The sequence below is a fragment of the Actinia tenebrosa genome, unplaced genomic scaffold (genome assembly GCF_029948245.1).
Source record: "Actinia tenebrosa isolate PJP-AT-01 unplaced genomic scaffold, QUT_ActTen_1.0 PGA_scaffold0__85_contigs__length_37466705, whole genome shotgun sequence".
NCBI lineage: Eukaryota > Metazoa > Cnidaria > Anthozoa > Actiniaria > Actiniidae > Actinia > Actinia tenebrosa.
In genome coordinates, this window is record NW_028292569.1 from 11,092,193 (window position 1) to 11,214,088 (window position 121,896).

Here is a 121,896-nt window from a genome sequence, read left to right on the forward strand (position 1 = left end):
TTGTGGTTCTCAAGTTCATGTTGGACTAACTCAAGTCCGCATTTGCCGTCACATGCCACTCTTTTGTACTTGCATGTGTTCTCGTGCTCTTTTATTCGCATTCTCTGCATTTTTGTGATGCAGTTTTCATGTGGACAGGGCACGAGCTGAAAAGGACATGTCTGTTGGTGTTTTGGAAGAGTTCCCAGTTTGCCGATGCAGGTACACTTCTGCGCAGCATCTATTGACCCTTAAGAATTCCAAGTTCAATAAATCATACTTTAATTGACATAAACTGGAAGCACGTGTTTCTCTTCATGAGAACCCCAGACTAAAATTATGAGGCAAATTTGCATAATTTTAGAACAAAGTCATTGTTCAGGGCTTTTATATGAGCATTATCCGGCCCTAGGAAACTTTGAAGGACTTGTCCATCCCCAGAAGCCATTGTATATATGTTCTCTCGTTTTCGTTATACCAAACATGGTCAACGATTGGGATCAGAAACCATGCGTGGCTTACCACAGGCGATCCAGGGTCTGTAAGGGTATTCGCGGGAACCAGGAAACGAATGAAATATAGCGCGGGATCCAAGAAAATATACGCATGATTGGGAGTATTGGCATCGGCCGTTGCACGGGAATTGCCTAATTCAATATCCTGGCTTTCTTATTTTCGGGTAAAACGTGATGGCAAATTGTCGCGTGACGCGGGATTTGGGGACAAATAGAGCGTGAATCGGGATCTGGATCCCCCTTCCATATCCTGACAATGGGCTGACCCAGCTGAGGAACTAATGCTCTAGTGACAAGTAGTTATCTAAACAAATGAATTCATGAAGGCGAAACAAGCAGACCACTTTTCCATGCACTTACCTACATCGACTGGAGCTGACTCCTGATTATGATTTTTATCTTCTCTTTGGGGATGACAATAAACTTTTAGGTTATCTATGACGCCTCTAACAGTAAGGTTACGCGAGAAATTCCGGTCTTCAATCAAGCTGTTATCCAAGGGGCACCTATCGACACTCCTCAACCACTGTCCAATGCAGTATCGACAAAACGAATGTCCCTCTTCACAACTCATGATGGGATCTCGCAGAACTTTGCGGCTGTAACAAACAACAAAATCAACCAGAATGTGTAAGATTTATCTTCGCTCAGCAATAGACCCCTTGCACTGAGTCCCGAACGGAATTGTTCTGGGGAAAAAGCATTAAAACAATTAAAATTAAAACATCTTTCCTCATCCAAAAAGCTTTGCCATCCAGCACATTTTCCCATACAAATCCTTATGAAATATGCGATTTTCTATAATGAAGAGATAGAAAACGAACGCGCGTGCTATGGTGAGTTATACAAGCACTTGGGAAGTTCTGGTGGTTGCTTAACCACTCAAAAAACTTGGAAGGTTGCTTTTCACTCAAAAAAGCTAAAGTTGCACTCCTCTTCGCGTCGTGCAACTCTTAAGGTTTTCTTCGTGCTTACCAACCTCCCGCATGCATCCATAATTGGAAGGACGCACGCTACTTATGATCCATTCCTTAAATATTCAATGGCATTTCTCCTATAGTCAACAATATTTGCTAAAACGTCGACTTCTTAATAATATCGGGGTGCTCTTTCTATTTCCGGTGTTCAATTTGACACAACGTCTCTTTTTACGAGCCTATTGTTAATTAATAATTTCTCGTCGAAGGCGAAGTGAATATTGGGGAATAATAACCGAAACGAAGTTGAGGCGTAGAGGGCCAAATGCAAGGAAATAATGTGTCAATGCAAAGTATTTCCATTTTTCACTTGTTCTGTCTTTCTTTTCTTCTTGCATTCAGGATAGCGAAAATTTTGCATCATCATATTATGAGAAAAAAACTGCAAATTTGGCTCTGAATGCTTCGTTTTCAACTGGCCGTGCGCCATTTTGGATTTGAGTGTATGCAGCCCGTAAAGTCCTCTACCGATCTCGTAAAGCGCCATTGAGCTCCTGGAAATGGCGCTACATAAATTCATCCCTTTACCTTTACCTTTTTGTCCTGGGCCTATGGGCACAGTACATTTGTTTTTGGTGAGTTAGGTATGATCGGAATTTAGTGTTACGAATGCCATTGGTGGACCTCGTCATGATTGACATTGGTGAAACACGAGGTGAAAATGCACGTTGAGATCTGTAAGATCGGGACACGGAGGAGTTGAAAGAGGTTGAACATGTGTGGTTTTCGTGGTAAGAGTGCCTTAATCCAACTTACTTTAAACTTAATTTGGTAGTATTCTAAGCAGATAATTAGAAACTGGAGCTAAATTAGAAACTTTAAGTGCGATTTTTGTTTTTTGATACAACTCGAATTAGTTACGTAAACAAAAGATTGTAAATGGACAGGCCAGGAATTTCTACTGCGTCATTGATGTAAAATAGTACTCGCACGAGTTTTATATTATTTTATTAGCAAGAAAAATGATATTTGGCTTGAATATTTTTATGACAAAAGCGTATTTCATGCCGCAAGCTTGAATGGGGCGGGCCATGAATTTCTACTGCGTCATTGATCTAAAATAGTACTATTGGTATTTACTAAAACAAGGAACGACCTAAAAAAAACCGAAACCACCTAAAACGACCTGAAACCACCTAAAACGACCTGAAACCATCTTGAAACCACATGAAGCCAGCCAAAACATTGAATTTCCATCGAGTTTGCCGTCCAGTTTGTGTATTTTATTGACTTTTATCGATCGATCGAGTGTTTGTTTTCCTTGGAAGGTATGTACTTCATGGTAGAATGTCATATAGTCGCTCATACGTATAGTCTCCCATAGAAGTATTCCACACTTATACCTCACCTTTCCCTTGCTATGATTACTTGTTCCTAGCTATGATCAACCGTCCCTACCTATCATCAACTGTTCCTACTTATGATCAACTGTCACAAGCTATCATCAACTATCCTTAGCTATTTTCAACTATCTCTTGCTTTTTTCAACTACCCCTAGCTGTCATCAACTGTCTTTAACTATTTTCAGCTATCCCTAGCTGTCATCAACTGTCCCTAGCTATGATTGCAATTTGAACATTTTTTTACATACTTTATAACGTGTAAATTTGTTAAACTTAATATAGGCCTATCTAGGGGGCTCAGGGGTGCCTGTGACCCCCTTTTCAAAGCCAAAGATAAATCATCTCACCGTTGGTGCAGTATGTGATATGATGTCATAGTGATAATCTGGTATGTTTTGATACCCACGCTCCCCCCCCCCCCCCCCCCCCCCCCCCCCCCATCTACATAGTCTTGTAGCCAGAGCTCTAAAGTCGCTGAAATACCATATTTGGAGTTCGCATCTTATGTACAGGATGAGAAATTAAAGATTTACTTCGAAGACGTGCCGCTTATTCAGCGAAAGGCTCTTTCAAGGGAATGTATGGGAAGACAACAATGACTTTGACAACTTATTTGGCAACTCGTTTACCCTCTTCCATCATGCACGTTAGCACACACACCTATCTACATAGTCTTGTAGCCAGACCTCCAAAGTCGCTGAAATTGCTGATTTGGAGTTTGCAGCTTATGTACAGCCTGAGAAATTAAAGATTTACTTCGAAGACGTCTTACAAGGGAATGTATGAGAAGAAAACTATGACCTTGACAATCTCTCTCGCAACTTGTTTATCTTCTTCCATTATGTACGTTAGCACACATACCTATCTACACAGTCTTGTAGCCAGAGCTCCAAAGTCGCTGAAATTGCTTATTTGGAGTTCGCAGATTATGTACAGGCTGAGAAAATAAAGTTTTACTTCGAAGACTTGGCGCTTATTCAGCGAAAGGCTCTTACAAGGGAATGTATGGGAAGACAACAACGACCTTGATAATCTCTCTCGCAACTTGTTTATCCTCTTCCATCATGCACGTTGGCACACACACCTATCTACATAGTGTTGTAGTCAAAGCTCAAAAGTCGCTGAAATTGCTTATTTGGAGTTCGCAGCTTATGTACAGGATGAGAAATTTCAGAGTTACTTCGAAGACTTCTTACAAGAGAATGTATGGGAAGACAAAAATGACCTTGACAACCTCTTTCGCAACTTGTTTATACTCTTCCATCATGCACGTTAGCACACACACCTATCTACATAGTCTTGAAGCCAGAGCTACAAAGTCTCTGAAATTGCTTATTTGGAGTTCGCAGCTTATGTACAGACTGAGAAATTAAAGATTTACTTGGAAGACTTCTTACAAGGGAATGTATGAGAAGAAAACTATGACCTTGACAATATCTCTCGCAACTTGTTTATCCCCTTCCATCATGCACGTTAGCACACACACCTATCTACATAGTCTTGTAGCCAGAGCTCCAAAGTCGCCAAAATTTCTTATTTGGAGTTCGCAGCTTATGTACAGGCTGAGAAATTAAAGATTTACTTCGAAGACTTGGCGCTTATTCAGCGAAAGTCTCTTACAAGGGAATGTATGGGAAGACAACAATGACCTTGACAATCTCTTTCGCAACTTGTTTATCCTCTTCCATCATGCACGTTGGCACACACACCTATCTACATAGTCTTGTAGCCAGAGCTCCAAAGTCGCTGAAATTGATTATTTGGAGTTCGCAGCTTATGTACAGGCTGAGAAAATAAAGATTTACTTCGAAGAATTCTTACAAGGCAATGTATGGGAAGACAACAATGACATTGACAATCTCTCTCGCAAGTGTATTTATCCTCTTCCATCATGCACGTCAACACACATACCTATATACATAGTCTTGTAGCCAGAGCTCCAAAGTCGCTGAGATGGCTTATTTAGAGTTCGCATCTTATGTACATGCTGAGAAATTAAAGAGTTACTTCGAAGATTTCTTACAAGAAAATGTATGGGAAGACGAAAATGAGCTTCACAATCTCTTTCGCAACTTGTTTATCCTCTTCCATCATGCACGTTACCACACACACCTATCTCCATAGTGTTGTAGCCAGAGCTCCAAAGTCGCTGACATTGCTTATTTGGAGTTCGCAGCTCATGTAAAGTTGAGAAATTAAAGATTTACTTAGAAGACTTCGCGCTTATTCAGCGAAAGGCTCTTACAAGGGAATGTATGGGAAGACAACAACGACCTTGACAATCTCTTTCGCAACTTGTTTATCCTCTTCCATCATGCACGTTGGCACACACACCTATCTACATAGTCTTGTAGCCAGAGCTCCAAAGTCGCTGAAATTGCTGATTTGGAGTTCGCAGCTTATGTACAGGCTGAGAAATTAAAGATTTACTTCGAAGAATTCTTACAAGGCAATGTATGGGAAGACAACAATGACATTGACAATCTCTCTCGCAAGTGTATTTATCCTCTTCCATCATGCACGTCAACACACATACCTATATACATAGTCCTGTAGCCAGAGCTCTAAAGTCGATTAAATATCTTATTTAGAGTTCGCAGCTTATGTACATGCTGAAAAATTAAAGAGTTACTTCGAAGACTTCTTACAAGAAAATGTATGGGAAGACGAAAATGAGCTTGACCATCTCTTTAGCAACTTGTTTATCCTCTTCCATCATGCACGTTAGCACAAACACCTATCTCCATAGTCTTTTAGCCACAGCTCCAAAGTTGCTAAAATTGCTTATTTGGAGTTCGCAGCTTAAGTACAGGCTGAGAAATTAAAGATTTACTTCGAAGACTTCGAGCTTATTCAGCGAAAGGCTCTAACAAGGGTATGTATGGGAAGACAACAATGACCTTCACAATCTCTCTTGCAACTTGTTTATCCTCTTCCATCATGCTCGTTAACACACACACCTATCTACATAGTCTTGTAGTCAGAGCTCCAAAGTCGCTGAAATTGCTTATTTGGAGTTTGCAGCTTATGTACAGGTTTAGAAATTAAAGATTTACTTCGAAAACTTGCCGCTTAATCAGCGATTGCTTTTACAATGGAATGTATGGGAAGACAACAATGACCTTGACAATCTCTATCGCAATTTGTTTATCCTCTTCCATCATGCACGTTAGCACACACACCTATCTACACAGTCTTGTAGCAAGAGCTCCAAAGTCGCTGAAATTGCTTATTTGGAGTTCGCAGCTTATGTACAGGCTGAGAAATTAAAGATTTACTTCGAAGACTTCTTACAAGGGAATGTATGGGAAGAAAACAATGACCTTGACAATCTCTATCGCAATTTGTTTATCCTCTTCCATCATGCACGTTAGCACACACACCTATCTACACAGTCTTGTAGCAAGAGCTCCAAAGTCGCTGAAATTGCTTATTTGGAGTCCGCAGCTTATGTACAGGCTGAGAAATTAAAGATTTACTTCGAAGACTTCGCGCTAATTCAGCGAAAGGCTCTTACAAGGGAATGTATGGGAAGACAACAATGACCTTGACAATCTCTTTCGTAACTTGTTCATCTTCTTCCATCATGCCATCATACTAGCCTAAACGAATAGGAGATAGGTCATTCCAAGATCCAATAATAGATCTAATGATTTGTGTTTCTTCTTCTTATTCTATATAAGAATATGGACCTTAGTGTCGAGACTGATCAATGTTGTAGTTGTTGTTGATGAAACCATATTCGTCTCGGAACGAACTATCGCTATCGCCTTTGGCGATGACAGCGTTTTTTGTATTGCTGTATGCTAATCGTTAAAGACGTTAAATACACATGGTGGTCACACTCGAAATCGTGACCTACTTCAAATGCCTCTCTAAGGGCTCTCTACACTACAGCTTCTGGCCAAAGAACATTCAAGTAAGTTGGATGAAAGAATGAAAGAACTTAAGTCGTTAAACAGGTATGTAAGTATGTCTGTCTGTCTGTATGTAGGTAGGTAGGTAGGTATGTAGGTATGTATGTACGGTGTTTTTTCTCTCAGCCTCCTTCCATATGACTTATAATTACTATTAACTGTATTTTGTAACGTGGTTGTAAATCATGTAGCGGCTAAATATTTCGAAGAAAAAAGGTTGTTGCTCTCCGCCGTGTAGAACGAAGAATTGGTGGCAAATAAACTTAATACTGCAACCAACAAGAGTCAGGTCAGAACATAGCTATGTAAGCATTATTTTTGAGTTTAAATAAAAATTTGCAGTAAAAATGATTCGATAAGTGATAAAGAGTGATTTATGGCTTTGAAAATGACGTCAAAAATAGTCAAATTTCGTTTTTTCGAAAACATTTAAAGTTTCTTTTTTGTTGTTGTTGTTTTTTTTTTTTTTTTTTTTTTTTTTTTTTGTTAGATTTTGGGACATATCTTTGCCTTTTGAAAAGTGTTTTTGTTTCGGAATGAAGATTTAAGACTTGTATTCAGTTCAACTCGCTTGGTTGAAGCGGAGAATAGCAACCGATAACTAAAGCTGCAAGTTGTGATTTCAAATTTTATAATTGCGCATTGATAATGAGTATATAAAATATTAATTACGTTAAGAGCATAGTTTCTAATGGTCACCTAATAACAATACTAAAAACCAGTAAAAATTAACTAAATTGATATAGCGCGCATATCCCAAGTTCAAGGCGCAGGTAGCCCAAGATTGGTTTCTGTGGTGTCATGTTATAAGGATTATGTATGGGGATTCATCAAAAATTTCAATAAAATCATGGAAACGTGAAATATAGCCTCAAAATTTTACCCGATCATTGAGAAATAGCACTTCTTCCGCTCAGCCTGGTTATTTTTTGAATTTAGCCCGTTTTAAGGATTTTCCCCCACCAGTAAGAAACAAGAGAAGGTTGGAGACTCCACAGGCAGCCCAAACAAGGTTCCTGTATATGGTTTATAAGGGAATGTATGGGAGTTATGATAAAGTCATGACAATAAAATGTTTCACTCAACAATTTGCTTCAAAACTTGTTGCAGTCGTTGCTTTTACTTTGTTCAGTCTTCAGGCGACGTTTCAGCGCGATTTGAGGCCGTTTAGTGGGTTTTTTCGAAATCCGCTCTTCTCTACCTAAATAATGGGAAGGCTGGAGACTTAGCTCCCGATATCGACTACATCACGCTAGAAAATCCAAAAAAAATCTCTCTCTCTCCCCTTGAACCGCAATAAAAATGCAACATCTCAAAGGAACGATAATTTCTCTATCTAACATGTATTCTGAATGCCACCACGCCAAATATTTCCAGAAAAATCCTGGCTTAAAGTTGAATATTTGATTTCTTCTACAGCGTGTGATCGATGGTGTTCAAACGGCCGTTGTAAAGCGTGAGTGGGTCACGTTACATACTGCATTCTGATTGGCCGAACGTGATACCAAGCTCGAAACAAATTCCCCTTCCCCGACAGATTTGGGTTTGATTTGGGTTCGAGTCCCAAAAGCGAACCATCACGAGTCTTTGAAACCTCGTAGCGTCTTCAAATTGTCTTTCAAGCGCCAAACTTTAGTCATAACCCTTCTCTCACATCCCTATAGAACCGAGAAAGTTGCATTAGAGAATAGTCTTTGTAGACTCTTCCACAGTCTCTCGCTCGTCCGTTCCGTCTCCACGCTTAGAGACTGTAACGGTACAATGACCGAAATGACTTATGGGTCCCGAAAACTTGGACCCAGCGTGCTTTGGGAACCAAAATACTCGTCCACAGTCTCCCTCGTTTTAATATTTTCAAGATGGCGGCGAAAACGAGAGAGACTGTGGACGAGTATTTTGGTTCCCAAAGCACGCTGGGTCCAAGTTTTCGGGACCCATGAGTCCTTTCGGTCATTGTACCGTTACAGTCTCGGAACGGACGAGCGAGAGACTGTGGAAGAGTCTATAGTCTTTGCGTCTTTGAGCTATGAAATTTGCCTGTATTCACTTACTACCTCGCTTGTTCTGACCCGTACTTGGAGCTCACTGTACACAAGTTCACTATGCTATCGAGTCGCGTAAGTAAGTAAGTAAGCAAGTAAGCAAGCAAGCAAGCAAGCAAGCAAGCAAGCAAGCAAGCAAGCAAGCAAGCAAGTCAGTCAGTCAGTCAGTCAGTCAATCAGTCAGTCAGTCAGTCAGTCAGTCAGTCAGTCAGTCAGTCAGTCAGTCAGTCAGTCAGTCAGTCAGTCAGTCAGTCAGTCAGTAAGTAAGTAACACCACAGGAAGCCCAAACTGATGAATGGATAAACTTCGGAACCAATCATTAAACTTCGGAGCCAATCAGGGATAAGCGACTCACGTTCTTCAATATCGATAAACTACGGAACCAATCATAGCTTGAATAACAAAATCTCGGTATTTCCGAATTGTAACCGATGTAGGGATGACGCATTTTTAAAAGCAGGATTGTCATCTTGGACTGTCTTCGTTCTTCGCTGCTCGAGACTTCAAGTAAAGTGCTTTCGTTAAATCTATCAATATCATTTATCACAGCTTTCATGTAGTATTACTATACAATAAGATGAAAGGTTTTGTAAGTGTTATTCCAATTTTAGGCCGATGTTTTTGCCGAAAACAAAGCTGCCTGACTTCAAACAGGGCTTCAAACAATGAACTTTCTCAAACAATGAAAAGCCCTATATTGGGAAAACAAATGGCGTTTAATGCCATATATCACCCTCTTCGGAGGATAATTGAGCCTCTTCGGAGGATAATTAACCCTCTTTTGAGGATAATTGTGCCCTATTGTGGGATTAGTCAGATTTTTGTCTCTATATCCTTTTATTACCATTGTTTGCCTTATCACATTGTCAAACTAATATGGCGATCCACCTGGCTATGCCTCGACCAATATATATCTCTCTAAAATCTTTCTTTATGTATAATCAGGGCATAATGTTATAAATATCGTTTTATTTACTTTCTTTCCCTGGTCATATCTAAAATGTAAAATCTCTGATTTTTAAGGGTACTTGAATGAAAACGCCCCGTTTTTTGAAAGCCCGAATATTTCAAATATTTGAAGATAATATAATTCAATTACTATTATGAAAGCCAGATTGACATAAATATTTGCTTCGGAACCACTTGAAAATGAGAAACTTTGGTTTAAAAACTAAAAGAACAATAGGGTTGAGTAAATGACTTCATTTACTCTCAACTTCGATGCTGATTCTGAAGAAAATATGTCTTGGCTCCTGCTGGGGACATATGAATATGTTTAACCAACTTCCAAGTCGTTTCCAAAATCAGGGTGTTTTCATCTAAGTGCCCCTTTAAGGAGGCTTTGGGTAGTTTTAGTCATAACTACTTTCGCTCACGGCTGCTTGTTGATTATTCACGCTTGACTTCCGTGTTATTCCTTGTCGTGTGCTGTTAGTATCGAGCGTACTTATTTTTATTTGACTGCCTTAAAACCCTTCAATGCATATGAAATTAAAGGAAAATATTTGTAAAAGATACATCTTTTAGTGACTTCATTTAGAAAAAAATCGTTCGACGATTTTTTGAATGCCGCTTTCAACGATATTTTCTATCGCTTTTGACAACAAATGGGGTCATTTAGCTTCATATCAAAAAATCCATAACGTTAGAAAGAAAGTCACAATTTGATTAATACTCAATAAGGACAGTGTCTATATCCGTACCTATATTCTAGCTACTTAAAATATTGAATCCACTAAATTAAAGTCCCGATTTTGAGGGTATAAAGTTGACACGCTGGAAATAATAGTAAAAGTCCATGAAAATATTCACCGCGTAATATTTGGAAAACGCTCTCATACATTTTTTTCATATTGCAATATGTTAGGTGCCTTGATGAATACTATCGACTGGTGCAAGTCGCTTTGAAAGTTTAGGTCTAGTTTTCGAGAAAATAAGCGATAAACGATTTCTATGATGTCATCATTACGTCATAATGAAAAGGCCGCTTTAAACTAATTTATCATTTTTGAAACCTTTAATCCTTTCCTGACATTGTGTGAAAAGCGCTTGCAGAAGCGAGTTATTCAAGACGAAGTTGTAGCCGTTTCAATGCGGCTAGGTGTGCCAGACCAAAACTACCCTGAGCCTCCTTAAACAATCCGTTTCTAAATTGGCAGTAGACACATGCGGTTTACGACCGCCTATTTTTAATGTCGGTCGTCACGCAACGCTCCCTCCCCACAAATGGCTGCTTGCATTCGAACTACATTCCTTTCTCATTGTTTGGATCGTACCAATAAGGTCGAGCGTATTGTTTCCTACTGAGCCAATCACAGTATTCGAAAGTATAAACATGGTGAGTTTTAATCGAGCTGCCGAAGAACATCCTCGAAAGAAATCGATGCGGAATATTCGCCGTTTTAGACTTCACACCGTTCTTCCTCTTCTAGTGAGCTAGAGCTATCAGCACTAACTCCTAAACTACGTAACTTTGAGACTTGGTCATCCATTACACGTATTAGCGACCTTTAGATACGACGACGAGTACGAGTACGATAACGCTAAATCATAGTCGATTTACGATTTTTTACAATCTAAAGTTTCAATCTATTTTATACACGATCAACACTACAAAGAAATAGCGCCAATCTTTAAAAGTTTTAACTCGGACTCGTTCTCGTACTCGTCGACCTGTAGGTCTCAATTAATTAAAGGAGACACAACAACCACGATGTGACCAGACTCTAACGTATATTTGTAGTCAAATACGAGAGGCAGAGCTTGATAAATTAGAGAATTGCCAAACCCTGTTGGAAGATTGTCAAAAATATCTTTTTTCAGTTCGACTAAAGTTTTGATAGCCGACTTCTGATGCGCATTTGTATCAGGAATACCGGACTTTGAAGACACGAGGCCAAACATGCATGTACACTTCTTCAATGAACGAGTTGAGAATGCGAAATAAAAGCTGCACGGTGATTTGTTATGGTTGGCCAAATGTTGCAAAATTCAACAGCATGTATATTCATATTCAACAAAATATAATTACATTCAACAATAAAATTGTGTTCAAATTCAACCTTCGTTATTCATATTCAACACTTATATTTGCATTCAACTACAAAATTGTGTTCAAATTCTACCTTCGTTATTTATGTTCAGCACATCATATCTATTCAACTTCAATGATACATATTTCTATTCAAGGCTGCCTTCGTTTATCTATACACATTATATAATTCGGCATGCAACAACAACTTGTATCCAACTTCAACCTTCGATTTATGTTCAAGACCAAGACCTAAATGGTCCGTGTAACACTCCACAAAGAGCTTTTCAATTTAGTTGGCATGAATTGGACATATGAAATTTGCCTGATTTTTGAACTTTTCATTTTTTACGATCATGTCAAAATTCGAAAATTATCTCATCAATGTCAATTTTCAATTTTCGAATTCAAAAATTAAAAATCAAAATATATATTTGAAATGACTTTTCGATATTTTGATTTTGTCCTCTGAAAACGAACTTTGGAAAAATATCCTGTAGACAGGGGGAGGTGAAGATTAGGCGGACTGAGGGTAGGTGGGTCCACTAACAACAACAACAATAATAAAAAACATAGAGGGAGGGGAGGCACCAAGAACCCACCTACTGACCGGACTTTTACGGCACGAGGTTTCTAGTTCGTAATCGTATCATCCCGGCTTCGACTATACTACCTAGGCCACTTTGGAAGACAAGTATGGAGCGTGAGAACGCGATAACCTCATTGGCTAATGCTGTTATCAGTTCATCTCCGTCTAGCTTTACTGTTATCTGATTGGTGATTTTTGATTTTTCCTACCGTAGTCGTGCCGATGAATGTCTCTCAAAGAACAGAAGACTTGTAGATTCCTTTCAGAACATCCTCGTTGTAATCCTCGGTTAAAAACACTGCAACTTCACGAAGCGTATATCCAAAATCTTCTATAAGCTGTTTGATTTCGTGCTCATAAAGATCTAAAACACTTCTGCTTGAAGCCATGTCATTCAAATCAGTAAAGCTAGACGGAGATGAACTGATAACAGCATTAGCCAATGAGGTTATCGCGTTCTCACGCTCCATACTTGTCTTCCAAAGTGGCCTAGGTAGTATAGTCGAAGCCGGGATGATACGATTACGAACTAGAAACCTCGTGCCGTAAAAGTCCGGTCAGTAGGTGGATTCTTGGTGCCTCCCCTCTATGTTTTTTATTATTGTTGTTGTTGTTAGTGGACCCACCTACCCTCAGTCCGCCTAATCTTCACCTCCCCCTGTCTACAGGATATTTTTCCAAAGTTCGTTTTCAGAGGACAAAATCAAAATATCGAAAAGTCATTTCAAATATATATTTTGATTTTTAATTTTTGAATTCGAAAATTGAAAATTGACATTGATGAGATAATTTTCGAATTTTGACATGATCGTAAAAAATGAAAAGTTCAAAAATCAGGCAAATTTCATATGTCCAATTCATGCCAACTAAATTGAAAAGCTCTTTGTGGAGTGTTACACGGACCATTTAGGTCTTGGTCTTGAACATAAATCGAAGGTTGAAGTTGGATACAAGTTGTTGTTGCATGCCGAATTATATAATGTGTATAGATAAACGAAGGCAGCCTTGAATAGAAATATGTATCATTGAAGTTGAATAAATATGATGTGCTGAACATAAATAACGAAGGTAGAATTTGAACACAATTTTGTAGTTGAATGCAAATATAAGTGTTGAATATGAATAACGAAGGTTGAATTTGAACACAATTTTATTGTTGAATGTAATTATATTTTGTTGAATATAAATATACATGCTGTTGAATTTTGCAACATTTGGCCAACCATAATTTGTCAGATCAAAAGTCCGCGAACGGTTCTCTAAATATGTAACCCGTCTTGTGATTGGCCAACAATGAGAAAGGAATGGAGTTCGAATGCAACCTCGGCCCGACTCCAAAACAAAATGGCGGTCGTCGGGGAGAAGACCCTGGTGTTGGCTGGTATATCACGCGTTTTGATTGGCTCCTGAAAAAAATTCTTACAAGCCCTCTGATTGGTTGAAATTTTATAGTACAAGATGGCGGACTACTTATCTTCCTTTTGTTTTGTTCCTCGATGAATCATTCAAAAAAAAGTCGCGTTGATTATGATTTAAAAAGAAAGACAACTGACCTAACAGCTTCTAATGACATCGTAGATGGACATACAAGGTTAGAATAATTGATAGGACTTAGTTCGATGTTAAAAATCGCCATTTACAAATAACTTACCTTGACCTGGAAGTACACAATGATTAAGCTTACAGTAGAGGGTGCAAAAATGCAACCAAAAAAACGGTCATAACAAACTTAATTGCGCCAGATTGGTCTTCAAACGGAATAAAAGGAAGATAGATTTGATCATGATTAGTTTTCAAAAACTTCAATAAAAGCACTTATAACTCTTGTTTCAGTTGTTTGCTGTCTTTATTCTACAAATATGAGGGGAAAGGGGAATATAATGTAAACTGGCACTACTGACAGAAGTAAAAACCATTAACTTCAATATATTTTGGAAAAAAAGCATATAACAAAATTTTGACTTAAAATTCCTTAATCTAAACTTATTCCCATTTGGTGTAAATTCAAAAGACAAACAGAAGACACCATGCTATTCCAAAAGATGAAATTCCATGTCCTTAAAGTCATTTTGGTATTCGAGGCTAATTTAATAGATCTTCAAATGACATAGATATCAAAATCAAATTAATAGTCACAGAGTTGAAATAGTCACCATCAGTGACACTCTAGTCATTATCACCACAGAACTCCCCACACACTTGAGATATAACTTCCACGACTACTTGTGCAGGTAAAAACTGTACAAAACATTCAATCAGAACATGACTATGCATCAGTTCCAGTTGAAGTGCTTGAAGATCCAGAAGATTCTATAAACAGTGAAGAAAAAGATCAATTACAACTGCGGACAGAGTCAGGTAGCTAATTATGTCATAATACACAGTTTCCATTTTGTTTCCTAATTCGAAAATAAAATAAAAATCAGATTATACAGTAACTAACACTTTGGGTAATCCTCATTATCATACAGATATTATGGATTGAACTCGTTGGAGTTGGCTGTTTTCTTGATGCAGCTAGTGGACACATGTGCAGAGGGTGATGGAGACAGAAACAACATCAACAAGAAAAGACTTCTCCTGTATTTCAAACGCATTAATTCATTTTCTAAATATGCTTTAGAAATGTTTGTGAGCATTGCACAGGTGAAGGCAATGCTGTCTGAAGAAATGGCCCATAGACTGACATGGGGAAGGTTTGTCAGCTGTCTCTTATACCTTCTTTTATATAATCGTATATTTTCTCCAAGTTATTTCAATAAACATTATTATTATTATTATTATTATTATTATTATAAGGTTTGTCAACTGGAACGGTGGGCAAGGAAAAAATATAGTGTGACTGTGCACAAGAAATTTGCAATCGAACGTGCAAGAGTGTTGTCAAAGGAATGGGAGCCAACAAAACGAAAAAGGCAATGTTACGAGCATCCGAAGCAGCAGCTGGTATTCAGCAAATTGTTTCTTTGTTCGACAAGAACACAAGTCTTCACAAAGTTTCACAGTCTCATTCCACTAGAAGTTCAAAGGGCGATGAAGATGTGATGTTTCAAGACTTGAGAAAACTCCGTCCTTTTCAAATCAAGCCAAACAGGAGCCATCGCAGTTTCAGTCATATTGAAATGTCGCCATTAACAGGTCTTGATATGGGTGAACTTTGTACGTGGTTGAAGAAACACAAGGAACAAATCGCAATGGGAGTATAATAAAGGTTGCAGGGAGCAGCAGTAAGGGGGACTCGCGGTCAATGTCAAAGATTTACGGGTTTTACAGGCGGTTTAAGGAAGGCGCCGGCAGCGGGAATAAGCCGCGCGATAAGTCCTTACTGCTGCTAGTTGTCGAACCGCAAACGGAGGTTAAAATATCCTTTACATATAGATGGACACCATCACAAGCATTCGAAATAAAACTGTGCGCCGACTGCGAACTCAGGTGTTGGATCGCCTGGATGCTGACTTTGCCTTCACAACATTTATGGAGGGAGATACGGACGAGACGATGACAGAAGAAAGGGCTGAAAGAATAATTAACTTAATACCCGAAGGTAACTACCGGTTGGAGCTAACGTTCATAAAGTATTTAGACGGCGAGTGGATGATAGAAAAGGGGCGCAATCCTATCAGGGCGTCTGGTAAGAAGGACCTGTTTGTCTTAAACGAAAACACACGCCCGGGAGCATTGGTAGGAATAGACATGCTGTTCTACGAGGTTGCTTACCCTGTTACCGTAGTCATTTACGGTGCGTACAAGATAAAGACGCCAGACGTTAAGAAGTTGAAACCGATGCGACATCCCGGTAATTGCGTAGGGAAGTTAGTAAGAGAGTTCTTTGAAGACTCCTCTCGGGGCGGTAAACTGACTTTAAAGAGAAGAGAAGCCATCAGGAAATGGGAAAAAAATACTAATAGGACCGGAGGGTCGATAGACAACATCAAGAAGTTAGAAACGGCGCTGGAGAGGCGAATCCATGTGAAAGATATCACCGACGGCTTTATTTACTCCGGAACACACAAATATGGGGGCCGTGGTGCGCCTATAGTCATCTACCAGCACAATGGGCACGCCTGGCGCGAACTGCGATTCCCAAGAAAGAAGGAAACGAAGGTCTATAAGAATTCTCCATTGGCAGAGTTAATCCATGAGAATTCCATTTGGTTGATGGATTCAGAAGGAAGTCAGTTTATGACGCAAGACGGCACTTTGTATCGACCCGAAATTGAACAACAGCGCATTCAAAGCGCCTGTGAGACCTTAGGGGAAGACTTCTCTGACGAGGTCCTTAGCAGTCGCAGCTTGGACTTCTTAGCCGCAAAGAAAAGAAATGGATGGAAACCTGCCCCAAAAGAGTTCGGAGACATAGCCAAAGCCTGTGTAGAACACGGTCACGGTGGTCTGTGGAACATGGAGTACGACAAAGATGAGTATGTGTCGCTGGATATGAAACACTGTTACCCTGCAAGTTTTAAAGGTCTAGGGGATTGTAAGGAATATTACGACCGTTACGGACATCCAGACTCCCAATTCTTCCGCGTTTCGTTAGACGGTCACTACGACGCCCCAGCAACTGGATTCGTACGATTAACGTCTTGGAAGTTGGCTAAAGACTTACATCCCATAATTTACGCGTGGTATGGGAAGCACCTGCAGGAGAAAGAATGGATACCCATACCCCTACTGAAGTTCCTCGAAGAGCGCAAGCTTTTAAAATACACAGCGCATGAAGCCATACTCTGCCATAGCGCCTTTACACAATGGCTTCCAGAGCACAACCCCACAGCGCGTGTGGTCATAGGTAAATTCACACAGGGCGCAAAAGAAGGCGAAAAACACATGCAGCGACGCTTAATAACAGACGCCGATGAGCTAAGCTTCCTCATAAAACGTGCACATGACCAAGGAACAATGGTATCCGTAGAGAAATGGGACTACTTCATAGAAGGTCAAAAAGAACAGAAATGGAATGCGCTGTGTTATTACCAAGACCATCGACCACAGTATTACCATCTGCGTGCCAGCATGCTAGCATATGCGCACATCAATCTCTTAGCAATGCTGCTACGGTTTGACAAAGAGGACATCCCACGCGTAGCCACGGATTCCTTGTATGTAAAGCCAGAAGTGTTAGAGAAGATGAAGGAATTCTACACTGCCGATGAACTCGCAGAAAGTGGCCAATGGCGCGTCAAAGATGAGGAGATAAAAGCATGGAGAGGCCGTGTAGAATATCACGGAGAACATCTTTACGGTAGCGTGGAACCAACCGGGGAGCCTCTACCGTCGGTTGCGGACCCAATCTCTTACCAACGCTCCTCTTACCTTTACGGAACGGGAGGCAGTGGTAAAACTACCAGGGTTTTGGAACTCTTTCCAAAGATAAAGGTGTTAACGCCAACGCACCGTCTGGAAAGAGAATTAACGGAGATGGGTTACGACGCGCAGACCTACCACAGCTTCTTCCGCTGGAATGGTCAAAAGTGGGTACCAGAAGCCATCCACGACATACCCCCGGTGATACTTTGGGATGAGATTTGCACCGTTCCTTTAGAAATCCTGCAGGAATTTGTAGAATTCCTCCGTGGAAAGTGTCAAGTGATATTCGCCGGAGATCCTTGCCAGCCTCCTCCAATAACCGGAGAGATGCCCCATAAATGGTTAAAAGAAATGGTAGACCACTCCGAAGAAATTAACACCGACTACCGCAGTAAGGATCAAATAAGAAACCTGAAAGCAGAACTTCGGGGCCTTAGTGATGCCGACCAATGCAAGACACTGCGCAAACGCGTACGAGCGAAGAAATACGAGGACTTCCTTCACACATGGCATCCAAAGGATTTGGTGCTAAGCAGCAAACGCGCATCACAGTCTCGCATACAGAAAGACTTGCTAAATATACACCGAGAGCGCTTCCCTACACATCCCGTACCTGTTTCTTACAAACCCCACGATACCCGAATGCAAAAAAGAGATGTCTGGGTACCTGGTACCGACATCCAACTACAAAATGCTGTAACACATGATAAAGCCTGGGTACCCATAGAAAAGGTGGAAAAAATTACCTCCCACCCAGATTGGCGCTTAGGTTACTGCATGACAGTCCATAGTGCGCAGGGGCTTACCATAAAAGAAACCTTATGGATCATAGACCAGCGGCTGTGTTGGAGCAACCTTATCTACACCGCCGTAAGCCGTGTGGAGTATGCCAAGCAGTTGAAAAGAGCCTGGGGGCCGCAACTGCGCTACGATAAGACGCCAGAGGACGTAGCTAAGGAGAACATTGCTAAGAAACTCCTTCGCTACAAGCGGCACGACGAAGAAAAGAGCAAAGATCCCCGCTATGCGGGGATAAAGTTTGACCTATGCGTGGACGACGTCTATGAGAAAGGGGCACGCTGTGCCAAATGTAACATACCTCTACTATGGAGGTTTGACCCAAATGACGATCAACAGTTCTCCGTGGATCGCATAAATAATAAACGCGGGCATTGCAGAGGCAATGTAAGACTGACATGCCTAGAGTGCAATCGGGCGCGTGGAGCAGCACTACTCTGAGTCTTTGGGGACTATGAGCAGCTCTTCCTTGACAAATCCACGACTTGGGCCATCTAGGTAATACAACACGGGCTGCCCTTCCTTGGTGACGGACTTCGAAATCTCATACGTTTCCAAAGACCAGTTAGGATCCGTGGCTCTCTTACTGCCACCTTCGAGTTCCCCCGGCTGATAGAGGTATCTGACCACTATGTCGCGGGGTAGCTTTTTTTCCTTCAGTCCGACCGCCCTTGAACTTCTGACGTAGGACTTGTGTTCCACGTGTTTCTTTTTTATGGCATCCTTGGGTTTTATTCCCGTAGCCCTGGCCGCCTCGTTGTTCAAAGCCGCGACGACCTGGGGGAGCCTCTGAGTCCATTCCCTGTTGCGTTTGGAGGGATCTTCAAGCTCTTTCCAATACTGGTACCCAAAGAGACGCTCTGCCAGGGTCTTATTAAATCTTTCGACGATGCTCTGACCCCTGTGGTACTCTGCTTCGGCTCTTCTTATCTTCGTGTCGTGGTCTTTGAGGGTCTTAGTAACCACGCCCATGAACTCTGTCCCCGCATCCACTTGCAGCAGCTTAGGCCATTTCAAGACGCGCTTATAAATCCTACCTAGGGCTTCTGCGACTTCCCCAGAATCCTTGCTGGTTATGGGTTCGGCGTCCTTGTATCTGCTTGCGATATCAACTACGGTCAAAGCGTATCTATAGGTCTTCTTTCTCACCTTATCGTGTGGTAAGAAAAGCAAATCCGCCTGATGAACTTCATTGGGGACATTTACGGTGAAGCTGGGCCTGGGAATGTACTTAGGCACGGGAAGATAAACCTGCCAGAGGGTTTGTTTTCTTAGCCAGTTCTTAGCCGTTTCATCTGATACCCTGGCCGCGGTCGCGAGTTTCTTAATAGCTGACGCTCCTTTCCAATAGCCTTCAGGCCCATAGTAAATCCTTTTGAGTTTGTCCTCTACGCGGCCCATTATATGAATTCCAAAACGAGATTGATCTTACGTCCGTTAAAATCCACCGTCTTTCCGTCCACTTTGATGGTGATGTTTATGCTTTCTACCAAATTGGACAAGTCATAGCTCAAAGAAATGGGGGTGTATTCTACCAGGTCAAATGGGTTACCTTTGGGCAGAAACTTGGACATAAGAGAAGCCTTTTCTCCATTGTTGTAACTATTGACCAAGTCACAATAGACTTCGTAAGAGGATGCGACTTTCCATTTCACAGGTATGGCTGTGTTGGTAATTTCCTTGCCTGAGACACCTAGTAAAGATCCTAATGCATCAGTTTTTCCTAGGGTTACCGAGAAATTGTTAGGAAGATTATGTTTGAAGGTCATTTCGTGCGGCAATCCCGTGGTGAGAGTATAACCGTGTTTTGCTAATTCCTTAGCAAGGGTGATTGGCGTGTAATGTCCATCGGGCAGCATTACGCCTTGGTAATTGTTAGACCCCTTATGCACGGTGACCATACCATTGACTAGATTATACCAAGAATTGTACAAAGAACAACTAACCAGCCGAACCTTATGGGCTTTGATGGGGGGATTCAGATAAGTGGTAAAGTTATTTTTATCGCTTTCCAAAAAGACGATCATATATTACAGGGGACAAGTCCCCTTCTAGAAGTAAGCTACGCTTGCTGACTTAGACTAAATACGCCAAAGCTACGCCTCCCGCCAGCCCTGCAACTCCCACGAATACCAACTCACTATCTTTTTGTTTCTTAGAAGGCTGATAGTAATTCTTAAACTGAGGCTTTCTTAACCCCGTTAATGCCGCGGGGTGTGCTTGCGCATAAAGTTTGAAGGCGTAGTCTGTGTTTTCGAAGTTCTTATCCGCCTGCATTTTGTCTTGGTAGTTCTTGTCCAACCAATCCCTGTAAGCTTGTCTTTTTTCATTCCAAGCTGCCACGTCTCGCTGATATTTCTCCAGCGCTAAATCATGCCTTTTCCTTTCGGCGGCTAAATCTCCGCTGCGATCACCTCTAACTAATCTATCCAAATACTGACCACCATAATTAGCTCCAGTGAATGCTAAAGCTGCAATAACTCCACCTGCGACCACGCTAGCCATTATATATTAGAAAATCACAGGGATTTTCACGAGTTATGTCGTTGGCAGGTACTTTTCCTTCCGTAGGTAATCCTTTACCATGATAGCCCCGCCTACGGCAGCGGTCATCTTAGCAAAATTAGCGAAGCTCTTGCTTGGGTCTTCAGTAAAGTCTTCTTTGAGCACTTTCTTACCTACCCAACCAATACCCGCAACGATGGAAGTAATGATAGCTGCTTCTTCAACAGTTTTCAATAACGCGGTTGACATTATATTACAAAGCGAGAAGGAAAATCTAGGTCGCCACGGGTGATAAATCTACTCCATTTCAGGGATCTTACTTTTTCTAACAGCCGGTTCCACAGGTGCGTGCACGGGCGCGTGATATGTTGGTGGTTCTACCTTTTTCGTTGCCCGCCATTGTAAGTAAAGGCTGCCTGCAGCTATGATGACTCCTAACGCGCCGATGACGTACCCAGGATTAATAAAGGATTCCTCTTCTTTTTCCTCCACCTTTTCCTCCTTTTTTGCCTTGTTCTTTTTATTCATCTCCGCGAGCTTCTTTCCGGCAGCGACTCTGCCTGGAGATTTAGCCTTGGTAATCTTGGTATCTTCTACGGGTGGTTGTTTTTCGGTGCCACTCATCTTATATTAAGGGACTTGAAGGACTTGACAAGTAACTTGATGACGACTTGACAATGACTTGGCAATGACTTGACAACGACTTGACTAAGTACTTGAGGTGACTTGACAACGACTTGACTAAGTACTTGAGGTGACTTGACAACGACTTGACTAAGTACTTGAGGCGACTTGATCAGGTACCTCAGCAAGTGCCGCCTGGAAGACCTTTTCGACTTCTCTATCCTTCTTGAAGTCCTTCCAAGATGTTCCGAAGGAACCTAGTACCTCCTTCAAGTCGACGTGCTGAGCCACGTGCAAAGCCGCAGAGGCGACTGCCATTAACTTACCGCACTTCAAAGACAACCACCCACAGGTTATCTTAAGTTCTTGGGCGATAACATAGTCCTCGCTTATGTCTTTCCGCAGTTGCTCCACGTCGTCTATGGGCAGTGCAAGTCCAAGCAATTTAGTGGCAAGTCGGATAGCGGAGTCTGCTACGGCGTCCGTGGTCTTACTTGCAAGGGCAGCCTCGTACCTCTTATGGAACTTCTTGACTTCCTCTTCCGACAGCTTATTAACTTGCTCATGGGTAAGTTCCTTACCTATCATTTCTTTACACTTCCCCGAAGACACAAGGATGTTAAGTTGTTCCTTAAGGTTACTTTCGTCTAACTGTGTGGGGACTTCATCTAAGAGCTGCTCAATCTCCATATATGTTAATGGAATACGGAAACCTCAAAGAGAAGATCATCTTGGAATGTTGGTGCGTTTTTAAATGCCGCATGTATTCGTGTAACTGTTCCTTGGATATCTCACCGCCGTAGTCGCTTAAGATGGTTTCCAGGTCAGACTTGCTCGGAGTATAAAATACGACAAGCGATCCTATGTTTTCCCTAAAAGGCTTAGAGACGCTGGTAAGCTGCTGCGAGAGCAACCAAACGCTGATATTGTCATGCCTACCGCTAAAGGCGAGCTTCACTAATTCGGAGGTGCGTCTTTTTACGTCGTCCCCGCAGGCGATGTCATCCAATATGAGTAAAGTCTGTGTATCTTTAGGGAATTGTTTGTGCCAGAACTTAAGATGGCTGGATAACTCGTTAGGATCCAGTATGTCCACAAAGAAGTCGTCGTCTTTCACTCCTATGCCCGTCCAGGTGCGGTTATTCACGTAGGTGGGGCAAAGCAGCACGATGTAGTCGAAACGGTATCTAAAGGGTCCTAATAGCTGCTCTACCACGAACTGGGTCTTTCCGCAGCCGGTGGGTCCTACTATCAGAGCGTTACAAGGCATGTGATCTGGGTTCATTATATCCCTTCTTTCGAAGGGAACTTGTTCCCTGATATATATGGAGCCAGTGGAAGCAGTGCAAAGAATTGTCGCCGACGCAAAAGATAAAAGAGACACCATAGAAATGCAAAGGGAGGAGATAGACCGGTTAAAAGAGCGCGTGCAGGAGTTGTACGATGAAATGTGCGGTCTGAAGCGTGCAGAACGGTTTGGTGCGCTCTTGACGATGGCAACGTGGGCTAAGGAGTCCGTTAAGGACTTCATGCGATATCCCCTGTAGAATGTTGACGTTTAGGTTAAATCTTTGTTAAGGATGCCTGGAAACTATTTAAAAGGTGTCTTAGAATGTTGACAATAAGGTTAAATCTTTGTTAAGTCGCCCATAAGCTATTCCAAAAAATGCCTCAGAATGTTGACAATAAGGTTAAATCTTTGTTAAGTATATGTGGAAACTATTTAAAAAGTGTCTCAGAATGTTGACAATAAGGTTAAATCTTTGTTAAGGATGTTAAATGGAGGCTAAGATACTGTTAAGTATATATGGACTGTTTGATGTGTAAAAAGGTGTTCAGCACCAAACAAAGACTGCAATACCATGTTCGGCATGGAGTTTGCACAAAGAAGCCAATTAGTAAGGTTTGTAAGGATTGCGGTAAGGAATTCAGCACCGTTCAAAAGATGCAGCAACATCAGGATAAACGCATTTGTGGGCTTTGTAAGGACTGTAATAAGGAATTCCACAACCCCTTTGAAATGCAGCAGCATCTGAAAAGGGGCGTCTGTAATCGAACCAGACAGTGTAGTTTCTGTAATAAGATACTTAGTAGTCGTCAACGTTTACAGACGCACCGGAGAACGCATGAAGTGAATTATCGATTTCTCTTTGGGAGCTACGACTTGGAAGGCGTGGATTGCTACCAATGTGCGGATTTGATGTGTCGCTGCCCGCATAAAGAGGATTACTTAAGGAATCGCATAGATTACCATAAGAAGATAGTCCGTACTTTCCCCTCTTTTGAACGCGCCGAAGGCGTTCCGTGGACTAAAAGGGAGTATTGGAGGCAGGAGTGCGATCGTTGTGGTTGTGTCAGAGAAGAGGAACATATCTTCAACTGTCTTAACAAAGATTTAACCTAAAAGTCAACATTCTGAGACACTTTTGAAATAGTTTCTGGGGTGTCTTAACAAAGATTTAACCTTATTGTTAACATTCTGAGACACTTTTGAAATAGTTTCTGGGGTGTCTTAACAAAGATTTAACCTAAACGTCAACATTCTGAGACACTTTTGAAATAGTTTCCGGGGTGTCTTAACAAAGATTTAACCTTATTGTTAACATTCTGAGACACTTTTGAAATAGCATTTCTTGGGGCCTTTAATAGTAAGGTAGGGTTTGCGCAAAGAGTCTCAAATCCCATCCTTATTTTTATTTATTATTATTAAGGATAATGAATAATAATAAATAAAAATAAAGACCCCTTTAAAGGGGCCTCGCAGAGTCCCCTAAGTATATGGTAGCCTACTTCACGGCATTCTTTGGGGGCGCCCTAATCACCCTTTCAATATATGGACTGTATTACCTGCGAACTACCTGCCGACTGCATTACGCCACCGATACCCAAACCGCGTAAAAAATACACCTGCCTTCATTGCGACAGGGTATTCTCCGAAGGATCCTTTGTGGGGCATTGGTGCTCCGCGGATCCTAAAGCGCAGCGGACTTTAGCAGACGCGCTTAACTACAAAGAGGAGATGGAGTGACTCTTCTTTCAATGTCAAACTTCCATCGGCCATTTACCTTACCATAGCTGCGTAAGTGGGTGAATTCCTCGCCCTGAATTACGTACCGCACGCAATCCGGCGCCCAAAGGGAATATTCCTTGCCTTCTAAGTCTTTGAGGACTAACCGTAAACGGTCGATGTCTTCGAAGACGACGTAATTTTTTATTTCGTATGCTTTACCGTGGACAAGATCACGCCAGTGAGTCAAGCTGAGCTTCATTATACCTATGGAATATCTTTAGGTGCGTTTTCAAAGTGGCGTAGGACTTAAACCGCTTTACACAGCCCTTACAGGGAATACGAATGCCATCCGCGTAATCCATCAGGGCACGGCAGATAATGTCGTAATCGTTGCTAACCATCGTTAGGTAACCATTTACGTCAAGCTGTGAGATTTTCTTAGATTGCTTCGCGGATAAGACGCCGTTTCCTTTTGGGGTTTTCAACTCAATACACAACCCGCGGTATTTCTTATGCGCATTTAGGATTAAAAGGTCGGGTTGACCGGCTTGGTAGCCTTTTCGCCAGCAGGTTATTCGCTTGCTGTCTGAATCTTGAAGTTCGCCAAGACCCGGCGCTATGGTGAAATCGGGGTAAAACCTACGTGTGTAGTCGACGACCTTCGCGTGTAGGTCGGCTTCATTTTCGATCTTGAATACTAACTTGTTTGGGCCGCCAAACCGCCTTTCTATTGCATATTTACCCGTTTTCCTTAGCGCGGGTAGGACTTCCTCAAAGACCCAATCACGAAACTCCACAGCTTTGGGTAGTTTGGAGCTAAATATCAGTTCGTACAAACCAGGTTCGGATATAAACACGGCATTTGGTTGCGTAGTAAAGGGGCGGTGATTCGCAGCCCCTTGTAGATCAACCCATTTTTTCTGATATTTCTCAGATACGTGTGCTCTAATTGCATCTCTAGGGCGCTCATAGCCCAACGCCAAAGCCACCTCCTTTGCTTTGAAGTACAAAGTTTCGCCTTGCACTATGCATTGCAGTTTGGTGTCGTTGTTTTCAAATACGCGAAGCATTGTATATTTAAGAAATATTTTAACATTAATATGCAACGCTCTTTAGCTGATTCATTTCTACGCTCAGTTGCGCGTCCGACACCACGAAAACGTAGCAGTTTATCTTATCACCGTCGCCCGCACTGGCGTTTTTGGTGCGCTTGATCTCCAATGTTATGCCATCCTGCGTATTTACTAGACGTAAGCCCTGACCATGCAGGTCTTCGTCGTTGATGGTGCGCATATCAATCCACAGCGCATACTTATCCTTAAAGAATTCCTCGGGGCTAATTTGGTCGCCAAACTTGCGCTTTGCCTCCCTGTACACGTCTGCGGGCTTTATCCCCTGGGAGTAAACCTTGTTTGGGACTCCGTTAATATTCACGCCGACGTTAGTAATGTTAGGGTTGTGAAAGGCTTCGGAGTCGCGCTTACCGGCCTCGTAGGGTTTAGCAAACACCAACATTAACCCCGTGAGACTTCTTCGGGGGAGGTTAATGCTTTGGTTGATAACCTCATCCGTCTTATCCAAGAAGCTAAATGTCTTATACATCACTACGTGGTCGTAAAGGAATGCCTTACCGGAGCTGTATTCCATGCCAGCGCTACGGGCCAGCTCTTCGCTGTACACGGTCTCATACTGCAGCTCTAAGTTGGTGATAGAATAGGGATCCACAGCTCCACTGATTGCGCTGTCCATGCCTCCTATAACGTTCGTGGTGTCTGCTAACGTTACTTCAAACTGCAACTCGGATAACTGTCTGGGGTAATACGCGCCATGGTTCGTAATTACTTCGAAATCCAAGGGGATAACGTACTTGCTACCATAGGCGGTCTTTACCCTCGTTGCGTCTGCTACTGCGGTTGCTCCACTGGAGTCCGTAGGCGCGGGGTTAGTATCGCTGCGAAGCTTACGAAGGATAACGCTTCCAATTCCCTGCTCTATCTTTTGTGCACGGTCGAAGGCTGTTAGCCACAGATCCTTATACGTGGTGTACAAATCGTACCTATTCAAATCCAAGAGGGATTCCCCTGCGAACTTGATTCTCATCTTAGAGACGAGGTTCCTACCCACATTATTGACGGTATAGCGCTTGTCCTTGGTGCTTGGTTGTATTGCTAGGTCAAACCTTAAAGCCAAGGTACCAGGAACCAATACTAGGTTATCCGTTAGGCGGGGCACGCCTACGTACAGGGTTTCCCCTGGCTTTGCGCTAGAAGGTGTGAATGTAACCCGGTGAAAGGTGCGTTCTGCTTTCAGTCCGCCAACCTGCTTAGGTAATACGTTGGGATTTAACTTTGAGCTTATCATATATAATGGAAGTAGAAGGAACGGATCCAGACTTTGACCCCACCACTGAGGAAGGTCAGGCTGACATTAACGACGGTGACGAAGAACCGCTGCTTCCCACCCAACAAGTCGACGATTCCCTAAGGGATAGGATTGCAAAGGCCTTAAGACATCCCAAAGCACGCGAGTACACGTTTCCGCGTGAGCACATAGAGCTTCAAAACATGGGCGAGCCGGAAGCAGCCGCACGGGAAACCATAGAGTGGGCGACGCAAGAGCTAGAGCTGCGCTACGACAACTTTGATGCTGACGACGTAAAGCTCACGGAAAAGGGAAACAAAGTCCTCATAAGCGTCCAAGACTTAAGATTTCCCGACAAAGACCGCTGGACAAAACCGCAAAACCTCTTTGATGAGGAGGGCAACGTTAGGGGTGACGTCTTGAGATTAAGAGGCTTTCAGCGTGCTACTAGAAGCCTGTTAGAAAGGCTGCACAACTTAACCGAAAGGACCAACGCGGAAAAACGTGCCGCGGATCTGCAAAGGGAGTTAAGAGAAAAAGATGTAGAATATGCAAAGCAAGGTCAGCTACTTGCCGATGCTGAAAAGAAGTCCGCCCATCAAGATGAAAGAATAAAAGAAATAGGAAATCAGGTGGATCAGGCCTTACGCGAATTAGACAAAGCACGGGAGGACTTAGGAGAAGCCCAAAGCTCTGGCGCCTCAGTGGAAGCGCTGCGGGAAACGTTGGAAGAAAGGGAGGAGGAATACATGAAGCAAAACCAGCGGCTTGCCGACGCGCATAGGAGGGAGGTCGAATTTAAAAATCAAGAAATAAGGGAGCTGGTAGACCAAAGAACCCAAATTCGACGCGAAAGAAATCAAACTCAAAGGGCTCTTAACCTCGCCCTGCAAGAGTTAGACTTAATTAAAGACGATACCGATAACCTGCAAACCACCATAGCCGGCTCTTTAGTGGAACGACGACGGTTAATGGCTGAAATCAATACTAAGGAGGAACAAATCCGGCAAAGAGATCAGGCTATTGAAGACCTGGAGGGACAAATAGAGCGGCAGCAAGAAGTAATCGAGGACCAAACTCGTACCGAGGAAGAAAGGGAGGCAGCTCAAAGGGAAGTAGAAATCCTTCAGGAAAGAGTCGCGGAATTACAGGCGCAAAAGGACAACCTGGAAAAAGAGCTGGGGCTTACCACCAAGGAAAAGGTAAAAAGAGCTCTGGTGAAGTATGGTATTCCGCTGGCATTTGCGGTTGCTATTTCGAGCGTAGTAGGAGTCATCCTATCCACGCTTAAGGCTACGGGCGCGGGCGTAAAGAAATTAGGCAATGGACTAACGGACTTGGGAAAAAAGATGGCAGCCGGTCTTCCTGGGCTGCTGGGTTCGGTTGTTTCCTTGGCACTTAGGGCCGGCGGAGAACTGCTAAAGTTTGTGGGCAACAACATTTGGATCTTGGTCGTCGCTATTGGGGTGGTACTCCTGAAGAAGATGAAGGCTTAATCTTATCCTTGTGTATTATGTCGGGCTTATCGTTGTCGGGTGTCCGAGGCGTTCTCGACTGGGGATAAGTAAAGATAGTATTCGCGCCGCCCTGATAATGCGGAACTAGTGGTATAGCGGTCATAGTACTAATGGTCTTATGATGCCAGGTCCTGTCGGGGGTGTTAGCGTATCCGTCCGTGCTATTTATGAAAGCATAATAACCAAGATTGCTACTACCGTCAGGGTAAATCTGTAACTTAGCATACTTACAATTGACTACCATTTGAAACGTAGCCACGTAAAACGCCTCATTACTAAATGGATATGGCTGCGCCGAGAAATGAGTAGGACTTCGATTGTTGGTCAATGCCCTATAAGGAGCTAAGGGCTCATCATTCTCGTCAACCAACCTAAACCCTATGATTCCCGCCCGCCCCGAGGTAACGTTAATGCTACAAACGATCAACGCAAGACCTCCAACTTCAACCCACATCCCAATATCAAGCCAGGTGTGATCAGTATACCGCTCATCCCTTAAGTAATAAGCGTAATGGGCTTCCTTCCAATGTGGATTCATATATTTCAGCAAATAAATTTGCTTCTAAAGGCTAAGCACCGTAAGAGTGCTTATGGTCTCGTGGTTATAGGTCGTATCCCTTTGATTTTCTATGCTATTTACGCAAACGCTCCCAGTGTCGTCTACGCGTATTTGCAGCTTTACCTTCCCATGGCAATCAGCAACCATGTGAAAAGTCCAAGTCGTAAGATTCTCAGCGCTATTCGTTGGCGGCTCTACGGAGAAATGCGCAGGCTCCCTGTTGTTCGTTTTCGTACGCACAGGCTGCAGTATGCCATTCTCATCCAGGAACCTAAAGCCGACGTTGGCATGGCTGCTCGTGCCAATGCAAATACTACAAAGGATCAATTTCTTTCCTGAGTAGTTCAAATTCACGGACATGCCCGTGACATCAACCCAAGATGCCTGGGTGTATTTTTTCTCGCCTGTGTAAGTCGTATAAACACAATCTACTCCAGCTACGTAGGGGTTGTTCATCGCCATATATAATAGCTCAGACCAACGCCTGCGGTGGCTAAGCCGGCTTTTAGTAAGTTATGGTCATATTCCTCAGGTATCGCAGGTAGGACCTTCTTTGATGGTTTCTTAACTACGGGTAGCTTCGTTTCGTGTGACTTTTTTGGCTTCTCTACGAAGTGAGGAATGTTCCTAAGAGTATCAGAGTTCACGTCATTCGCCCCAAACTTCATATCCTTAGTAGCTCGTTGAAGTTTGTTGTTGTATCCTACTACAGAGCCAGTATTTATAGACAAATTACTAGGCATTAACCAACAACCCGGGGCTACTGCATAGTCCAACCTCGCCTTAGAATTTTGTATAGCTAGTTGGTAACGCTGTACGCCCTTGCTAATGTCGCCCTCCAAGATCGAACTTTCGAATAAGATCAAGGCTTCGGCTCGCGTCTCTTCTGCGGCGCCGGTATTCCCCACTATACTCGATCGGGTGTTTACCTGAGCTCCAAGGATGGAATACACGTAAGCTTCTATGCTGCGGTTCAAACGGGCAAGGCCGGCTTTGGTTAGTCCTTTACCTTCTGGGGGTATGAAATTAAAGTATTGCTTCGTTTGCTCGTCGTTGGTAATCTTGATAATCAGCGGGTTAGCCCCTGCATACTTACCGCCCTCGTCTTTGAACAGAGGTCCGTCTCTGACTTCCTTAGTGGTTTTGGCATTTGGTTCAAAGAAGGTGCTACTGTCGTGAGTTTCCTTATGATACCCAGTGTTCCATCGTAGATTCAATGCATGAACTTCCCTGTTGCTTAGCTCGTGCCCACCAATCCCCCAATAAGCCCAAATATGCCCCAAGCCATTGTTAGCACCGACAGTGCATCTAAAATCCTTCCCTACAACACCAAACTCCTTACAAAGTCGGTCGTAAGCAGGAACGTTGTATTTATTATCTCTTGGATAAAACGTGGCATCTCCCGGCAGCGCAATAACACCCATCTCATGCAGTATTCTTCGGACGGTAAAGTGGAAGTGAAACATAAATATCGAATTCTTCATCAACTTCGCACTTACACCGCAGCCGCTGGTGGCACACCAAACCGCAAAGTTTAGTTGCTGCGGCCAATAACGCATGTTAGGACCACTTAACCATTCATGAGATTCCTTAGCGGTGGTATGATTAATGGGTACGTCTTTGAAGATATCTCGCACCTTTAACGAAAAGGAATGGTTGTTAGAGATCCGCATGTTCAATGTCAAATCCAAACTTGGATGTTTATCAAATGAAACCGCGGGTATCGGATAAGTACCGGTACCAAGCAATAATTCCTTTGACCAACCTTGCACGGGTTTTGGATGTGTTGGTGTGGGTTTAACATAACCAGAATTCTTCAGTTGATTGTCTATCTGATCGACCAGCGTAGGTTTCAAATCCTCGTTGCTGTACGTCCTAGAGCCGTTATAGTAAATCCCATCGGGTCTCCTTTCGAACTTACTAGGGTCTGCATGCGGAAACATCTTCCTAAATGCTCTCCAATTCCAGTAATCCCGGTTGTCGTGATGTGGCTGCTCCTCAATATCATTCCCAAAAGCGTCGTACATTAGTATATATAATGGATGTTATACCATCAGCACCTCAGTTGTACCCAGATGTTCCCTATACTACACCTAATGAACTAAACGCCGAAAACTTTCGTCTGAATAAAGCGAACTTAATCCTGGCTTACTTGGAAGGGCAGGCAAAACACTATGAAAAAGTTAGAAAAAAGTACGTTAGAGCCCGGAGTACGCTACATAAGATTGCGATAACTTCAGGATCCATATCTGTTGTGTTAACGGGCTCTGGCGTTGCTACTTCGCTTACTGGGCCGGGAATAATCGTTGGAGTTCCTTTGGCCGGCGTTGGGGCAGCTTGTGGTATCATTTCGGCTGTTGCTACGGGTATTATGAAAAAGCTATCCACGAAAATATCCAAGCATGACACGACAATAGCTCTATCTAGGGCTAAAGTAAATATTATTACCGATCTTGTCTCAAAGGCTTTGCGTGACAGAAAGATAGACGACGTAGAATTCTCGCTTATTCTGGCCGAAGAAGACAAATACGAGAAATTAAAGACGGACATAAGGAATAAAAAAACAGTCGTAAAAGATCTTTCCGAGGAATCTCGCAAAAAGATTTACCAAGAAGCGAAAGAAGAGCTTCAAAGAAAGCTTGCTCAGTAAACATCTGCTTTGAAAAAAGCGTGACAGGATTCTATTTACATATTGAACGTCAGTCTGGAAATTACGCGTAATCTTATGCCATAAGATTTATGCTAATTACTCATCTTATGGCATAAGATTTATGCTATTCGCTCATCTTATGGCATAAGATTTATGCTATTCGCTCATCTTATGCCATAAGATTCACTATCTTCTCGGAATCCATCCTAACAGGGGGTGGTTGGGGTCAATTTCGTAAAATATTTCGTAGATTACGTCAGGGTAATAAGGAATATCCTTATCCAGCCGACAAAACATCCACTCGGCTTTTGTCATATCAGAAACCTCGGGAATAGACTTACCGGTAATTTCAGACAAAAGATAGGGAATAGCTTTGTAATATTTCCCTAGTTTTAATTTTTTCAGCGTTTTCCGTAGACTTTGCGGGGTTGGCTCTTCTAAATGGTCTATGATTTTCTTCTTTACTTCGTCGCTTAAATATATCGGATGTAAACCTTGGATATGACTCATCCAGTCCCTGAAGTATTTTATTCTCTTATATGGGGTCTTCTTACGACCTCCATTGGCGTAATACTGCTCTCTGGTAGCATTTGGTACGGCATTACGAATATTCTTACCACACTCGTAACACTGCGCTGACGTGTCGTCTTCTATTTGCATTTTCTTACCACAACACCAGAAACCCTTGGGCTTAGGTATGTTAACTTTGGATCTTAGGCAAATTATACAGAAGTCATTGGTGAACTTTTTACATTCATGCATCGTATATATATCGTACATTTTTATAAACACTTATCTTTGATTCCCAACACAGCAGCAGTAAGGACTTATCGCGCGGCTTATTCCCGCTGCCGGCGCCTTCCTTAAACCGCCTGTAAAACCCGTAAATCTTTGACATTGACCGCGAGTCCCCCTTACTGCTGCTCAGGGCATCAACATTTTCACATCGATATCACATATTTTCCCATCATTGCAAAAGTATTTTGTAGCCGCAAGCATTAGCTTTTTTCCTCCTCAAAACTTCGAATAGGTTAAATGCATGCATAACTCCAGTTTACATCTTACTTTTGCTCCAACCATCGTTTAAAATCGGCACTTCTGTTATCACTGGGCCGCCATTTTGAAACGAAAACCACGTGATCAAAATCTCCAGAAATCTTGGAGATTTTGATCACGTGATACCAGCCAACACCAGGGTCTTCTCCCCGACGATCGCCATTTTGTTTTGGAGTCGGACCGAGAGGGCCCTGGGGACGAGGTTGGTTCGAATGCAAGCAGCCGTTTGTGGGGAGGGAGCGTTGCGTGACGACAGACACTAAAAACGGATGCGAGGGAGACTAATTTTTAACGGCCTAAGATACAATAGTATTGAACTTATAATTTCGAAGAAATATTTTTTTTCTATTTTGAGGCACAGTCAAACCTAAGAGGAAAAAAGAGGATGATTCGAAATAAAGGTACTGTGACAACCTAACGACGGAAATTAAGGTAACATACTACAATCGTAAAAAAAGACATTTATCGTATTCGCACATGGTCTAGTGGTTAGGATTTGGCGCTCTCACCGCCGTGGGCCGAGTTCGATTCTCGCTGTGGGGGAAAAAATTTGCATATATTTCCCATCAAACAATAAATAAAGGTAATTACAAAAAAAAATTGCCTTATCACTGAAGTGTATTGGACCCCCTCACGCTTGACCGCTACCTTCCACTTTTGGAACGCTGGTGCATAAACATCTTTTATATCGCTTTAAATGAGTTCAATAGTCTTGCAATTTTGTGTAATATTAGTTTAAGTTCAAATTTGTATTCTAACGTAATTTTGAGAGAAATGATCAGCGAATTTTAGAATAATGGAAGATCTAGTAAGATTGACTAGAAAACGGCGATGAAAAGTGCGCATCAAATGTTTACCCCGTCTTCTGCACTATACGTTTTCACAAAATCGCATAAGTCGATTACCTTCAAAATGTTCCTTTTAAAACTAGATACAGAGTAAAACTAAATGAGCAATGACTTTTGTGAATATATAGCTCTGAAATATTAATTTCGGCCGTATCAAATCCATTGTTTAGTTTTGAAGTAGATTATGCACTATATTTAAAGAATCTCAAATATCTCATAATTAGCTAGATAGATTTTTTCAAAAATCCCCACAAATGGAGGCATCTAGTATATAATTATGTGGTACGAAGCATTTTAGTGTTGAACGCTCTGCAAGGCTAAAATTATTTTATAAACGAAATCAAATATTTTATCATAATCACGTGTTATGACGTCCGATCTCATAAAAAACTGCATCAAACATTAATTCAATCTTTATGTGACTTATGTGCAAAAAAGATTTGCAATCGGATAAAAGATGTTTATGCACTAGCGTTCCAAAAGTGGAAGGTAGCGGTCAATCGTGAGGGGGTCCAGCCACCTTAAGAGTATTAATGTGGGGGGAAACGGTGCTTGAAAAGGCGTCGAGAAAAATGGCAGAGACGCCTCATAGCTTGCATTGAAGCCGAGTACAAAAAATGGTTTCTTGGGATATTTAGCAGTTGCATTGTGGAGATCCGTAAGGAAAGGTATTGTAGAAGTGGTTGCAATGACATCGACATTGGAAAAGTATGAAGTTCTGGTATGGATAGGCAGAGTGTTACAGCTTATGCCTCGCGAAAGATAACAGTGCTGGTAGCCAGGCTTTGGGAATAGTATAAGCCTCTTGGATCGCGTGCATGACAGTGGTGCGTTCGGGGAGACGTTTTGAAAGTTGGGCAAAGAATAGGCAAAGTCTGGATTTTGGTTTCTCAGGGCAAAAGATGCGTGTGAGCTTACCTGTTGATGGGGTAATCTAATGTATTGAGTTGGAGCCTGACAAGAAATATAAAGACATGGCCTTACAAGGCCTTGCAACTGCAATGAGCACAACTGTGAACCTTTAAGGAGGATCCGTTGGAGGCCAAGTCTGGATTTTGGGTTCACACGGCCAAAGACTGCGCGTGATCTAAGCTGTTGATTGGTAAGGTATTATATTGAGAGAGAGCCTGATTAGAAATAAAAAGACATGGCTTTTCTAAGTCTTGCAATTGGATCCATTACAGGGCAAGTCTGGATTATGTGTTCACACGAGCCGATACTGCATGTCATCTTAACTGTTGATAGTAGAGTACTGAGAAGGAGCCTGACAAGAAATAAAAAGAACATGGCCTTACTAGGCCTTGCAATTGGAATGAGCACGACTGAAAACCTTTAAGGCGGTTCCATTAGAGGGCAAGTCTGGTTTTTGGGTTCATAGGGCCAAAGACAGCGCATGATCGTAAGTTTTGATGGGTAAGCTCATGTATTGAGATGGAGCCTGACAAGAAATATAAAGACATGGCCTTACTAGGCCTTGCTATTGGAATGAGCACGACTGAAAACCTCTAAGGTGGATCCATTGGAGGGCAAGTCTGGATTTTGGGTTCATAGTGCCAAAGACGACTGCGTGTGATCATAGCTTTTGATGTGTAAGCTCATGTATTGAGATGGAGCCTGACAAGAAATATAAAGACATGGCCTTACTAGGCCTTGCTATTGGAATGAGCACGACTGAAAACCTTTAAGGTGGATCCATTGGAGGGCAAGTCTGGATTTTGGGTTCCTACGGCCAAAGACTGTGCGTGATCTTAACTGTTGTGCAGGAAGCTCGGCCGAAGGCTAAGGGAGAGGTTAGTCAGCCCATAGACTATAGATGATTAACACTGTTTTGATTAACCCCTTGCTAAGACCAGCAAACCTGATACCTCGATTGTGTCGTTCATGGGTTATCACTCATGGACACCCTTTTCCATGTTGGACGGGTTTTGAAAAAGTGACGTATATAATTATACTTTTTACGCAAACTCAATTGGGTAAAAATCAAAATTGAGGTTCTTCCGTTTTCTTGCCCTTTAATTGACAAATAACCTAAAATTAGTAGTTAAACTGATGTTTCATTATTTTGGTTAATATTATATGCAGCGCTCGTAGACTTTCGGCCGAAATTAAAAATTAGCAGTTTACTGACAATTCAGGGGTACCCCCATTGGCACCCTCTGCTGAGAGTCATGAAAAACATTTTTTATATCACAAAAAAATTTCAGTCATTTCATGCTTAGTTTTCGTGATATGCAAAAGGTCATTCTGTGGCTAGTTTTTCAACTCTTCCCACATGAGAGAAAAAGAGTGATTTGTGAATTTGATTTAAACTTTTGTTTTGGTGGCCTTAGTTATGTAGTCGCACTGTAAGACAGCTTTTGTAGAAATATTAACTTGCTCATTTTTCAATAAGGAGACATGACAAGGAAAAACTTACTTTTTGTTCTGCTCATCTACACGAGAAAATATAACGAGCCGGGGGCTCTGTTTACCCCCTCTCCTTCCTTCCCTCCCCTCCCCACCTAAATGACCATTACGCCGATACATATAGTACTTCAAGGTACGGTCGTAGGTTTCGTAACTCCCTCCATAGGTAGCCCAAGCGTATACATTGCGTATACAACTTCTACAGCGTGTTTTGGTTGTTCTTGGCTTCACTCTGAGCGAATTTCGTTCAATCTAACTGCAAAATTCGCTCAGAGTGAAGCTAAGAACAACCAAAACACGCTGTAGAAGTTTCAGTGAATTTCATTAAAATTCAATGAATGAAAATAAAAATTTATGTAGTTCCATATATTGTATAGTAAATCAGTACAATGTATACACTTGGGCTACCTGTGAAGGATGTAGTATAGTATACTGGGGTTTGGGGGCTTTGGGGCATGCAATATTGCGAAAATTGCGAAATCTAGAAGCTCGGAAATGAAATTTCCATCGTAACAGTCGGTTTTCATGCGAGGGACATCAATGCATTAATGACACTAAATATTTCAATGTGACTTATTTTATTCATAACATCTTAGAACATGTTTTCATATAAAAGTGATACATAGGAGTACGGCTTAATAAAATATCTATATCTGTATATATATATACAGTCAATGTCATTAACGATGTCCACCGAAAAAAGACATTTTAACACTTACACTTTTAAACATTCAGACTAAAAGAAATACATGTATCACGTGTTTCATTATATATTCTTTGCCTCGTGTGCGTCAGCCTGAACTTTAAATGTAAAATTCAACTCGTGAATCGAAAATCCAGAATGCCCCGACCATTTAGTGAGGACAAGAGAATATTCTCTTGGTGAGAATTTAAGATGGACATTGGTATTTCAGCGTTCGAAGAAACACGTGATATTTCTTTTAATCTAAATGTGTAAAAGTGTAAATGTCTTTTTTCGGTGGACATCGTTAATGACTGTAGACTGTGTGTGTGTGTATATGTATATATAGCCTTTTCAGAAGTTGTTGATTTTTGTATACATTTTCTATGATCCTCTTCATCCCAAACTCCTTCTCCTTCAGGTTATGAGCCCCCCCCCCCCCCCCCCCCCCCCCCAAACAAAACTGGTACGTAGACCCCTTGGACTGAGTCCCGAGAGTTTTTTCTGGGGGACAAAACCATGGGTTTTTTTGACATAAGAAAAAGCGGCCTCCTTTCTTTGTCCCCCAGATGCAATTTCACTCAAGTTCCAAGTTCTTCCTGAGTTTCCTGTCATATTCAGGGTTTCTACTTTCGAATTGACCGAAACTGGTAATTTTGGTCGCAAAAAATGAAACGCCAGATTACATGATAATTGAAACAGGAACTCAGTTCAATAAATAAGGTCTTTTGTCATAAACAGGGTCTACAAATTTGAGGGGTTTTTTTGTCATAAACAGGGTGAACCTTGATCAACTAATCAACTGAGTAGCCACAGCCAATCAATGTCAATAACAAATGGTAAAGGTTAATCAATCAGTCTCTCATTCATGAATGGTTGGATATCCTTGGTTTGTCATACTCTCCAGAATTCATCAATAAACCATCAGTGTCATTGGTACCACTGATATAGAAATGAAGGAATTTTTGTAGTCTGTGCTAGAGTGATGTGAAAATAGACTAGAAGTCCAGTCTGTGGTAGCGTGATGTGAAAATAGACTAGAAGTCCAGTCTGTGATAGCGTGATGTGAAAATAGACTAGAAGTCCAGTCTGTGGCAGCGTGATGTGAAAATAGACTAGAAGTCATTTAGTGGTCATCATGCTAACACTTACTCATTGATAATTAAAATGACTATTTAATCATAGTGAATTTATAATTTAAGATTTCATCCCACACCATCGAAAATACAGCCAATCAAATTGCAGAAAAGCCGATATATATATTTGGCAGTATTCTCAACTTTCACATCCACATAATCCTTTGCGTCTTTGGGGGGTAACCAGAGGGTAAAAACCCACTGATCAGACAATGTTGAAAATACCTTGTTTGGTATCCAAAGATAAAATGAAGAAGTAAAAAACACAAAAAGATAGAAGCTTGAAGACATTTAAGGAAAATTTTAAATTGTTTTTCGTAAGTCAATACATTTTCTGTAAGATCAAAACTCTTCATGATCTGTACACGCAAAAATAACTAGGAATAAACTGATAATCAGTATTGTACAGATAAAAGCAAGTAAAGTATAAATTCAATTAAGAAACCTTTCAATTTGGGACAGTTTTTTGATTGGTTACCCCCAAAAACGCAAGGCATTATGGGGATGTGAAAGTCGAGAATTCCACTGTTCCATCCCATGAGGCAATGCTGCTAGCCTAGGTCTATCTTTAATGATGTAGAATAAAATAGTCAATATACATCAATGCTTTCCTGTGGATACTAAGGAATATCCCACTTATTACTGGATAGCTTATTGGTATAGGAAAACACATTTCAAGTACAATTCGGAATTTATAGGTACGAGTAATTTTTTGAAAGTTTTCAAAATTGGACGAGCATTTAGGTGAGTTCAATTTTCAAAACATCACTAGTGTCTATAAATTCCAAATTATACAAGATAATTGTGCGATTTTTTGTTTATAATACACTCAACAAATTTGAGCAACTTACACTGGGACTCTACAGAGTACAAGTTGGGATATAATTGTACTCCTCTTGTCCAATCACAATCAAGTAATTTTGTAGAGAGTATTATAATATACATGTACACAATCACCAAAAGTGACTTGTGGGATATTCCATGGCATGCTTATCTACATGTAATCCATGAGAGTATAACATTACTAGTATTTATTTACATTCAAGTGCTCATGTGGATTCTCCAGTGATATCATGCTTGAGATCAATGTTACTACTAAGTCAGAACTCTACCCTCCTCCAGCCAGCTTAAATGTGTAGAGAATGTTGTTTGTTTGATTGATGAGACGGTTTGCACTAACATACACAGCATCAGCCCTGAAAACATGAATAAACATCACATATTATAAGAAAATAAAAAAAAGGCCACAGCCTTTAGAAAGCCTTCAATTTCTATTTCCCTGTAACAACCTCTGGGCTGATCAAACCACAGCATAGATAACTCACAGCAGGGCTGTCAACTCTCCTGGATAAACCGGGAGTCTCCAGATTTCGGACCGTGTCTCCCGGTCTCCAGATTAGAGTATCAAATCTCCCGGATAATCCCCGAAGCTGACCATTTCTTGTCTTGTGAGACTAGACTTTCACAACCATAAAATTCCTATTATTTCATGTTGTTTGTGTTATTTTATATCGCTAACAAAATCAAAACGTTCCTCATGAACTGTTCTTGCAAGCAGGCCATTGTAATATAAGCGATAATCTGATTGGTCAGAAATAAACCAATCACATCAAATGTTACAAAGCAAAAGACATCTTTTCGCGTGCTTTTTGACGTGCTGTGACATCATGTCCCTTCCCTATCAATTCTCCAGATTTGAATATCTTGGGGGTTGACAGCCCTGCACAGATCACATTGGAATTGAGTGGGATTTGTTAACGGAGGAAAACTGAAGAGAACCAGAGAAAAACCCTCGCATTAAGGGAGGAACAAGACCACAGGGGTGAGTGCACTGCACCTACACCACCCTTGATTCATGTTAGATTAATCATATTTTTTTGGAAGTGACTTACTTTGCATCCTTAAAGTACTGTTTTAGAGTGTCACTAAAGCTCTTGGAGTACTTCACAAACTCCTTTTTGTTGTGCTCCAGCACCTGAAAATATAAATCATTATTAGTGACAGTCATATTTTGGCTGTCTAAAAGCCTGGGTACATGTAGTACATATATCAAAATGGGTGAGCCTCTTTCTCCAGCAGAGGAAAGATGAAGTAGTTAATTAAAGTGTCATATGGTAATGACCGTGACATATGGGGTGTAATCATTTAATATACAAAAAATTATGAACAAAGATAAATTGAATCTGAAATATGTCATTGTTTTACCCATTGCTCTTATAGAAATTATTTCAAGTTATTTAGTTTAGGAGCCTGTGTTTCATATTACAAGGAACAACAAATAAACAAAAATGCCTCCTCGTGCATCACAGTCATTACTTAATTGTATAGAAAAACCTTTATAACTTCAAGAAGCTGCACTCCAACTATGAAATTTTTTCAGGTTATTCAATATCTTTCCCCATGTAGAATCAATACTGAGAATACTTTCAGAAGTGTAATAGGCACTTTAAGTAAGGCAAGGTTCTGTCAAGCCAGAATTGGAAATTGTCAAGTTAAATCTTTGCCTTGCCAGTCATTTTGACTAGAAGAGTTGAGTCAGAAACAAAGTATGACAAAACTAAAACCAATTCAACCAGTCATCATGACTGGCAAATAACCAGCTGTCATTTTAAGCCCTGATAGGGAATTACATAGTCATTAAACTATAAGTAAATATTTCATACAACTGAATAAAGTGGGTAATCGTGTACTTCATGACCAACGGAAAAGTGTCAGTCCATTATTGCCCGACTGTTGGTTAAAAGTCGCTCGACTGTTGACCAACAGTAGGGCAACAGTCGACCGACACATGTCAGCTGGTCATGAAGTACGTGACTACCCACTTGGTTGACACTTGTCGGTCGACTATCGCCTGACTGTTGGCGAACAGTTGTCCAAAGAAAGTGAGCTAAGTGAGATGCAACACAATGTGAGACAGTGTACTTTAGATATTCATCTACTACTAATCTGTAGTACTGTATGTACAAAATACTAGTAGATAGGTAATATTTTCACCAGCCAAAATGAAGGATAATAATTATTTACCTTTTTGTATTGTGGCATCTTGCCGACATTTTGACAATTCTTCAACACTTCATTGACAGCATCAAGAAGATCTTTAATAGCACTAGCAATATCCCTAGCAACCAGAAACAAGTTCAGCAGTTAGATTCTTCTTGATAAGCATGCCATAAAGCTATGTACAAGCTATTACTAATAAAGATAAAGCAAATAAAATGGCAAGGACTAAAATACAGGTCAATGGCTATACATGATGACCAGCCACAAGACTGTGGACCAAGAGACATTTGGCCAAACGAGTGCCGATATTTGCCAGACTTTGTCCATCAACAGTATGTTATTTGTAGTCCTGAAACACTATTTTTACTCTAGTTTTTGATATTGTGCGAACTCAGTAGTTGTGAGCTGCAAACTGAAATTTGGTATTACTGCCATCAATCAAAAATAATCAGTCAGTACCTTTTAAATTTATGACTGGCGGCAGTAAAAACCAATCTAAAAACAAACTGATGAAATGTTTAAGTTCACGGGGTATCAAAAGCCACAGTAAAGCATTTTTTATCGATACAGTAAAAACCCACAAATTATAAGAACCAAGAGTTTTTGAAGTTAGCCTAAAAAGGTTCTTACATAAATGGTGTTTACTTCAAAATTAGGCTATTTAGGTTCTTGTTTAAGTTCTTGTTCAGGTTCTTATTTAGGTTCTTATTTTCTTAAGAAAAAAAGTGACTCATTTTTTATATTATAAATTATGCATATTGTTTTCCAATTGACTGCAATCTGAGCATATACAAACCATGTATGCCTTGTAAAGCTACAGTGTATGCAATATCGTTGGAGTTCGTCACTGTTTGTAATTTCGTTTTTTTCTTTGATTTATAGTATTTTAGTTTTAATTCTATTTGATAAAATAAGAACCTGCTTAGAAATTTTTGCCTAAAACAGGCCTTTACGTAAAGTGGTCTAAAAACTGCTTTAAAGTAATATTAATAAGTAATAAATAAATATATTATGTTAATTATTACAAACTTACTTGATTGTTTGCAGAAATTTAGATCTATCATAGATTTCTGCTGGTATCTTTGACAAAATTGTCTTCAATGCTGAAAAAATTCAAATGACAGCCATTTGTATATTTAACAGATCTATCATACAGCTGTATACTCATTGACCACTGAAGCATTTTTCAAATTCTCAACTTCACCTTTCACCACATTACACTAAAACAACTTCTGCCCTGATCAAAGTCAGGGCCCAGCTAGCTCACATATTGAATTGGAGTTCAGTGTTTTAGGTTTATGAGTTGATAATGTTATAGTATACCAAGTCCAGGAATTAAACCCAAGACCCCAGAGGTGAGAGGTGAGTCCATTAGTACTAACGACATCACCCTTGAGTTGATAATGTTATGCCACCATTCAGTTGATTGTTACCTATGTACAGGTACATGTACATGTATATTGAAGAATCACTATTTCTCTTTACCAGTGACAACCTCCAATTATACTTTCTTATTCTTATTTTATTTTATTGATTTCGTCACCAAAGTAAATACAACACATTACGCCTGATAAAAATTATGAACAACACAGCAAAACAAAGCAAAAAAGAAAGAAAAGATGAGCATGTGACATGAGGTAGTAATAGGACAGTGTCCCAATAAAGCATTTCTTCAAGGTTGCGTGCATATCCAACTTGACGGGCCACAACATTGAAAATGCAAATTCAGTAAAATTGAGAAGCCAGTTTTATATTTAAAGAGGAGAATAATCAATTTTATGAATTCTTATTGAAAAAAAATTCATAGAAATAAATGATAATTCTCATCATAAAGCTCCAGCTCTGATATCATGGCCAGTCAAGTTCCTTAAATTTGAATGCTCACACAACCTTGAGAATATGGTCTATTGACAACTGCCCCCTTAATTCCTCCTCTTAGAGCTTACGAAACCCGACCTCATTAGCTACCCATGCTTTTCATACAGTACAGCTTTATTATTCATTATCCTCACATATTCAATAGCAAATATTAGTTAGTAAATATTGATTTCAGACATTGAATTGTTTCAGGTTAAAACATTTTGGGTCAATACAATCAATGTATAAGATAGATATCGTACTCAAATGTAACAATTGTTTGAAGGCAATCAAGTGAAACTCTAATATCTGCTATTTTAGGTTTGCCCGAAAATTTATTCCAAAAAGTCCTTTTCTTGTTTGTTTGTTTACCTTTTGCTTGTTTGGTCAATTTTACGAACTCTTTTTCCTGTCTTGTCGTCATGTATTCTAGAGTTAAAAATACAATATGAGTATTCATAAAATTTTGCTGTTATCTTTCACAAAGTCTCTGTTTATTGTTGTTTGTTAATGTGTAAATATCTTACCATATATATCTTATCTTATCTTATACTTGGATAAACGATTTTTAAATATATATATAGGATAGGTATTTATTTATTTCAATACGTTAGTGATACATAATTGTAAATTTTCATTCATTTAATTTTTTTCAATCGTTAAGCACTATTGGGCTTTTTATGGAAATAGGGTTATATAGATAAATAAAGTTATTATTATTATTATTACCATCTGATTCATATGCTGCACAGCTAAGAAGGGTTTCATTCATATTCACTTTCAGAGACTCTGCGACAAACAAATAAAGTTAAAACGAACATCACATTTTGATAGCCTGAAATAATTACCTCAATAATTACCTTTGATAAATATCAAAGAAAATAGTACTAACCTAACCAAGGAAAAGTAGAGAACCCGAAGGGAAAAAACTCAAATCAAGGGAGAGACCTAACAAATTTTGCTCTCATTGCTGTCATATCTTAGCTGATATTGATGGTTTTCACGGTAACCATATTGGAGGAACTTAACAAAAGAATTGTCAATGAATTCTCTTGTTATATCCTCCAACATGGCCGCCGTGTCTTTCGTTATCTAATTCTCTTGGGAATGGTTAAAAACCATCAATTTGACCAATTCTTGTCAAAATTGATATGTAAACGTCTTTTTGATCGTCTACAGAAATTGTAGATCAAAAATAATTAAAGTCAAAATTTATTTTTTTGTGACGTAACAATTGAGTACTCTATTATACTACACTACCCTTGATTCCAAAAGTAGTAGTTTTACTGCACTTACTTTTAAAGGTAAAACAATGGACATTCTGTCATTTGGGAAGTAATATTTCAAAAACCTCATGCTTCGTGTTTCATTAGGGTTTCCAAACACGAGAAAACATTTTAAGCACAAGGCCGTAGGCCGAGTGCTTTCATTGTTTTCGAGTTTTTGGAAACCCTAATGAAACACGAAACATGAGGTTTTGGAATTACTTCTCTAATGAGTTAATGATTTATTATGCAGGAAAAGATGTTTGCTTGTTTTTATCGTGTTATATTAATTTAATATACTTAGAGCAGTTGCATGGGAAAAACATTAACAACATATAGATCCAACCCAATTTTCTCAGCAAATTCCTTGTTGGCATTGTAACACACTAGACTATAACGCAAAGGGTCCCAGGTTTGAGACATGGTAAGTCCAAGGTAAAAAGAAAATATGATATTATTGCAGAAATGTAATGAGTTTGAGAAATAAAGTTTCCTCGTCATATATCATAAAAGAAGTGCATTATTAAACTGTTGTTATGAAACCAGTCTATGAAACATTTAAAAAGCTGCCATACCTTTTGTCAAGATACCACTGACTATTTCCTGTGTTATTCCAGGGTTTTCCATTTCTGCCTACAGAATGAAACAAAGTTAATTAAATATTAAAAGACACTTCCCAATGATCGTCAAGTCGTGCTCTCCCTAATTCATTGACAAGACAATATATTAAGAACCTGTAAATCCAGTAATAAAGATCATACCTTTTGAAAAGCTTTCCTGATTTTCTGTATTGCTTCGGCATCTTGGTATTCCGCCAACATCTATATTTGCATCGACAACAACAAAACTCTTTACAAAACGTTTAAGCAAGTGTTTGAGCTTATATCTTCGATTTTTGCAATTCGTACATCTCTACGCATGTTTCTTTCGGTATAAGAATCTAACCATTTTACATCGATAAAAATAGCAAGAAAGTGAAAATGAATAGTTTGTTATAGCGAACGAGAATCACAAAAACAAGTAAAGTCACAAAAAACAAGTTCCAATACCTCGTCAATAACGGGTCGTATCACAACACTTAGAGCCAAGTTCGGTATAATGGTTCCTTCTACAGCCTCTGATGCCATTTTTTACAGTGTTGTAAGGGTTTGTACGAAGAAAACTGGGTTTTAAAATCAATATTTTTTTCTTACAACGCCATCGAGCACTTCTTGTTGACCTGGCTACCAGGCCTATGACTTAACCCACAGGGAACCCAACGATAGCAATCTCATTCGATTTAACATTTATTTTTTAGGACTGGGGGTGGACCGGAGGGAACCAGGGGAGTGCCATTAAATTTCTACTCAGTCAAAAAGGGGGGTCATCAAATATTTCATACTACACAAAGGGACAAGAATTCAACAAATTTCAAGGGGAGGATAACATTTTTTATGCTGGCAAAAAGAGGGGGGGTCTAAAGATTTTACCCTTTCTCCAAAAATGATTGCTCCCTAATTATTTCTTTTTTTCTGTTTTGGTGAATTTATTTACATAGCAGACAAACCTGCTTTTCCTGAATTGAGGTAATGTATGTTAACGAAATATGAAAAGCCTTTAATTGCATGGAGTATATTCCTAGATTTCACTTTTTATAATTTCCTGTCTCGTATGGAATATTCATCAGCTGTATCATTTTATAGTGGGATACAAATCAGTATACATAATGCTTTCCAATTAGGCCAACTGTCACTCACACACACTACCACGACTTAAAAATGGGTTAATATTTACTGAGCCACAAGTCTAAGAACGGCCAGGTAAATATTTACCAATAACTTGCCTTTGCCAAATAATTGTTAAGTAGTGGTAAAAACGAATATGTTGATTTATTTTTTTGAATACTTATACAGTATAAGTATCTATTTGGTTTCATTACTGTCAACACATCACATGAGCTTCTTTATTCACAATTATTTTCATTATTCACATTTATTTTTTTACAAAGTAATAGACTAATCTTGGACATACAGTAGAATATTAGGGGCCATTCATTTTTTAACCTGGGGGGGGAGGGGTAGGATGTGTGGGGGAGGCATTAAAACAAATCTGAGTGGCACAGCACATAATGAATAGAATTTTGGAAACTTAGGCAGGCACCATTACTTATGCAGCAATAGTTATGAGGACCAGATTTCTTGTATGTTTTACCACACATACCTATCCTACCATCCCCTCCCCCAATGAAAACGAATAGTAACTTACTGTAAGTATCAACAAGGGAAGAGGGTGTGTGAGCATGCATGGGTATGCACCCATATACATAAAAACATTTTCTTCCATTTTTGTAAGCATGCGAACTCAGAAACTGCGAGCTGCAAGCTGCAATTTGGTTTTTCGCAACTGCCAGTCAAAAATAAAAAAGGTACCGATTGTTGGTTGTTCACATGTTTATAAAAATGGCAGTAAAGGAAGCATCTTTAGTTCCCTTTTTTATTAGCATTTTATAGTCAATGTTTATGTTAGTTTGAATATCTATCTCCTGTTAACAGTTATTTACTTTTACTCATTCAAGGTAGGGAGGCTTGATAGGGGTGGGAGGTAACAATAGCAAAAATAGTTTTTTCATTCAAGTCTAATTCATCTTAATGAAACACCATGAAACTAAACAAACACTAATAGGTTATTTGAAAGCAACAAATAACCAATCATGGTAAATCTGACATTATATATTTCATCTTCATAATACTGCACCGGGCCATAACTTGCAGTCATGCAATAACAATTACCTGACATGTGAAACGAAAACAAGTTCAAGTTTTCCAAAAGAACCATTTTCTTTGATGTTATTCATAAAATATTGAGTACAGACAATAATGGCTACGAGGAGTACTCTTAGCAGTGGAAGGGAGGCCTGCAGATTGAATAGTTTTAGAAGACTATTACACATTATACTAATATAGGCTTTGCATCATCACGTGACGGCAGCCATGTAAGATGGCTGGAACAATATAATCGTTTCATGAGAAAGAATTCAATTGCATAGAGCAAAGGAATTTTATTGTTCTGACATCTAATGTCAGGCAGTGTGAGCTGTATTATGGGCACCAGCATGTGATGGTGCAAACCCTCTATGGTTGGGAGATATGGTCTGTATCAACTATGGATAAAGGCTCCCAGACTCTCTCTCTCTCTCTCTCTCTCTGAGCATCTGCTATAGCATCTCTTATAGTTTAAATTCTGTTAACTACTGATTTACTTTGGTTTTCCATCATCTCCACAATCTACAAGTATTGTCTTTACTTCCTGAAGTCCAAGATAAAAATCACAGTATTAGTTTATTAAGTTGCAACTAACAGCTGAAATGTGTTGGCTATTACATTAAGTGGACATTACTTGTATAAAATAATACATAGGCATCATGTAGTTTGTCATTAGCAACATTTATTACATTTTTTGAAGATTTATTATCAAATAATACTCGGCTAGTGCTAATAATCAATTAAAGATTGAGGTTGAGCATATGATAAAATTATCAAAATTGAAGCAGTGGGAGCATGGTTGATATTTGCAGCTAATGCATCACCTCTCACTAATGCCACCCAGGTTTGATTCCCAGGCTCAGTGTCTTATGTGAGTATAGCCTGCATAGCTAGGCGTTCCTTGTGGGTTTTGGGAGGTCTTGGGCAGGAGAGAAGAGGAGAGAGGGAACGCCTGCCAGCAGACCTTATGATTTTGAAAAATGCCTCCTAATTAGATATGTATGGTTAACAATAAATCTCCACGAACTGTCCTCATTTCAGGCTCGAGATTAAAATACCTAAAAAGTTTCAAGGAAAATAAAACTTTGATATTATATTGTCAACATATTGCAGCAAACGTTGAGAAACTTTGAAAATAAATTCATCAAGTGGTTTTGAATTTACGAACAATTGTTAATTATCATAATAATATAGTCCATTTTAAGATTAGATCATACTCTGAGAGCTTCTCGTCTTTCAAGGTCACATCAACTAAAGATGTCTGCTTTTAGAGCAAGCTATTTTGCCTTTATACTTTTCAGTGGAAAGTCCACAACCACAGAGCATTGCCTTTTTGTGAGAGAGATTGCTTTACTCGAACTAACAGGCGGGCAAAATGTTAAGCTCTTTCCCAAACCAGTAGGCAAAACAGCCAATACATCTCGATTAGATGCCTAGATTTTTACTGAATAGCATCTTTATATTCTTCTTTCAGCTAAAATGAAAGCTCTTCAAGCGATAAAGAAGCCCTGAATAAAGCTTCTTTCGAGTAATGCCCGAAAACCTCTTCGAAGTCATCAATCTTGAATCTACACGATCAAGTAGCATTTGAATATTTTTCACATCCATCATATATTTACCGCACCAATCAGAAGCCCCCGTTCGTGGGCGAACGGGTTTTTCAAATATAATCATAAGGTCTGCTGGCAGGCGTTCCCTCTCTCCTCTTCTTTCCTCCCCAAGCCTCCCCAAAACCCACAAGGAACGTCTGGCTACACAGGCTAATATGAGTAGCTTTGTACTTGTTGGTTCTCTCCTTCAAGAGTTTTCTCTGAATTCTCAGGTTTTCCTCACTCATTCAAAATCAACTACAAAAGATAATAAATTTATAATGCAAGTTCACATGTTATCAAGATCTGGGTGAACGCTCTCTGCCAATATATCAGAAACGAGCTAGTGAGTAAGATATATTACCTGTTATGATAATATTGCCATCATAGTTAAATGCACAACTGAATATTTCATCTGCGTGTCCTTCTAGAACCTGTGAATTATTCGCAAAAAGTTGTTTTATATCAATAATTTGCCATGATTGCCTTAAAGGGAAGGAGTTTAAATAATCGGATACCTGACAACAATTCCCTGTGACCGGATCCCACAGTCTTGCTGATTTGTCACTGCTGGCTGTAAGCAGTCTTGTACCTTGAGGGTTAAAGACAATCTGTAATATAACATTCAGACCGGTTATCACAATATATATCAATATTACCATCTAGCAAACTTGAAATTAAACTTGTGTCTAACACATCAATAGAACCATGGACCAATTGCATCAATGACGATCTTAGACCACAGGCACATACCAGTGCATAATCTATTACATGCAGTATTTAGTAATAATAAGCATTAGGATTCTTTGCCGCAGGAATACTAGGTAAACAACAGGAAAATGTTGACCAATATTCAATTTATTTCTTAATATTCAGTGTTACCTTGGATATTTCACCCTCATGACCTTCTAGTTTGGAGAGGCAATGATGGCTAACTGCATTGTATACACGCCCAGTTCCTACAACATGAAAAGAAATTCTTTACAGTGTGTGGAAAACAGTCTCAGTTTCAGTCTCAGGAAAGAAGGAAGGAAGGAAGGAAGGAAGGAAAAAAGGAAGGACGGAAAGAAGGAAGGAAGGAAGGAAGAAATAAGCGAATGAAGGAATCAGACAACTGAAGACTTCAATTACCATCTGCTGAAGCTGTTGCAATGTATTGTCCTGAGTAGTCAAAGCATACATCTAGAACTTCATCATCATGTCCCCTGCAGCACAACAATAATATGATTGTGCATTATTATGGTAAGGATGTGCATGTATAACATCAAATTTCCCTAATGTTCCATGCCTACTTTAAATTTTCATTTAAAATCGTCCACCAGTATCCAGGTTTTCTGTTCCCCAATCCCCCCTCCCTGGTCCCCTCCATAAGACCCAATGACCTAAATTAGATCAATCCAGTGGTTTTTTCATGGTTCAATCTGCCATAGATCAACACAGAGGTTGTTTTAGGGTCCAACAAAGTTCGAAAGATCTAAGGGTCTACAACTTCTTTTTTGGATAAAAGAATCACTGAGATGTGAGAAATAAAAAAATATTTTTCCTTTTACACAAAGAGCTACCGTTCACCGTCAATAGACATATTAACTATCATGATACTGGGGTCACTGCGTTATCAGTATGATTTTTTTTCAAATAATAAACTGTTGTGTGTTAACCTCTTGAAATAAAGTTTATTCATTCATTCATTCACTATCATACCTTAATGTGCCTATACATTTTCCTGTTCCTACATCCCATATCTTGCATGTTTTATCCTATAATTGACAATTAAATACACACCATTTTAGCTTGCGTTTCAACATGACCATGTACCTTAAGGTAATCAGTATTACTAATTCATTAAATGCTATTTAACAATTATTCGCCGAAGGTGAAGTGATTATCATGGAATATTTACCAAGATGCAAGTCTTCAAGCGGCGAGGTAAATATTCCCCAATAATCACTGAGCCTGAGGCAAATAATTGTTTTAGTATAAATACACAGGCGATTCTTTCAAAAAAAGAAAAAAAAGAAGATAAAAGTCATTTTCTTTTGGTAACAGCAACAAAGCGGCTGGCCGCCATTTTGGATTTTCGCTCGAGGTGATTATTGTGTGATAGTGTGAGTTTCTTGACCAATCAGCGCGCTAGATTTTCTATAATCACCTGCGTATTTTTACTAAAGTGATATAACTATCATACAACTTTCTTTAAAGTTAGTAATAAGAGAATTTATTTATTTATTTGTAATTATAAATTGATTTTAATCCTACCATTGATCCTGTGACTATCAATGAACAATCAAAGTTGAACTGTGCATTTGATATTTCACCTCTATGACCAATAAGGGTGTGAACTCTCCTGCAAGTTAAAAACAACTCACATTTATTAATTTTTAGTCTGTGCATCAAGTCTTCATACAACAGAAAATTTTACATAATTACAGCTTTTCACAAGGTTTTGAAGATGCAAGCATTATTTTTTTATTTCATTTTATATATATATATATACATATGTAGTGTTTAAAAAACGAGTAGGAGTGTTTTATCAGGTATAAGAGAACGAGGCGTAGCCGAGTGCTTTTATACCTGATAAAACACGATCTACGAGTTTTTTGAACTGCTTAAAACACCCATGAACAATTTATAAGATTTTGGTTCAACTGGAGTCACCATACACGTCATGAACATGGATTTTTATACTTTGATAGAGATTTGACGTCACGGGCATGCGCAACTAGATTCAATAGAAGTTCCCACACGTTGGGTATTGCGTGCCAAGGCAAAGACAGGCACGTTAGTCAAAGATCATTAGGGTTGACTATGACCTTGATGAAGCTCTATATCTTCATCTAAACTTGGATGCATACTTCATCCCTGATGAAGTCATCCTCATAGTATTCGAGTGGTCTTTATATAAAAGATCATATGTGTCTTTATATAAAGACACATGTGTCTTTATATAAAATCACTTGAATACTAATGAAGAGGACTTTATCGGGTATAAAGGTTCATACACGTGACGTGTATGGTGGCTCCAATTGGACCATAAGCTTATGAATTATTAATGAGTGTTTTAAATATATATACACTCGATTGCAGAAACGTTGTAGCATACATTTATACATTTATACAAATATCTAATGAGATGCATAATGCAAAATAACCATTTTCAACGCTTAAAACCTTAAACCTGCTATGCTGATTGAGACTTAACTCCTGACAAGTTAATAAATGATAGACTACCTATTAATCAACTAATCATCAGGAGAAGAAGGCATCTAAGTATGCCCAATCATGTACCCTGACTAATAGTTTATTTGATTCGTTTCATGATTTTTATTTAAGTTAATTTCTTCATTTGAATCTTTATTTTATGACAGTAACATAATTAACCTTTCAGTAATCTAACTTATGGCCCTAGAAATATAAGATCACTTGATTACAAGGAAAAAAATGAACAAAAGAATATTGAAAAAACGAAAATACAATCTAATAATGTTCAACGAGCAATGAATAGACCTCTTGGGATGGCAGAACGCTAGAGAGGATGATGATAATGTTGAATAAAATGATAGCACCTTTACTGTGCATGCCTAAGATTCTGCCACCATTTTTTAAGTGTCTCTTCAGTGTGTAGCAATGAAAACAGTGGTAATAGTAACTGCAGCCCTAAATTCCTGAATTATTATTTAATATTGCACAATAATGTAAAGTACATTAGATTATCAGCGTACTGTACCTTCCAGTTCTTGTGTCCCAAACACTGACAGTGTGATCAAATGAACCAGTTAACAATTGATTTCCAAGTGAATTGAAGGAGCATGATATGATCTCAGCTGAGTGACCCTAAAAACAGTATGCATGCATGTTTGTCATGTCATTATTACCAGCAACCAGGAAGGCTGGGGAAAAATACCAGTGACAGCGCTTGCCTCTCAACCACTTCAACCCATGTTTGATTCTTGGTCTTGGTGTCGCAAGTGAGTTCAGGTTGTTGTTGATTTTTTCCATTGTTTGGAGGGTTTTCCTCCTGGTTCTACAATTCTCCTCCCTCCATGATAATCAATATTCCCAAATTCTAATTTGATCTTAACTGAGATATTCTTATAACCTCTCATATCTCCTCTTACACTACAATGCAAATAAATTGGCTATTTAAATATTTTAAGCAAATGCTTCTCAGTACAGAATACTTACAGACAATGTTGACAGCTCTGCTCCAGTTTGTACATCCCACAGCTTAGCAGTGGTATCCATACTACCAGTTGCTACTACTGTGCTTTGAGGATTGAAAGCTAAGCATACCTATTACAAAGACAGTCTAGGAATTAGGCCAAACAAAAAAATAAGTGTGTTTCCTGTTGCACGACTGACCCTAATTTTCTTGCCAATTTTTGCCGATCCTAATATTTTTTTCATTTCCAAACGCACCACAGGGTTCCCAATAAGCTCATTTCCACTGTTGTATCAGTGAAAAAATTCGGGCATACCAACCCCAATTATTTTTCTCATGCAACAAGAAACGCGCTTATTTTTTTGTTTGGCATTACCAACAAGATGATTTTTCAGGAAGTGATGAAAATATGAAAACTTGTCACGTCGTCTTTCACCACTGTAAGTCCAAAGGTTCAGGTCAATGGTTTGAGCCCTGAGGACATCATAATTATGTGAATTGATTTTGTTTGATGTGTTGTTCTCTCCTTTACTACAGTAAGAGAGTTTTCTCTGGTTCTCCAGTTTCCTCCCTTCTTAAAAATCAACATGTGAGTTGAGCATAAGTTTTCATAAAATATTGAATGTCATGGTAGTGTGTGTGAGTGTAAAAGTATCCCATTTTAGTGCAAAAGTGCTAGAATGACTATACACTTTTTTGTTTTTATATGCTGTTTATCTTTCCTTAAAATGCTGGCTACACATCAGAATCCATCTACAACGTTACTTGAACCATGCTCTAATACAGCACAATAATTCTTGACCAATCAGAGTTCATGTACTGTATATAATTATTAATAATGAATCACTTTTTGTATAGATGGATGTACTTACTATTTCTGCAGTATGTCCTCTAAAGACATGATAACACTTTCCAGTCTCTGCACTCCATAACTTATTAAAAAAATGAATGAACAAATGAATACTGTAGAATCCTGGGTATAACTCCCACCCTTTGGCTAACAGAAATTTTCTCCTGGTTGTTTCTCATGGCTATAAGACCCCTCTATCAATGGAGTGTCTCTGTCCAGCTCTATAACACACACACAATCTGCTCAGATTACAGTTTTTCTGAGTAAATTCAAATTGAACAACAGCTATTGCTGCATGAAGGATGTTGCTCAATTGATCGAGATGGACATCAGCAAATAATTTTAATAAAATAGATTTCAAACTATGTTTTTCTCTCTAGCTCTTATAACTACTCCCCACCCCCCAAATTATAAGCCTCCCATCAATAAACCCTGATATGAAAGATATAAAGGCCTTGGGCTTATAACTAGGATTCTGTGGTCTGTGGTAGCTTACAGTAAAAAAATATACATTGACAGTCTTACCCTGCATGTCTTGTCAAATGATCCAGTAGCTATCTTATCCCTGAAACAAAGACAATCATGTTTCTAGATAACTCATCAAGAGTAGTAACGAGGAACTCCTGCGCAATGTGCAATGAGATGGATTAGACTGTCAGCAGCCTTTCAATTGAGATCGCTCAACCAAAATCAGTAGCTGCCATCCTGCATTTCTTCACAACTGTATAATAACTGCTTTTATTATAATTTTAGACTTGAATATAAAGTTTCTCGCGCCATGAATGGTCAAGTGACCAGTGATTCTGAGACGATAATCGCTGCTCAAGTGGTGATTATGAGGTTTCTCCAAGTTTACCAGAATGTAAGTAATACTAAAACATTTTTTATCCTGAATTTCACTTTTTCTCTCATATTCAAGTCTAAAATTATACTATTATATAAAACAATTTATTCACCTAAGGCTTAGTGATTATTGTGAATATTCAACAATAATCACTTCCCCTCCAGCAAATAATAATTGTTAAATATATACAAGTACACATATATATATTTATGTCAACAAATGTTTCCATGAAATATTTGAAATTGAACATGTGTGCTGATTGGCTGGCTACCATGCTTATATCAAAGGAAGGGGTTAATAAAGGGTATGCCTCTGCTTGAAAGATGATTGTTTTACAGAAAATACATTGGAAAGAAAATGTAGGGGTTGTTGAACTAGCTGTCCATTTAATGAAGGGTATCTGGCACTTACTGATAGGTGGTTCATTAATACACGGAACCTAGCTAGGAAACTACAACTTCATTTTAAACATACATCATAAATGATTGACAGTCAGGGTGCAATATTTTCACTCACCCAAAAGGATTATTAAATGCTATTGCATATACCACATTCTTATGTCCTTCAAGAGTGTGTAACTCCTCTCCTGATGCTGTGTCCCATACTTTGCAGGTCCTGTCATAACTACCTGTGATAAAACTGAATAAAAAAAACAAATGTTTTTGTTTATAATTTGGCTTAAGCTACAGATCATTGGCAGCAAAACTATTTTCAACAGACCTGTTTCACTGACACCTGGGTGTAATGTTTTCCCATTTCAGACCAAGTGTCATTCCCTAGAGTATCATTTCTTTGTTTAATGGTTGCACATGAGAAGACAAATGAATATGGATACAACCCAAACAAAGAATCTTATTGTCATGTAGACTGAAATGGGAAAACATTGCGCCCAATTGAATATGGCTTTCTTGACCATATAATAACATTGTAAGAATGTCAGTACCTATAAATAATTTATGTGTAATACAATGTACATGTTGTATCATATGATAAGTAGCATTTTAGATCTATTGGTTAGGAATCACAAACAAATCTGTATCCTCTACCGCCACCCGGTTAGCTCAGTTGGTAAGAGCGTCGGTCTGTTGTGCGGGAGGTCGTGATTCAAGCCTCGTTCGGACCAACACTCAGGGTCTTAAAATAACTGAGGAGAAGGTGCTACCTTTGTAATAATATCTGCAAATGGTTAGACCTTCAAGTCTTCTTACCTTGTTCCAGATTTATTGAAAGCTACATTCGTAAGTGGTAGAATATGTGCCCTGAGGATCTACAAATATGACAAAGGAATGATTTAGCTTTAGATAACTGTGTCATACTGTCGATATAACCATTAATACATATGAAATTGATTAGCCACTTTAATCCAGTGGAAGAAGAGCCACGCTGTGGAATCCACTGTTAATCCCATTATTATTTATTTTAGCCACTGCCATAGTCTTGAATTATTATCTCTCTCACTACTCTGGTGTGAGCTCATAGACCAATCAGAAGTTAGAAATGACCTGACATCAGAGCCCATTATTACTGGGATCTTTGATATTCTGCAAACTCATACATTTCAATGGCTTGTTGTGAAATTGATTTTTAATTTTAAAAGTTACCGAATGACTATTTGTAATTGATGACAGTGAAAAATCAAATTGCAGCTTGCAGCTTGTAACTACTAAGTTTGCAGAATCTCAAAAACTGCAATAACAGACTGCCTAATAAGAGTTAACATCAGCCTGCACGCAGGTCATGATTAGTTAAATGATTGTAAAACCATGTACAATTTGTATATGTAATAGGACTCCATGCTGTCCAATTAAGAAATAATTGGATGAGGAAAATTCTGAGGACTGACAAAATTGGATGAGGCCATAGGCCAGGTCCAATTTGGCAGTCAGAGGAATTTTTCGAGTCTACAGTAATTATTTCTTGATTGGGGAGCATGAAATCCCATTACCTATTAATTATATAGCTTTCTAATTAATCCCATATCAACAAGACCTGTCCAATTAAGAAAATAACTTGACAGTTACCTATAGTGGATTAATGAGAAGCATAATTATACCACTTATAGTACACTCAACAAAATTATTCGACTCTGATTGGTCGAGAGGAGTACAATTATAGCGTTAATTGTGCTCCGTAGGAGTACCGAATTAAGTCACTATGGCAACACGGCCAAAACAATGTCAAAACAATTATTTTCTATCATTTTGTACTTAAAAAACAGAAATAAAATTATAAAGCCAGTAAGAACTAATCTTTTTTATGCATTTCAGTTGCGCGATGCACTGAAAATCGGCTGCCAAATAGACAAAGATGAACGGCGTCGCTTCGCTTTTTTTACTGAAATTTTGTTGAGTGAACTATAAACAAAAAATCGCACGATCTTCTCGTACAATTTGGAATTAATAGACACTCGTAATGTTTTGAAAGTTCTTTAATTGAACTCGCCTTGGAAGGATCGTGTAATTACAAGAACTTTCAAAACATTACTCATGTCTATTAATTTCCAAATTGTACTCGAGATCGTGCGATTTCCTATACTAATATACCATATAATTTATGATAAATATAACTCAACCAGCATGCTAAAGGGATGACAAAAGCAGGGATGACAAGAGCAGGGATGACCAGAACAGGTCAAATGCTGTTTGATCTACCTTGAACAAATAAAAATGATGATCATCTTTTTCCAACTGCTTTTCCTGTAACCCTAATAAGTAGGTTAAGGACATGAAACTAGAGAATTAACGATTGAAAAATTTGGTGAAACAATGGAAAATAGTTTTAAAAAATTCAAATATACTCAAATATAATTGTACTTTGAAAGTTAGATTTAAGGACGTTTGCGCATTTTAAATTGGTATAAGCAAACACATTAAAAATTGAACAGTGAGATGAACTTGTTAAATAAATGCATTGAGGCAAACCTTCCACACCATCTTGCAGGGTATTATAAATGAGCATTTAATGCCTCACATAACAATGAATAAACCAACACTACATATAAATAATATGCTACATGGTTAGGATACGTATGAGAAGTTTGCGAACTTGATCCATTCTAGCTGGGGTAATAAGAGGTTCTTTGGCTGCTATATCATCTAGTACTGCATCAACATCAGTACTAAAAGAAAAATTACATACATTAGAGAGTTAAGAGCAATAGTATTTGTGACCCTATTTTCGAAAACCAAGCTTAAGGAAATTAGCCATTTCATTTAAACGCATTTCAGACCACAGAGAATGCATTATCAAACATTACTAACGTGTTGAAAAACATTCCCAATGTTTTGGAAAACATTCTCAGATCGTGGATGTAACGTTTGGGAAATCATTGAAAAACATTCTCAACACTTTGGGGAAACATTCTCAGATCATTGGTGTAACTTTTGAGAACTCGTTGAAAAACATTCCCAACGCTTTGGGGAAACATTCTCATTATTCATTTCAAGGTTTTATCAGATCATTGTGAAACATTTACATTGCAGTGAAGAACATTCCCAATGCATTGCAAATCGTACAGAATGCATTGCAATGCTTTTCATCACTAATTTCCTTAAGAATGGTTTTCGCAAATACGGTCACATTTACCAAAAACCTCCTCCACTATAAGGTTTGAGTTTAACTTTTACAGCAGCTTTGTCATAGTGCTAATCAATTGAAATTTTTTCCTTGGGGAAATAAAATCAATTATCTTTTTGCCCTTACTAGCCTTTTCAATATGCTACACACTCACCAAGATAGAGAATCTAAATTTGTTTTTTAATTTTAGGTAAATGGACAATAGATTATCTAAAATAGACAATAGACTACCATCAATCAAATATATCATTCCCATGTAGCATTATGTACTTTCACAATTTCGTTAATTGATTTTTTCGCCCATTTACCTATGCAACTTTTGTCTCAACGAAAACAGTCATTCGCGAAAATTCCTGCCACATATTGCTTGATGAACTCCTACCTTGGTTTTAAGTCTAGTAGATCAATGGACTTGGACTTCTCTCTACCAGATTGTTCATATTCTAATATGATTCCTAGTAATAACCACACAGTTAAAGCCATTAGTTTTATCATTGTGATAGGTATATATGTAACCAAGAACCTATCAACCTATCAGAAATCTTTTCTTAATATATTAGAGTGAAGGCATTTAACCTGTGAAATATATATTTGACAAATACACATTAGTAGACCCTAATAATACATTGTTTTCTATTGTCTATTTAACTATTACACGCTGACTAGTACTACTGTAGTACTGTATTTTTTATTTCATGGGTTAAATGCCTTCACTCTAACAGTGTGAAATAGATATTAGACTAATACACTTTAGTAGACTTTAATTCTATTTCTTTCTTTCATGTCTATTTCACTATTACACATTGACTTGTATTATTTATTTCATGGGTTAAATAACATATTATGGCATTTGCAGGACTTGAACCAGCAACCCAACCCATAGGCTTCACAGTGGTGAAAGGCCAATGTTTTATCAATATCCTATACCCAATATTATTAACTATATATAGTTAGAACTGTATCTTGATGTATACCCAAATAGAGAAACAGCAGTTTTAATATGAGAGGGAAAGTACTGTACAGGGAAGAAGTGTAGCCATACTATGTGTACCCAACAAAATGACCGCTCACCAACAGGATTGGCTTCATAGCTCAGTTGGTAGAGCATCGCACCGGCATCGCGGAGGTCATGGGTTCGATTCCCTTTGAAGCTTGAAATCATTTTTTCAAGTCTTTCTTTACAGCGTTCGCTTAGATCGCTCATTCACTGTGATGATCAACACATCTATCATACTATATATATCATACACTAACCTCAATAATTAAAGATTGTGGTTGGATGAAATAGTGGCAGAAAATGGAGAGCCATTTAAATTTTACAGTATGTCATACTATGTAGTCTATCAGTGATGAGTACCCCCTTTGATGGACTTTAATAAATGTAGATGTAAATGTACATCAGGTCCCTTGCAAGGAATTTGAAAGGGGAGTTTGTTTTTTTTACCAATCTTAGTTATGCCATTTCTTGGTCAACATGTTATTGCATTATTGGATTTCAATGTTGTTGTTATTTTGAGAGAGTGGGGGGGAGGGGAGGGTTATTTGAACCACCAAACCATCTCTTGACAGGACTGTACATGCTGTAACTCTTTGCCCTATATTTCCAATGCATACCAAAACTGCTTTGTTGTAAATTATTTTACTCTTTTACTTCGACGAAGGACTAGCGTCCGACATGTCAGTAAGTTTTTTCATCTTTTCACGGTGTATAATTTACCTTTTTATCATATACTGTTTCATTAGAAACACCGACGCAGCTCACACTAGTTTTTATCTAGTTATCTCTTCTTCGTAAATTATAACTATTTAGCAATATTACTTCTCGAGCACAAATGGGCTATAAGTCAATAACCTGTGAGGACAAAGGCCATATGCTATAACATATAGCCTACTAGTAGCTCATCCAATCAGAATGCAGCATTGATGATAGACCACCAATACCCCTTTTTACAGTTCCATTCAGTGACCACAAATAATAGATCCTAACCGAGGCTGGAGTTTCCATGCATAGCAAAACTACAGTTTATCATGCGCGGTAACTCCAGCTTTGGCTAGAAACTATTATTTGTGGTCACTGAATGGAACTGTAAAAAGGGGTATTGGTGTTGACTAATTCTAAATAGCTTGTAAGAATATGCCAATAACAAACAGAGACTTGAATACCCTATAATAAATAAAGTTCCTTGTGGCTGGCAAGTGATGGTTGAAGACTGCACTTTGTGTTATGTTTGTACTAGATATATTTACAATAAACAACAGTAAAACAAGATGCAAAAAAGAATGATTAGACTTGCAGCTACACTTAGCTTGGGTGAACATGGAGGCCGGACATAACAATATTTGAACAGTAGTCGTCTTGTGATCAAAATAACAAAAATAAATTGTGCATATTTTCTCTAATTTAGTGTCTAATTACCCCGCTTAATATCCACGTTGGAATAAAACAAGCATATAGCTTCATCTCTCTTAAAGCTTAACAGCTTTTTGATAATTTAATGACATGGAATGCCATTAAAAATAAACTCAACAACTGGTAACCAAGGAAGAAGTGGTTATCTTTTGACGGGAAGAAGAACTGGTTATCATTTGGCGGGGGGAAAACAAGGTAGTCTTAAACTATTTTGTATAGGTATAGGATGTATTGGTATACTGACCTGGAGGATAATAACGCAGTAGAAATCTTTTTAGCCTCATTTTTTCACAGGATTTGTTCTTCTGCAAGCCAAACTGCATTCCAATATGGCGCCTGATGTGCGCGCGCACGTATTTCGGGTATGTACTTCGTGTGCTTTGCCGCCAAAGTCCCCTCTAAATGGTTCGTGATGACATCACATCTTATAAGATGCCGTATTTGAGTTACTACGCGTGCTTTGATTGGTCGCGACGCTCGAAAAACCATGTTTATGTCAGAGGAAGGAAAACACGCTCAGTTCATTTCGTTTATTTTATAAAAGCAATATAAAACGTCCGTGCGTGTCTTCATAACTTTCTGGAGAGAAATTAGAGAATGACAAAAAAATAAAAACAATCTTTTTTTCAGTAGTTTGGTATTATAAACTGTAAATTATAATAGTTTTATATATGGCTAGTTGTGGCTCATTTCCACCAGCTTCCAGTTCTTACCCGTGAGATTTAAAATTTTGAAAACATATTAATGGCCAGAAGACCGATAAAATGGGCTTCTTTTATTTCTCCATTTATTACAAACTGCTATAACTATACATATTGCTAACAGTACTATATACTGACCGTTCGTCTGCCTTTCTCGTTAGTCTTTCTTTATTTTTTTTTATTTTTTGTTCAGTTTATTTTTTTAATAGTCGGTTCATAAAACGAACAGCAACTAGGCGTCATTATGCATATAGCCACTGATTCAAATTAAATCATGTTCAATATTTCATATTCTCTTAGTGTTCGTTTATCCTTTTACTGCGAGCCTGGCCGTTTCTTCGTTATTACTTCAGTATAATACTCGCAAGAATTATCTTAAACAATACGATAGATTTCCTAGACTTTGGTAGAATATCACGCATTTTATAAACCTGTCGAACACGGGAGATGTTGGTTAGTAGTTCAGTTGTATTGTAACAATAAAATCAGTGTTTCCTTTCCATGGATCCTTGACCGAAGTCATCTTTAAATGATGAAGTATCTATAAGCCAGACGCCGGAGCCAGGCCATACCGATACACCTTGCTCAATAAGATTTTGAACATTTGCCACCTCGTGAGCTAATACACGGCTATCGACAATTAATCTATATTTTCGTCTTGTCCAACATTCATTTGACGTAGTATTTGAAGCATTATCAATCGAGAAGACAGCCATGCACGTTATTATACTCTCTTTTCTTCAAGCATGCTTAAGTGATCAGTAAAAACAAACTGCACTTATTCACCTTGTTGCAAGTACATCTGTCTGTTATACGGGCTTTTCAAACAATTTACTCGCAGTTTTTTACATCTAGTGCTTCGTCCATAAGTCGCTGACAGTGTTTTTCACCAGAGTGGTCTGTGCCGAGTGATGGCGCTTCTACCTCGGCGCCGCATTCAGTTTCCTTTTTATGTAACTCGTAACAGGTTCTCGATAGCGAGCATATCATGTAGAATATGGCTACTCCCAGAAATGAACCAAAGATACCAAGAAGAATGACGGAAATCATCACATCACAAGAAGACCGATCAGTCAAACTAAATGGAACAAGATCTTTATACCTGAAGAAGGTCTTGGATGATTTTATTGGGTGAAGAATATTACTTTGGATATTACTTGGTAGTCACGTATGACTAGTAAAAAGACGATAATCACAAAACGAATCCAGTATATACTTAGTGCACTGAACAATGAACATGGAAGACGGCATGTGATAATACAGAAATTTAATTAAAATATTCACAGACTACCCTACATCCATTATCGTTTAAAAATGCTAAAATAGATTGAATCAACCTGTCTTACATCACGTACTCGCGGGGTGCCTTATACTCAGTTCATTGACAAAACAATTCAAATCTTTTTATAATCTTACTTCCAGTCATGCAATTTTTCTTCTATCACATTAATAACAAATATTGTCACAAACTTAAAACATTATGGATCAGAGTGAGCTTTTGGATTTCCTGTTTTTAATTCACAGCTTTAACTGAACACTGTTGATTGACAGTCAATCTTCTGTCGGTCGCCTATGGCAACAGGGACTAAGAATGAGATAGTTTATCTAAATGATGGTACTATTTAGTATTAGTTTAGAAGAAGCCGTGAGATACATTTGTTTTTATTTCAAATACACAATATTATACTGAAGAAAACGATGCCTCGCACATCTCTTCGCACACCCCGGCAGACTGACGCACCTCACCGACCGAATACCTTGCACACAATCGGCAGACTGACGCACCTCACCAACGGAATATCTCGCACACAATCGGCAGACTGACGCACCTCACCGACCGAATACCTTGCACACAATCGGCAGACTGACGCACCTCACCGACCGAATACCTTGCACACAATCGGCAGACTGACGCACCTCACCAACTGAACACCTCGCACACGTTGACGCGATGATCGATGGATATGACGTCACAGTAGCAGTTATTATCTATTATCACTTCACTAAGAGTTAACGTTTCAAACCAATGTGTGCTCGAAGCAATGATTGAACCTGGGGGACATTATACTTTAAGTCTGTCATTATTCATATTCAATGTGCGCGTAATTAATGGCACAACGCTTGACACGCATGAAGCCTTCATTGATATTGCTTGTCTTTTCTTGTCTTGTCTTGTCTTGTCTTGTCTTGTCTTGTCTTGTCTTGTCTTGTCTTGTCTTGTCTTGTCTTGTCTTGTCTTGTCTTGTCTTGTCTTGTCTTGTCTTGTCTTGTCTTGTCTTGTCTTGTCTTGTCTTGTCTTGTCTTGTCTTGTCTTGTCTTCTCTTCTCTTCTCTTCTCTTCTCTTCTCTTCTCTTCTCTTCTCTTCTCTTCTCTTTTCTTCTCTTCTCTTCTCTTTTCTTTTCTTTTCTTTTCTTTTCCTTTCTTTTCTTTTCTTGTCTTTTCTTTTCTTCTCTTCTCTTTTCCTTTTTTTCTTACTTTCTTTTTCTTTTTCTAGCTAATTCTTTTTCTTTTTCTAGCTAATTCTTTTTCTTTTTCTAATTCTTTTTCTTTTTTTCCTTTTGTCTTTTTTGATTATATATATATATATGTATATTTCGTTTCTTTCTTTCTATTCTTCGTTTCGTTTTGTTTGTTTGTTTGATTTTTCTCTTTTTTTTTTTTTTTTTTTTTTTGTTGTTGTTGTTGTTTTTTTTGTTGTTGTAGTTTTGTTTTTTTTGTTGTTGTTTTGTTTTGTTTTGTTTCGTTTTGTAATTAGCGAACGTAAATGTTTGTAAATATGCGCACTTAAGACGACGTATGTTGTATGTTTATCTAAATGTTATGTTTGAACAGGCTGGTTTGAAGCGAAATTTCTTAAAACAAGATCTAGAAACGTCGAAGAATGACACAAAATTAAAATTAATAGCTTTTATAGCTAAAAGCAAACGTGACCAAGAGCAGGTGAATTCGGTATTTTATGGGTGTTTTTATTTCCGCTGTTTTAAGATCGTTGCAGGCGGCGTTTTAAGTGACTCTCAATCATCAAATCTTAGCAACAATTGCCATGATAGATTGAGGCAACATAAACCGTACCAAATAACAGTCATGTTTAATTAGAGAAGTATTGGATCGGCTGCACTTTTTTCATTTGTATTAACGGGGATAAAAGAAAGGAAAAGAAAGAATCTTACACCTCTAAATAACGCGCTGAAATATCTACTTTATATCGCTGGCGGTGATATAAAATTGAAAGTTGACACAGGAGATACAATCTAGAACTGAGAAAGATAAGCCGTTGTCTTGAATCTCTGAACACCACAGGTCTTCGTGATACACGTCAACAAGACCCATGAGACTGATAAGTCGTGATACAAGAATGAACTTGCCTTGGAATGGAATTTTATTTGCTTTTCTTTTGGTAATATTATTCACTAGCAAAGTAAAAGGGAGTAGCAGCCCAACATTCTCGCGTCAAAAAGAACTCAGTTTACAACGACAAAATCAGCTATCGCCTACTCATCTCTGGTATCCTATTTATAAAGAAACCTTCTTGTTTTTTTTGGCAGTAAGCTTTGCTATATGTTGCCTATATGTATGTCTTAGCATGACATTTTGTCAAGAACACTTTTATTTTATGCCACTTCCAGAAACCAAGGCAGACCCTCTGAGATATGTTTGACTGAACGGCGCATGCAGTGTCTTTGACGTTTTTATTGCGTTCATGACTCCATTATTTGATTTTACTCTTTTACTTCACGGAGACTCCACACAATTTTATCGTTGTTTTATATGGGCACGTCATTATATTGTTCAGTAGAACCGAACCAAACGATTGTATGGCATGAAGCACTGACCTGGTTGATTTTGGATCATGAATATCAGAGGGATCACAGATCAAGTGACGTTAAGGAAACTAACTTATCATTCTAAAAGTTCCCGTTAATAGTTAAGCGACTTGCTAAAGTAAAACTGAAGTCATTATAATGAAGGCATTAATTCACATTTAATCCTGAACCACTTAGCAGAAGACTGCTTAATTCCTCAAATATTAGTTAATAGTTAACCTTCAATTGCTTTGAATCAAACCGAATATGCTAGTGAGACTGACATCAGACCAGATTTGATTCAAATGCTATTGAACCAACACTGTGTACGTGATGGAGTAAGTAATCATCATTGTACAGTGGTGTCTGTGTGATAAAGGCTAGAAATATTGACTTGTACTGTTAGCAGTGCTTTATAGAGTTGTCGGCTGAAGGGGGTTCGTTTTACAGTAAATATAAAAGGAAATCTTTAGGACCTGAGCTAGTGTCCGCTTGATAAAGGGTGTCCGCTTATATAAAGGTTCCGCTTTTACCTATACCTAACTCTGAAAGTAGTTAGGGATAGTTGTACCATTGATATGAACACGATCAAGCTTAATAACTGATGCTAGCGCTTAAACTGAGATCAAAGACTAGTTTAGCCAATTTTGACAAAGTGGTTTGTTCTGATTAACATTGCATACCGAGCCTTACAAGACACGCCCAGCACTCAGAATAACCCACATATATTTGTTCAAATGTTATCGATATCTTGAAACAACCTCTGGCTTATTAAAGCCAAAGCCAGCTAACTGAGTCAGATAAAACCCTTAAACAGCCCCTGGGCTGATCTAAGTCAGGGCATGGCTAACTCACAGATAGAACCCTGAAACAACCTCAGGGCTGATCTAAGTCAGGGCACGACTAACTCACAGATCAAACCCTGAAACAACCTCTGGGCTGATCTAAGTCAGGGCACGGCTAACTCACAGATTGAATTAGAACTTGGCTTGTTAGTGGTTTTACAGAGACAAAAAAAACACAAATTCATTCTTGTGTGATTATAAATTATTTTATTTAATATGTGGCGAAATCGTCATGTTGCATCACGTGAATGATGATATAACACCAAGTCCAATACCGCCGGTGTTGTCGTCACGCAGCCGGCAAGCATCATTTAACTGAAGAAACTTGCTTCATCTGCGTTAAATTACTGTCTAGACAGTTTCATTCAAACTCATATGGAAACTAAATATTACAATCCAAAATGATAATAAACTACGTAATACATCGTGCATTGTAAAGTAAAAGATGTATAAATACAATGATGGTGCCAGTAATATTTACATAGTCCTTTACTCCTAGTTTCTGATTGATTGTCTTTTCACTTGATGTTGTCATTTCAATGACGTAAGTGACCATTGTGGGAATTTAATGGACGGAAGTACAATCTTCAGTTATCTAAAACCAATTCTATCAATATTTTCCGCCGGCAAATGATTTTCTAAAGGTCATCAATTTAACTTTCAAAGATTCGAATATATACAGCGTAGAAGCCCCCTGCAATCGCGGCTCAAACAACCTTGTACATCCCACCAATAGATGAACCATTTAACAGTACTGATCAGGAGTGAAAAGATGGCTTTGACTACTATAGTTTGTGTGTTGTATGTAATGGCCATGATAAACACGCCTAGTTCAGCACAACAGATCGACCATCAGTATAGTAGCATGGATACATCTTTTGCTGTCGTATTTGTAGTAGTATTTATGGCGGGATTATTTGGATGTATTGCATATACGCTCTACAATCTTCACTTTCATCCTGTTGACTTGGAGCGTTTTGCAATTAAGAAACAGGAGATTTGAATGCTACTGTGTGCATGTGTATTCATTAATCTAACTAACTTCATCAGCGGCTTCTCTACATCTTTATATACATGGTCAGTATCGTATGGGCTTGGCGAGCGAGAGTTGGATGAGAACTTGAATGCATTCAGTTAAAGAACTGTATGTTGAACACCTGTCAGTTACGAACCTCTCTTTCCTCTCCTGGCTGCTCATTCCGTGCTACGGACTCAACCCAATACAAGGTTCTTTCTTTATTGATTGTTGTCTTTACTTACGTATTACGAAGGCAAACACTTGCTCAACTTGTCAGGGATTCCTCATCGTGTAGTCATATAAAGTCATGCCTTTTTCCAAATTATCGTCTCGGTTGACAATCTTCAATCGTAGATAGTCCGAATGAAAAAGTTAACATCGTACAGAATAGTCCAAAATAAACACTTTTCCATGTGAATTTATCACTTTTCGTGACAAATTTTGATCGCTGTTCATGATTGATTGTGTTTGCCTTTCTGTTTTATAGAACCGTCAATTAACTGTCCGACTGGCATCGTGTAGTTAGAGATAATTAGAGAAGCCCATTTCAGTTCGTAACCAAGACCCATACATACAGGCAGCAGCGACAACGACGACGACAACAATGACGACAACAACACGTGTTAAAGAGGCCCCCGTACGATTAAGTTATTAGTTTGTGCCCTCAAGAGGAATTGGTTATTTAGGCTCTCTGCATGTGATCCCAACAACGTAAAATAGTCGACCGATAATCACTAAAAACAATATCTAAGGTTTCCGGCTTCCGTATAGTATTTATATACAGCTCTGTAAAAATCCAGAGATCATAGACCATATGAAAAATGGCGTAACCCCTGAGATACCTTAGTTCATCAGTTATATAAGACAACAATGCTTTCATGATAAAGAGCATATCGGCGATATTATAGATTTTTTTAAATTTCACTGTACAAGTAACATTAAATGATAATAGCGCAGCGCAACCATGACGTCATAAAAACGAAGACAAAGGCGAAATTCGGACAAACAAACTTACAAGTTTACTTTCAGCAGATAATTTTCACATCCGATCGCAGTTGATCTTAGTTTACATGGGTTATTATTGTAACTTTAAGTAAAAATAATAAAATCGGTTCGTATAATCCTCGTAGCGGTTCAACAGAATGCAATGTTTGTCCGAATCTTTAAGCTATTTTTAGAATCAGTGCGCTGCGCTATTAAAGCTACAGCTGTTTGAAATTGTACTACCGATGCTCTACCAGCTGAGATAGAGGTCAGACTGAGAGCAGACCGGGGTGAAATAGATGTTAGGTAGCGGTAATATTATATTTCATCTATTACATTATTTCAAACAAAGACTTTGAACATTAACGAAATAAAGCATGCAGGCTACCTATGTAAAGAAAGTGTGCAAATGATGTAACAATAAACTAGATCTAGAAGTAAACAATAGTATTTTGATAGGATTAGGTTGTAACAAAAGGCTAATATTGGACTAATAGTGTTGTAGTGTTTACATCATAACTGTTGTCGTTATGGTAACTAGTAAATTCTGCTGTTACCAACCTTGGCTGTGACGAACCTCTTCTAGTGTATCGTGACAATATCTTGCCTTACTGCATGGTACGACACTGCGCCACCATTTTTACACAGGTTTTATATCATGGGGAGCGGTGCATCCAAAAACGAAACTTTTCAAGTTAACGAAGCAGAAGAATTCGAAGAAAACTTGTCCCAAAGAGTGGTTCTTGTGACTGGTTCGTCTTCTGGTGTCGGTCTTGCTGTTGCAGCCTTGCTTGCAAATGATCCTCAAAAGCGTTTCAAAGTTTACGCATCGATGAGAAATTTAAGTAAGAAAGAAGCCCTAGAAGAAGCAGCTCAAGGGGTGTTGGGAGATCTGCTCGTAATCATACAACTTGATGTGTGTTCTGACCAATCCGTCAAGGATGCAGTCGATGAAGTCATGAAGAAAGAAGGGAGAATCGATATTCTAGGTGAGTGAACTAATAATGTCTTGCAAGACACTCGCAGATTAATTTTAATTGCTTTTAAAAGTTTTTTATTTCTTTATATTAAAGTTAACATTCACCATCATTGACTCAACATTATGAAGAGTATGATTACTTAGACTCTATATGGTACGCCAATACTGTAGAAATCAGCTTTTATTGAAAATATGTTAGCGTGGATAAATAAAGGTTTGTCATCATCAAGTTGATCCTGCACATACGTGATTGTTGTTTTTTTATGACACAGTGAATAACGCAGGCATGGGCTTGTTTTGTGTGGCTGAATGTGCCAACATGGAAAAAGTCAAGAGCCTCTTCGACACCAATGTATTTGGTTTGATAAGGATGACAAATAGCGTAGTCCCCCACATGAAGAAGCAACAGTCTGGCCATATCGTTAATATTAGCAGTGTTTATGGACTCATTGGACTACCATTTGGTGAGCTTTACAGTGCTACCAAGTTTGCTGTCGAGGGTTTCACGGAATCATACGCTCCACTGCTTCAGAAATTCAACATCAGGTAAATTTACGAAGCATAATTTTTTTTCTTAGCTTTATTTGACTCAAGAGGAAGTGCCCTTTTACAATGAACATTTCAACCACCTGTAGGTTTTCAAATAAGGGACTCTGCAATAATTATCGTGAGGGGGGGGTGGGGGTTCTAAAATCCTCCAAATTGGGCTTTTAAATTGAAGCTAACCCCCTCCCCCCTGTGCTAAACGTAAAATAACTTCTCACCCCTCCCCATTCTGAAATGAAAAAACTACGACGTTTCGAAGTCGTCAATGACTGGGCTTTCTTATTTGAATTTGTTTTCATAGAATAGTAAAGTATTAATAGAACGAAAGAAAGTATGCAAGGGATTCTGGAGTTGTAGTTAATGACGTTATATTAATGTAAATGTCCTATACAATCCACTTAAAATTCTTACATGTTTTTTTTATTATAGTTTTGACTCACTTAATAGTCGCCTATATATCGTTTTAGGTCCACTCTAATCGAGCCCGGTCCAATAGCTACAGAGTTTGCAGTCAAAGCAAAGGGAATACGAGACGACATCGATATCTCCTCTACTGACGACCAAACCAAGTCACTGTTGACGTCATACTTACAATCATATTACCACAGTTTCAAGAATCTAAGTGAATCCCCCACTGACGTGGCTGATATCGTAAAAAAGGTCCTGCTACTCAAGAACCCTCATCTACGATATCAAACAAACAAGCGATATCGACAGCAGGAAATAGCTGCAAAGCTTCTCGACACCACAGGAGACAAAATTGTAAAACTATTGGACACCAGCGAGGCCAGTACAAAGACTAGTTAGAGCAGATGGGGGATTTGGAATAGCAGTTACACATATTATGAATGAGAACAAAATACACCGTACAATATAAAGTAAAAAAACTAAGAAACAAAATAAAAGGAAAGGAAAAAAGAATATAGGAAGAGTTTTTGACGAGCGAGAATTTAGTGTGTGTAGAGATTAAGAGATGATCAGTTCTCATTGATTAAAGAAAAGGGAAGGTGATTCTTGATCCTGCTTTGCACTTAATCCTTTTATATTTTAGTATTAAAAGGTTTATTAAATTTTTGCAATTCCTGTCATATTCTGGTTTGTTTGTTCTGGGTTGCCTGTGTTTCTCTACTTCGCTCGATACGCACGGTGTACGCACTCTATCTCACAACATGGCTCCTCGTATCGTGGTCATCACTGGCTGTTCTAAAGGCATTGGTTTTTCTACAGCTGTGCTTCTAGCGAAAGACCATCTGAAGCGATATAAAGTATACGCTACGATGAGAAATCTAGACAAGATAGAATTGCTAGAAGAATCTGTAAAGGAAGAGCTGAATCAGACGATGTTCATCAAGCAGCTAGACGTGACCTCAGATGAATCAGTAACTGATGTTCTAGAAAGTATCTACAATGTTGAGGGTAGGATTGATGTTTTAGGTAAGCACTGTATGAATTCATTTCTTCGACTGAAATGCGTAATAAATATTAATTAATCACCTTCACCTTCACTCCCCCTGAATCGACCGAACCTCTCGATTATATATTATATTCAGTCTTGTTACGGAAATCTTTGTACGTATATAGTGACAGTGTTTGTTTGTGATCCATCTAGTGAATAATGCCAGTATTGGTCTAATGGGTATTCTCGAGACGCACCCAGCTCAGTTGACAAGACAAGTCTTTGATACGAATTTCTTTGGTGTTGTACGTTTGACTAAAGCAGTAATCCCCAAAATGAAATCCAATAGAGAAGGTCATATTATCAATATTAGTAGCATGGCTGGCGTAAATGGGGTACCTTTTAACAGTATTTACTCTGCTTCGAAGTTCGCTGTTGAAGGAATGTCCGAGTCACTGGCACCTTTACTCAAAAAATTCAATGTTAAGTAAGTAGTTTTTAGAATATACTAGTTAAATGACCCGAACGTCATTCAAACCTGTACTGATATAAATATCTATCCCTTTAGGCTGTCAATTATTGAGCCTGGTCCAATAGCGACTGAGTTTAATACCCCCGATACAAATACAGATGATCAATACGAAGGAGTTGATGAAGAAACCAAGCAGTTGCTGGCAAATGCCGTGACCAAAATGGAAAGTGCCCTTGCAAATATGGCACAATCACCCGATGAAATAGCACAGAATATTGCCGATGTACTTGTGGAAGAAAACCCTCATCTTCGTTATCAAACTAACAAGATGTATACGATGGCTACCGCAGATAAACTAACAGACCCTACAGGAGATAAGACGCTCGAGACCATCTACCAAAAGTTCTTCTCGTAAATTATTAGAAAAGAAAATTATTAAGAATATATTGATAAATATCCAATGCTACGTGACAAACATGCAATAAAAGTATGTGACATGACAATTGCATCAGGTCATTAAGGGTGTGTCAGATAACAGCAGATTCACAAGTGCATGTCAGTTATCACTTGGGTTTAAAAATAAAGGAAATTCCTATGTCAGACTGACACTATTCTTAAAACATTCATGTTTACTCTCTGCTCGACTTTTAAGTACAATCAAACAGTCAGTATCAAAGGTGGGAAGGTTTATTTTTTTCTGTCAATATGTAAGTAGTATTAAATAATCCTAAAAATCTTAAAGGGTTTTTTGAAAAAAAAAATACATTGTGATTTTTAAAAAAACCAGTAACACAATCTGCCTTCAAGGATCGATCCTGTCACGCTGCAAGATGATCCTTTTAGCTGATTACATTCCAAACAGTGATCTATCTCACAAACGTCCCCAAAAAGTTTCCGCGTATCCCTTATTCAATGTGATACTGAGAATGCCATTGACATCTACTCTCCGGCGATCAGTATAAAACAGATTGGAATAACGACATGGAAAACCTGCGATATCAGCTCGAGTAATGACTGTCAGATGTTGGGCGTCCGAATATCGTTAGTTAAATAGTGACATCACAAATTGATGAGCTATCATTCACTCATTCTTTGTATAGATAACTGGTTGGTTTAGTTTTGAGCACTACGTACGTACCGACACTGTCATTCGCTTTTGAACCGACAATATGGGGGCCGTGAAAAGTCGTTTGAATGCATCAAAAAGGAAAGATACTTTGGACTCGGCGCATGATGATACAACTCCTAAAATCGTTCTCTTGACAGGGACTTCGCACAAACTTAGTTTAGAATTCGCCTTGACTCTGGCAAATGATCCCTTCTCGAGGTTCAAAGCTTTGGTCACCATGCCATCACATGTAGGCACTGAATATTTGGGAGATCCACGAGTCCTGAATACACTCAATAAAACACTCTTCGTCCTGCAAATGGATGGGTTTTCGGAAGACTCCATTCGTCGCGTTGTCAGAGAAATCTTGGAGACCGATGGCATTTTAGATTCGCTTGGTATGTATGGGTTTGTTTATAGCCTTTGACTGACAGTAAACATTATACCATAGGCAACTAAATATATCCTATTATACATTGGGATAGTTCTCGTAGTGGTTTTTGTAAAGGTTCGATCATCAAGCTTCCTAACGGAGCGCATATGCTATCGGTGCTATATGGGATAAAAAAATGGCGTAAAAATATTCTGCTTGATATGAAGAAAAATTGCTAACAGATAGCATTTGATCTCCTCTGAGTTAGAGATGATGATTATTGATCAGAAGTTACTTAACTCCAATATAGTCAATACTATATCAACATTGGCCTCTTCAGATGATGGACGGCTATAGATATGTGCAAATAGACTATCAAGCAAGGATCGAGTCAATATATATAGTATTGACCGTACACTATTAACAATATCAAACAGTCAACCAATAGTTATTAGATGGATATGAAGTCTATAAGAACATCAATAGGCGGATGAAAATATTTACAAATCAGGCTTCGTGTCAGTATTTGTTTACTTTACTACTAGAACACTAGAAATTAAAAAGACGGACAGATAGACAAAAAGTAAATATGGATACGGCTGTCAACAGACAGATATTCTTTACATTTGCATGGTTCTTTGGATTATCACCTTGACGGCAAGCCCCATATAGATTGCTATCAATAGACGTCACTTCCGGTAATAGCTCTTTTTTGATGGCTTGTAGAATCCTGGAGGTTGTTTTGATCTCTTGTTTTCTGGTTTGATGTCGTGAAAATAGTCAAATACAATAGTTTGAGGACTTATTTTGATATGTTTTGACTTAGCATCCGCTAGTTGCCCCCCAGTGAACCGCTTGTTTGCCCCCAAGTCAACTCCAAAAAGTCACGTGATTGATAGTAAGCAATATGATAAGGGCAGCTATTATTCTCCTTTCTGACTCTATTCATTTATATTCCAGTAATCACCTCCAATGTACTTCTCACTGGCCCCATTGAGACCCATTCTATAGACCAGGCAAAGACTGTGTTCGAGACAAACACCATGTCAGTGATCGAAGTAGTCAAGTGTATCTTTCCCGTTATGAAGAAGCAACGTGATGGTCGTTTGATTCTGGTCACCAACCAAGCAGGGATATCTGGGATACCTTTTCATGATATTTATTGTGCTAGCAAGTTTGCAGTTGAAGGGTTTTTTGAAGCTATTGCCCCCGAAGCGTTGGCATTCAATATACAGTAAGTAGGCGTGTTTAATTATTAGACAGCATGAAAAACAAAAAAACAAAAATATGTTGTTTGTTTGTTTACTAGTGCATCGATCATCGAGACCAGCCTGGTCAAAGGGGAAGATCAAACAGCTCAAACACTTCAAGTATCTATTGGCTCCAAGATGGAAAACGCAGATGAGGACACGATTAAATACCAAGACTCGTTGCCAGGGAAACTGAAACGACAAGGCTCCCTTAAAAAAATGAACATATCTCGGGTTGTCAATACCATGCGCCAAATCATGTTGGACGACAAACCTCATTTTCGTTATCAGCTGAATAAAAGTTGTAGAGAAGCGGCAAGAGAAAAATGGAAGGACACCCAGGGCGATTCGTACATACTGGAGACAGCTGAAAGACAATTGTACGTAGAAACAGAGCGAGTACAAGAAGCTTACAACCAATGTTAACCTGCTGCTGCGCATACATGCCTCATGTTATTGTTGTTGTGTTGGTGCAGTGCGATAGACTACAGTAAACAATCCACACAAATAAAAACGAAGAAGTGGATGAAATAAGTATTTTTCTTTTCTAAGAAACACGCGCTGTCAGTTACTTGAAGAACAACTACCGTAGGACGGCACGAGTGAAAAACGTCTGCGCATGCTCTGAATCCGTATGCTAAATAGTCAAAACGTATGTAAATTTGACTTTCAAACATGCTTGGTAAATTTGACTTCACAAAATGCCAAAACTTAGTGTCCATGCTCGAAATTTAAGGCTAATTCTTTCATATTGTATTTGTTAAGACAGTATCTTGGTCTGACAAAAGTATACTCGCGAAATTGTTTGTATACTTTGAGAAAACAAACATTTATTTTCTCACTCAAACCCTTCAAACGCAAACGTTTTTCTCTAGTCTCGATCCCGTAGGACTGAACACGACTGCTGACAATACTGTGTAGCAAACTATCACCTGACTGGCCTCTAACAAAGGATTTTAAAAACTGGAAAGTTTATCGGCTCAGTTCTAACTCGAAATCAGAAAACTATTTAATTCAGCGTTTTTTGTTAAGCGCCGTCAGAACAGGATCAAGATGCCTATCACAATATAACATAATTAATGATCTGCAGCTGATTTGAAGGATATCCTACACATTAGTGTAGTGCAGTGCGAGCGAGGCTCATCGTGAATGAATGAATGGACTTTATTTCAAGAGGGTAACACACAACAGTTTATAATTTGAAAACAATTTATACTGATAACCCAGTGGCCCTTAAAAAAAGAAAATGATAATAAATAAATAAAATAAGATAGATGATAATAAATAACCTTAAATATATAAAATTTAAATGCCTAGAATAATATAACTAATTAATGATGTCCTAATTAAGAGTTATTTTAAGTAAAATATGAACAAAATATTATAATAGTAGTATTTCTATACTATATAATACTAAAAGTAACATATTAAAAATTTGAAAATTGACGAAGTGCCGAAGAAAGGAAAGGAAATAAAACTTCCCATCAAATGTTGATCATATCAAATGTAATTGGTATTTTTTTATGAATAATTGTTTGTTGTAATTTAATTTCCTATTTTGCAACATGATACTAAAGATAACTAAGTGTATGAGAGGGAGAAATATGAGAAATACCTATAAATTAAAAAGATTAACTAGCATACTGAGATGTAATATAATTGTCAAACATTAAATGCTAAGCATTCTCTCTGTTTCTCGATAAGATCTTTGTATAACCTTTGTTTAAAGCCGCTTTTTAGCGATTGAGATGTCTTAATCTTGATGTCAAGATTGTTCCATGTAGCACGAACTGTGAAAGTTCCTCCTCCTTCCGTTTGTCTATGGAAGAGCGGACATCTAAAGTTATATTTACTAAAATGAGTGTTTCTGTTATGAATATCAGCATTTGTTGAAATATGTTCTTTAATACTATCTGGGGTTTAGCCTGTCCTGCAAATCGGTTGAACATGATTGATCCATTTTCCATAACTGTAACTTGATAAAATGGTAACCAAACAAGAGATTCAAACAACTTAAGTTTATGGAACGTGATTTAAAGTCGTCATCCAAAATAATCCTAGCAGCCATTCTTTTTTGGAGTTTTTGAAGTCGAAACAGTTTATTTAGGCTGTCTGTACCACAGGTAGACCTCACAGGAGAAGCATAAGTCAATGTAGGCTTGATGATAGTGTTATAACAAATTTCTCGTTGTGGACGCGTTTGGAAACCTGTAAAGATAAATCGTCCACGTGTGCTTCATGATTTAGGACATGTTCTGATACTACCCCGAGAACTTTGTGTTTGCTGACTTTTTTAATTGAATATCCATTTATTTTATTGTTAAGTTCCGTTTCTTCATTGTTTAAACGCTTTCGTAGACGTTTTCCAGCGATGAGCATAGTTTTTGTCTTACTGTCATTGATGTGCAACTTGTTCACGGCTGACCACTGATGAATCTTGTTCATTAATCTGGTTTGACAGTGTTGATAATTTATTTATCTTAGAACTCAAGGACATTGTAGCATCATCAGGGAGAAAGGTCATTTTCGTATTTGGAGTGTATAGTTGCAAGTCATTTATAAAGATCAAAAATAGGACTGGACCCAAGATGGAACCTGCGGGATGCCATTCTGAATTTCCAATAGACTTGATGTAGCAGAATTGACGACTTTTACGCATTGTTGTTGGCTAGATAAATACGAGGTGAGCCATTTGAGTGCTAACCGACCAAAATTATAGATTTCCGATTTTTTAAGGAGAATACAGTACGTTTTGTAGAGAGGAATTACTTCAGCAATTTTCCATTTACTAGGAAAAGATCCTTTAGCTATTGATTGGTTGAACAATCTCGAGATGGGATCAGCTGTCATGCTGTGATGACTTTGTTATATCAAGAAAACGAGTTTTTTTACTTCTTCAAACTCTCGTGCTTCTAAACAAAAGTCGGTGACCCCCTTTTTTATTTTTATTTTCCTTTACAAGTAATTCATATTACCAAATTTTACAGGAAAAAATAAATAAAATCTGACCATGGAAATAAATCTAAATCACATATTGCTGCTTTCCTTTGTCGCACCTGATACCATATGTATTTACTTGATAAAAATACCGTCTATACACTACAATCTACTACAACAAACAAGTATCGGAAAAATACCCAGAGGCTCTGCACCATCACGTGATGGCAGCAATGACAGGAAGCAGGAACAATTGAATCTGGTCTAATCTGATTTACATGAGAAAGAATTCAGTTTCCCCGGAGAAAAACGACTGTACTGTTGTGCCTCTTGTCGTGACTGCCATCACGTGATGGTGCAAAGCCTCTATAAAAGAAAATTACAAGTCATTAAAGTTTTTGCACTCCCATGAGAGGTACACAAAGACACTTGGGATAGCTTGGAACCCTTCCCCTATCCTATATTCACAGTCACAGAAGTCACTATATACAATAAAGTTAGTTTTTTAACAGTCCAAGTATGCAGAGTTTGGATCACTCTCACCTCAAGGTGACTATATCTATACACTATTCACTACACAAAACAGTACTACTATATATTATTAGCTATATACTATACTACATGTTAGTATCGCGATCCTCCTACAAGTTTGATCGAGAGAGAGCCGCCAATATAAACCCGTATTGTCGGTTCAGAATTACCGCGCGTGATTGGCTCATGAGATTTGATTGACGGCGAAAACAGCACTTTTTTGGTATCTCAGTCTGGTTTGTGAATGCAACGGTTCACATTGGAATCTCAACATCGATGGCGGAAAATTTATTTTTTACATGTTTTACATCCTTTTATTACAACTTTGATCTTCATAACTTATTTCCTGACTTGTGATACACAAAGATAATAACATGATATGCTGTTCCTACGCTTTCTGCTACAGGTGAGTGAAAAACAACGCCAAATATTTGTTTTCATTCAAACTAAACTTTCGAAAAAAAACTCGACTTTTAGAAGTTATTTCACGACAAAAATAGTTGTAAAATCATATAAATTCTCTTATTAACTATTTATTTTACAAAGTAGAGTAATAAAATTAATTCTAGTGTTAAAAGTACAATCAAAACAGGTCAAACTTACGAAAAACTTGCGAAAACTCAAAAATGTGCTCGACAATTTTAGGGTGACCACTGTTAGGTAGTGAGAATTTCAAACCAATCAGGCTTTTTTGTAGTCTCCCCCACAGCCGTGACGACACTGAAAGCGGCTGTGGGGGAGACTAGCTTTTTTATCGCTTTTTTCTTCATTTTAAGATTTAAGAATAGGAGGATCGCGATACTATACAATATATTATTAGCTAAAGGAAAAGGTAAAGTAAAGTACCTATATTTAACGTCGGTAGTTCCTTCAGTTGAAATTCAACTGTTATCAATGGAAGCCGACGGTGCGCACTTTACCCCCTCTCTCCATCAGTGCTCTGTTTTAAGAGTATTTAAAGCTGAAGCTACACGGATTAGAGAGAAGTCGAAACAGATGTGGAGATCCCAAGGATCGAACCGTGGACCTCGAGCTCTGAAGGTATAGAAGTATATACTATACTACATGTTATTAACTATACTATACAATATATTTTTAACTATTCTATACTACATGTTATTAGCTATACTATACAATATGTTATTAGCTATACTATACAATATGTTATTAGTTATGCTATACACTATATTATTAGCTATACTATACAATACATTATTAGCTATACTATACAATATATTATTAGCTATTAGTTCTAGCAGAACCAAACTAAACCAGTCAAACACTCTCGTCCTTTTCTGTTTCCCGGCCGCGCAGACTTGGTCCAATAGCAGATCTCAATCGATCCCAGAAGTGTGGCCTGACATCTTCATTGAAGTATTCCAGATAAGTCTTTGTCTTGCGATAATGTTGCAAAGGCTTGGGTAATTCATGCACGGGAATGTTTTCCACCAGAACGAGTATCAACACATCATGCCCTTCTGCTAGCCTTCCTTGTGCAAGCTGCATTTCGAAAAATGTCCAAACTCCCTTGAGAAAGTTGCGAGTAACAACTAAGAGAGTCTTACGACTCCTGAATACACTATTTGCGATATTATCAGTAATGAAGAGACCTGCTTCAAAGTCTTTGAAATCAATGCACACACTATGGGTGGTGGTCAATTCTGCATAAAGACAGTTTTTAACAAAATCCCGATCCAAACTCGAATACGAGACGAAAACATCAAAGTCTAAATCACTATCGTTGCCAGCTCCTGGTGCGTGCATCAAAAGCTGTAGATTCTCTACCGGTATTTCGATGTGCATGTCATCCGCGTGAAGAAGAAGTGGATTATCATCTGAAGGGGGAAAAGCATTCACTATTAGACAAACAAATACGTGATGCTAATACAAACTTTTACCTTGGGAGTAATGTCATTCTCTTGAGACTAAGGTTCTTTGTATTCATATTCATGTGCCTTGTCATGCAAAACCATCAAACAGAAAATATACTCAAGAGAATGACATGTGTGGCCGGAAATGGGAAAAGCATATGATACACCCAAGCTAAAAGTATATAGCTCACTTCATACACTTTACAAACCTGATATAATGACATGAAAGCGCATAAAAAATAAATACAGGCACATACATTCTTGGTAATAAAAGAAAACCTCTAAAACAGTCCCATATTTTCACTAATCAGTGAGAAGTAAAGTGAATCCCTCAAATTGAGTCTTTTATGTCAAAAGAATTGCCAGGGGCATGGGGACGACCTGGGAATTGGGGAAAAATTAGGTGGGGATCATCAACAAATACAAAGGTTAAATATTAATTAAGATTTAATCACCACACATTTAGTGGATACATTCCCCCTGTGCCCCGCCACTACATCCTCCAATATCAGTGAGACCTGCAATACATGATACAAATAATAAATTCCAGGTTCAACTCACCAGGTTTTGAGAAGGACTGCTGATCATTAATAGGAAAGTGTGTTCCATGATCAGACCTTGATTTTTTTCTCCGCCATAAAATGCTGACCAATAAAATGATGAGTAAGCTTACACCAACAGCTATTACTACTCCAAGAAAAACTGGGTTTTTACTAAAGAAAGTATTATCTTCGTGTTGATGACTTGTTTTTGGTTTTAATTCTAAAAAAAACCATGCTAATATCAATCAATCAATCAATTAAATCTTTATTTAGCACCTTATTTACAATTGTTTAACTTAACATAAAATACAAATAATATGACATCTTTTAAGGTGCCATACTAGCTACAGTAATAAATGCAGATAGTAATGTGAGATCTCATGGAAATTTACCACTCCAAGATGAATGGCGGAAAACACCTAACAGGGATAGTTTTCGCAACCCACTTGATATGGGAGCCAATACATAGAATTATAATTTAGAAGCTAATTTGAGGGAGGAAAGGACAGAAAACCCAGAGGAAAAAAACAACTCTCCAAACACAAGAGAGAACCAACAAACTCTGATCTAGTCACACACCAACATAAGCCTGATCATTGTTGTGACAAGTTTTGGGTCTAAATTATTTTCAAAAATCATTGATTGTTTTTTTTTTTTTAAATGTTATGCTTTACCTAGCACAATCAAAGTGCCATTTTGATGTGCAGCTTGGCCACTTCCTGCTCCATTCTTTGCTGTGCAAGTATAATTTCCTTGATCATCCATGGTTACATTTGATATTGTCAATGTTGACAGCCAAGTTCCCTTCTCCTTTTTTTTAATTTTTGTAATATGATACCTGTTTCCTCGGCAAAACTTGATGCTGTTTTTGACCCAGTGGAACCACATCACAAAGGGTGATCGGGCACTTTTCATGATTGTACAAGAAATACTAATATTATTTCCAACAAAGGTCTTCCATGGACTGGGCTGCAGAATTACTACTGGCTTTTGAAGTACGAATAAGGCTAATAATGTGACAGAAACATACATGATTAATAAGACTAATGTCATTTCCTGAGGGTAAAAGAATAAACATTATTTTCAAGAGGTAATAATTATTATCAATAGTGGGGGGTTATTATAATTATTATAATAATAATAATATTATTATTATTATTATTATCATCATTATTGTTAAATGATGCCTAGTTCCATTTGTAACATGATTGTGTTGGAGTTGATAAGATAATTAAAAGACTACAACCCATACTTACAAGTTACTTTTACCAGGAATGAGTGAGATATATTTCCATATGCATTCTTAGCAATGCATGTGTAGTTGCCTTCATCTGCCTTTCTTATATCATTGATTGTTACAACTTGACCATTGCTTTGTATAACTATCCTGTAATTCCTTGAGGAAAGCAGTTCACCATTCCTATACCAAATGATTTCAGGATCTGGTTTAGCAGTTACACAACATCTTAATGAATTACTTTGTGTAGTGGACCAACTCTTTACTTCTGTTTGAGTTGCATACATGTCATCGAAAACAGGTGGTCCTGGAATAATATGTAATCCAAAAATATGTTCATCATTTTTCAAAATGGATTTCATTGTTCACTTATAAACATTGGATGATGATATTCTATCCACAATGTTTGACACATGTATCTCTGTGTTTGAAAAGTATACATACAAGTTAACATAAAGCAAACCGTAATTTTGATTAATTAGCATATTACCATGAATAGCCAGCTGAGCGGCATGAACATGGCACTCAAAGCATGAATGGACAAATTGACCGCCTTAAATCATTTTTGAAGCTTCAAATAATGAAGTAAACGTGATGGTAGAATGCTGAATTGTTTTTTTTTCTTTCCATATTCCTGCTTCTGGTAGGCATATAAATTATATTTCAGTCCAATGAAAACAGAAAAATATGCAAACGTTGGGTTACAATAACCTGGGAATGAGGGCCAGCGGCAAAACAGCTAAACACACTGTGATTGGCTGAAATAAATTTCACTGCTCAGCTGGAGGAGCCTTCATCAATTTTGTACTTCTGTGCCCCAGTGTAAGCAATCAATAAAATCAATGATCAATCAAAATAAATAACGATTGATAACAATTTGCCCATGAGTGTGACTCAGACTGGAAAAGGGCAGGAATGCTTGTTGTACCTTTTAGGATTCCAGATTTGAAATTTGTTACCAATCACAGACCACCAGAGATTAGCCCTAGCTTAGGGTACAGCCAAAATGCCAGTTGTAATTATATTTAGGATTATAAGTTTTTTCTTTGTTCATTATCTGACTTCTATCACTTATCTTAGTCCTGTCATTCCCTTGGGAACTTAGGCCCTTCATTCTATCACTTAGGTCCTTCATTCTATCACTTAGGTCCTTCATTCTATCACTTAAGCCCTTCATTCCATCACTTACGTCCTTCATTCTATCACTTAGGCCCTTCATTCTATCCCTTAGGTCCTTATTCTATCACTTAGGTCCTTCATTCTATCACTTAGGTCCTTCATTCTATCAATTACGTCCTTCATTCTATCACTTAAGCCCTTCATTCTATCACTTAGGCCCTTCATTCTATCACTTAGGCCCTTCATTCTATCACTTAGGTCCTTCATTCTATCACTTAGGCCCTTCATTCTATCACTAACGCCCTTCATTCTATCACTTAGGCCCTTCATTCCATCACTTAGCCCCTTAATTCTACAGTATCACTTAGGTCCTTCATTCCATCACTTAGGTCCTTCACTCTATCACTTAGGCCCTTCAATATAATATATTAATATATATAATAATATAATATATACATATAATTTATATAATATAATATAATATATGTAATAATATAATATATATATGTTATTTACCGGCCAGGAGGTCCGGATAGGGAAAAACTGTGCCCAAGGTCTTGAAAATACGGACCGAGGCTGTTCTATCACTTAGGTCCTTCATTCTATCACTTAGGTCCTTCATTCCATCACTTAGGCCCTTCATTCTATCACTTACGTCCTTCATTCTATCACTTAGGTCCTTCATTCCATCACTTACGTCCTTCATTCTATCACTTAGGCCCTTCATTCTATCCTTTAGGTCCTTATTCTATCACTTAAGAGAGCTTTGACACTCATTGTTTGATATGGATCACAAAAATAAGTAAAAAAATACGGGGAAAAAATGAATAAGTTATTTACCGTCCTATAGTTGGTCTGGATAGGGCAAAACTGTGCCCTTGGTCTTGAAAACAGTATATTCAAGACCTCGGGCACAGTTTTCCCCTATCCAGACCTCCTGGCCGGTAAATAACATATATATTTTTTCCATTCTATTACCAAGCACTCAAAGATAATTGGTACCTTTTAGGAATATAAGCCATTATTTGCCATTCCCAGCTGAATGAGACTCAGGTATCTTTGAGGAGTCATTCACTTCAGAGTTTCACCAATGCCCTTCTATTTCTATACGCTGGAGAACCCTCCGCTGGGCACAACATTTTATCAATATTTTGATGAACAAATATTTATAATATTGATTTATTCCTTAACAGTCAATATCAATTTATTGATTAATAAAGTTTCATTCAAATGAATGTTCAATATTAAATATTGATTGACATCCAGACAGACAGCATTGTATGGGCTAGCGATGCTGGCTCAGTAAGATGATCAATTGATTGATTTTATCGACTGGTTATATTTTAGTGATTATTGATTGATCATTGATTGACGGATACCAGTCGATATCAAGTACCTAATTATTTCAATTGATATTGAGTTATAAATTTCATATTTTCCCATCACCGATTATATCGATTGCTCACAAGTCTTGATTGTGTGTACACAGAGAAAGTACAAATTCCTCGTGGAATATTCCGTCAAAACCATTTTATAACTGGTATATATTAGTTTATTTTTATTTTATTACAGCACAATAAAATACTTTCTCTGATACTTTACCTGGCTTGTGTGTAGAAACATTCTCTTTGTCTATCAGTTGGCTGCAGTGGTAAGGTGCTGCTCCACTACAAGAACACCATCTTGTGAGAGTAGCCATTGTAAGTACTACCAACATCAAACTATTGATCCAATGTCTAGCTTCACTCACCATCGTGCTTCCCATTTACTCTAAAAGCAAGACGAAAATCTTGTATTTGAAAGGCATTTTTGTCAAATGCAAGCACCTTTGCATCAACGCGACTCACGTATAAAGAATCCGTGCGTAAGAAATGTGGGTTTGATGTCATTCCAGAAGACATGATTTCGAAAATACAATATTCAAGGAAGAGAGATAAGTAATACTTACCAGTCAAGACACCAGGTTACTGTATTAAATATAGAGAAACAAACTTTAAGTGGAGATCGCGCAAAATATTGTAAAATACTCGACAATTTTTCTCATACTAAAATAAACATCTATATATATATATAAAGGATATGACACACACATATGTCATGTGACCGGAAGTCTCGTCAACATGTTTTGCTGTTCCTCGGATCCAGTCTACTAGATGCATTACATGTAACGCCTGGTTGAAACGTGTCTTTATCGTAAAGTGAACGTGCAGCTCGTCCTGATTGTGAAAGAGTGGAAATTACGAGGTTTTTTTCCTTTTAAAGTCAATGGATCGTGAAAGCAAGACGAGGGAAAAGGAAATGTGTGGTGCTTGTGGTAAGGAGGGCGTAAAATATCGATGTCCATCTTGTCTGAGACGAACTTGCAGGTGAATATGAATAATGGTAGATAAGGTCGCTTAAATCGCTTGAGTTTACTATTATTACTATGATTACTATAGTTTACAGTGTGTCAAAGACCACAAGGAACGGTTTAGCTGTACTGGGATTCGCTGTAAGACCGCATACGTCTCTAAGAGTGATTACAATGAAAATAACTTAATCAGTGGTATGTATCCATTGACGGTATGCTTGCGTCATGTGCTCTTATTAAACTATTAAAACTATCTAAATGGTTATACTGCTATTTTCATAAATATGCAAACTCTGAAGATGCGAGCTGCATGCTGAAAATTTTTTTTTTGCTGCCGCCAGTCAAAAATATGAAAGGTATCGACAGCGTGCAGCTCACAGCTAGTGAGTTAGTATGTTTATAAAATAAAATAAATAAATAAAAATAAATAAATGGGATTTAACAGTGGCATTTCTACAGGGTAGCTATTCATCCACTGTAATTCCAATTGGAATTTAGGAGTTGATTTTTGCGGAGGGAGGAAAGCTGGAGAACCTGGAAAACCCTCGAAGCACAGGAGAGAACCAACAAACAACTCTACTCACATACGACACTGAACTCAGCAGGAACTCAAACCCGGGTTGCATTGGTGAGAGGCGAGCGCTCTCACTGCTATGCCACCCGTGATTCCTTATGAAAATAGCAGTAAAGGAAATTTTAAAGGTGCCGGTTAATCTTAAAAATAAATGAATGATTCTACACAGGCAAAGTGATTATCAGTGAATATTTACCAAGCCACGAGTCTGTAACAGTACCAGTTTATTTAATAGATAGAAATGGATGAAAAAAATGTAATAATATTATTTGATTTGATAGCTAAAAGTATATGAAAACATTCATTATGTCTTTGCATTTTCTTTAGATTATAGACTTCTTGAGGATACCGAAAGAGTAGCATACACAGCACATTCAAGTCAAACCAATAAGACAAGGCACTTCAATCGCAATGTGAGTACTCAAACAAATCTTAATGCATGCTGCAAGGTCGGCTGGTATTAAGAAATAAGAAAAAATATGGAATAGAGTTTTACTTGTGTATTAATTGCTTAGTATCAGTCACATGACTTTTTAGAGTTAACTGGGGCAACTAGTAGCCTGCGTAGCTGCCCAAATTGGGGGGGAGGGGGTAAGGGATGGGGGGAGCTGTGGAGGCCCCGCCCCTTCTCCCCACTGCTATGCAGGCTAGGCAACTAGTGGATATTAAGTCAAAACATATCAAAATAAGTCCTCAAACTATTGTATTTGACTATTTTCTATGACATGAAACCAGAAAACAAGAGATCAAAACAACCTCCAAAATTCTACAAGCCATTACAGTGCAACCACTATAACCAGGGCCACTTAGACAGCAATTACAGATCAAATTGTAGAATAAAAACATACATTCCAATTTTGAGTAGTGGAGCCAATCAGAAAGCAGCAGAAAATGATAGCCTTTTGACATGTTTTTTTTATTTCCATTAAAAAAATGACGATGGCAGACTAGTTGTTTAGGGACTGGTCATTTATTAGAGGGGGGTAGGGGTGGGCTGGTGCATTTTCATTTCCCATGGCATATTTTCTTGTGGCCCTGTTCCTTCAAATGCATAAAGCAGCGAGGCCCCAAGAATGAGAACATAAAACAACATGACCCACCCCCAACTCAGACCCAACCTGGACCTGAGTCTTGAAACACATCGATTTCCTTTGCTATCTTGCATCTTCAAAACTTCTATCAAATGTTTATGTATATTGAATTAAAAATAACAAAAATAAATAAAAAATAAAATTTAGAAAAAAAATGATAAAAATAAATAATGCATGAGGGGGCTGATGAATTGAACTGAATTGCTCATCATAAAATGATGTGAGGTCAATATATAGTAAGTTATAAACCTGGTTAATAACAGTACTTTATATTGACCTCGCATTTATAATGAGGGTTATAACAAAAATAAAGCCTTGTGAATAACCAAGAAAATCGTGTCAATTGAGAAATGAAAGGAAGATACAACACAGCTACCATTTGATTATACATTTTTCATTTTTTTAAGGCTACAAATTTCCTTAAAAAGTCACATGCAAGTGGAGTCATACTGAAACTAATGCCTGTTGGTATGAAGAAGAGAATGCTAAACACTTCATCCTATGACAACAGGTACTATTATCAATCATGCATTTAGTACTTATCTATTGGAAGAGAGGGAAACAGTGTGTTTTGTGGTACTAAGATGGCAATTTAAAAAAAACTTTTAGTTGGGTGAAATCACTTCCGGTTTTGATATTAGTGGGTGGATATCATAATATCGCCACCTCAGAATGGTTGCTGGGATACAGTGACATTCAATTATTATCACATGGCACCCTCTTGGCTGATTAGGCCAGAGAAAAATGGACTTTGATATTTGGTGTATAAAATATGCCATATATATTACACTACGAGGATCTATCAGCAAGTCAACTAATGATTGCTATTCTGCACTAAACTAGAGCTAAAACGATCATGTGGAGAGTAAAGTGGATTTTCCCACAGGCTGATGCAGAATATATTGACAAAAGGTTAGTACGTACTAAACAATCAAAAAGCTACCATATTGAAATGAACCTAACAAGGAATATTTACAACTAGATAAAGAACCGATCACTGGTCGGTGGGTGGATGGATGAATGGATGAGTGGGTGGATGGATGGATGAACAATGACTGACATGTGTATTTTTGACTGATGCACAACATCATCTTTCAGAGTGTCTGAAAAAGAAGTAATTACAGATTTACTGAGGAAGTATCTAGACCCTGACAAAAGTGATCCAGTCATCCAGCAAAGGTATTTGGAAGGGAGGAGATAGACAAAGTGATGACCTGTTGCTTATTTTTGTCAAATGTCAATTTGCATCAAATAATATTCTAAATTTCACCTTCCAGACTCAAGATTTACTTACAGACTGACATTAATAAGATATGTGTCTTATTTAAAAAGGAGTACCAACCAGCCAACCAGGAAAAGTAAGTCTGATGCCAGCCTGCATGGTATTAGGTGATTTCTTCTAATCACTAGTTAACTAATAATTATTTAATTATTAGAAAACATTATATAGCATGGGTGGCGTACTCTGTCACCACCTGTAAGTCCAAAGGTCTGGGTCACTGGTTCAAGCCCTGTGGACAAATGTGAATATTGTGCTTGCTCGATGTGTTGTTCTCCAGTTTCCTTCCTCCGTTAAAATCAACGTGAGTTGAGCATTGTGTGCAAAGAATATTGAATGTAGTGTGTGCATGAAAAAGTATCCCCAATTAGTGCAAAAGCACCAGAACTACTAGATACTTAAATAAAGAGATTTTTAAAAATATTTATAGAATATATTCTTTTTGGATTTTAGATACTACTTGTTGGACACAAGCCAAACTTTACAGCAGAATTTAGCAGGAAAGACAGTTATAGAATTTCCATCATTGCATGTCATATTACCTCAGTTTTCTGACAGCTACCCAAAACATGACACTTTGACACACAGACAAGTACCTGAAATGATTACTCCACAACTGAACATGAATCAAGTGGTATTGGATAATATTATAGATTGCCAATAAATAAATCAAGCACTCTTTAAGTTTTGCATTTTATTGTCAGAGAGTTAATCATCACCACCTGAACAATTTGCAATGTTACAGCTTTAACTTTGCAGTAGTTAAATAAAAACTAAAACTGTAAAACAATCTTGGTTACCAGCTGGAGATGGTAACCCACATTTATATTGTATAATATTATGTATTATTGTGTTATTTAGTATAGCATGCAATCATTGACAGGTCTTGTAAAGGGTTCAGGTGGTGCCTGATGGAGTCCTAGAATACATGGTCATTTTCCACCACCTAGTACAAACAGTGTTGGAGTAATTCATCTGTGTATGTTGTATTTATCGAACAAAAACATCGGTGTTTCTAAAGCTTGAATTGTCTCTGTCGATTAAATAAGATAAGGTGCTATTAAACATGGTACAAGAGGCAAATGATTGTAAAATAAATTCCAATTAGTTGGGGGTACACACAGCTATGCGCACACTTTTTGACACCACATGATACATAATCCAAAAATAATGGCTATTCTAATTTTTATTATATAAAAGTTTATAAAACTTGCTTGCTGTTCTGTATGAAATTTTATTATATAGTTAGGATAGTACACACGCTGATTGGTTGAAAACTGTGCTTTATTAGTGAACGGAGCACAGTGCTGATGCCATCCATGCGCACGAAGTCCTGTGAACATTTTACTTTTTTCATAAATAAATTAAATACTGAAATAAAATGAGTAACTATATGATAAAACGAATAAAGCAGGTTTTCCATGCTTTGTTCAGTAATTAAGCACATAGGAAGTGCCATAAGCACTCAAGAAGTGTGAAAAGCACGAGCCGTATCTCATTATACTTCTTTCATGCTTACATCACTTCCTGCCTGCTTTATTACTGAATGGAACACAGAAAAAAGCTGTTTTATTTGTTCAATAAAGCACTTGCTGATGGGCAGAACATTTCTCCCAACCCTTCTTTTGTGTTTGCCAATCGCTGCATAAGTAATCTTATTCTATTTCTTCGTCATTAGTGCCTTAGATGACTTATAGATGTTTGTCCAGCCAACATCTAAAAATGTAAAACCATTACCTTGCCCCATTCTTTAAAGAATAAATAACTATTAGCTTACTTCATACTATCTTGATGAGCTTTATACTCCATGATGGTGTTTGGGGGTAGGTTAAGAACTCTCTTTAGGGTGTCCCTAGAAACAAGCAGATTGTCATGATATGGTTAATATCTCAACAAGTGATTGCGTGTGACATCACCATTATTATCATTTGTACTCTATCATGGCCCAGACACAATGTGACACTGTTTGCAAATGGGAAATCACACAGCGTGTCCAACTGCAATTGTTGTGGCCTACGTTGACAGAGTAGAAATGAGTTCTACTTTTGCAACTTCCAGTGCAACAGTTTCAAATTCCCCACTGCACAGGGACATGGTGCAATTTTCCTTTTGCATGCAGATTTGTAGGCAGTGTGTTTCCAATCCTTTATGCACAATTCAATTTATCCTTTAACCTTATTCTTGTTGTAGTTGCTTGGTCTGAAGCATTTCTGTTCCAAATAGAGATGATGTCCTCCTTTAGAACACAAAAGGAATATTCATCAGAGAAGACTAGTTAGGTGTGGCTAAGTGCAGTTAGTACACTGCCATCAGACCAAGAGCTTAATACACAAATGTAGTTTTACTTTTAAATATGAAAGAGGGGGGAAAGGCCCGGGGGGGGGGGGGGGGGGGTACTCCGATATATGGACTATACAGGGATGATCCACTGAACAGGGTATGGTTTTTCGAGCTCTTGTCATAAACAGGGTATGCAATTTCACTCAAGTTCCAATTTCTTCCTGAGTTTCCTGTCATATTTCCCTGTCATAAGGGTTTCTACTTTCGTATTGACCGAAACTGGTTTTTATGGTCGTCAAAAAACAATACGCGAGATGACATGATAATTGAAACAGGAACTCAGTGCAATAAATTATATCTTTTGTCATAAACAGGGTACCCCTTTCAGAATGCCAGTGGAACACCCCTACCCAAATTCTGGCAGAGTACCCCCCCCCCCCCCTTCCCCGGGGGAAAGGACACTGACTAAAGAAACGACCACTATTGAAGGGTATTTTTTTGTTGGTTTTCATTTACCAGTATGTTGCCATATCGGAAATGGTCAGTAAATAAGCCAACCACTTTACAAACACTTTATTTTTATGTTACCCAACTTCAAGGCTAAAAAGAATGGCTAATTAATGGCCAGGCATGAAAACTGACCACAATGGACTGATTATCATGTGACCAGACAATGCCACTGGTCAAGAGGATTGGCATAAGGTATTTGGCAGGACGTTATCTGTCGACCAGCCATTATTTTTAGCCATTGCAATGCTTCCTTGTCAAATTGGACTGCAATGCATTACCTGAAATCTGATAGAAATAACAGCACCACAAACTTCAGATCCAACCATAAACTGCTCCCCTAACATAGCAAGCACCTAGGCCACACACAGATAAGATAAGTAGCAGATAAGTAATGACCAAATAGGTTTACCATGTTGCAGTCATGATATGACAAGTAGCAAGCATGCAATAAATGCCATGTCAGTCTTTTACAGTATATGTATATTCATATGCATGCCAACAGGAAAAAATCTGTTAGAAGCCCTCCCGCTTATAAGCCCTCCAACTAGTCCCCTAACACAAATATTCTTCAGTTATGAGCCCATCTGGGAACTGGAATCTCCTGTTTCATTGAAGCAACATGAGAGATTAACCACTGAGAATGTAAGAGAAAGAAATAACCATTTTGTCTTTATTCCAAACTCTTTTTCCTCCTGAGTCCTCTCAGTTACATGTAGTAGCCTTATAACTGGAAGTTTATGGTATTTTTTAAGTATGTATCAGAAAGTTGACAAGGTTAAGACCAGGACAGTTACATACCAAGTTTTCCCAGCACCTTGAAGCTAATCCTTTCCTTAGTCTTACTATCCATTTTCCTCCACCTTTGTTTGCTTCATCCTATAAATTAGCAAAACATCTTACAGATTAAACATCTTGTTTTTTCACTATACATGACAGATATAAAAACTTGTTATCACTAATCACCACTGCAAGTACAACAGCGGAGCAGCTCAACAGGGTTGAATTAAAAAGCATGTGAAGGCACCTCTGGGGCAGCCACTATACAGTTTATGTATGACTCAGAAGTACAGCTCTTACCAGTTTGAATTAGGTAGATTTTTTTAGGTAGAAATAAATACAGGGCAAGAAAAACCCTCAGAGTCTAATTGTTTACATCAGCCCTGGGTTGTTACAATCTTAGCATGTGCCCTGAAGTAAGGACCTTTATAATCATAAGTGGTGTAGTATTGTGTAGTTGTGAGTGAGTATAATACCTCCCAAATGGGCTTGATACCATCTTTAAACAAATGGATATCACAATGTGCCGTTAATTCTCCTGGCATAACCATGTAGCTGTAAAATGCCCAGAACTGTTCAACCTGCAGACATCAATCAAGCATGTAAATCAGATTATGACATGTACATGTTTTTAAGATCAATTTTATTCTAGACATTTTGGTTCTTCCTTGTACTCAGTTGTTGCTTTGTTATTTCAGGGCTTAAAATAACAGAACATTCATCATACAAAGACAAAACACAAGAGACCATTTGTGTCTTTTGTTTAATGAATGTTCTGGTTGAGTGATAGCAACTATTAGTCACTAACTACTAAGCTTTATTTTCATTTTTATGTATATTTTTAATTCATTTTATTTCATGGTTTTACTGCATGCCCTCTATTGAAAAGCTACACAAATAAGAAAAAAATACTCACAGATGCAAATTTTCCCACAATCTTGATGTTGTTTTCATAATTACTGGGAGACTGGATTTTACCAGGCGGTCGTCTTGAAAACCAAAACACATAAGGACATTGTAGAGGATTTTCTCCTGGATTTGGTTTTACTTCTTTAGCTTCAAGCTATAACACACACATTCATAAGATGTTAGTACACATATATTGTTCAGTGAATCAAGGGTGGTGTTTACCTCGTACCTGTAGTACATTTCACTCTTAACTCTGGGGTCGAGTTCAATTCCTGGACTTCGCAGCATATGAATAAAGTTTGCTAGGCCTCCCTTCATTTGTGGGTTTTTTTTCAGGGTTCTCCAGTTTACCTCCCTCTGCAAAACCTAACAAGCTAAATTTCAATTCCATCTGACCAATCTGTGAGTTAGCAGTGCCATAAAATTCATCAGCCCAGACTTCAGTCTTGGATCAGATCTGAGAGTTAGCAGTGTCCTAATTTAAATCAGCCCAGAGATTGTTTCAGGGTATTGATAAAATTTGAAATATGGGAAGGCATCTTCTTTTTACCTCTGCTTGATATTTTTTCCATTCCTCTTCATCTGCTGTGTCTGCATCAAATGTTTTTGTTCCATTTTCCTAAAGATAACAAAGTGTAATTGACACACAACATTTCAGAATGAATTTCCAAAAATGATTTGGCTCTTTCAAGAATGAGAATACTGGTGATAATAGGTCTCATAAAAGTGAGAATTAGTGCAAAGTAGTGCAAGTTATAATGCCTTGTTATTAAATAATATACAATGTCCTTTTTTTCATAAGAGATTCAGGGCCGTAACCAGGGGGTTGCACAGGGTGCACGTGCACTCCCCCTTAAAAGCTTAAGGTCCGCTCATCCATCTCCTTTTTTTTTTTACTTTTTTTTTTTTTTTTGGTTCTGCTATCTTTTGGTTACCTTTTTTTTTTCTCTTTGGTTCTGCAAATTATTGCCTGTGCACCTACCTGCAAGATCCCTAGTTACGCCACTGAGTAATAAAAAAAGCGATCAATGGTCCGATTTTATTCGATGTGCACCCTCCCTGTAAAAGTTCTGGTTACGGCCCTGCGATTTTGATTCAAGTAAGAGATTTATCAAACAAGCAAGTCAAAAGACAACTCACTTGTATGTACAGATGCAAAAAAGGATTTTTACTTAGAAATAAAATATGCTTTGAACAGTAATTGGTAAAATTATTAATGAAGTGTGCCAGCTCTTAATGCTTTTTAAGGGCATGAACAAAGCTGGGGTTTTATTATTATCATTATCTTCATCATCATTCTCATAATTATCATTATTATAAAGAAAACATTTTTTTCGTAGTTTTCAATGTTGGTTTTTTTGTTCAAATATTTCACAGTTCTCGTCCAATCACAGCAAGCATATCAAGTTGATTGTAATAAAAGCGGTTACTAAATAACAATAAATTAAATCTAAATTTATTAAGTCATATACAGAGCAGGCCAGGGTGAAATAGATGTAAGGTCGCGGTAATAATGATGCAAAGATGAGAATATGTGGACCACGTAGCACTTATGAAATAAATGAAGATAATTACATAATTACTGCGACCTAACATCTATTTCACCCCGGCCTGCTCTCAGTCTGACTTCTAGCTCAGCTGGTAGAGCATCGGTAGTTCATTACCGAAGGTCGTGGGTTCACTTCCCAGCGAAGTCGGAAATTAAGTTTTCCGAATTTAATTCCAAGGGTCTTTCGCCCGGAATAACCTCATTCCCAAGCACTATAACTTATCTACATTTCTATATCTTCATGTATTTCATAAGTGCTACGCGGTCCACATATTCTCATTTTTAAGTCATATACAGATGTTTCAAAATGGTTTTGCTACATGTCATTGATTACCAAGATTGAAATGTATCATCTTCATCAGTAAATAAAGTCATTGCAAAAGAAAATATGCTGTAAAAACGTGCAGACAAAGTGTGGGACAATTCTATAATGTTGTGACCTTTTGCTGATTTAAGTCACTCATATTTACCCATAGTCAAGAGAGCATTAATAAGAGAGGGAAACATTTTAATATGGGGTGCGCCATGTGTATTTCTGGTAGGGCTATTTTTAGAAATTGGATGCAGCTTAAATTTTGCCTTGCCCTACTCCTGTGTGTCAACTAGCGTGCTTATTCTCTTTCCTTGTACGTTTTTAGTGATCAAAACAACAAATGGAAAGATTACGGGAGTAGGGTAAGGTGCAATTTAAACTACATCCCATGTTTCTAAAAATAGCCCAACCAGGAATTCACATTGTGCTCGCGATATTAAGAAGTTTCCTATCTTATTTATGCTCTCTTGCCATAGTGCATTTAAGGCTTGGTATGCAACTTCCACCAAAACCTTCACCTATTTTGGAATAGCTGTATCAAGTCATGCCCCCATACACAAGCAAGGATGTGAAGTAAGCCCCAATTGTGCCCACTTTTTTGTGCAACACTTCCAACAACTCCTGCCTTTGAAGGTTGCAAATTTTCCTATCTTTCATCTCGACATTTACTACCTAGTTTCCCTACACAATTTAAGTTTAAAAAAGCTTTATATATGTAATTTGTGCGCCATTCAGCTGTGTTATGTTTTCCGTATAGTACTGTAGCACGTACTATAACACGATACACAGCAGCCCAATAGATTAACAATAATCCACCAACCTTTTTTGAATTATCTCCATCTTCATCTTCCTTGTCGTCTGTACTGTCATCGTTATTGGAATCATCTAGTTTGAGGCTATGAACCACAAAACATCACATCGATTAAACAACAACTCACGCCAACATGGCCGACAACAACACGTTAACAACCAATACTCACGCATCAAATTTGTTCATTTTTGATATAAATATTTCCAAAAAATATCCTTATATAAAATATTTGCTTCTATTTATAAAATAATTCTATTATATACAATATTTTGACAATAAATGACTGTGTTTTGAACATCAAATCTTCAATTTTGACTCGTTCTTCGTGTTTTTCTCAATCTGAACACTGCGCATAATCATCAGCCCTATCCCGCTGACTAAAACTGCGGGCTATAAAACAACACACGTACTCTGGGGGAGTGGGGAAAGGAATGGTTTTCAATTAATCAACAATTCCTTAATAATTGGTTTAAAATTCTCTTTTTTAACTCTATATATTTTTTAAAATGTAGGCATCTTTTTAAAGATTATTGAAAAGCTTAGGACATTTAATAATATGCATATCATGTAGCGCAACAAATTACTCACCCTGTCCCTCCAGGGTTATGGTTGTGGTGTTGATCTCTTGTTGCCGGCATGGAAGGCGCGTGACTTCTATTTGGTTCATTTGACAGAAGGTAGTTCTGCACAATATCCTAGAATTATATTCCCTGTTTTAAGCCATCAAATCCAATCCTTCCTGGATTACTTCGAGAAAAACCTTTATGAGAAGACTTGATGAATTCTGGGTTGATGAAGTGGAAACGTTTTGCAATTGTTTCGGTTTGATTTGTTGTCGCACTAGAACTTTTGTCTCATAATGACACCGGTCTGTAAAGGGTTTCTGGTTTTCCTTGCTGTAGGACAACTGATTATGCTGGTCCGATCGTCCCGATTCATTCATGGTCGTCCTAAAGGAGGTTTACTACCGTCACCTCGATTGCCAGATGGACATAAAATACCAGAAGAAAACTGGTTTACTCAAAAACTCGATCATTTTGACGACTCAAACAGGAAAACCTGGCAACAGAGGTTCTTTTTTAACGACACCTTTCGTCAAAAGGAAGACAGTCCTGTCTTTTTGATGATAGGAGGCGAAGGCACTGCTAATCCTGTGTGGGTTGTCACCGGTAATATGATGAACTATGCACAAGAGTTTGGAGCGATAGCTTTCTTACTAGAGCACAGGTTTTATGGGAAGAGTCACCCAACAAGGTAAGTACTGATGTCATGCACATTCAATTCATAAAGTATATATTACATAATATTAGAATAATATATGTATTTTATGGCAACTTCTAAGGCAACAAGTCATATATGTTCCCCATTTATTAATTTACTGTTTTGGAGTGAATTTGTGGGGGAAAATTTAAGTAAAATTTGTACCCCCATACAATATTTTTCAATAAAAAACGTACCCCCCCCCCTCCCCCCTCTTCATCGTCATTTCGTTTACTATTTTTCTTAAGAAGTTTACTCCTCCCCTTTTTTATTTCTCTAAAACAAAGATTACCCCCCTCAAATAACAGTCGACTCTCTTTGAACAACCACACTCGTAAGCGACCATCTCCTGTAAGCGACCATTTTTTGAAATTCCCATTTTGTTTCCCATATAAACTCTGTAAAAACTCTCTCATAAGTGACCACTCTCGTAAGTGAGTGCGACCACCTTTGGGGTTAAAATTTTGGAATTTTTTATTGCTTTTCCTCTTTGGTAAGCGACCACCCAAGAGCCAGTAATGATGACAGATCCTTTAACAATAAACATGTGTTGCATTTATTTGCAGTATAAAGATTGCATGAATTAATAAACTGTCATACATTTCCGGTTACTTGAGATTTTAAAGTGTTTAACTAAGCAAACACAATGTGCTATACTTGTATACATGTAACTGTACTTTATAAAAATATCCTACTGAATATCCATCAATTTTGAGATGTCATAATTAAGTTTTTGTAAATGTTTCTGAAGCCAAGGCATCAATGTTTTATTATCTCCATAAAAGATATATTTACAGGGAATCTCCATATTGACGATTACAGTACTGTAAACATATAGCACATTCAAAGTTTTGATTAAAACAGTTTAACATTAAATACAGCAGTTTTAACACGTGAGTTAGAAATGTGTTAACTCCTGTGTTAACTCTCTCTGTGGTCGCTTACGTGAGAGTCAACTGTACGTTTTTTCAAAAGTCTACCCCCATCTAAAATCCCCCCCCCCCCCCCCCACAACATGATAAAGTCCCTTATCACTACTTGATTTGAAGTGAACCACTTGGATTTGTTAGAGTCATGAGGAGATTTGCTGACAACTAGAATGCCTTGATGAGCTCCATAACCCACCTTAATATTAATAATTTGTAGTGAGGTACAGTATGAATATTTTCCTCCTTACAAATTCAACGTTTAAAGGTAATATCTCGATGCCTGATAGATTAAATTTTCATTTACTAATCTTATTATTTGATGATTCATACTCAGTGATCTTAGTGACGATAGCTTGAAGTACCTGAACAGTGAACAAGCCTTGGCAGATTTGGCAGCATTCAGACAAGCCATGGCTGAGAAATTTAACCTTACCAAGAGCAGATGGATTTCGTTTGGAGGATCTTATCCTGGTTCATTATCAGCCTGGTTTAGGCTCAAATACCCACACTTGGTTGATGGTAAGTGTGCTCTGCTTTAAACTATCACTCAGACGTCCTAACGACACCTGTTGATCAGTAAATAAAGAAGAATTAATAATGATATATATCATGGCATTGATATTAGGTGCAGTTGCATCAAGTGCTCCAGTGAAGGCACAGCTACACTTCCCAGAGTACCTAGAGGTTGTAGCAGCATCTTTGAATACTACAGGGCCAGAGTGCAATAAAAACATTCAAAATGCAACACAACAGATTGATAGACTTGTGCAGACCTCTGGAGGCATTAAAGAACTTACACAGACATTCAGGTACTATGTTGTTATATTAGTGAGCCCATGTAATATACTGCATAAAATGCAGAAATAGACTGTACCTTCACCCACACTCTTTCCCCCTTGAGCTCTTTGACCTCCACCTCAACATTTTCAGCAAAAAGACCAACATATCGTATAACTGTAGTGCTTCTTTACTACTTTCTTTGCAGGCTGTGTGAGCCTCTAAACAACAGCAATGTTAATGACATTAGTATATTTTCATCAGCACTAGCAGGGAATTTCTTTGGTGTAGTGCAGTATAACAAAGATAACAGAGCATTTGAGGTACATAGTTTTCATTTTTTTAGGGAATACTGTATTAAATTAAGACTTGTTCATCATCAGAGAATTAAGTCAATCCCTTAAAGGATGTCAAAAGTGGGACTTAAACCCACAACATAAAAAAAAACACATCTTTATACACAAACTAGACTTGTTAATATTGAAATGTTGGTATATCAAAACTCATACAGGGAGTGCCAGGGACTAACATCACCATAGACACCATTTGTTCCATTATGGACAATGATAAGTTGGGTGATCCATTGAATCGGTATGCTAAGGTCAACTCTTTGATGTTGGACACATATGATGAGAAATGCCTTGACACTAGATGTGATAACAGCGTAGCTTCAATGAAAAATGTCTCTTGGGCTGGAAGTGCTGCAGAAGGAGGTGAGTATATTCCTTTTCTTTATTCATTAAAACTATTTGGCTTGTTTAAAGTGCTACTACGACAAAAATTGCTCAAACTTGGATTCAGCTGAAACTTCCTAAAAATACTCTTTAAAGGTCCAATAATCACTCTATGAAGTGTTTTCTCGATATTCAGTACGAAAGTATGATATTTTTACGATTATTTTTTGGAATCTGTGACGTCATACACTCAACATCAAACATTGCTACATATATTTCTTTGTATATAAATCCTTAATTTATTTTGAAGCCCAAAGGGTGGCTAATGTGCTTATTTCACATTACTTGTGACTATAATTTATATTTTGGGGTGTTTGGGTATTTCTTGTAATGTAATGTATGAAATGTATGGAACGATGTTCGATGTTGAGTGTATGACGTCACAGACTCCAAAAAATAATCGTAAAAATATCATACCTTCGTCCTGAATATCGAGAAAACACTTCATACAGTGATTATTGGACCTTTAAAGAGTATTCTTAGGAAGTTTCAGCTGAATCCAAGTTTGAGCGATTTTCGTTGTAGTAGCCCTTTAACAAGCCAGGTAGCACTTTATAGCTATTGGCTAACTACAAACTCGTGGCCCTTCGTCTATGACCATATAGAAGTTACATTTTTTTGGAGGATGGAAAACCAGTGAATGTCAAGAACGAAGAGGCAACTCCGCTTTTATGACAGTTTGAATTGTTAGAGGAGTAAACCCACAACCATTTGTAATGTGAGCGAGGCATCTAGTGCATTAACAGAGCACACCATCCATGCATGTTTCTCTTCAACCTTTAGTATAGACTTATTTTCGTTCAAGAGCAACAACCTACTTCAATGTTATTTCTCTTTTTTTTTTTAATGATCAATATATACATATTATTTAACATAACCAAAATACACTAAGCACTAAAGAATCTAGAATGACAAATGTGTTTAGCTATGCTAAGTGCAATTCTTATGCTTCTTTCATGCTTAGCAGCCTCCTAGATGCATCCATAACTCGTTGGATGCACTTTAATTGTGAACCTTTTCTTCATTTGTAGCTTAGAGATACAATGTTATGGTTGTTTTTAGGCAGACAGTGGTTTTATCAGACTTGTACAGAGTTTGGATTTTATCAGACAACTGATACCAAAGAGCAGCCATTTGGCAGTCACTTCCCACTGAGGTATGCAAATGTGATACATAAGTCTGTCTACCATGTTTATCTGTTCTCATTGCATACAACAGGTTAATAGGCAATGGACTGTTGTCAATCAAATTGTTTCCCAGTACCTATGTACCCTCATGATTGTTTGATTGATGGTATGTTTATTGTTGTTAGAGTTAATTGTCTTGATTGTCAAATATTAAAAATAATGGTGACACCTCGCTCCCAAATTGTCTTCATAAATACAAACATTTGGTTATATTTTTTTTAACTTGAGTTGCTGAATGTTTAAGGGTTTCTTTCAATCTATATTTAACTTTCAGGTACTATGTCCAACAATGTGAAGATGTGTTTGGTAAATCCTTCAACAAGCCAAATATCCAGAGTGGCGTGAAACAAACTAATACCAATTATGGTGGGCAAGGGATTGCTGGCAGCAAGGTACTGTACTCTCATCAAACACTCATTTCCATATCTGAGTAAAAATGTATATTCATGTCTTTTAATTATATGTAGATTGTTTTCCCAAATGGCTCCATTGATCCATGGCATGCACTCGGCATTACCAAAGATGTCTCTGCAACAGAGCAGGCAATCTTCATTGAAGGTGTGATATACTGTGTGATATTCTGAGTGATGTACGGTGTCATATACTACAGTATGTGATATACTGTGTGATATACTGTGTGATATACTATGTGATATACTGTGTCATATACTACAGTATGTGATATACTGTGTGATATACTGTGTGATATACTGTGTAATATACTATGTGATATACTGTGTGATATACTATGTGATATACTGTGTGATATACTGTGTGATATACTATGTGATATACTGTGTGATATACTGTGTGATATACTGTGTGATATACTGTGTGATATACTGTGTGATATACTGTGTGATATACTATGTGATATACTGTGTGATATACTGTGTGATATACTGCTTCATATACTACAGTGTGAGCGCCTTTGATTATATCCACATTTATAAAATGATTCAGATAGTATGCGTGCTGTGATTGGCCAAGAGCCGTGTTTGCATTTCCCTGTGCAAACACAATTGTAACGCGTGTCATGGGAAAATTTGAGTTTTGTTTGGAAGTTTGTACTTGTACACAAATAGTCATAACTCCAGTAAAATTAGTAGAATATGGCTAATTTTCCAAGCTTAGACTTTGACTTTCCTGAGGAAGTATCTGAAATAGTAGAACCACCAGAAGAGCCTTCAACAAAAAAGAAAAAATCCAGATTTGCCAGCCTGAACTCGGAGAATTTCGAGGAACTCTTTCAACAACACCGACGGAAATCAAGCTTGAATTTAGCGAGTTCTAGCTCTCAAAATAGTGTTTTCTTTTCGGTCTAGAATGACTAAAGCCATTGGTTAAGCTTTGGAATTATTATTTTATCAAGATTTGCTTGTAAAAGCCTCTTTCTCAAGGGAGAAAGGCACTAAAGTTTGGCTTCTTCTCGCTTTGAAATAAGAAATTTTCAACTTGAATTTCATGCTTGGAGGTGTGTATCAAACTCGCAATTTGATTGGTTAAGGGTCTTCTTTCGCACAATCCGATTGGTTATTGCAAATGCACAAGTATGTAAGGAGAATTTGTATTCAAAACTTTGAACTAAATTCTTTTGTTTTATTTGATCTTTTTTCGTTATTTTTGTTTTTGAAGAAAATAATTTTATAAAACAAATAAAATACATTTACTGTGCACAGACTAATGCAAACCTTGATGTGGTTGGGAGAATTCTCGAGCAGGTGCAAACACTCACCTATGGCTCGTGTTTGCACTGATCTGCTCTCGAATTCTCCCAACCACATCTCGGTTTGCATTAGCTTGTGCATACACAGTAAATGTATTTTACTTGTTAAATAAAAGGGCGGTATATAAATCATAACTATTTCATAAATAATATTAATAGTCTGAACAGGCACATGGGTGCTGCTAGAAAACCCATACATTTGCCTAAAAATAACCTTGTGTCATGCAGCTTATTAATTATGGAAACATTCAGACTGAAATCTTCTGATTGCTTATCACTATCAAATGACTCCATAACCAATACTCCCTCATGTAATCACTTGTTAGGTACTGCACACTGTGCCAATATGTACCCTGACAGCCCTGAAGACCTTCCACAGTTGAAGCAAGCAAGAGAGCAGATCAAGAAACATATTGTATTATGGCTGAGTTGATGATAAACAATTTAGATATATGCTTTGTAATATACGTGCACCCATGGCAACAGGGTGTTGCCATGACAGTGTCATTAACGTTCTTTTTGCACCTTTATTTTTGATATACTGTTAATTCAATATTAAGCTCCCCAGGGGCTTATGTATTTCTAGGCACTTTTACGAGGGGAGCCCTGGAGGCCAGGCTTATTAGAGAGGCGGGGGCTTAATAGACAGAGGGGCTTAATAGACGGTGGGCTTAATAGATATTGAGCTTAATAGATAGGGGGCTTAATAGATAGGGGCTTAATTGACAGGGGGCTTAATAGATAGGGGGCTTAATAGATAAGGGGCTTAATAGATAGGGGGCTTAATAGATAGGGGCTTAATAGATAGGGGGCTTAATAGATTGGGGGCTTAATAGATTGGGGGCTTAATAGATAGGGGACTTAATAGATAGGGGGCTTAATAGATTGGGGGCGTAATTGACAGGGGGCTTAATGGGGAGGAAGGAACTTGAGGATTTAGCAAAATGCAGTATATGTACGCTATAAGGATATGTAATATAGATATGACTTTCTTTAAACGTGGTAAACTCAGTATTCACTACTTTTTAAGTGTGATTGATTTAGGCCCCGTCCACACGTATCCGGAAATTTTTGTATTCGCAAATTTTTTTTACGGAAACGGGTTGCGTCCACACGTGTCCGCAAATTTTTGTGTCCGTATCCGCGAATTTTACGAAAACGGATACTTGTGGACGGTGAAAACGATTCGAATACGCTGCGTGTTGACGCGAACATTTTCGTATCCGCGAAAAATGATTTGCGGATACAAACATTTCCGGATACGTGTGGACGGGGCCTTAAACTTCCAAGACTTTAATAAATCATGGTACTTAAATTGTTGTACATGCACTGTTATATTTCTTTAGTTGAGATCAAGAATGACATTAAATTATAGGAAGAGTAATTTCACAATTTCGGAGGTTGCTTATTTTGCGACACTTTTATTTGACTTTGACACTTTGATGTGCATTTCGACATAATTAATATTCCAAGTCAATTAAATTTCGCTATTTCATTGAATAAACCATTCATAATTTGTTTACAAATTCACGTTTCCCAAACAAAATGAATTTATTGCCTAAGGGACCGGTCATTATTTATAGGGAGGGGGAGGGGGGAGGGGGCTGGTGCAAATAGGGAGTGGGTCAAAACTGCAGAGAGAAAAGGGGGGGGGGGGGGGGGTCATATCAATTTATGCAAGGACTCACCAAGATATCAGCAGGGCCTAGCCACGATCCTGGATAAAATGTCACAATTCTCCCTCAAAACGATGGGGATCACATTTCTGTGGGTTTGAATTTCAAACATTTCTGGGGGAGCATGCACTCCAACCCCCCTTTGTGACTTCAGAGGGGAAGGTCATCAGTAATAATTTGAAATTTCTGAAGGTTCAAGCCTTTTCATTTTGATGAAAGCGCTGTTTCCTTGCAGGGCCATATAGCCACTATGAGGCAAGCGAGGCAGTTGAGGCAGAAAGGCAAATGCCCCTAAAAAAATGAAAATTGCATTTCTGAGGGTGTTAGTAACTTAAGACAAAAAAAAAGAGAAAAGAATTAAAGATCCAAGTGTAAAAAGTATTTTTAGATTTACTAACTGTAAATCTTTGCGACTTTGCTAACATATTATCACAGTAGTGACACTGGTGAAAAACGCACTGCGCACGCTCGGAGATGGCATAGCGTAACTAAGGGCAACTTATGTTTTTGATGCCGGTGTTTTGATTGTTTTACAAAATCGCAAAACTTAAGAAAAATGCTGAAAACTTAAGGTTGTCCTTTTCGCAATAGCAAGATAATTTCGATAGTGATACACTGCTGATTTATACAAAAAAACTTTTTTTTATACAAAGCAAAAATAATCTTTGAAAATGCCGCCACTCGCGGCCCGACGATTTGCAGATAATCACATGGTCGGATCCTATGTAAAGAAATCCAAAAATATGTGTAAAATTCCAAAACGAATATTTAAAAAATAGCCCTGTCGGTTAAAATAAAACCTACCTTTAGATGTGATCAATTGTTATTGTCCGCCATTTTGTATTTTCTCCCAACGCATGCGCAGTGCGTTTTTCATCAGTGTCCACAGCAGTCGTTACACAATGCAAGTTTGTAGGTTTTTTCAATGGGGTTGCCTGTGCCAAAAGCAACACTTATCCCCACCCCTCCCCTGCGATATTATCATGTACACCTTTCATTTAGTAATATTGGATTAAAAAAATACCCTTGGGCCCGGAATAATAATGTATACTTTGGAGCAGAAAACGTGTTCTATTTTGTAGACTTAATTAGGATGTGTCTAGAAAGATGTTTTGCATAATAACACTAGATTTGTAGCAAACAAAAGGTCTTTCATCTTCCACACCCCATTGGCGTGACTGTATTGTCATGCAAATGCAACCCCATCAGGCCTGTTCACTAGAAGAGTAAAGAAAGTTTACGGTAGTGGCTGAACATCTCGTGCTTCTCAATGTTGCTAGTAATGATAAACGTTTGTTGAAACCGAAGCTGAGCAGAGGAGGGTCGGTCTGATGGGTTGGAGTGAAGTAATCTTCATGCTCTTCTTGTACAATGTTCTGCATTATGCAGGTATTATACACAATCTCTGTCGTAAAAACGATCTCAAAATCTGATCTAAATTAATTAGATTTATCTTTTGGAATGGCATCAATTATTCATAATACTAAGCCCGAACACTAAATTCTAAAGTTCTTGGCTTCACAGTAAGGTTTTGATTATCAAAAGCATGGCATAACATCTTGCTCCATGCATCCGTGATTGGCCGTCTAATGGCCTCCATTCGCGCCACATGCATCAACCACTGTTTGTATTTGATCAATCAATTGTGTTTACATATGAGCGGTTATATACTATTTCTTCTAAATCATTTCTGTAAGAATGGTGGGCATAGTGTGATATTCGTGAGCAGCAGGCTGGGTCAGTAGATCAGTCTTATCTTCACTGGTCTATACCAGTGACATTGATCAAGTACCACGCTAAATTAGCATGTCATTGTACTATATAGCTATAATCTAACGCTTTTCCTCATGAAAATGAATTTTCTTGGATTCAAGGCTCTGCTATCGCTACTAGACATATTTTTTTTCAATAGAGTATTAGCGACATCTACCCGATATCAGGATGTTTTGAGTTTTTTAAATACGCCCGCACTATTAACAAAAAGTAAGGAATTTTGTTGTGTTGTTCCAACAGATAGTAAGGTGATAGTCAGAGCGACAGACGTCACGACCAGAGGTAAGACCTTTCAGGTCACGTGCAGAGTCGAGGACGAAGAGCTGATTGGATGGTTTGACAAGGAAGGAAATCAGATCACATCAACCAATATTTTTGCTGCTAAATACTATGTACAAAGTGAACCAGATACACCCAATGAACTAACACTATATGTGGTAAACGTGGAGGTCAAGGACGGGGGAGACTATTCATGCAGAGGATCCAAGAATATTGGCAACTTTGAGCTGTACGTTGAGTGTAAGTATTCTGTACTACTGCAGACGATTAATCCGTGAAACACTAATTACTAAATAGTACAAAATAGTGCTAATTAAACAATAGAAAACAATGGAATTTGCATGAAATTTTGCTATATAGTATTACTAAAGTTTCACGGTTATATTGTTTGCACTTTAGTCAAGTCGAAACAATAAAAAAGACAAAAGGAATTAATTGGGTCCAGTAATTAGTAATGTTGACTATGAATCAATAGCTCATCCAATCAGAACGCAGATAGACCACTTGTACTAGTACTTCATTCTACTTTATATTATTAAGGACGTTCGAGGAGAAATGAAGTTGCAATCAGAGTTTTTTAACTTGGCATAAACATACCCCAACATATTCTTATTAAAAAAGTGAAATAATAAATGGGGTCATTGAATTGGGTTTTTTTCTTTTCAAATATGGTTTTCAGCGAGAAAAATATTCGCGCTGTAGTGTAACCTAAGATATCAAAGGAACAGTTCGAAAAAATACTTTCAATTCGTGCTATGCAGTCAAAATGCGTAGGATTCGTTAACAGGTGGAGTTTTTCGTAAATTTTGTGTAAATCATTCCTTCCCAATCAGAATTTTTTAGATTTAGATGAATTTCGTAGATTTTGGTATTATCTATATGTTAAGACAAAGAAAAATGGGGGTCATTGACTCTAAGAGTTTAAAGAAGCGAAAATCTTGTGTCCATGATATTTTGCCCATCAAAACATTCGAATGAGATCATCACGATGAGCGGGCGCGCACGAACTCATGCCTAGAAAAGATGCACTTAAAATAGTACCCGCGAATTCGAATGTCCATGATACTTGATTACATTTTAAAACGTTGTGTGCGGTATTTCTCTGTGTGAGAAGAATATACGACATGAACTAACCCGCTAAATCTCGAAGTATACTCAAAATAATGTGCACTTTCTATCTAAGGGTCAATCCATGGGAGAGGTTTGGGTGGCTAGGTGATGTGATGTCTTTTAAGGTGACAGCCACCACCTCCCTTGCAATCGTTCTGGACTCGTCACTGTTCCCAATTTAGGAAAAAGTGTGGGAATTGTGTCATATGTAAAGTAGTTCCTTAAAGCTAAAAGGGTTGGAGAGAAGTCGAAACGATACAGTGTAAGATCCCTGGTATCGTCCCATGAACCTCTAGCTTTAGTTGCATGCCAGCAGAAGAATAGCAGTGTCCAAGAAACCATGGGTCCAAGTCGAAGTTGGATTTGATGTGTTCCATTACTGTATTTTATTAAGTCCAACTTCGACTAGGAGACATTGTAGAACCCTTTTGGCTTTTGCTTTACTGAAGTAACAACCATAAATAAAACATAGCAAGTCGTAGTATTGCATGTAATAACCTCTTATCAGTACAATTCTAATGTTCATATTTTCTGTACCAGTCTACGTCGTCGAGTTTCCGAATTCTTTTACAATGAACGTTGGTCAAAGTGCAATCATTCCCTGTAAGGGAATTGGCTATCCCAAGCCAGCCAACCGCTGGTACAAGAATTGGCAGTCTCAAGAACTAGGGCGTACCTCAGATGATCGATATGAGAAGCTTGCTAACGGTTCACTTTACATCAAGAACGTCACAGTGGAAGACGCCTCCAACTATACATGTCGGATTTTGCAGTTTGAAGGAAAGAAGGTCGCAGCTCGAGAAGAGCGAAAACACATTCAAGTCATTGTGTATGGTATGTTAACCGTGTCTGTCTGTCTGTCTGTCTGTCTGTCTGTCTGTCTGTCTGTTTGTCTGTCTGTCTGTCTGTCTGTCTAACATCCATTTCATTTGTTTCCAGGTCCCCCAGTCCTTAATAAAAAGAAGTCCACCAATGTTGTATATTCATACCAAGGCAATCCAATTAAAGTCCCTATCTCGTGCAGCTGGTGGGGATTCCCCATACCAAATATGAATTTTACTAAACCGAACCGAGCGTTACTCAGGGATGTGTCACTCAGTGGTAGGACAATTAACGGTTATTTATCAACCACAAATAAACAAGACTTCGGTGTATATATATGTTTTGCATCGAATAAGCTGGGTACAAGACGACACAAGATCTATGTCAAAGAAGCTGGTATGTAACTCTTTTTTGAAATTGGATTTAAACATGAAGAAATAAAAAACGCGTGCGCTTGTGTTGTGCACAGTTATAAAGCGCGCGCGGGGGTAGAACACGAGAAAAGTGTTAGGAAAAACACAACGCATAGCCGATCGATTCTTGATGCCAATGACGAAATATAAAGTCAGCTGTATAGACCCTACACAAAAACATTTGCATGACTTTTTTCTGAAAATCAATAGTTTACCTAATTGGGGAATGGCTTCATTAAATGTGCATAGCTTAAAAATGAAAGGTAATAATTTTATAGATTTGCAAGCAAGCAAAATGTGCCAAAAACATGACGAATCCTTCTAATTTCAAAAAAACTAATAATTTTTCAGGCATTTGTGCGAGAGCAATGAAAGGTTGCTCGATGACTAATGTAAGCCCTGAATGTAAGCGTACTGTTTCATATGCAGGCTATGATGACTATAGGAATGTACTTGAAAGATTTGTTCCTTTCTGTGGCTTTTTGCATAAAGCATTTGCCACTAACCAATCAGAAAGCGAGATTCATAACTGTTATTTTCTAACAATCACTGATATGAAGTATTTAAATATCTAGATGGACCACTCTCTCCTGTTAATATTACATTTTCTACCTATTGTGGTTACATCACGGTGCTCTGGAGCACGCCGTCCTTTGATGGCGGCCTTCCCATCATCCTTTACGACCTTGAGCTAATACACAATGGCAAGAGAGTAGACGACGCATCAGCTGGAAGCACCAAGAGAAGGTTTACATTTAATGGCGGAATCATCAAGCCTAATACTCGGTATACCGTGCGAGTACGAGGAAGAAACAAGGCGAAAGAAGGAACTTGGTATACAGAACACGTCTACTCTGATATCTGTGAGTGTTGTTATGGTAACGATCACCAGTGGCGGGTCCAAGATTTTAAGAGGGGGGGGGGGGGGAGGGGGGTAAATTGGCGCCAATCAGAAAATGCTGGCGCGATCGGCTTCACAAGAGGAGGGTTCAATTTATTCTACTGAGCCTAAACATGATTGGCTTCACGAGATCTCACATGCAAAGAGGACCCCCACCCCCTAGATCCTACGCTATTAATCATGTGATATCTAACCATTCTCACTCGTTTACTTTAAGGTCCTCCACGTGGTGTCAGTATAACCAATCATCAGACAAGACTTAACTCGACACGTTTCACGTTAACCTGGACAGGTCCCCATGACAACGGTGGGGACCCAAACGTTACATACGTCATAGAGTACAGCAAACAAGATGATGACGGCAAGTACGTTTACTGGGTGACGGTAAAGAACATCACGGGAAAGCAGTATAATGTAACGGGACTCCAAAGGGGAAACAAGTATCAATTCCGTGTTGTAGGAGTGAATAGGATGGGACAAAGTGATGCTGGTGAGAAAGAATTTCTGGTTACTGAAAGTGCTGTCACCGATAAACCACCAAGTAAGCAGGACACCTTCCTATTGACTTAATAGCAGTTTTCTTGTGACTGGGAAAAGCTCGGTGCCGTATACGTGTTGATTTCTAGAATTTTGACTGACTGATTTTTTTCTCGCGCAATGTGATTGGTCTGGCAGTGTGGTTGACCTTGGCGGCAACCGTGTGTGATTCGGGCATTTGATTAGATGGAGAGGTCTGGAATGTCATTGGTCTGGGATATGCCTTGCCGTATCACGACCGTGTTCGTGCCGTGAGCTTTTCACAGTCATACGAAAATTGCTTTTTACTCTATCGCCACTAAGCATACACACACACACACACACATACATCCTTTATTATCTTTCCTCAGAAAGGCTTTTTGAAGATAATTACATATAATATAAAAACGAGCATTTGTACTTATCTCTCTTTCTTTATTCATGTTATTATTACCAGCAACAAAACCCAAAGATCCAGAGGGAGAGTTGGTTTACGACTTCAAAGTGAACTGTACTTCACTCGTCATTCAAGTTGATTTGACCATCAATAACTTCCCCAACATCGATCGTGACTCTTTTCGCTTGAGGGATCCCTCTTGTCAACCGTACAAGAAAACAGACAGTCACGTCATACTACGAACAAGACTTGACGGTTGTGGGACAACCAATCAGCATCGCAATTTGTCTGTAACGTACTACAATAGCGTGACAGCTCGCGTTGCTAAGACACCATCAAAGATGCATATTGTGGAATTTCCGTTCAGTTGTACCTTTATCAAGATGAGGACAATAGGAACACCAAGCTTTCAGCCGAGAAAAAAAGTATCAGTTGTTGAAGGTGGGCTGATTGAATGTCAGAGAAAAAGAAAAGACATTTTTTCATTTTTATCGATATACTAAAACAGCCTCTGGTCTGATCTACGTCAGGGCACTCAGTGCTAGCGCACAGATCAAATTGAAATTTGATGGGAGGAAAACCGGAGAACCTGGAAAAAACCCCTTGGATCAAAAAACATACTCTACTCACATGTGATACCGGGTCCAGGAATCGTACCTGAGACCCCAGAGGTTAGAGGCGAGTACCGCTAAGGCAACCTTCTATCCTATACATACACGCTACATGCAGAGTTAACCATACATGTGTTCTGGTCTTGTCTTTTAGAGGGTTTTGGTAATTTCTCGTTTGAGATGAATCTCTACAAGTCGTCTCAGTTCAAAGTTCCATATGACGTGTCCGAGTATCCAGTCAATGTCCCTGTCACCAAAAATTTGTTTGCAAAAACAACATTACTTTCTTCCGATAAAAATCTCGAGGCACTGGCCTACACGTGCATTGCCACTCCCTCCATCAACTCTAAAGATCAATTACAGTACTCGTTTATAGAGAATGGGTGAGTAAAAATATCAAAGTCAAGACCAACATTTAGGATCGAGTTTGTCAAATGCCTAACCAGTACTGAGCTCATCTAATTTTACGTCTATAGTTGTCCCCTTGATAGCACTGTCAAGTTTAAACCAATCCCTGGTGTTGAACAACGATTCCAAATGTTACCTTTCAAGTTTCGAAACACTTCACAGTCAGTTATTTACCTTCACTGTCGCGTGATGGTTTGTCATAAAGATGATCAAGAGTCACGCTGTCGTAAGGGTTGTATACCAAACTCAAGAGGTGCAAGAGATGTAGAGATGTCTCGCCGATCAACTATTCATAGCGTGACGTTAGGACCCGTTCAAGTGTTAAATCAAGGACTAAAAGGTAAACAATTCAATATCCTGAATGAACCTCTGGACTGATCTAAGTCAGGGCACGGCTAACTCACAGATCGAACCCTGAAACAACCTCTGGGCTGATCTAAGTCAGGGCACGGCTAACTCACAGATCGAACCCTGAAACAACCATCGGGCTGATCTAAGTCAGGGCACGGCTAACTCACAGATCGAACCCTGAAACAACATCTGGGCTGATCTAAGTCAGGGCACGGCTAACTCACAGATCGAACCCTGAAACAACCTCTGGGCTGATCTAAGTCAGGGCACGGCTAACTCACAGATAGAACCCTGAAACAACCTCTGGGCTGATCTAAGTCAGGGCACGGCTAACTCACAGATAGAACCCTGAAACAACCTCTGGGCTGATCTAAGTCAGGGCACGGCTAATTCAAAGATCGAACACTGAAACAACCACTGGGCTGATCTAAGTCAAGGCGTGGCTGACTCACAGATCCAAATGAAAGTTAGCTTGTTAGATTTTTTGCGGGATACCAGAGTACCTGGAGAAAAATCCTTGAATCAAGGGAGAGGAGACTTACTCTACTCTAATGACATGCCAAGTCGAACCCGAGATGACCCCAGAGAATGCCATACTGATTTGTAATGTACTAATACCTCGTGAATATTGTATATATATCTTGATAGATGCGAGCCATTCTCCTTCTGAACATACGAGTACGAATATGGGAGTTCTACTAGCAGCTATTTTGGGTACTATTGTGGTCAGCCTCATCCTCTTCTTATCACTTGTTTATGCTCTACGTCACGCAGTCATCCATCAACAACAGAATGTTTTGCTACAAGTACCTACCGAGTCTGACAATCTCTAGAAATGCAACGCTACTCTTCATAACCTAATGATTATTGGATGTCAGTCCTGCCTGGGTCGTCAAGCCTGGTTTACTAGCAGACGCAACTCCATTTACTCACAATGAAGAGAAGCGACGCAAGCGCAAGAGGACGGAAGATTTTTTCTCGCATTGTCTAGCACTCTTGCTAATGGTTTCGTCGACTTGCGTCACTAGTTAGAACCAGGCTTAACTAGCCAATGAATAGGTCAATAAAATGTTGGCGTCAAATCGTAGGTTTATCAATAGAACTTTCCGAAGTAATACAAACTAAAAGTGCATGTCGTCTGACTTTAATGTACAAACATATGAGATTTGTTTAGTTTGTACGAATACCTTACCCAACGTTGCTCATGTTTAGTACAGAAATATTTTTAATGGTATATTAACAATTAAGGATGCTGATTTTTCTAATTTTAAATGCTAAGCAATTGTTAGGTCATTTTCTAGAGTTCTGTGAGAAAAGGAGAATTCATTTTTCAGTAAAACTAATCAAGGAAGAGTGAGCCGTTTTTGACGACTAATTCGAAATGATGATCTATTCGTACTTTCGCTGCAAGAAATCAGTGCTATGTGAAACATCCATCAAGATTCTTAAGTTGATATTAGCAGCGTTTTGCGCGCTAGCCTTGCAACAGCTGTCATTAGCGAATAACGCATCACTCCTAGTATTCTTCGTTTGCACGTTACGTCATCGCGGCCATGTTGGTGCCATTTAACAAAAGATTTCTCATTAGCATCCATTGTTGACGGTACCACAATGGCCGCCATGTTTTTGTCTTTTAACTCTTGGGAATGCTTGCAACCCATCAATAACTGCCGTCACCTAACATATTATATATGATACTGTATTTTATTATAAATACTTCCAATTCGAGCTCGCCTTTGCTTAGTCTTAGCCTCGATTGTGTACACGTACTACGGAACAATACGAGGTAATTAGAATTCCACGGGTTTTGGTCGAATAGCTGAATATCATAACGCATAATAGCAAAGATAACTCGAAACTAGAGTATTAAAGGTTATATTTGTTATTCGATGATAATAAAATAATTCTAACAACACTGAGTGGATAGTCATTTATAAGAAACAAACTGGGTTTATTACAAACAGCTGATGTTAAAGAGTATAGATCAATACATTTTGCGAACTTTAGATATCACTGAATTATAAAACGGTTATTTATATATAAAACAATTGACTTACAAATCTCGCGCGTATTAAGCTAGTCCTGTTAGGTCGTGTTTTCACTGATACTTCGTATTAACTGGTAAGCTTTACTTTACATGACTGACATTCATGTCCTATTGGTGCATGACAGTCTTGTGCAGTCTAGTAGCTTATTCCTGGATCAGTGATGTTCCAAAATGAACCAAGCAATATGACTTTACCAAGGAAACGGTATGTTTGACTGAGTGTTTCAGCTAAATTACATTTTGCTTTATCTTGTAGTTATAGGCTTACGATGTGGGACCCAAAATTTAGTATTTGAAATAAGTGATGGCCAGTCCCAGTACAACACACCAAAAACTAGCAGAGAGGGCATGAGCCGAGTCGTACGCTGCAATACAATTAAGATAAAACATATATAAACAAATAAAATCAGTCAACGATCGCAGCTTAGCACTAATAAACTTGTGTATGAGAGCAATAGTCCCCTTCACGATTCCCTACGCCATCTTGAAAGGTAGCCGGGCCTTTGTATCGAAGCGAGACGAAGGTGAGCTTGCAATGATCGAGACATGTGAATAATTGTCCAAGGTGTTAAAAAAAGGTTTCTATTATTGCAAGCTCACCGTCTGTCTCGCTTTGATGCAAAGGCACGGCTACCTTTCAAGATGGCGCAGGGAATCGTGAAGGCGATAATTTTAGGTCATCCGAGCCACGCGAACGTCTAACTATTCGGAGATTTTTTACATCGAAGTGAGCACTTTCTACTCAGATATCAATCTTATACTCAGAGTCCTCCAGCGCCTTCCTGCCCAGTTGTCGTCAGCGCCTGGTAAGACTCTAACCGCTACCAGCCCGCTGACCAAAAAGCCGGAAGATTCTGGGCTCGAGATTGCCTAGATATTTATCGATCCTGATTGTTGGTCCGACCGAGGCTTGAACCAGGACCTCTGTCATAATTCGGAATAACTTACCATTTGGTGCAACGTAGTAAATGACATAGGTCGGCTCGCTTCGTTGGTCTTGCATCGTCATGGCGTACAGTTCAAATCGATAAGTGACATTCTTTCTCAGACCCCCAATCCGCTGTACGCGGTCAGTGCTCGAGTAAACCTTGATGTGGCCTGGGAATAGACATAACCAATAACAGTAAGTAATCACAAACAAAGGAAGCCCAAAAATAACAAGTATGGGGAAATGCTATCGGCCAATTTAATAATTGTCATAACCCTTTTTTAAAATCTGGATCATAAAATAACTATTTAAAATCTCGCATTCTGATTGGTTGGGAGCGCGGTCATAATGAGAGCACACAGCACGCGTGCGCACTTTCTGTTTTGTCATTCGTTTTCAAAACAAAGGCTATCATAATTTTTATTTCATGAAAGAAATTAAAGAGTTGGTTGCTAAGCAATGCGCAGTTATAAAGCCACTTGGGGGTTAACACTAGCGTCGTGCTTCTCCTAACACTTCCCTCGTAATATACCTATGCGGGGTATTTTTCCATATACGCGAGCGCTGACAAAAGTATCGCGTGCTCCAATTTGAAAACGAGGTATTTTCTAGCAAGACTATTACGCGCGCTATTCAAAACACATGCAAAACTTTGAAAATTATGTTAACGAAGGAATACTTTTAAGTTTCTTTTAGTTGGGGAGCAGGATAACAGACAAAATCTTTTCTTCAAGGGCTTTAGGAATCATCTTTAACTCTATGGTTTCTAATAGATTCTTACCACATTGCCCAAAACTGCCTCGTTTTCATGCCTGCGCCTGCGATATTCATGAAAGCGCTCGCGCATCTCGAAAATGATCTATTCCTGCGTGCTTTATAACTGCACAAAGCATACGCACGAACGCTGTCTATTTCTTCATTGAATCTAATGTTCATTATTTACCTATCCCTTCATAGTCATCTTTCTCTTTCACTATCGTCAAATACCAATAAATACCCTCCTGACCACCCGCGTTTTCTGGAAGTTTCCATCTCAAGTCAAGAAACGTTCGATCGAGGGTTTGTTCCACAGGTGAGAAAACAATCGGTCGTTTGGGAATACCTAAAATTAATAACCACAGTTTGTTAAGGTTGTTTTTCGCACAATCATCCCTTCATCATCATAATAACCCATGATTGGTTATTCTCGCATGAACATCCCTTCATCATCATCATAACCCATGATTGGTTATTCTCGCATGATCATCCCTTCCTCATCATCATAACCCATGATTGGTTATTCTCGCATGATCATCCCTTCATCATCATCATAACCCATGATTGGTTATTCTCGTATGATCATCCCTTCATCATCATCATAACCCATGATTGGTTATTCTCGCATGATCATCCCTTCATCATCATCATAACCCATGATTGGTTATTCTCGCATGATCATCCCTTCATCATACTTACAGCTGCTGTTTGTCCTGAACACAACAATGGCTTCCTGTCCAGCACCCTGTCTGTTCATGGCACGTATGAATACACTATACTCCGTATTTGCTGTAAGATTAAAAATCTTCCATTCGGGATACGAGTCATTGGTGTTGTACTTCACAAGTGGCTGATTACTGAATCCAAGGACGTAGCGTTCAATCTTGGTAATGTAGATAAAACTAACATCAGAATACCGTATGACAAACGACACTATTTCTATCAAGAGTGGTGTACTCTGTTACCTCTGGGTCATGTGAGTAGGGTTTCTGGGGTTTCTTTCTTAAGATTCGAGGGTTTTTCTCCGGATTCTGGTTCGATCTGTGAGTTAGCCGTGCCCTGACTTAGATCAGCCCAGAGGTTGTTTCAGGGTTCGATCTGTGAGTTAGCCGTGCCCTGACTTAGATCAGCACAGAGTTTGTTTCAGGGTTCTATCTGTGAGTTAGCCGTGCCCTGACTTACAACAGCCCAAAGGTTGCTTCAGGATTCGATCCGTGAGTAATCGAGTTCAGAATTTCTTTCAGGGTCAGGTATCAACGAACGAGTTGAAAATTACGTACGTTCTAAACTAATTACTAAAATTCAACAATATTCGCCGGTCGCTCGACCATTCGCATCGCGCTAACCTCTATGTTCAAGTGTAAGATCAGTGTACTAAAAATTGCATGTTGATTACCTCCATCCCACCGGTGTTGTCTGGCGGATTCCACGTAATACTGGCTCGGTCACAAGTCGAATCTATCTGGATATTAGTTGGCTTTTCCGGGGGCGCTGAAAATAATAAGTTTTTACTTACATTATTTTCTTTCTTTTACATACCATCACCATTTCCGTATGCGTAGGCAAAGACATGGCGGCCATCATGTTTGTCATATTAACAAAGGAAGATAGTGTTGCATATTTGTAATACGACTTGCAACCAAAAAGCGCGTGTATAATAACTCTTTATATTAAAAAACAGCTATAAATTTCGCATTCTGAATGGTTGGGAGCGCGTGCTTTATGAGAGCACACAGCACTCGCCCGCACATTCAATTGCGCCATTCCTACCTAACATAACGGTTATTGTAATTTGTATTTTATAGAAGAAATAAAAAACTTGCTTGCTGTGCTGTGTGCAGTTATAAAGCACTTGGAGATTGACAGAACACTCGAGAAGTGTCGAGAAGCACACTTCTCTAGTGTTCTGCCAACCCCCGCGTGCTTTATAACTGCACACAGCAATTCATATTATTTTATATCTTCAATATATGCGTGTTTATTGACAATTGATTGTTTGCAATCACTTTCACGAGATTTAAAAGACAAATAAACGACGGCCATGTTGGATGATTTAACAAATAATGTTATAATTAAATATATTGATTAAACATGATTTTTCCATTTCATTTCAGTATCCTTAATCCTATTATAGACCTCTTTAGCTTGCTTGTAGCATATTCTTACTTCATACACGTATCATTCTGCTGCGTATCTTTTCTTTGTCTTTGTTTGTTTTTTGTTTGTTTGTTTTTTTGTTGTTTTTGTTTTTTGTTGTTTTTGTTTTTTGTTGTTTTTGTTTTTTGTTTTTGTTTGTTTGTTTTGTTTTGTTTTTGTTTTGTTTTTTGGCTTTCTTCGCATGAGAAGACACATGAATATGGATACAATTCAAACGAAGAATCATATTCTCAAGAGATTGACACGTGGTGTGTATAATAAGGGACGAATGTGTTACTTACTTGCATGCTTTATAAAAACAGTGTAGTTGACCTCACCATAGATATTACTGCCGATACAACTATAAGGCCCAAAATCTTCCCAACTGTACGTCCACACGTATAATGTTGCCTGATCTGTGCCGTTAGTCAGTTCGTAAAACCCACGCCAGATTGTCACGTTGGCCTGTGGCCAACTGACAAAGTCACAGTTAATCTTAAGTGGTTTTGGATTGCCCACATATGAGTAGATCACCTTAGGACTTCCTTGATCGTTGACATATGGCTTGTCTGTAAGTACAATCAGATTTATTCGTACGAAGCAACTAAATTATGGTGTTGGTTTGCCATGTCATAAATTTACCTTTAGTGAACACTGCGAAGGTTTGATTAACAACAATGACATCGCCATTAGAGTCCCTTGCACTGCTCCAAGCTTCACAAGAATAGTTGCCCAAGTCATGTACCCGGATTAAAAAGGACCTAATGAAAGCCTCTCCTGGTTTCGCCTAAGGAACAAAGTAATGTTGGTCATTCGACAGTGCTTCCCGTTAGCGGGTCTGGGATCGTGCAAATTTCCATCACGACAAAATAGGTTCATTGTGGACGTCAATCAAAGTACTTCCATGACATTGTCCAAAACAACTTTTTCATGCATGGGTACGTGCCTATGAATGTCATGGAAACGCTTTGATTGGTGTCCACCAAAACCTACTTAATCTAGGCGACGATTATCAGAACAAGTCAGAGCTGACTTACGTCTAGTCTGGGATGAATCCTGCCATCTTTTCTGATGACGACGGTTGGCTTTGGATAACCACTTGCTTTACATGCAATGGTGTATGCCTTAAACAGCTCAGGATAATACACCCAAGGAAACTGTGGATCGGTAATTTTTGGTGCTTCTGATGTACACAAAAGAAGTATCGTATGAGTTCATCAATCATTCCAAATAACAAGACACAGTGGCCATGTTGGTTGATTTAACAAAAGAATTCATTCACAGCTCTTTTGTTAAATTCAAGATGGCAGCTATTCGTCATATGCAAACAAATAATAGTGCAGGTCAAATTGTACAAACAATTTTATCGATACCTGTGGGGTGATCTAAGTCAGAACACAGTTTACTCACAGCAGAATAGTTCAAATAGAGGTTTGGCACCATCAAGTGCCGGCAGAACAATAAAATCCTTTATTTTCTGGGGGATTAAATACTCTTTTCATGTTAAACGATTGTACGTATAGTTTCTGCCATCCAACATGGCTGCCGTCACTTGATGGTGCAAAACCCGTCTGTTTTTTCTTTTCTTGCGGAGGGAGAAAAAAAAGGAAGAACCGGGAGAATAAACTATTGTCTCAAGCAGGAGACTTAACAAATTCTAATCACATGGTAAATACATGTCCAGGAATCACATCCAAGACCTCAGAGGTGACTTGACTTGACTTGCACAGTGCGTAACGAGATTAGAGAGCGTGCAGTACAACACTTTCCAAATCCCTGATCATTATACTACATCCTAGAACCGCAAAAATCAACTCCTAAATTCCAATTCGATCATGGAATGAGGGCCACAGGTTTGCAAGCCACTGGCTATTATTTGTGCTACCCTCGTGAAAAAAAAAAAACGTTAATAGTCACGTGATATGTTACTATCAACTCAACTTACCATAAACGTCTAAAATTTCAGCAGAGGCAGACACATGAGTTTCTCCTTGAGTGACGTTACACGTCCACACCCCTTTGTCAGATCGTTGAACATTATATATGTAAAGTACATCGTCCTCTATATGATAACGTGGATCGAAGGTGGATACTGCTTGGTTCGCGGGATTCAACCAATTAATTTTGGGTTTGGGTGAGCCGTCCACTACACATTTGAAAGACGTATTATAACCAACGGTCACGTAGCGCTTCTCTGGATGTGGCGGGACCAGAATCACAGGCGGCACTAATAAGCAAACAAACATTATCAACTAGGCGACCTTCAAAGCGACCACCATCATATTGGTGATCAAACATAGCATGCTGTGGCTGACTAGGGGGGGGGGGGGGGGGGGATGTGAGATCATGACTAACACGATTACACTTGGTTAACTATAGGTATACTGATATTTGTGCTGTTGTATCTAAGAAAGATACTATGCACTTTTTTCAGATCCGTAAAACACCGCTGTATAACTTGATTACGTTTGCTCAGGATTAGCCTCGTATCAGTATCTTATTATTCACAAATACCAGCGTGCAAGAATGTACAACTATTTTCTTCCATCATTTGTGGGAAATACATCTTCGGGAACCCAGGGGTGTATTCTGGTAGCGAACTGTTAATGAACTCTCCCTCCCCATTTCCCAGTCCTTGATTGTTATTATATACTTACATGTAGGAATGACTTCGATCACTGCATCTTTTTCTGAGCCAGACTGCTCAATATGACACTTGAATTTCACTGCATCGCTCGTCTCCACTCTTTTTATCCTGAGTGATCCACTTGCTAGTTTCTCATATCGAGAATTACTGACTGTTTGTAATTCGACGCATTCTTCTCCTTTATCGTCGCACTTGTACCACGTGATAGTTGGGCGAGGTCCTTCACCGATCACATTAACTTCAATCACAGCAGATTCGTACAGTCGAAGGTATTGTACAGTTTTCAAAGGATCTTTGAATTCAACTGGGAACAAAAACAGTTCATTTTAATATTGCTATTAAATGCTACTTGTAACTATATACACTCCGTACAATCCACACAAACTGAGATCGAATTGGTCCATGGCAATTTCATTCATTGCATGTATCTAGCGATGCAACTCGCTTTGAATTCAACTGGGAACAAAAACAGTTCATTTTAATATTGCTATTAAATGCTACTTGTAACTATATACACTCCGTACAATCCACACAAACTGAGATCGAATTGGTCCATGGCAATTTCATTCATTGCACGTATCTAGTGATGCAACTCGCTTTGAATTCAACTGGGAACAAAAACAGTTCATTTTAATATTGCTATTAAATGCTACTTCAGTAACTATATACACTCCGTACAATCCACAAAACTGAGATCGAATTGATCCATGGCAATTTCATTCAATGCATGTATCTAGTGATGCAACTCGTTTGCACACTTGACATTTCCCAGAATACCTTTTGGCCTCAGCTTCTATGTTCTAAGTTTCGAACCCAACAAAGCTCTTGCGATTAAATGATAATATGGACTCATGTGAAAGGTATATTGTAAAGAAAAACAATTATTGGATGAGGTTAAGCAAGATATCGTAAATTATCAAGACCAAGGCCGTGTTATCTACAGAAGCCGTATGCTGAGGCGAATGAAGCAGCTGAGTTCTGAGTAATTTTACGATATCTTCAATATTTGTTTTAATATACCGTTTGTAAATAAAGAATAAATCTTTTATTTTGCTTTCGAAAAAAATATAGTAAATCTATTATTTCAATCTGCACATTGTAAAGTGGAGTGAACCTGACATGATAAATGTATCATCTTGAAAACCCTGATCGATATATTAAACTTATTTTCTACTAATAATATCAGTTTATTTATATGATATGCACCGGTTTACTTACACAAAATCGAAAGAGTGAAGGTTTTTTTATTTCCAGATGTTGCTCGACATTCGTAGACTCCGTGATCTACATCCTGTGTTTTACTGATTTTCAAGGTATGTCTGTCGCCTTCGCTCTTGTAGTTGATCCTGTCATCGACCTTGGTCGTTATTTTTCGAGCATTATTTCCTGTTTTGTACCATCCTTCAAATGTCTCACCGTCAGTGATGGTACATACTACAGATATTGTCGTCCCCACTCCTATCATTTTGCTTTCTAAATTAACCGTGACTGTACATTCTGCATACGTAGAAAAAAATAAAAATATCAATTATAAACTGCCTGCAAAAATCAGCTCAGCCATGAACAAGGATCTTGGCAGAATGGAATTCCAACAATCTTTCTTCATCAGCTGTTCTAGCTTTTCGTACTTTTTTTAATTTTTCTACATCAGGTCAATCAAGACTTCAACCAGAATCTGTACATGTGCTATAATCCACATCTTATTGTCATTTGTAGCATTTTTGGGAGGAATTTTAACATTTTTGATAAAATCATTCATGCTTTACTTTTTGTATTCAAATTTGCATTTTTTTAATGTATCAATACTATTACATAAATATTTCTGTCTACTCGTTAAAATCACTACAACACAACCTACAACTGCAGTTAATCTCAAAAAGGCGATTCGATTTTTCATGTTTATAGTAATAGAATAGTTTCAAAGTTAATCAGTACTTGTTGCGTGATTCTTACCTCCCAAAGCCACAAAACTGGCTACTACAACCAACAGCAGCACTGGAAACCTTTGCATCTCTCTTATTCGCTAAATAAATAAACACAACGTACAGTTATCATCAATACCACTGGAATATACTTACAACCAGCACCATGCACGATAAATGTCGTATTTACATTCGTATTTACGTAGTTTATGTGACTCAAATACCTCATGTTTGCATTCATTATGCTTAATTTATCAGGATTGTTAGATAACCCGAATTTAGCGGCTTTTGATAGTGGTGTACTCAAAACTGCGCAGTTTTAGTATCAATAACGGGCTTTAAAATGTTGCTGTTAGGTTTTCGTACCGAAGAAGAGTTTGTAGAACTCGTGTTTTGACCGTCTTTGTTCGCTATCCGAGGGTAAATGTTATATACTAATATTAATCATGGTAGTTAATATTTTCATCAAGGTTAGTGCATACCTGAGATAGCTTCCCTTTCGACGGTTTGTAGTTTAAACCAGTCACCACAGCTCTCTTGTGTATCTCAACCAAGTCGATGAGCGATCTTTAGTTGTTAAACTTAATTTATGAAATCACTTTACTTTGGAGCCAAAACTATGGATCACTCAAAGGCGTCGAATGATTCACTCGGCTGCACATGTGACTTCACAAAACCGAAAAACTATACCAATCACGTGATCTTTCTTTAGGCATAAAAGACACAAAGATACTGAACAAAGAAACGCACCAAAATGAACGTGGTCTATTGTTCTTCAGGAACGATTCTTGTTTTCTAATGAAAATTGATTGATAAGTTAGTCCAGTAAGAACTTTAGAAGAACGTTGGCCGAAGTCTAAAAGATCTTGACTTCCCTTCACACTCAGCCATAATGATAACAATGATAAATCATTGATAAACGAACCGATTTGACTGTTTTTTCACGACTAAACGAATCCAAAATGTCCGATGAAGATTTTCAGCGATAATTTGAGAAGTCAAAAGTGTTGATGCGAGTGAAAGTAAAAAAGAATGTTATAAAACCAATTCACAAATTTCTCCTTCAAAAATGCGTTAATAATTCATACATAAATATTCAATATTAATGAATCATTTGGCCACTCTGGTTGGCATAGGAACACATAGATCCATGATTAGTCATAGCAAGATTTAGAGGGGAAATTGTTTTCGTATTAATAACAGTGTTGATAAAAATGAAAATGCTGCTTTCTGCGTTCTTTCTCCCTCGGTTACGGGTTCAAGATGCGAGTTTTTCCCTCCTCATTAA

At 38.4% G+C, this 121,896-nt stretch overlaps 13 protein-coding genes and 1 non-coding gene across 16 annotated transcripts in view; 7 read left to right on the top strand and 7 right to left on the bottom strand.

The window, feature by feature from the left end:
* LOC148913471 (TNF receptor-associated factor 5-like) overlaps window positions 1-1,080 on the bottom strand; it is a 1,156-nt gene extending 76 nt beyond the window's left edge. Inside the window, exons 1-2 of the mRNA XM_089030348.1 lie at window positions 855-1,080; window positions 1-229 (exon numbers count right to left, since the gene is read on the bottom strand). The exon at window positions 1-229 is cut by the window's left edge and continues 76 nt beyond it. Of these exons, the coding sequence (XP_088886474.1) occupies window positions 1-229; window positions 855-1,068 (443 nt within the window). The 5' untranslated portion in view covers window positions 1,069-1,080. The remainder of the gene's footprint in view (window positions 230-854) is intronic.
* Window positions 1,081-29,470: 28,390 nt separating this feature from the next.
* On the bottom strand, window positions 29,471-30,993 carry LOC148913472 (uncharacterized). The gene is made up of 2 exons (XM_089030273.1): window positions 30,844-30,993; window positions 29,471-30,715 (listed from the first exon to the last, which is right to left on the bottom strand). Exons 1-2 carry the CDS (start codon window positions 30,880-30,882, stop codon window positions 29,531-29,533), a joined length of 1,224 nt encoding a protein of 407 aa, XP_088886399.1. The 5' UTR covers window positions 30,883-30,993; the 3' UTR covers window positions 29,471-29,530.
* Window positions 30,994-38,405: 7,412 nt separating this feature from the next.
* On the bottom strand, window positions 38,406-45,220 carry LOC116303032 (programmed cell death protein 10). Its single transcript, XM_031712473.2, has 9 exons — window positions 45,028-45,220; window positions 44,740-44,799; window positions 44,554-44,611; window positions 43,443-43,502; window positions 43,086-43,142; window positions 41,890-41,959; window positions 40,881-40,974; window positions 39,749-39,831; window positions 38,406-39,052 (listed from the first exon to the last, which is right to left on the bottom strand). Exons 1-9 carry the CDS (start codon window positions 45,103-45,105, stop codon window positions 38,965-38,967), a joined length of 648 nt encoding a protein of 215 aa, XP_031568333.1. The 5' UTR covers window positions 45,106-45,220; the 3' UTR covers window positions 38,406-38,964.
* A 686-nt stretch (window positions 45,221-45,906) lies between these two features.
* Window positions 45,907-60,499, bottom strand: LOC116303027 (uncharacterized). Of its 2 annotated transcripts, XM_031712468.2 has the most exons (18): window positions 60,392-60,499; window positions 58,120-58,192; window positions 57,188-57,279; window positions 56,813-56,865; window positions 55,370-55,428; window positions 54,678-54,800; window positions 53,843-53,882; window positions 53,340-53,399; window positions 52,491-52,598; window positions 52,033-52,139; window positions 50,565-50,652; window positions 50,010-50,065; window positions 49,440-49,513; window positions 49,191-49,267; window positions 48,827-48,919; window positions 48,673-48,742; window positions 47,217-47,263; window positions 45,907-46,871 (listed from the first exon to the last, which is right to left on the bottom strand). In XM_031712468.2, the coding sequence occupies exons 1-17, from the start codon at window positions 60,468-60,470 to the stop codon at window positions 47,229-47,231; spliced, it is 1,287 nt and encodes a 428-aa protein (XP_031568328.1). In that variant the 5' UTR covers window positions 60,471-60,499; the 3' UTR covers window positions 45,907-46,871; window positions 47,217-47,228. The 2 variants fall into 2 exon arrangements, with proteins under 2 accessions (XP_031568328.1, XP_031568327.1); XM_031712467.2 differs by having other exon boundaries at window positions 45,907-47,263.
* On the top strand, window positions 58,819-58,891 carry Trnaa-ggc (transfer RNA alanine (anticodon GGC)). The gene has a single exon. It is a non-coding gene; the product is annotated as a tRNA-Ala (tRNA).
* A 7,569-nt stretch (window positions 60,500-68,068) lies between the features above and the next one.
* Window positions 68,069-70,111, top strand: LOC116303030 (retinol dehydrogenase 8-like). Its single transcript, XM_031712471.2, has 3 exons — window positions 68,069-68,487; window positions 68,750-69,023; window positions 69,491-70,111. Exons 1-3 carry the CDS (start codon window positions 68,157-68,159, stop codon window positions 69,828-69,830), a joined length of 945 nt encoding a protein of 314 aa, XP_031568331.1. The 5' UTR covers window positions 68,069-68,156; the 3' UTR covers window positions 69,831-70,111.
* An 81-nt stretch (window positions 70,112-70,192) lies between these two features.
* LOC116303031 (retinol dehydrogenase 8) lies at window positions 70,193-71,491 on the top strand. Its single transcript, XM_031712472.2, has 3 exons — window positions 70,193-70,457; window positions 70,633-70,906; window positions 70,988-71,491. Exons 1-3 carry the CDS (start codon window positions 70,193-70,195, stop codon window positions 71,304-71,306), a joined length of 858 nt encoding a protein of 285 aa, XP_031568332.1. The 3' UTR covers window positions 71,307-71,491.
* A 253-nt stretch (window positions 71,492-71,744) lies between these two features.
* Window positions 71,745-74,595, top strand: LOC116303029 (retinol dehydrogenase 8). The gene is made up of 3 exons (XM_031712470.2): window positions 71,745-72,397; window positions 73,333-73,606; window positions 73,682-74,595. The coding sequence occupies exons 1-3, from the start codon at window positions 72,061-72,063 to the stop codon at window positions 74,046-74,048; spliced, it is 978 nt and encodes a 325-aa protein (XP_031568330.1). The 5' UTR covers window positions 71,745-72,060; the 3' UTR covers window positions 74,049-74,595.
* Window positions 74,596-76,998: 2,403 nt separating this feature from the next.
* On the bottom strand, window positions 76,999-83,915 carry LOC116303026 (uncharacterized). Its single transcript, XM_031712466.1, has 6 exons — window positions 83,808-83,915; window positions 83,462-83,629; window positions 80,760-81,047; window positions 80,178-80,510; window positions 79,523-79,723; window positions 76,999-78,925 (listed from the first exon to the last, which is right to left on the bottom strand). Exons 2-6 carry the CDS (start codon window positions 83,622-83,624, stop codon window positions 78,366-78,368), a joined length of 1,545 nt encoding a protein of 514 aa, XP_031568326.1. The 5' UTR covers window positions 83,625-83,629; window positions 83,808-83,915; the 3' UTR covers window positions 76,999-78,365.
* A 113-nt stretch (window positions 83,916-84,028) lies between these two features.
* On the top strand, window positions 84,029-88,934 carry LOC116303023 (box C/D snoRNA protein 1). The gene is made up of 8 exons (XM_031712462.2): window positions 84,029-84,225; window positions 84,298-84,404; window positions 85,111-85,196; window positions 86,282-86,385; window positions 86,718-86,786; window positions 86,973-87,053; window positions 87,152-87,232; window positions 87,607-88,934. The coding sequence occupies exons 1-8, from the start codon at window positions 84,125-84,127 to the stop codon at window positions 87,815-87,817; spliced, it is 840 nt and encodes a 279-aa protein (XP_031568322.2). The 5' UTR covers window positions 84,029-84,124; the 3' UTR covers window positions 87,818-88,934.
* LOC116303024 (eukaryotic translation initiation factor 4E type 2) lies at window positions 87,833-95,020 on the bottom strand. Of its 2 annotated transcripts, none has more exons than XM_031712463.2 (10): window positions 94,891-95,020; window positions 94,312-94,387; window positions 92,180-92,248; window positions 91,637-91,783; window positions 91,197-91,301; window positions 90,742-90,819; window positions 90,222-90,296; window positions 89,328-89,389; window positions 88,931-89,005; window positions 87,833-88,186 (listed from the first exon to the last, which is right to left on the bottom strand). In XM_031712463.2, the coding sequence occupies exons 1-10, from the start codon at window positions 94,938-94,940 to the stop codon at window positions 88,144-88,146; spliced, it is 780 nt and encodes a 259-aa protein (XP_031568323.1). In that variant the 5' UTR covers window positions 94,941-95,020; the 3' UTR covers window positions 87,833-88,143. The 2 variants fall into 2 exon arrangements, with proteins under 2 accessions (XP_031568323.1, XP_031568324.1); XM_031712464.2 differs by lacking the exon at window positions 94,891-95,020 and adding an exon at window positions 94,472-94,650.
* A 141-nt stretch (window positions 95,021-95,161) lies between these two features.
* LOC116303022 (putative serine protease K12H4.7) lies at window positions 95,162-101,663 on the top strand. Its single transcript, XM_031712461.2, has 9 exons — window positions 95,162-95,556; window positions 96,826-97,010; window positions 97,117-97,300; window positions 97,477-97,591; window positions 97,780-97,981; window positions 99,065-99,158; window positions 99,464-99,581; window positions 99,657-99,747; window positions 101,242-101,663. The coding sequence occupies exons 1-9, from the start codon at window positions 95,162-95,164 to the stop codon at window positions 101,346-101,348; spliced, it is 1,491 nt and encodes a 496-aa protein (XP_031568321.2). The 3' UTR covers window positions 101,349-101,663.
* A 2,114-nt stretch (window positions 101,664-103,777) lies between these two features.
* LOC116303033 (neural cell adhesion molecule 2) lies at window positions 103,778-112,087 on the top strand. The gene is made up of 10 exons (XM_031712474.2): window positions 103,778-103,980; window positions 104,605-104,883; window positions 106,294-106,587; window positions 106,693-106,971; window positions 107,564-107,851; window positions 108,107-108,430; window positions 108,863-109,243; window positions 109,568-109,796; window positions 109,890-110,161; window positions 110,821-112,087. The coding sequence occupies exons 1-10, from the start codon at window positions 103,923-103,925 to the stop codon at window positions 111,003-111,005; spliced, it is 2,589 nt and encodes an 862-aa protein (XP_031568334.1). The 5' UTR covers window positions 103,778-103,922; the 3' UTR covers window positions 111,006-112,087.
* A 15-nt stretch (window positions 112,088-112,102) lies between these two features.
* Window positions 112,103-121,274, bottom strand: LOC116303034 (neural cell adhesion molecule 2). Its single transcript, XM_089030252.1, has 13 exons — window positions 121,091-121,274; window positions 120,640-120,709; window positions 119,905-120,183; window positions 118,697-118,990; window positions 117,985-118,266; window positions 117,077-117,222; window positions 116,682-116,826; window positions 116,342-116,608; window positions 115,300-115,394; window positions 114,603-114,786; window positions 114,091-114,249; window positions 113,168-113,317; window positions 112,103-112,584 (listed from the first exon to the last, which is right to left on the bottom strand). Exons 2-13 carry the CDS (start codon window positions 120,695-120,697, stop codon window positions 112,505-112,507), a joined length of 2,139 nt encoding a protein of 712 aa, XP_088886378.1. The 5' UTR covers window positions 120,698-120,709; window positions 121,091-121,274; the 3' UTR covers window positions 112,103-112,504.
* Between the last annotated feature and the right edge of the window lie 622 nt (window positions 121,275-121,896).

Bases quoted from the DNA above. Each gene is read 5' to 3' on its own strand.
- LOC148913472 (XM_089030273.1), bottom strand. From the start codon at position 30,882: ATGTTAAACCCACACCAACACATCCAAAACCCGTGCAAG. The intron at 30,716-30,843 runs GTTGGTCAAAGG...TTTTCGTTAAAG, and splicing joins ACATCCAAAACCCGTGCAAG to GTGCGAGATATCTTCAAAGA.
- LOC116303032 (XM_031712473.2), bottom strand. From the start codon at position 45,105: ATGGCATCAGAGGCTGTAGAAGGAACCATTATACCGAACTTGGCTCTA. The intron at 44,612-44,739 runs GTATGATCTTTA...TTCATTCTGTAG, and splicing joins TCAGGAAAGCTTTTCAAAAG to GCAGAAATGGAAAACCCTGG. The intron at 39,053-39,748 runs GTAAGTCACTTC...TCATGTTTTCAG, and splicing joins CAGTACTTTAAGGATGCAAA to GGCTGATGCTGTGTATGTTA.
- LOC116303027 (XM_031712468.2), bottom strand. From the start codon at position 60,470: ATGCAGTTTGGCTTGCAGAAGAACAAATCCTGTGAAAAAATGAGGCTA. The intron at 52,140-52,490 runs GTAAGTATTCTG...TACTGTTTTTAG, and splicing joins CAGAGCTGTCAACATTGTCT to GGTCACTCAGCTGAGATCAT. The intron at 49,268-49,439 runs GTAATTGAAGTC...TTCATGTTGTAG, and splicing joins TGCAACAGCTTCAGCAGATG to GAACTGGGCGTGTATACAAT.
- LOC116303030 (XM_031712471.2), top strand. From the start codon at position 68,157: ATGGGGAGCGGTGCATCCAAAAACGAAACTTTTCAAGTTAACGAAGCA. The intron at 68,488-68,749 runs GTGAGTGAACTA...TTTATGACACAG, and splicing joins AGGGAGAATCGATATTCTAG to TGAATAACGCAGGCATGGGC. The intron at 69,024-69,490 runs GTAAATTTACGA...ATATCGTTTTAG, and splicing joins CTTCAGAAATTCAACATCAG to GTCCACTCTAATCGAGCCCG.
- LOC116303031 (XM_031712472.2), top strand. From the start codon at position 70,193: ATGGCTCCTCGTATCGTGGTCATCACTGGCTGTTCTAAAGGCATTGGT. The intron at 70,458-70,632 runs GTAAGCACTGTA...TGATCCATCTAG, and splicing joins GGGTAGGATTGATGTTTTAG to TGAATAATGCCAGTATTGGT. The intron at 70,907-70,987 runs GTAAGTAGTTTT...CTATCCCTTTAG, and splicing joins CTCAAAAAATTCAATGTTAA to GCTGTCAATTATTGAGCCTG.
- LOC116303029 (XM_031712470.2), top strand. From the start codon at position 72,061: ATGGGGGCCGTGAAAAGTCGTTTGAATGCATCAAAAAGGAAAGATACT. The intron at 72,398-73,332 runs GTATGTATGGGT...TTTATATTCCAG, and splicing joins TGGCATTTTAGATTCGCTTG to TAATCACCTCCAATGTACTT. The intron at 73,607-73,681 runs GTAAGTAGGCGT...TTTGTTTACTAG, and splicing joins GCGTTGGCATTCAATATACA to TGCATCGATCATCGAGACCA.
- LOC116303026 (XM_031712466.1), bottom strand. From the start codon at position 83,624: ATGGGAAGCACGATGGTGAGTGAAGCTAGACATTGGATCAATAGTTTG. The intron at 80,511-80,759 runs GTAAGTATGGGT...TCACATTATTAG, and splicing joins ATTCCTGGTAAAAGTAACTT to CCTTATTCGTACTTCAAAAG. The intron at 78,926-79,522 runs GTGAGTTGAACC...TTCCCCCTTCAG, and splicing joins GCAGTCCTTCTCAAAACCTG to ATGATAATCCACTTCTTCTT.
- LOC116303023 (XM_031712462.2), top strand. From the start codon at position 84,125: ATGGATCGTGAAAGCAAGACGAGGGAAAAGGAAATGTGTGGTGCTTGT. The intron at 86,787-86,972 runs GTTAGTACGTAC...ATCATCTTTCAG, and splicing joins GCAGAATATATTGACAAAAG to AGTGTCTGAAAAAGAAGTAA. The intron at 87,054-87,151 runs GTATTTGGAAGG...TTCACCTTCCAG, and splicing joins GATCCAGTCATCCAGCAAAG to ACTCAAGATTTACTTACAGA.
- LOC116303024 (XM_031712463.2), bottom strand. From the start codon at position 94,940: ATGCCGGCAACAAGAGATCAACACCACAACCATAACCCTGGAGGGACA. The intron at 92,249-94,311 runs GTTGGTGGATTA...TGTTATCTTTAG, and splicing joins ATGGAGATAATTCAAAAAAG to GAAAATGGAACAAAAACATT. The intron at 90,820-91,196 runs GTATTATACTCA...GCTAATTTATAG, and splicing joins GTATCAAGCCCATTTGGGAG to GATGAAGCAAACAAAGGTGG.
- LOC116303022 (XM_031712461.2), top strand. From the start codon at position 95,162: ATGACACCGGTCTGTAAAGGGTTTCTGGTTTTCCTTGCTGTAGGACAA. The intron at 97,982-99,064 runs GTGAGTATATTC...GGTTGTTTTTAG, and splicing joins TGGAAGTGCTGCAGAAGGAG to GCAGACAGTGGTTTTATCAG. The intron at 99,582-99,656 runs GTACTGTACTCT...AATTATATGTAG, and splicing joins AAGGGATTGCTGGCAGCAAG to ATTGTTTTCCCAAATGGCTC.
- LOC116303033 (XM_031712474.2), top strand. From the start codon at position 103,923: ATGGGTTGGAGTGAAGTAATCTTCATGCTCTTCTTGTACAATGTTCTG. The intron at 104,884-106,293 runs GTAAGTATTCTG...TTTCTGTACCAG, and splicing joins CTTTGAGCTGTACGTTGAGT to TCTACGTCGTCGAGTTTCCG. The intron at 107,852-108,106 runs GTGAGTGTTGTT...GTTTACTTTAAG, and splicing joins ACACGTCTACTCTGATATCT to GTCCTCCACGTGGTGTCAGT.
- LOC116303034 (XM_089030252.1), bottom strand. From the start codon at position 120,697: ATGCAAAGGTTTCCAGTGCTGCTGTTGGTTGTAGTAGCCAGTTTTGTG. The intron at 120,184-120,639 runs GTAAGAATCACG...CTACGTATGCAG, and splicing joins CAGTTTTGTGGCTTTGGGAG to AATGTACAGTCACGGTTAAT. The intron at 115,395-116,341 runs GTAAGTAACACA...TATTATTTTCAG, and splicing joins TGTTTTTATAAAGCATGCAA to CGCCCCCGGAAAAGCCAACT.